General features: G+C 43.6%; 1 protein-coding gene across 2 annotated transcripts; it reads left to right on the top strand.

Annotated features, from left to right (window-relative positions):
• The first annotated feature begins 59,673 nt into the window (after positions 1-59,673).
• Positions 59,674-108,837, top strand: rnf31 (ring finger protein 31). 2 transcript variants are annotated; one of them, XM_080011163.1, is made up of 24 exons: positions 59,674-59,878; positions 60,575-60,787; positions 62,444-62,590; positions 63,020-63,175; positions 63,353-63,430; positions 63,538-63,856; positions 72,779-72,941; positions 74,503-74,633; positions 78,199-78,371; positions 78,627-78,866; positions 84,753-84,941; positions 85,056-85,223; positions 88,792-88,977; positions 89,171-89,377; positions 90,533-90,706; positions 90,819-90,917; positions 95,132-95,221; positions 97,293-97,407; positions 98,121-98,233; positions 101,157-101,267; positions 104,622-104,670; positions 104,832-104,928; positions 106,367-106,532; positions 106,711-108,837. In XM_080011163.1, the coding sequence occupies exons 2-24, from the start codon at positions 60,590-60,592 to the stop codon at positions 106,759-106,761; spliced, it is 3,420 nt and encodes a 1,139-aa protein (XP_079867289.1). In that variant the 5' UTR covers positions 59,674-59,878; positions 60,575-60,589; the 3' UTR covers positions 106,762-108,837. The 2 variants fall into 2 exon arrangements, with proteins under 2 accessions (XP_079867289.1, XP_079867290.1); XM_080011164.1 differs by having other exon boundaries at positions 63,374-63,430.
• Positions 108,838-127,178: the final 18,341 nt, after the last annotated feature.

The following is a 127,178-nucleotide window of genomic DNA, read 5'->3' on the forward strand; positions in this document are numbered from 1 at the left end:
CCAGCCTACCTGGTTTTCCTAAGCAAGCAGTCAAGTTAAAGACATTCCCGGAAAAGGAACTGTTCTGCACTTCAAGCTTAAAGTGTAAAGTCTCTAAAACACTAATTTATACTGTATATATAAAACACAAGGATACTGAGGGCCATGCTATCATTTTAAAAAGTTGCAAAATTCCAAATAAATATTTTGTTTGAAAATCCTCAGTGTCCTTGTTGTTATCATTGTTTCAAGAGCACTGTGACTATGTTGATATGGTAATAAAGTGTTAGAATTTAACAAAATACTCATGAAATTATTGATGAATTATATTTTTATAACAATTTTATTCTCCATCCTGGTACACAGTATTTACAGATTTTTAGATGTACGCAAGCTTGACAGTTTCCCTTGTATTTTTCTTTTGTTTGAATTGTTGATACAAAGGTTTATTGTTTATTGTTCATTTGTAGTTTAATTTTATATTGCCATTTTTCTCTATTTAGTTTTTAGGTATATTCCATATTACCATTTTCAATTATTTTATTTTATTTTTATTGCATATTTTCATTTCTTCTACTTTTTATTCTAATCATTTTGTTATTGTCTATTGTTTTTCAGAGAAGCTGATGTAACACTACAATTTACCTCCAGGGATTGAATAAAGTAGGCCTTTCCATCTAACTCAGACTTCGGCTGTGATTTAGCGTTTGTGCAACTAGATCAACAGTCCAATTTGTTCATCTTTGTTTCAGGACAATGGTGATATGTTCAGCCCATACACATGGACTGGGATCAAAAAATAGCCCTGGCATTTGCAGTAGTGGGGCCCTATTTTCAAACACCAACTCCACCCAAATGTTAAAAAAAAAAGCTTGAACGAGCAATTTACCAGATAAAACTGGAAGTGTTGAATGGTAGCTATCCTGAAAGTAACTTCGGAGGGCACCAGCTACTAGATGGTTCCATTCGTTTTCTCCCTTATCCCAAGGTTGAATGACCAATTTGCACGTCAGCAGTGGCATAGGTTTTGTTTGAACATTGGAGGGGACACATTAAGCAGGGGGTCTGGGGGTCCTCCACCTGGAAATTAAAAAAAAAATTGTCAAACACTTCATTTCCTGCATTCTGGTGAATTGTCATGCACCAATTTGTGTCTTTTCTGCATCAATTTATGGTGGAAATGTCTTTATTCATGTAAAGGAAAGCCTCTTTCAAAATAGCACTACAATGCGTGCCTGCCTGCACAGCACAAATCATGCACCACAGTGTGCACACACAGCACCACTGACAAGTTGTGATCACTGTCACAGTGATCATGAAATTTTGGAACCCGCTTCAACTAATGAGCATCAGGGCAGGTAGGCTACCTCCTGTAAATTTGTCCAACTTCTTCGCCGGTCATTTTCAATTGATACCATGGCCAAGCCACTGAGTCCCATTGTGTTCCGTAGATAGTTTTTAATTTGTTTTAGTTTGGTTTTAGTTTGAGAATGAGCGCTCAGCAGTCATGACAGTGACTGGAAGAGTCAGAAACTGTTGACAAGTGATTGATGATGGCATACAGATCTTTTTGGCAGTTGTTGATGACGCAGCATGTATTACCCGACATACATTTGGAGGCAATTCACACGTACATCTGCATGTTGTAATGTTAACTGTGAGCGTGCAAATAAAAAAACTACTTGTGCAACATTCAAAATGATTAAATCAATTTTATGGTTAATGGGCTTTTTTTTTGTTGTTTTTCTTTTGGGGGGGGGGGGTTTCTCCTTCTTTTGGCGCCAGCTCCTTTGCTTGACTGGCGCCCGCTCCTTTGCCTGACTTGAGCTGGCCTGTCTCCAGGGGTGGTGGGGGGAGAGACGTGCTCCCGGGGAGTACCTGCAGCTGGCGTCCGTGTGTGGGTTCCGGGCATGGTAGTGGGTGCTGGGGCTTGGGCTGGGGGCGGGGGGTGTGGGGCGCTGGTTCGGGTCTCAGGCAGGTCGGTGCGGCAGGTCGGCGCGCCGCTGGGGTCGCCAGCCCCGCGGGTGGGCTGGCTGGGCCTGCGTGTCCCTCTGCGTCCCGTGGGGGGGGGGGGTGGCCCGTCGTGCCAGGGCTGGTTGGGCGTTCCGTCTGGGCCTGTCAACCTGAGTCCTGGCTGGCTGTGCTAGGTGCGGGGCTCACCATGTGGCCTCCTTCGTGGGTGGCGGTCCCCTGTCATCCCACCGGGCTGCCGAGGTACCTGCCCTCTGACACTCTGGGTGCCAGAGGGCACCCAGACATGGCGGAGGCGCATGGCGGAGGCGCATGGCGGACGCTCTGCGCCCTTGGCTGATCGCTGTGGGTTGGCTGCCACCAGGTTAGGGTTAGGGTTAGGAGGAGGTGGCCGCACTGGGGCACGTTTGGGTCCGGGGGGATGGGGTCCGTGTGGTTGCTCCCCAGCCTGCTGTGCCCCTGGATCGTATTCGAACACCACACAATAGACCAAGGGCTTGCGGGGTGGCGGGGTGCAGGCTATGTGGGTGGGGATGCGGCAGGCAGCTGCCATCTTGCCTGTCACGCTCCTGCCCAAGCATGCTTCTCGTCCGTCCCAAAATTTTTATCCCACTCACATTAGCTTCGAACACACACACACACACTGGCACACCAATCCTACTCTGAACAACTAGTGGCTTGGGATGTGCTGCGACCTGTCGGCGCTGCGGAGAGCACCGCAGGGTGCCTTCTGGGGCACCTAGAGGGACGGCTGTTGGCCTTTTGCTTCTGTGGCGGGGCTTCTCTGCGGCCTGCCGGCATCACCGGGAGCGGGGGTGTAACATCGAGGTGCCCCGCGCTGGGCACTTGCTGCTAAGTGTATGGTCACTTGGCACTCATGCCGGGTGGGGCGCCTGGTCGGCTGGGGTGGGAACACGCACACCTGCTTGGAGTGCCCCCCAGCAACCTGGGGTGCTTTCCTCTCCTTTCCTCCCTCATTTACTGCCATAACAAGAACAGGAAGAGGCCACGTGACCAGTTGTAGTTCCAGTTTTCCTGGACCTAATTAAATTTTTCAATACATGTTGTCGTCCAATGTTCATGTCTTTGTGTAAATGTTGTTTGTTTCTATGTTTATTTGTCTCACCGTGGTGATTCTCCCCCTCTTGGAGTAGTGATCAGTTGTTTATAGACCCAAACATGATAAATAGTTCTCCAAAGAGGGAGGTTGGTGGTGGCTTTCCATAACCAAAACTGTGCTCTTGTCATTCTACAGGGCTTCCACAGGACAGAGTTAATGCAGTAGTTCTTGATGATTTAAGAATTAATAAAGAGTTGCATTGCAGGTTGAGAACTTGAACACCTCTTGCAGACTAACTCTGTCCTGGATGAAAATGGCATACAAATACTCTGTGTTGTATGCCCAGCATGCTGACAGCACAGGTTAGAAAAAAATAAAAATAAATAATAATAATAATGGTTAATGGTTAATGTTGTCAATTTATCACCCACTGTGACCGTAATTCATATGTCACTTCGGTGGTATACAGTATTGAGTGCACTGATTGGAGGTATGTTAATGCTTTGGTGACATTGTCTCAGCGCTCTAACCAATTATTATGTAAATGAATGTTATGGGCACGCCCTACATGCCAAGTGGCTGCACAGTCTACACGGACCGGGCCAGGGATTCGGCAGCCCATAGTAGAGCAGCATTGGCATTTGCCCAATTGCCAGACAGCCAATCTGTCACTGCCTATACACCCACAGACACTAGGCAATTGACAACTCTACATCTACAACTTTTCAAGGAGGCTCTTTTTATTGTCCATAGCATAGATGTTTTTATTTTTCACTTTATTTGTAAACTGTAAATAGTAAGCAATGTTTTTTCTCTTATATCCACATTATGTACATGTAACACAATACGTGGGTTAGATATATTAGAATACATAAAAAACCCCGGCCATCCACATGACATAGATGAAAAAGTGACTAATCAGACCGGGCCACCTTTTTCCATTGCTCCATGGTACAGTTCTGACACTCACATGCCCATTGTAGACACTTTAGGCGGTGGACAGAGGTCAGCATGGGCACTCTGACTGGTCTGTGGTGTACAATAATTGTAATCTTTTTTTTTGAGGGAATAAATAAGAATCCATTAATAAGTGAACGTTTTTGCATTGGGTATGCCACAATTAGAAGCAGATGTGCAGGAGGCCCCTTCCATCACTCACCTAAAGAAAAAGAATGCAGGGGTTTGTGGAATCAAATCAACCTCATGAGATGTATATATAAATATATTTGCATGAAAACAAGATATAATTTATTTAGACATGATATGAATGAGAAATAAGTTATTTCGACATAATATGAAAAATGTATTCAGACAATATAAATACGAACAAAAGCATGTCTCGACAGAGAAGCCTCATAGCAGCCAGAGGGGTGTGGGGATCACTTTGAGTAACTTCTAGCCTCTCTCGGAGGTATGACTAGGCTTCTACAAAAACATTTTGAATCTAGGAGTAATGGTCTATGGTGAGGCATAAGCTCAGGAAAATAGAAAGGAAAACCTTAGGGAGACAAGGAGGAGTCCAACGCTTTGAAAAGAATATATTACTTGGCAAGCCAAAGAGTTTCTTTAGTGTACTCTGCAGATGTTACTCAGACTGGTTATTTAAAAAAAAACCTCTTATCTGTGAATTAAACTTTCCTCAAGTGCTGCCTGTTTGTTAAAGAACCTCAGAGTGGGATTTTCTCCACGACATATTTGGCGCCATGAGCAGGGTTGATAAACAGGGTCCGAAGCGATGCCGAGCCCGGGTCCACATTTGGGCCACACAAACAGAAGGCGGCTGCCTCAGCTCAAAAGGTAAGCAATGTTCTAACAGATTAGTTAGGAGTTTGTGTGTTTCGTGCAGATCGGCTCTGAGGATGGTAAGTAAGTATGACTCTCAAAATAAGAAACAAAAGTATAGATTTAGTGGCAGAGGTTGATGGATTACAGAAATTGAAAAAAAAAAAGCATGTGCATGTATTAAAATCCTGTGGATACCACTGTATGGGTACAAATTAGAGCAAACGTACTGTAAAGGACTGAACAGGCAGGTCTCAAACATACTGTCTCAAAGAAGGGTCTCTTGAGAGTCTGAATGGTTAGTACATCTGAGATACTGCTTTAGGGAGATAAGTCTTGTTAAAGTTCTGCTTGGTCAGAAGTGAGTTTTTGTTCTGAGATACTGCCTCTAATAGAGAGGGACTGCTTGATCAGATGAAAACTGAAGTCTCTGATACCTTCTTAAGTTGAGGAGTTTCATAGGGGTCTGCTTGGATAGACTGATAGGTTCTGCAATACCGCCTCAAGAAAGTGCACTTCTAGAGGGTCAGCCTGGGTAGAACCGAACTCTGCAGATAGCGCTCAGCAAGAAAAGCTTGCTAAGGTCTGAACGGGTAGGGTATGAAACAAGTAAATAAACTCTGCGGAAACTGCTTAGCAAGAAAAAGCTTGCTAAGGTCTGAACCGGTTGAGTACAAAAGTAGTAAATGAACTCTGCGGATAGTGCATAGGTAAGTTCGGTGTAGAAACTGTATTTGGCTTGTGAAAGAGAGAGAGATAGGCCTCGAAGAAAGAAGAGAGCTGTTACCAGGACCAGTCAGGACCAAACTCGATGACGTGGTAGGATTAAGCTAATCCAAGAATCATAAGGAGTATTGCGACCATGTCATCCACACGGAGGATTAATTTTGCCTAAATGAACCAAAACTGGCAGAGCAAGGAAAGGAAATACAAAGAAAACTTTCTCAGCTCCAGCTGGAGGAACTGACAAAAAAAAAGAGAAAGACAAAAAAAAAAATCCAAAGTGTGGCAACTGCAGCTGAACAAGACGCCATGATACCTGTCACCCAGTCTGGTACGCCCCCAGTTCAGTAACCTCAGAGCCAAGGGTTACCCACCATTCCCCTAGTTACTGTATATACACAAAGTACGGGCCAAGCCAGGAAACAGGAAAAGGAAAAAGAGTGGGTGAAAACAAATAATCCTCTTATACTTAATTCTAAAAGCATCAGTCTTATTGAAATAATTTCTTTCACAGAAATGGAAGGAGAGGAAGCAGAGACAGGAATAGAAGCTACACTAGAAGGTTTGAAAGCAGCAGGGGTTTTGATAGAAACTCAGAATTGTTGTACCACCCCTCTGCTATCGGTGCTCAAGGCGGATGAACAAAAATGGCGGCTAGTGCATGACCTAAGAGCAGTGAATGATGACGTAGGGGATCAGCAGGCTGAAGTTCCAAATCGCCACATTCTGTTGAAAAATGTCCCCCCAGACGCCAAGTACTTCACAGAAATTGATTTGTGTGGAGATTTGTTTAGTGTTCCACTGGCACAGGAGAGCCAGCATATATTTGCATTTACTTACAGTAAAACATTACACGTATACACATATGCCTCAAGGTTTTAAACACTCACCACATATTTTTAATAAGGTTTTGAAAGCTGATTTAGAGAAATTAACGATATACACACATCACAAGGTAATAGAGATGATAGAAAAGGGAACATTCGTGCTAACCAATGCTAGGCTTTTGGAACATTAAACTTTGTTAACATAACCCAGATGTCACATTAAAAAGACGCTCCACAGTAAATCCAGCAGAGAGAGTCCTTCATGACTACGAGGGCACCACTGCATAAGTGTGTGGCAGGTTGACTTACAAAACTAAGACCGGATCTGATGTCCACACCAATAATAGACGCAGATGATGAGCTGTTTGCGGATGGATCATGGTTTAAGGATCAATTTGGTAACCACGCAGGGTTTTTGGCGGACCAGAGGAGTATATCAGTTCCCAGAGTAAGGCCTGTCCACAACCATGCTCAGCACAACTGGCAACATTGAAAGCTCTAACAGCAGCATGCAGAAAGGGTGAAGGACGTATGGTAAATATTAACATTGATTCTGCATCACACTCAAAGTCATGACTTAATGACAGCGTTGCTGTTACCAAAACAGGTGGCAATCATTAAGGGTCAGGTGCATAAGAAAGGCAATGACTACATAATCATTGGCAACCATATGGCAAATGAAGGAATGAAACTAGTTTCAAAATGTGCAACAGGAATTCAAGCGCTGCTGATTATACCCAGAGCGGCGCCAAGCTTAGATGATATAAGAATGCAGGAGAAGGCAGGTGTGTATGTACACAGTATACGGACGAAAAGAGGGGCCAAGCGGGCTTAGGACGGCCTGTGGAGGGCCCAGGACAGACAGTTTGTGGCACCTACAGCATTATTCGAATTCTCATTACCGTTATGCATGGTTTTGACCATTGCAAAAGCGCGATAGTGGCGCCTCTCCTTGCGATCGCCTGCGCCGGCGCTCCGGTCGCCTTCGCACATTTTAGTGCCTGCGTCCTTCTCCGTGTTCCACAGTGACAGATCGGGGGAGTCGGGAAAATCCAACGCTGGAGGCGTCTGCCTCATGGTAAACAACCGCTGGTGTAACCCCAAAAACACCAAGTCTCTCTCCAGCTCCTGCTCGCCGAACTTGGAACAGCTGACAATCTTATGCCGTTCATTATATCTCCCCCGGGAATTCAGCACGGTCATCATCACAGCCGTTTATATTCCACCGCAAGCGGACACCGACACAGCACTGTCGGACCTGTATGATGTGTTGTGCGGATTTCAAAACAAACATCCCGACGGAGCTGTGATGGTGACTGGGGACTTTAACAGGGCGAACCTTAGACAAGGTCTGCCTAATTTCCACCAACACATCACGTGTGCCACCAGGGGAGATAGAACTTTGGACCATTGCTACACACCTTACAAGAACGGATACAAGACCGTCTCGCTCCCTGCTTTCGGGAATTCAGATCATGCCAAGATTTCGCTTGTACCCGTTTACAGGCCTCTGATCGTGGGAGAATTGGTGGTGACGAGGGAAGTGAAGCAGTGGATGGACCAATTTGAGACTGGGATATGTTCCAATCAAGTTCAAGTGACGTCAGCGAGTTTACAGACGTAGCGGTGAGCTTCGTGGCTACGTTAGCGGACAGCATCGTTCCCACGGTAAAAGTTTGGATATTTCCAAACCAGAAGTCGTGGGTTGATAAATCCATCCACTGCTCTCTGAATGCTCTCACGGCCACTTACCCTGGTCCTGTATCCGGAAATATGGACATTACAAAGCGGCATCATACAATCTGCAGAGGGCGGTGAAGAACGCTTAACGGACGTACAGAGAGACTGTAGAGCTACAGATGGAGCAACGGGACACCAGACGCTTGTGGCAGGGGCTGTGGAATATAACAGTTCCTCCCCAGCCACGAGTGTCGACACCTCCCTAGCCAACAAACTGAACTCCTTTTATGCGCGGTTTGAGTCTCGTGTGAAGACGCTCTGTGTAAAGATGCACGTCTACCTCTGCACGTCATATAGAAGTGCATTACTGACTAAATCTGTTTTATTGTTGTCGTTTGTTGTTGTCCTTTTGCTGTTGTTATTCTTGTTATTATTGCTGGTTCAGTCTTATTTGGCACTTACTTTGTCCTAGCTGGTTCAGGGTAGAACCGTCATATCTGCTGCTAATTGCTCAGCCATCAGCAAGGGTGTGAGCCAAGCAACTCCCTCTAATCAGTAAACCCTTTGTCTAACTTTCTGGGCGTGTCCTCCTTCCGCTGAACAGGGATAAATACCCTTCACTACAAACTGAACTCTGAGTCGAGCTCTAGTGCTGAGGTTGCTGTGTAGTGTATCACTGCTCGTATTGTAGTATTGCAACTTGGACTACTGGTTTGACTCTGCACATTTCACTGCTATTTGCTGATCTGCCAACAAGCTTGTGTTCCAGACACACCCCCTATTCAGGTAAGTCCTCTCTTATGTGGGCGTGCTCTTAGCCAGGTGCAACCCTAATCACATGAGCAGCTGTATTCTATCACCTATTTATGGTCCTGCCCTTGAAGCGTTAGCTTCAAGCGTTGGCCCATTTGTAGTCGCTCTCGTGTGAAGACGTACGTCTACCTCTGCACGTCAACCGAAGCAAGGACACCGAACAAGGCAAACCTGCCTTCTTTCTCTCACTCCATACAAAATGTGCTACTACAGCATCCCTACAACTTCAAGGTCACCCAGAAAGCCTCGTTATACCATACGCCGATGCAATCCGGGTAACCTCAGGTCCCTGCAGCAAACATCTTCTGCAAAGACCTCCTTCTCTGTTGGCTTGTGGAATTGTCGATCTGCAGTTAACAAGGCAGACTTCATTTCTGGTCATGCCAATACCTCTCCTTGGAGCTCCTTGCTCTCACTGAGACATGGATTAAACCGGAAGATAGCGCAACCCCGGCTGCACTTTCCACAAACTACACATTCTCCCACACATCCAGACCATCTGGCCGTGGTGGTGGGACTGGCCTACTAATTTCCAACACATGGAAATGTAATCCACTGCTGCCTTTAAACAACTTTGCCTCCTTTGAATATCACGCCGTCTTGGTGACTGCTCCGGTGAAAGCCTATGTGGTCGTCATCTACCGTCCACCAGGACAACTAGGTGACTTCCTACATGAGCTTGACACCCTGCTGTCATCAATTCCTGAGCATGAGTGTCCCATGCTCGTCCTCAGAGACATGAACATCCACTTGGACAGTGCGAGCTCGGCTGACTTCCTGTCTTTGGTTCGCTCATTCGACCTAAGACAGGTCCCGACTCCACTGACTCACAAGGCTGGCAAAGAGATTGATCTCATTCTTGCTCGGAGCTGCACCACGGACAACCTAAGGGTCACTCCTCTTCATCTCTCTGACCACTTCTTCATCCACTTCAATGTCCAGCTACCAAAACAACCCCCCACCTCCCCACCCATGGTTACTATCCGCCGCAATCTCCGCAACCTGTCTCCCACCCACTTCTCCTCTGTGCTCTCCTCTTCTCTTCCACCCCACGGCACTTTCTCCTCTCTGCAGGTAAATTATGCCACTGACTCTCTCTGCTCCACCTTGAGCTCATGTCTGGATAGCCTGTGTCCACTATCCACCAGACATGCTCGATCAACCCAGTCGCACCCTTGGCTGACTGACACCCTCCGGACAACGCGCACTGACCTCAGAGCAGCCGAGAGGAAATGGCACAAATCCAAAACAATTGAGGATCTTGCAAGCTACCAGACACTGCTGTCCTCCTTCTCTTCCAGCATCACTGGTTACAAGTTATTCGCCACCTTCAAGTCTCTGCTATACCCTCCACCACCTCCCCCAGCTACTAACCTCACTGCTGACTGCCTTGCCTCCTTTTTTACGAACAAAGTGGCAGCCATCAGTAGCCAATTCACTAAATAACTTACTCACAACCTGTCTTCTCCAGCCCTAGGCTCATCGTTCCCTGGTTCCACCCCCCTCGCTGAAAGTGAGGTATCTAAACTACTAACATGTAGCCGTCCTACTACCTGTCCTCTAGATCCGATCCCATCTAACCTCCTTCAAGCCATATCACCGACTATCTCCCCGGCAATCACACATATGATTAATTCTTCCCTAACTTCCGGCTCTTTCCCTTCCGCTTTCAAAGCGGCTCGGGTCGCACCACTGCTCAAAAAACCCTCACTCGATCCCAATCAAGTAGGAAACTATCGGCCGGTCTCTCTCCTCTCATTCCTTTCCAAAACCTTAGAGAGGGCGGTCTCTAGACAGGTTTCAGAGTACCTGTCAAGAAACAACCTTCTTGATACACTTCAATCTGGCTTCAAAAGTGGTCACTCCACCGAAACAGCCCTGTTGTCTGTGACAGAGGCCCTAAAAACTGCTAGAGCTGCTGCCAAATCCTCGGTTCTCATTCTGCTAGACTTATCAGCTGCTTTTGACACTGTCAATCACAGCATACTCCTGTCCATACTCTCAAGTATGGGCATAATGGGCAGTGCACTTTCCTGGTTCGAATCTTACCTTACTGGGCGCTTGTTCAGTGTGACATGGCGAGGCCAGCTGTCTGTGCCTCACAACCTCACCACAGGGGTGCCCCAAGGCTCGGTGCTAGGACCCCTCCTCTTTGCCATATACACCACCTCACTGGGCCCGATCATCCGCTCACATGGCTTTTCATATCACTGCTATGCGGATGATACTCAACTCTATCTGTCCTTCCCGCCCGACGACCCCACTGTCTCGACGCGGATCTCGGATTGTCTTGCTGACATATCCACATGGATGAAGGATTATCATCTTCAACTAAATCTGGCGAAAACGGAACTGCTGGTCTTCCCGGCCAAACAAGGTATTTATCACAACATTGATATTAAAATCGACTCTCTATCTCTTGTTCCTACCAAGGCTGCAAGGAATCTTGGTGTCATTATTGATAACCAACTGACATTCTCGGACCATGTTGCCGCCGTCTCCCGGTCCTGCCGCTTCGCACTACTCAACATCCGAAAAGTCAGGCCGTACCTGACCCAATATGCCACTCAACTGCTGGTACAAACATTGGTGATGCCCCGTCTCGACTACTGCAACGCCCTCTTAACAGGCTTGCCGGCCTGTGCGGTGAAGCCACTACAGATGATACAGAATGCGGCGGCGCGACTGGTGTTCAACCAGCCAAAGAGGGCACATGTCACTCCGCTGCTCATCGAGCTCCAGTGGTTACCTGTAGCCGCCCGCATCAAGTTCAAGTCTCTTATGCTGGCCTACAGAGTGATTGCTGGGAATGCTCCCGCCTACTCAAATGCTCTTGTAAGAGCACATGTTGCCCCCCGGATGCTGCGCTCATTAAATGAGCGTCGCCTGGCTCTGCCGGCCATACAGCCACAGCAATCCAGGCTATTCTCATTTCACGTTGGTGGAACGAGCTGCCAAAAATGACCAGAGCAGGGACCTCCCTCTCTGTCTTTAAGAAGCACTTGAAGACCCACCTCTTCAGTGAGTACCTCCTGTCCTAACCTACAATTACTTAGCACTACCTAGCAGTATTTATTGTTACACTAATCTCTGTCGCAATGTAGCTTGAATGTTATTCTCCCTTGTAAGTCGCTTTGGATAAAAGCGTCTGCTAAATGACTAAATGTAAATGTAAATGTAAATGAGTCTGGCAACAGCACCGTTAGCCCACCGGCTAATTGGAGTTACACCACTGAGGATGACTCTCAGTATCGGAGCATGACGTCAGGAGGGCTCTGATGCGGGTGAACACCAGGAAAGCTGCGGGCCCAGATGGCATATCTGGGCGAGTACTGAAGACCTGTGCTTACCAGCTAGCCCCCGTGTTCACTACGATATTCAAAATCTCCCTGGCTGAATCAGTGGTCCCATCCTGCTTCAAGAGGTCCACCGTCGTTCCTGTCCCGATGATCGCCTCTCCTACCTGCCTGAATGACTACCATCCGGTGGCCCTCACCTCGGTGGTCATGAAGTGTTTCGAGAGGCTGATTAAGGATTATATCTGCGCCTACCTCCTCCACACCTTCGACCCGTTGCAGTTCGCGTACTAGCAGAACAGATGCACGGATGACACGGTTTCCCAGGTACTGCACACCACGCTCACGCACCTGGATGGCCGGAAGGAGGCCTATGTAGGATTGCTGTTCATTGATTATTCTTTAGCTTTCAATACCATAGTCCCCCCCAGACTGGCTGTCAAGCTGAAGGAGCTCGGACTGAATACTCCGCTGTGTGGCTGGATCCTGGACCTACTCTCAGCCCGGACCCAGATGGTTAGGGTGGGGAAGCACATATCTAGCTCCCTCACCCTGAACACAGGATCCCTCCAGGGCTGCGCCCTCAGCCCCCTACTGTACCCCCTGTACACACATGATTGTGTGGCCAGGTCCAGCTCCAACACCATCATCAAGTTTGTTGACGACAACGTTGTCTTGGGCCTGATCACCGACGGCGATGAGAAGGCCTAATGCGAGGAGGTGACTGACCTGTCACTCTGGTGCCAGGACAACAGCCTCCAGCTGAACGTCAGCAAAACTAAGGAGCTGATTGTGGACTTTATGCGTGGATTTCAACCGAGGACGCACGCGCCCTTGTGGATTAATGGGACTTCTGTCAACAGGGTGAGCAGCTTCAAGTACCTGGGAGTCCACATCACAGAGGATTTAACATGGACTTTACAAACAGACACTCTGGTGAGAAAGGTGGGGCAGCGGATCTACCACCTCAGGCAGCTGAGGAAACTCCGGGTCTCGGTGAGGATCCTCAAGTCCTTCTACTGTGGAGAGCATCCCAACAGGCAACATCACTGCCTGGTTTGGGAACTCTACTGCTCAGTACAGGCGGGCCCTGCAGAGGGTGGTGTGTTCAGCTGAGCGTACCACTGGAACTACCCTCCCCTCCCTGCAGGACTTATACATCAGGAGGTGGAGTAGCAGAGTCAGCAGGATCATGAAGGATCCTCATCACCCCAACAACAGATTGTTACAGCTGCTATGGTCAGGCAAGCGCCTCCGCAGTCACACAGCGAGAACAGAGAGACTGAGACGGAGTTTCTTCCCGCAAGCCATTAGAACTGTCAACGCTGACCTCACCAGGGGTCCTCACTGGGCCACACACATAGGCTCCACTACCTCACTGTACTGTATGTAGCATACTGTAGCGCATACTGTGTCACTGTTTTGGGTTGTTCGGTGTTACCGTATTGCTGCGCTTTACTGTTGTAAATGCTGTATATGTCACAAACACTACCTCACTTTATTCACATGCCACTTTAATGCACATATCTGTACATATATAAATAGCCTATCCCATATACATAAGTCTATCCCATATACATAAGCCTATTCCCTTTATTTATTTTGTACCCCCACCTTGCATTACCCTTGAGTTCTTATTTTATTTTATTTTATTTTATTTTATTCAATATATTCTATTCTATTCTATAGTATTCGACTTACTGCATTACGTTTTAGGAATCAGTCAGTTATTCAAGTAGAAATTCTTTGGTAGCTACTGTGTTTAGTCTCGAACATATTGTGTGAAATCACCGGGTGCGTTGCATTGACATTTCACTGCATATATACAGTGGGGCAAAAAAGTATTTAGTCAGCCACCAATTGTACAAGTTCTCCCACTTAAAAAGGCGAGAGAGGCCTGTAATATTCATCATAGGTACACTTCGACTATGAGAGATAGAATGGGGGGAAAGAATCCAGGAAATCACATTGTAGGATTTTTAATGAATTAATTGGTAAATTCCTCTGTAAAATAAGTATTTGGTCACCTACAAACAAGCAAGATTTCTGGCTTTCACAGACCTGTAACTTTTTCTTTAAGAGGCTCCTCTGTCCTCCACTCGTTACCTGTATTAATGGCACATGTCTGAACTCGTTATCAGTATAAAAGACACCTGTCCACAACCTCAAACAGTCACACTCCAAACTCCACTATGGCCAAGACCAAAGAGCTGTCAAAGGACACCAGAAACTAAATTGTAGAGCTGCACCAGGCTGGGAAGACTGAATCTGCAATAGGTCAGCAGCTTGTTGTGAAGAAATCAACTGTGGGAGCAATTATTAGAAAATGGAAGACATACAAGACCACTGATAATCTCCCTCGATCTGGGGCTCCACGCAAGATCTCACCCCGTGGGGTCAAAATGATCACAAGAAGGGTGAGCAAACATCCCAGAACCACACGGGGGGACCCAGTGAATGACCTGCAGAGAGCTGGGACCAAAGTAACAAAGGCTACCATCAGTAACACACTACGCCGCCAGGGACTCAAATCCTGCAGTGCCAGACGTGTCCCCCTGCTTAAGCCAGTACATGTCCAGGCCCATCTGAAGTTTGCTAGAGAGCATTTGGATGATCCAGAAGAGGATTGGGAGAATGTCATATGGTCAGATGAAACCAAAATAAAACTTTTTGGTAAAAACTCAACTTGTCATGTTTAGAGGAGAAAGAAAGCTGAGTTGCATCCAAAGAACACCAAAGCTACTGTGAAGCATGGGGGTGGAAACATCATGCTTTGGGGCTGTTTTTCTGCAAAGGGACCAGGACAACTGATCCGTGTAAAGGAAAGAATGAATGGGGCCATGTATCGTGAGATTTTGAGTGAAAACCTCCTTCCATCAGCAAGGGCATTGAAGATGAAATGTGGCTGGGTCTTTCAGCATGACAATGATCCCAAACACACCGCCCGGGCAGCGAAGGAGTGCCTTCGTAAGAAGCATTTCAAGGTCCTGGAGTGGCCTAGCCAGTCTCCAGATCTCAACCCCATAGAAAATCTTTGGAGGGAGTTGAAAGTTCGTGTTGCCCAGCGGCAGCCCCAAAACATCACTGCTCTAGAGGAGATCTGCATGGAGGAATGTGCCAAAATACCAGCAACAGTGTGTGAAAACCTTGTGAAGACTTACAGAAAACGTTTGACCTCTGTCATTGCAAACAAAGGGTATATAACAAAGTATTGAGATTAACTTTTGTTATTGACCAAATACTTATTTTCCACCATAATTTGCAAATAAATTCTTTAAAAATCAGACAATGTGATTTTCTGGATTTTTTTTTTCTCATTTTTTCTCTCATAGTTGAGGTGAACCTATGATGAAAATAACAGGCCTCTCTCATCTTTTTAAGTGGGAGAACTTGCACAATTGGTGGCTGACTAAATACTTTTTTGCCCCACTGTATAAAAGTATGTACACTACTCACAAAAGTTAGGGTTATTTGTCTTCCGGGTGAAATTTCAAGATGAACCTAAAATGCACTATAACCTTTACATGTGAACTTAATTTGACCTTCTCGAAACTTTTGAATGCACATGTCCAACTGTTCAATGTTTCAGTACTTTTTGCACAACTTGCTGTTCTCTAACAAGGAGCTGAACAGCAAAATTCACAACAGGTATTTGATCCATGAATCGACCAATACATTTCCTGGTTCCATTAGAATTGGTATTTAAACAGCCCTCTTCATCATGCTGTTTACATTTTGACCTCATGAGACCAAGACGACACCTAACAATTTTCAACAGCACCTCGCCATTGTGAGGCTTCAAACAGGATGTTCTCAGAGGGAAGTGGCCACTGAGCTTAGAGTGTCACAGAGTGTCATCAGCAGGTTGCAACAGAGATACAGAGAGACTGGAAGAGTCACAGAAAGGCATGGAAGTGGACGTCCTTTGGCCACATCCCACACTGATGACCGCTTCATTGTGAACAGTGCCCGGCGGAAGCAGATGATGAATGCCACTCAACTCCAGCCACATTTAAGGGAGGTGAGAGGCACCCAAGTGTCACGTCAGACCATTCAAAACTGTTTACATCAGCATGGTCTGCGTGCTAGACGACCTGCAAGGGTACCTGACCACACCACGTGGCACAGGCATCATCGTCTTGCGTGGACTAGTGAGCATTTTTGCTGGACGAGGGACCAGTGGGCCTCAGTGCTGTTCTCTGATGAAAGTCGATTCACGTTGAGCAGAAATGATGGCCGCCAACGATGTTTGAGACGTCAAAGAGAGCGCTATGCATCAGCCACTGTTGTCTCCAGACGAGCCTTTGGTGGTGGTGGTGGTGTTACAGTGTGGGCAGGTGGGTCTAGTCAAGTCTACAGTCTACAGAACTGCCCTACATTTTGTGAATGGTACAGTGACAAGCTCATACTACCTGAATAACATCATTAATCCAGTCATTGTGCCCCTGCATGAAGAACACAGACCTAATTTTATCTTCATGGATGACAATGCTCCAGCTTATCAAGGTTGGATCATTAGGGAACGGCTGCTGGAGACTGGAGTACCTCAAATGGAGTGGCCTGCACTTTCTCCAGACCTAAATCCCATAGAAAACCTATGGGATCAGCTGAGTCGCCATGTAGACTCGTAACTCTGTACCCCAGAACCGCAATGACCTGAGGGCCGCCCTTCAAGAAGAGTGGGGTGCCATGCCTCAGCAGACAATAAGTCGACTTGTGAACAGCATGAGACGTCGTTGTTAACCTGTAATTGATCCTCAAGGGCACATGACAAGTTATTGAGACATTGACATTTTTTGTTGTGGTATACCCACCACTGTTGTTGGCTTTTATTTCAATAAATTATTTGAGATGAGGAAATCACCATTGCATGCTTCTACTTAAATGCTCTACTTTCATGATATAATATCACTGTAGCGTGAACTTTTTACATTTTCCATAAATTTCACCCGAAAGCCAAATATCCCTAAGTTTTTGTGAGTAGTGTATATGTATGTGACGAATAAACCTCTTGAATCTTTAATCTTGCATTGTGCCGGGGGTAAGTGGTAAGGAGAACTAAAAAGCAAGGATATTGGTCTCCATATCTTCAATCAATGGTAGACGCGCATCTGGCTGAATGTGAAGTAAGTGAAGCCATTCCATCAGCAGACTTAGGAGCAGGGAAGTGATAAATTTCCTCCCTAGAGAAGTAATACCTCAATTTGGTATTCCAACAGAGATCAGCTCAGATAAAGGATCATCATTTAAACTGAATGCAGTGAAACAAGTGATGCAGCAGCTGAGAATAAAGCAAAGGCTTGGATGTGTGTATCCCCCACAATCAAAGGGAAGGTTTGAGAGAGTGAATGGCACACTGTGGCAGTTTTGCCTACCAGACGCCACCCAAGTGGCGTTCATATGTTTAAAGCAGACTCTGACACATGGTTCCTACATCCAAAAATGACAAACTCTGACACAGGGCTCCTGTTCCTTAAATAATAAAAACACCGGACTATGAAACAGGGTTTCCATACCTTGAACAAACAAATGTCCAAAAGAATTTGACTGGTGGCCTGGCTGCTGGGCTGCTGGATGGTCCCAGCGGTGGCTGCTTTGTGGAGGAGCTAGCCACAGACGGTGACCCATGGTGGTTGCTGCGGTTGCTTCTCCCCCGGTCCTCCGCTGGACATCCTGGGTGCTGCTGCTGCCAATCGGGAGAGGGTTTGTGCTGGGGCCGCCCGTTGGCCTGCTGGTGGCTCCAGGGCATTAAGACTGTGTCTGTGTCCCTTCCCTGTGGCGGAGAATCCCTGCACATGTGCCACTGTGGCAGTTCTGCCTACCACACGCCACCCAAGTGACCTTTTCAGGGCCCTCCGGCACAAAGACACAGAAGACGATATTGTAGACAAACCAGTTTATTGTAGAGAGTGGGCCAGTTGGAAGTAGCCAGGAGCAGATATAACATGACAGGGCTCCTATCCTGAGTCTGTGTAGGGATGACTGTTTTACCTGCTGCTTGTTAGACCAACCAACGAGCAACAGGTATGCAGCCACTCGGACCCAATCACCTAGATCCAGGTCAGGTTTGGCTGCTCAAGCAGACCATCCCCACACCACACACGCTTAAGATGAAAATAAACAAAAGCTGTGTGAGCATGAAATTAAAGTGGATGGACGCACTCCCGCTACCACTAATGAGCTACCACAAGCCTAGAGAGAAACGCATTTATCCCCGCATGAAATGCTTTCAGGTCGACTCATGCCTGTGCCTGTGTTAGATGGACCACATGAGGGTCCACTGTTAGAACAATTGCAAATGGAATTAAAATAATATATCAGACAACTTACTGCAATCCATAATGTGATATACAGTACCAACAGGTACAGAACAGCATTCCAGAGCCAGAAGAGGAACCAACATGGGGGATGGAACCAGGAGACAGCGTTTACCTGAGATTCTTCAGGAGATGGTGAAACAAACCAACAGAGGGAGGGCCCCTATACAGTGGTTAGAGAGATGCCAACTGCTATTCAGGCAGAGGGAAGCACCACATGGTATCATCTAAACCACTGTAGTAAGATACCGCAAAGGGAAAATTAGACCAAACCATGAGGAGGAACAAAACCCGAATCCTGAGGCACCCACGGAGCCCCCCAAGGATCTTGGGGAAACCGTGAATGGAGAGCCCCTGGAGGAGCCTGCAGACTTTCCAGATTCTTTAGTTACTCAGGTTGCTGTTGATCAGCTGTGAACCATGGCGAATTCTACTGGCTCAAGGGACAAACGTGGAGGAGGCCCGAATGGAGACCTCATCACCATCAACATGGGGATAAGCCTGGCCTAACAACCAAGCATCGCAAAACGAGGCTATCAGACACATGACAGCATAATATAACCAGAAAAGGAATTTTCTGTCATATGTTCAGTGAGCAATGTTGTTCGTTTATTCCCAATAACGCTTCACCCGAAGGGAGTTTTACTCATGCTATGAATAAACTGAAGAATTTGAGAAGGGAAGTAACGGCTGCTGCAGGCAGAGGAGCCCTCACATGGGATTGGTTAGAGGGCAGCATATAGAGATGGGGAGCCATGCTTACGAAAATAGGGACAGCAACAGGAAGAGGGCTTGTGATAGTTGGAATAATCTTTTGCTGTTTGCTTCCAGTACTGAGAACGTTTATTACTAAAGTACTGATTAATCAGACATCCATCCAAGCTGCAGTCAGACAGGCAACAGTTGTCATCAGTCACCGTGAGATGGCTGTTCCCGTGGTTGGCAAACCAGGAGAGTATATCATAGCTGCTGGTCTCCCCTGCAACAGACCCACCCGACTGCCCATACCATAATCCTGACTGTATGTGGCCGTTCGGAGCCAATGCTGCAGCAGCCTGCAGGGCCCATGAACAGAAGGTTTTGCATATCAGCAGTTTGGAAGCAGCTGTGTAGAGGACGCCCCACCACCTCAACATTTACATTACATTTACATTTAGTCATTTAGCAGACGCTTTTATCCAAAGCGACTTACAATTGTTCAAACACCGACGGACGCAGCCATCAGGAGCAATTAGGTGTTAAGTGTCTTGCTCAAGGACACTACAGCATGCTAGCAGGAGGAGCCTGGGATCGAACCAGCAACCTTTAGATTACTAGACCACCAGCTCTACCTCCTGAGCTACCATCCCCATACAACCCGGCACTGCAGTTGCCTAATGTTTTTAGGGTTGGTAAGGGTGGTGGAAGAGCTGTGCAGGTTTATATTTGGTAATCTTTGGTTTAGCATATTTTTATCCATCATGTTTATCATTGAGTATAAGCAGTTTTTTCTGATAATCAAATATAACCATGCATGACAATGTCTTTGTTTTGTTTACAACGCATTTAAGCACGTGGCCCCTAATACACCGCGTTCCAAATTATTATGCAAATTATATTTTTCCTAAATAGTTGATGCAAATGACAGTCAGAATAATTTTCAAGTCATCAACCATTGGAGTATAATTTGAATGTTATTGAACAAACCTCTCAATGATAACAGCAGTTTTTTCAAAATGAAAAACACAAAATGCACTTTTCCAAATTATGCACAACAGAGTTTCAAAACATTCTATAGGTTGTAAAGAACTGAAAATAGTCATTTGTTGAATTTGCAGCATTAGGATGTCATATTTTACTGAAATCAAAAGCTATTTCAATCAAAAACATGTTAACAGGCCAGGTTAGATGTTAACATAGGGGTCCTATGTTAACATGTATGTAACGGTCCTATGTCCTCTTCTTTGATATCACCTTCACAATTCTTGCATCCATTGAACTTGTGAGTTTTTGAAGAGTTTCTGCTTAAATTTCTTTGCAGAAAGTCAGAATAGCCTCCCAGAGCTGCTGTTTTGATGGTTGAGGTCAGGGGAGGATGGGGGCCGCAGCCAGAGTTTCTCTCCTTTTATGCCCATAGCAGGCAATGACACAGAGGTATTCTTTGCAGCATGAGATGGTGCATTGTCATGCATGAAGATAATTTTGCTACAGAAAGCACGGTTCATCTTTTTGTACCATGGAAGAAAGTGGTCAGTCAGAAACTATTAACTTTGCCAAGGTCATTTTCACACCTTCAGGGACCTTAAAGGGGCCTACCAGCTCTCTCCCCATGATTCCGGCCCAAAACATGACTCTGCCACCTCCTTGCTGACATCGCAGCCTTGTTAGGACATGGTGGCCATCCACCAACCATCCACTACTCCATCCATCTGGATCATCCAGGGTTGCACGGCACTCATCAGTAAACAAGACTGTTTGAAAATGAGTCTTCATGTATTTCTGGGCCCACTGCAACCGTTTCTGCTTGTGAGCATTGGTTAGGGGTGGCCCAATAGTAGGTTTATGCACAACTGCCAGCCTCTGGAGGATCCTACACCTTGAGGTTGGCGGGACTCCAGAGGCACCAGCAGCTTCAAATACCTGTTTGCTGCTTGATAATGGCATTTTAGCAGCTGCTCTCTTAATCCGATCAATTTGTCTGGCAAAAACCTTCCTCATGATACCTTTATCTGCACGAACCCATCTGTGCTCTGAATCAGCCCCAATCTCTTCAGAGTACGATGATCACGCTTAAGTTTTTGTGAAAAATCATACCTTGTCCAAGGCATTGCACTATTTGACACTTTTCGGCAGCAGAGAGATCCTTTTTCTTTTCCATATTGCTTGAAACCTGTGGCCTGCTTAATAATGTGGAATGTCCTTCTTAAGTAGTTTTCCTTTAATTGGGCTCACCTAGCAAACCAATTATCACAGGTGTCTGAGATTGATTTCAGTGATGCAAAGAGCTCTGAGACACAATACCATCCATGAGTTTAATTGAAAAGCAAAAAATTAAATGTTCATGACACTTAAATCCAATTGCATAATAATTTGGAACACGGTGTAGACTAGCTATGGGAGATGTTTATTAAATTGTTTGCTATCATTTTGTTTTTGGGGATTTGTAGCCCAAAAGGGGGGGATATGTAATATAATTTTAAGCTTATTTTTAAGGGAATTAATGAATAAGTAAACATGTCTTTGCATTGGGTAGGCCACAATTAGAAGCAGATGTGGAAGGCAGGCAGGAGGCCCATTCCATCAATCACCTATAGAAAAGGAATGCAGGGGTTTGTGGTATCAAATCAACCTCGGTATCAAATCAAAAACGGGCACATAGCAGAAAAGGGTTGTGATCCAACTTTGGTCAGGAGAGGCCAACAATTATAAAGGACGATAGCGTTAAAGATAGAATTGTTACTGCTATTGGTATAGTGGATGAACAGCCGGAACCACGTGGCCACGTTGCCATCTGTGTAAGTCAAGGGCTAGGAGGCCTTAATGTCTGGCCTGGCCTGTGTCCCTCCGGAGTCGGTGATAGAAGTCCGAGCAGTAAAATGTGTGGAAACAGCTGTCATTAAGGAATGTGTATGGTACCAAACTGTGATTGATTGTGTATGTTGTTGTTAAAGAGAACTAAGAAATATAACGGACACTGTAAAATTGTCGAGCTAATTGGAGAATTACAGTTTGAGTAAAATATACGGTTGTGAACCAGAGCAATAAAAGAGTTTGAAACATTACTGTGTTGGTCTGCTCTGTCGCGAGCACTGTGAGGGAAGGAGATTAGGGAGTATCACAGCGGAGAGCTGAAGCAGAGTGAAAAGGAATGCAGAAACTGTTTCCGTATAGTTTATGTATGGTTGTGACGTCAATTTCCCTGTGTGTGTTTGTGTGTGACCTGATACGAACGCCCATTGTACATATAGCTGGATAAAGACACGTTGTCTTTACACATATCCCCACACAGTGAATACACAAGGGCCGCTGTAAGAGATAGCAAACCCCGCCAACACACGTTGCTAAAACCTAGCCTAGGCTAACCACTTAGTTCTGCCTCACGACACCAGGACTCGACGACCACCCGACCTGACCATGACTGACTTACTTTCCACCACATAATAAATATTATACAGTTGCAATGAACACCATTGTCCATGGAGACTCCGCCTGATTTCATCTGTTAACCTGTCCATCACCATTCCAAATAAGAAAGGGCTCAGAGCTGATCCTTGATGCAATCCCACACCTTACTACTGTCTGACTGCCCTCATACATATCCTGTACCACTCTTACGTACTTGTCTGCCACCCCCGACTTCCCTATGCAATACCACACTTCCTCTCTCAGCACCCTACCATATGCTTTCTCTAAATCCTCAAAGACGCAGTGCAACTCCCTCTGTCCTTCCCTGTACTTTTCCATCGGCATTCTTAAAGCAAACAATGCATATGTAGTACTTTTTCCTGGCATGAAACCATACTGCTGCTCGCTGATCCCCACCTCTCCTCTTAACCTAGCCTCCACTACCCTTTCCCATAGCTTCATACTATGGCTGATCAACTTTATTCCCCTGTAGTTACTACAGCTCTGTACGTCTCCCTTATTCTTGAAGATGGGTACTAGTACACTTCTTCTCCACTCCTCTGGCATCCTCTCCCTTTCCAGGATGGTGTTAAACAGTCTCGTTAGGAATGCCACTGCCATCTCACCTAAACATTTCCATGCTTCCAAGTATGGCACCTAGGCCAACTGCCTTTCCACTCTTCACCTTCTTTAATGCTGTTCTCACATCATCCTTGCTAATTTGCTGCACTTCTTGATCCACTTTCCCCACATCATCCACTCTTCTCTCCCTCTCATTTTCTTCATTTATCAACTCCTCAAAGTACTCCTTCAACCTTCTCAACACACTTTCCTCACTAGTCAGCACATTCCCATCATTATCCTTCATCACCCTAACCTGCTGTACATCCTTCCCAGCTTGGTCCCTTTGTCTTGCCAATTGGTACAAGTCCTTTTCTGCTTCCTTACTGTCCAACCTCTCATACAACTCGTCGTATGCCTTTTCTTTTGCCTTTGCCACTTCTCTCTTCGCCTTGCGTCGCATCAGCTTGTACTCCTGTCTACTTTCTTTATCTCTCTGACCATCCCATTTCTTCTTCACCAACCTCTTCTGCTCTACTCTCTCCTGTACTTCCTCATTCCACCACCAAGAGTCCATTACTTCCTTCCTCTTCCCGCATGATACGCCGAGTACCTTCTTGGCCGTCTCCCTCATCACTTCTGCAGTTGTTTCCCAGTCACCTGGTGACCGTTCATTCCCACCTATTGCCTGCCTTACCTCTTCCCTAAATTGCATGCGACACTCCTTTTTTTAACTTCCACCATTTTATTTTTGGCTCTACTTTCACTCTCTTCCTCTTCTTGGCCTCCAGAGTCATCCTACAGACCACCCATTGACGTGCGGTGAGGCACTGACTTTTTCAGAGTGAGATTTACAAATATATGAACCCAATAGAGAAGCTTAAATTCACCATTCAGTTGGCAGCTTGCACATTGAATACTGGTTGTGTTTCATATCTTATATCAGCATTCTTTACACACACATAGTTAAGATACATATTTGGCCAAGGAAGAATGTTAATCTTATAGCAGCTCAGAGAAAGAGCGCATTTGCTCTGCACCCTCCGTGTGTTCTTAATTTTCCATTGCAATGCCACAATTACTATTAGTATTTAATTAATTAATTGCTCATTCAATACAAATAAAAGGAAATACTGCAGTGTATGCATGGTCTTACCTTTACTTGTAAATGAAGTCCATTCTACTATCCTTCAGGACAAAAATCTCCATGACTTTGTTGTAAAAGTCCTCCTTATCTTCCTTTAGTTTTAAAAGTTTCTCCATCTCAATGGAGATCATTGCCAGGGACGAAAGTAGTCCTTGGTCAGTTCGATTCCGACTGTATGTTTTGAATCTTTTAGCACCAGCTGGAGTAACTTTGTCGCTTCAGGAATAGTCTGCATCAGATCCTTCTGGGCCAAACAGCTGAGAAGCTGTCCAGGGGGTATACATTCATTCCTCACTATTTGTGAGCTTTAAAGTCCGATAAGATCAGCCTTTGGTCTCACAAATTCAAAGAACCTGGCACATTTTAACAGGCTCTGCAGTTTGGTGTCATCAAAATGTTGTGATCTGTCATCAAATTTTGTACAATCGACCAAACCAAGGTCGATTGTTGAACAGGAAATACGCAAATGCAGCGATTTTGATAATAAAAATGATTTAAATTATTGGAATCGTACATCAATTTCATTTAGAGCACAGATCAGTAGACAAATATTAATATTTTTTTTATCATCATTTGTTTTTTTCTTTTCACGATCACAGGTGAGGCTCTGCCTCACCTGCATCCCCTGACCATAGATCCCTGAGACCACTATCCGATGCTGCCTAGCAACACACTCCCCTACCACCACTTTGCAGTCACTAATCTCTTTCCGATTGCACCTCCTGCATAAGATGTAGTCCACCTGTGTGCACCTTCCTCCACTCTTGGATGTCACCCTGTGTTCCTCCCTCTTCTTGAAATATGTATTCACAACAGCCAATTCCATCCTTTTGGCAAAATCCACCACCATCTGTCCTTCCACATTCCTCTCCTTGACACCATACCTACCCATCACCTATGTCTCTGACCCCTTCCCCAACATGCCCATTGATATCTGCTCCAACGACCACTGTCTCCCCCTTGGGGACGCTCTCCACCACTACATCCAACTCACTTAAGAATTCTTCTTTCTCTTCCATCTCACACCCAACTTGGGAGCAAATGCACTGACCACATTCAAGTTCAAGTTCAAGTTCAAGAGATTATTTGTCACATACATACACATACGGTCGTACATATATGCAGTGAAATGTCATGACACCCGGTGATTATGCACAATAAGCTCTATAAGCTCGAAAAATACGAAAAATTCTCAAATGTGCGTAATCATTATCACCCCATCAATTTCCAGCTTCATGCTCATCACTCTGCCCGACTCTCTCGTCACCTCCAAAACACTCTTGACATATTCTTCCTTTAAGACTATCCCGACCCCATTTCTCCTGCCATCCACTCCATGATAGAACAATTTGTACCCGGCTCCGATACTCCTGGCCTTACCCCCCTTCCAACTGGTCTCTTATACACATAGTAAATCTACCTTCCTTCTCTCCATCAGGTCAGCCAGCTCTCTCTCTTTACCCTTCATAGTGCCAATGTTCAAAGTTCCTACTCTCAACCCTACTCTCCTACCCTTCTTCCTCTCCTGCTGTCTCCGCACACACCTTCCCCCTCTTAGTCTTCTTCAGCCGACAGTAGCACAATTTCTACTGGCACCCTGTTGGCTAACGGCACCAGTGGCAGTCGTTGTTAACCCGGGCCTTGACCGATCCGGTATGGAAATCTGATTTGTTGTCCGCATGTTTGATTTGGTATGGTTTTTACACCGGATGGCCTTCCTGACGCAACCCTCTCTATTCATCCAGGCTTGGGACCGGCACTGACGATACACTGGCTTGTGCACTTCCAGTGGCTGGATTAACTGGTATTACACTGGTATTACATTGTACATACTTTACTAAGATAGTACATAGTAATAATAATAAATAATAGTAATATTTATAATTTACAATATACAGTATATCAATAATAATAATTCATGCTGTGCATGGAATCACATTTTGTATATTCTGTATATTTTTATAAACAATTTTTTAAACTATTTCCAGTTTTTGCATTTTTTTGGCCATCTTTGCCATTTCCGTATTTAATTTTTACTTCACTTTTTATAAAATGTTATTGTATTATTTCTATTCTCTGTTTCTTTTCAGACTGTTAAGCAGACTGTATTTTATGTTAGTTGTGGAGAAATGCACCACACATCACCAGAACAAATTTCTAGTATATGTAAATGTTCCGTCGTTAAGTTAACGTGTCTTCTTTACAAAAAATGATAACTTCTTCAAGACAGAACTTCAAACTATATCTTTTGCAAAATTTCAAACAAATCAAAATACAAAGGCACATTAAGTGACATTACTAGACATACACTCGCACATAAATCCGACTCCGAACAAAACTCCACCAGAGCAGGAGGGGTGTGAGTGATTTGGATTCAACATGCTTGGAAGACTCGTACCTCCACGTCCCGCAATTTTGACAGCAACTGCTAACAGCACACATTGAGTACTGGGCTTTCTGGGATCGTGGGGCGCTGGTAGGTTGGTGTGGGGCTGTGGTTGTGGTTTATATTCTTGATCACCGTAAAAAAAAACAAAAAACGAATAAAAGCAGAATTTTTTTTAGTGCAGACCTGCTCCATGCCCCAAAACCTCCCTGGTGTGTGCTACAGCTGTGTTGCTCAGAACTGGCATGGTGCCTCTAGTGTTGCCAGGTCCTTTTTGGCTGCAGTGACTTTAGCCCTTGGGTTACCAGGATCACTTCTCAATTTTACCACAGACCTCCTGAAGACCCACAGCATCATCTTTTTGACTAGAGGAACAAAAGAAAGCAAAGAAAATGAATGCATAATATATAGAATCTTCTTCAGTTGTGAGGCTAACATCTTTTCAAGCATGAAATGTGTTTGTATAAAGAAAATGTAAGCGAAATAATAAAAAGCAGTAGCTAAACAACTTACCTCTGCCTTTCTTTGTGTGCCTTGATTTGGAACCAGCCGGATAATTCATCTTACGTTAGCTATGTCAGTAATGTATTACGAAAACTGTCACTGCATCTGCTGTCCCAGATTCATATACTGGTTGCGTTGCAGTCCGGATTTTGACGTATAAGTTTGCCCTGGAATACGATTAATTCTGGTGTCCTTGCAGGGTTATTTGGTTTTCGGCATCTGGCAACACTGCAACCCAAGCACGTTGACTTTGGCTAAAGACATTTATCCGTTAGCTACAAGCAAGCATGTTTATAGACAGTCAGCTGAGATGGTAGCTAGTAGTATAGCAAGATGTCTTCTGTCCTTTTACTTTAACGTTACTTATCTCTGCGTCTTTATATAATTTACTTGGAAGATTCTTGCTATTTTTTCCTGACATGTCCTCACTGTCTGTTTCCTCTGAAAAGGGCGCAACCGCTCATTGTTGGGAAGCGCGTGGATCAATCAGGATTCTCTTCTCAACTTTTCCACCTACTTTTGTTTTTATTTCCAGGCCACAAACACAGGATTTAAAAAGATTTAAAATGACCTTTTATTTTTTTCAAAATACACAAACTTTTTATAAACTATTGAGTCAACGCATTGATGTCCATTTTTACAATGGACATTTGGACAAACAAGACCTGAAATCTGTTTTTCCTCCATTCATATTCAATGAAAAAAAGCAAAAAAAGTTTTTTGGAAAGGGTCAGGTTTTCCATTGACTTTTATTTTTTTATATTACAAAATCAGCCGTTCAAGCTTCACATTTCCACTCCAGTTTTCATGTCCCGTGAACAATAGCTGTGTAGTGGTTTTTACTGCGGGCAGGTGTAGAAGGTTTCATCTGGGCGAGGCTGAGATGGATGAATATGGAGAGAAATATAAAAAATAATGACTCTTAAAGGTAATTAAATAACAGCTGGGTATCTTGTCCAAGTGCACCCCGCAGGGCACAAAGGAGACAAACATGGATGCACTATGCGCTGTACTTAAGAAAAGTACAGCACAGATTTAAAAAGTACAGCACAGTTTAAAAAAAAAATATGTTTATTAAATTTATGGTTTAGGGTTAAACTTTAAAAATGTATCGTTTCTTGTCAAGCCTGGTCAGTATCTTGGGGGTCTTCCGTTTCCACCTGTAAAAAAAACAAGATAACTAAATCCCCCAAAAATACACATATCTAGGAAAAAAGGATTGTGGGAATCATAATGTGGGCAATGTTGATTATATTCTGTAGTATCAAACATCATGTTAAGACATAGGATGAACCATAATGCATGAAGTCTGTTTTACTTTACACCACCAACTGACTTCTGCATATACCCAGGATAGTAAAAGCATTTACTCTAATCAGTTTGAGTCAAATGTTACATAAAATAAACCTATTTAAAGCAAGCAGTAAATCATTATTTTTCCAATCATGGCAATTTGGCATTCAATATATTTCAACCTGGGACTGATTAACATGCTGGTCCCCATCATTTAGAACTTTTACTAACATCAACATGCTGAATGCTTTACTACTGAGAATCTTGACATTCTGATGCAGCTTCTCAAGCCTTGTTTATAGACGTTGCAGCCGTGGTATAATTTAGTGTGTGCAGGATAAATTACATTGTGGCTCTCGATACAGCATGGCGATTTTTCACAAGGGTGCACGTCTCCGAATTTTTATGAACTCTAGCCTGAGCGCTTCAGGTTAATTAAGATGAGCACGTTCCAAAGTAAGGTTGTGCGAAGAGTAACGCCGGTACCACTATCTGTATGATCCTTCCACGCGGCCACAAAATAACCAGATGCTGTTGAATGCATGGAAGGACATAGCACTGTCGCTCTCCAAAGATTTGGACTATTTTAATACCTTGGGACTTTTTTGTAATGATAACACTGACAACTCACGAAACGCAAAAACCCTGCACTGACAATACAATAAATACATTTAACACTTTTAATTTTACTACTGCTCTTTTTTTAGTTATTCAGATCCTTCTCTCAGGTCTTTGTATTGTTTACAGCAGCTGGTTCAGTGTCCCCTGGTGGTTTGTGCACAGCGCCCCCTGTCTTTCAGGACAATAGTGCCATAGCAACACGCAATATGCTCGTGCTCTCTGGTAATGCGCAAGCCATGAGCCGCACGGCTTGCTTGTGGCGACAATAACAGAGCCTTCATTCTACTTTGATTCAGTCCAAAGGGGAAATCTTCCAAAGCCTAAAAAAATAAAAATAAAAATTGTCAAATCAAAGTACTGCAGCAATTGGAGAAAGTCACTTTTTTCACAAAATGTCCTGTTTTTATGTGAGATGTGATATTAGGGTTATGGGAGTTTTCCATATTAAAAAAAAGAAGGAGATTGAAGCTGCAGCAGAGTGGTGAGTTTCTCAGTTATACTAATGTAACTAACATTTTAATATACTATATATAATTATGAAGTAAGTACACACACCGCTTGTTTTGCCAGGTCTGCCATTATATCCATTGTAAGGCTCCTCCTGGCCATCCTTAAAATGCTTACGTTGAGCAAAGAGTTTGTTGGACTGATGTCTATCTAAAAGAAAATAAACAACTGTTAAGACTAAAAATCCATTTCTGCCAGGAATAAACTTACCAGTTGAAGTAATGTAATTGAAAAACAATTTAATTAACAAAAAAAAGACCTGAATACAGACACTCCTCACTAAACAACCGAGTTCCGTTCCTACAACCAGGTCGTTGAGCGAATAGGTCGATAAGCAAGGACCCGCCGCCTTACCGATGTTTCAGTCTTAGAGATCGCGAACGCTAGTGTAGTGCATACTGACCAACTTGCAGAAACAAAACTGAGAAAGAGTGATGCGTGATGAGATGCTTGACGCTGAGACGCCACACACATTACACCAATATGACTTGTCATATGTCCGAACTCTGGTTAAACAGGCAGGTCGTTAAGTGAGGAGTACCTGTATACATACCTTTTTCAAATGATTAATCTCAAACATATGGTGCTTTTCATTTTATTGGACACTGGATCATATTGCCCCTCCCACTCCCCTCCTTTCATTTAAATCAAAACCGCTGTGGCAAAGCTTGCAACTGCAGCTCTTTAAATTTCAAATTTGAGGAGGTTGAGTCATGATAAAAGTTTTAAATACTGTTTGGCAAACCTTGATGCCTGTTCTTCCATTGCCCATGCTTCTTGGAGTTTCTATGTCTGTTCTCACAGTCTTCTTCACCAGTTCTGGCCTTGTTGACTCTCCCCGGGTCTGGGAAAATCAGCAGGTAACCTATTTAAACAGCTGTTATAAAGTATGTGTTTATACTGGGTGCATGGGTCAAAGTGCTACATTACCTGAATATTTAGATGTGGTCTTATTGTCACCACACTTGTTACTCCCCTTGCAGGGGCAATTGCACTCCTGCAATTCAGAGCACTGAACACCACAGTCCACGTGTCCCTTCGGTGCCACTTTCTGGCCTTCATATTCAACCTGTTGCTCACTTGTAGGTTTTCCATTGAATTCATGCCCGCATTTTAAAGGTTCCGGCTCTATTTCCATGATACAAGGACTTGATTCCTCAATAATGGTAGTGTTCCCCTCCTCTTCGAGGGAGTTTGAGGGGTGGGGTTCTCCTCCCTCAGAAGAGCTGGGACTTTTCACTTGCTGTTCAGTTCCACCTAGATACTCCTGGTTTGGACCCGGATTAGCCTCAAATTTAGAAGACCCATCTTCAACTATCTTCTTTGTTCCGTCTTCAACATGTTTCTCTGGGAAGGCTGGGGAAGTCAGTAAATCCGAAGGATCCATGTTATCACTTTTTAGCTCCTCTTTAGAAGGATGAATCTGGCAATTCATAGAGAGCTTTTTTTTGGAACTTTGCTTGTCAACAGGGCTACCAACAGAAACATCCTGTTGGGATGTTGAGGGAAACCTACTGTAGCAATTTAAATTATGCTGGTCAGTCAAGCAGCTGGCCAAAGGCAGGTACACTGGAAGAGATTCAGCAGGCAATGAAAACCTGCAACTCAGCCTTCCCTCATTATGTTGAGCCACTGGTTCACCATTTTGGGCATACAGGTGACCTTTTTGTGCACTCTCCAAAATCTCTTCAATAATCACATCCGGTTCTGAAATGCCATTCTGCTTAAGCCATTCATTTGAAGGTATGTAGGGCAACAATGACTCAATAGACCAAATAGATTCATTAATTTTCTTTCTGCTCTGGAAGAGACTGAAGGACATTTCCTGGGTGACAGCAGTAGCCTCTTCATTTAGTGTAGTTTCATTGCCATTTTCTCTCTCATTTTCAGGGACGGTCTCAGGCTGGCCTGGTGAACCTACAAGTGGATTTTGTGCCATTCCATTCCTGGAGTGGATGCCAGCGACAATGGAATCGACCAAGTCTGCCGCATCAACCACTTCATTGGAATGCAACTGGAAGTTTATAGGGAGTCGCAAGATCTTGCTTCGGGTCTCAGTCTTGTGAATAAAAACATGATCAGCATCGTCACACCCGGCAGCCTGACTGCTCGTCATCTCAATTGCACTGCAGTTCATAGTCTTCTCATAATCTATCTCAGTTTCTTCATTGGAGAGTTGCTTGCTCTCTTTCTGGCACTTTTCTTTTAATTCTGGCATTACCACTGGGGGTAATGCACCTGCCCAGCTCATAATATCTGGAAAAGAGACCTGTTTCTCTTTGACAACAATTTCATCCTCTCGGTCTGAAGAGCTACACACAGGAACTATAGCATCCATGGAGCACATGGACCACTGGTCACAATGACCCAAACTCCCATGCCGACAGGGTGTCTTTTTCAGACCAACATTGACTTTATGCCCCTTTTGGGCTTCTAAAGGTGCCTTAATTTGTGACTTGGCAGTCTTTAACCTCATGCACAGTGTTTCAGAGCTAGGTTTGTCTGTGCCACTCCTTGTGCCCATCTTGCCAACCTGCAAGTCATCTTTGGTATTGCCATCAGCCGAGGAAAGGTTTTCAACCTCAGTACAGCCTTGTTTTCTTGTGACTAAGGGGGATGGGGTGCTGGAGCTGGTCCCGCGTCCTGACTCTGAGCCCAGTAGCGGGCTTGCGTCAACGTAAATTGCCTCACCTTGGATCTGTGTTGGTTCTGTTTGAACCTCACAATTTACAGTTTCTCTGACCACTGGGTAACTATGTTGAGGCCGGAATCTGCGGTTTTGGCCTGGATAGGGTACACCAGCAGCGGGGAACTGAGGGTGGAGCATGCGCCTATAGTCAACAGGTTGAAGATGATGTTGTGGAAGCATGTAGCAGGGTGCCTCCATGTAGGGGTTTGGGGGAAATGGGGGGACCATACCATAGCCTGAAAAATGACAAATCACAACACTTTCTCACAAGAGATACCAGAAATTTGAATGTAGCAAACATTACAGGAGTAAAGGATAACATGTACATACCCACTGCTGGGAAGCCTGTGTAAGGATAATAAGGAAAAGGCATGGGCCACTGGTATTGGAGGAAGGGAGGCACAGCATGGGCATAGACTGGCCGAGGAGGGATCTGGGTTTGGGGATGAGAACAGGCTGATGCTCCTGGCTGATAGTCTTGGCTGGTGCAGTAGGGTCCAGGACCACCGTGGTGGGGCCCCTGGTGTCTCGGGTTTGATAGCCCAGTCATGGGATTGGGTTGTAGGTTTGGATGTCCCCCAGTCAGTCCTGATGATTGTAGAGGTCCAATATTATAATGTGTGGTCGCCATGGCAAATCTAGATAGCTGAAGAAAAGAGTACAAGATTTAAGATTGAGCAGGATGGAGGAAAGCTACTGTAGCCAACATCACACTTTGGATTGCAATTGCAAGCAAAAAAAGTAGTTCTGAATAAAATGACATTTCTGTTCATCAGAAATAGAGGAAGACAATATGGCCCTTTCCCATTTTCAATAAGTAGCTTTATGATTTTGAGACTTAAACCTTTGCCCCATCGGACTGCATCAAAGCGCAATAAGAAGTTCAAGCAGAGCATCAAGTTTCCCCATTAATAAAAGGCATTTAGCAAGGTTGCACTATGAACAACTCTAAATTATGGTAATCAACATTTCCAAAAAAGTGAAAAATAAAAAATAGCTAACCCTTCCTTTAAGTAACCCATATAGTTTGCTTAGAAGACATAGCTGCTGGTTTGTTCTAGTCTGATGCAGGTAAATAACCTATGAAAGTCATGGGTTCCTGCAGCAATTATTAAACTGTCTGACCCATGTATTTGAAAATTTTACTGGGGATTGGGGTACACTGATGTGACGTCATTACACAAAATACACATTTAAGCGATTTGAGTGCTATATTCCAGAGAAAACGGCTTCTACCGGCTCCGTGATAGTGTGGTGAAGTTCGCGAACGATTCAAATGTTTTGGGTGAAGAACTAAACTGAATCACATCCTGAAACGATCCGTTCAGTCAGTTTAGTTGAGCTCTAAATCAGTTGCGAGCGGTTTCAGAATCACATAAGCAGTGAGTGCGATTGATAATCAGTGATTCAGTTATTCACAGAATTGTTGGCAGGGATACACTCACGAGAGAATTCTTTTCACCCACAAGATTTGCGAACTTCACACTGCCGGTGTAGCAACGACTTAAAGACTGTGGACTGATAAAGTTTTTTCTCTTCTATTTATTCATTCATTTATTGCATGGAGGAAGTAGATAGAGGATTTGGACCTGGTGGTCTCGCGTGGCACGATTGGCCTGATCATTGCGGCTCCAGGTTGTTACTTGTATAAATTCTTATACATAAAGACACCAAATTATTTAGTTTAATATAATGGACATAAGTCAGTGCATCCGGTGCGTCTCACTTCTGTAATGCGGCTGTGTTTTCGGTTAGAGTTTTTTCTTCTTAATTTGCTTGCGTTTTGTCTATTTGCGTGTGTTTTCTAAAGTTGCAGTGCATTGAGCTCTCATGGCCACTGTATGGTAGTGTATAGAATGCATGGCCACATTAAAGATCCCCCCCCCCCCCCCCCCTTCACATTATACACAAATTGATGTCAGAAACTTTTAACCATAGAGCTATTAATTTAATTACTGAAGACAACTACGCCGACTTGCCACAACATTAAAACCACTGACAGGCGAAGTGAATAACATTGGCACTTGTTAAGGGGTGGGATATATTAGGTGGCAACTGAACAGCCAGTTCTTGAAGTTGTATTGGAAGCAGGAAAAATGGGCAAGCGTAAGGATCTAAGTGACTTTGACAAGGTACAAATTGTGATAGCTAGATGACTGGTTCAAAGCATCTCCAAACAGCAGGTCTTGTGGTGTGTTCCCGGTATGCAGTGGTTAGTACCTACCGAAAGGGGTCCAAGGAAGTACAACCGCTGAAATGACAACAAGGTCATGGGTGCCCACGTCCAGCCTGTCTGGTTCCATCTCACAGAAGAGCTACTGTAGCACAAATTTCTGACAAGGTTCATGCTGGCTATGATAGGAAGGGGTCAGAACACACAGAGCATCACAGCTTGCTGCATAGCCACAGACTGGTCCCAGTGCCTGTGCTGACCCCTGTCCACTTCCATAATTGTCTACAATGGGCACATGAGCATCAGAACTGGACCATGGAGCAATGGAAGAAGGTGCCCTGGTCTGATAAATCACATTTTCTTCTACATCATGTGATGGCCGGGGTCAGGGTCCGATCTGATCGAACATCTATAGGATGTGCTGGAACAACGAGCTCGACCCATGGGGGCCCCACATCGCAACTTACAGGACTTAGAGGATCTTATTCTAATGTCTTAGTGCCAGATACCACAGGACCCTTTCAGAGGTCTTGTGCATGCCTCAACGGGTCAGAGCTGTTTTGGTTATTAGTGGTGGTTTTAATGTTATGGCTGATCGGTGCACACACACACACACACACACACACACACACACACACACACACACACACACACACACACACACACACACACACACACACACACAGGCCTTGCTATCAAAACTCGCTGGATATTCAACATCTTGGACACGTCACAGGACTGGTTAGTTCTTAAATGTCCTTATAAAAAAAAAAACTAAAGAACACTGGCATTGTTCACTGTACTACTGGTATAAACTGCAAATATTCTTATTAAACAATTTGTTTGAATGAAATTTGTGATTATGTACAAGAGAACTCATGTTTCCCCATACATATATTGAATTAAACTGCTCTCAAACCCTTGCTCAAGAATTAGGAGGTTTACAGGAACAATCCACAATACAAGCAATTACAATCAGGCTTTTCACCAAGGGGGCAGGACTACCAACAAAAGTGTTTAATATTAGAATAGTTAGCTAACCACCCTAGTAAGCGCTGAGATGATAGGTGAATCCATAGGGATTTCTGAAATAGACCTGTAAGTCATGCATAAAGCAGACTTGATGCTCGCCAATCAAATATCAATTTCAAGACATCTTATACAATGTTTCAACCTGTACAATCTTTGGTGGACCATTTTAAAGATTATAATATAAGAAATGTAAGGGTTCAAGACAAGCAATCAGACCAATCAACAAATAAACTGATCATTAGTGGCTGAATCTCATTCTGCAAGTTATCATTTCCTTCCAAAACCTTTTGTGGAGAACTTGTTTTTTTGTTGTGCCTTTGGAGAAACAACGCCAACAGAGCATTTACCTGTTCCAAGAACGAGTGTAACAGACCAGTCCAGAAGACTGACTGAAACTGAGAAATGCAGCCAGCTGACCTCAAGTAACTAATCATGGAAGAGGTGTGTCCTATGTTATACCCTCAGATAATTGAGTCAGGAGTGGTGAATCAAGTCTGATCAGTGGAATTTACCTAATACAGTGCATGTTATATATTTGTGAAACTCGGCCAAGGTGATATTTTGTATAAATATACATACACATTACATACACTGTATATATTTTTATTTATATATATATATATATATATATATATATATATATATATATATATATATATATATATATATATATGCTATAGTTGCACTGAGCATTTTAGCAATGTGAGCATCAGGCATTTTAATGGGGCATGACTCAACTTCATGCAAATCTTCAGTAGTTGGGACCAAGTGTAGACAACTCTTAAGAATCATTACAAACCCTCACAGGACACAACTCATGACAATTTTTATATTGTCTAATTTTAGGGTTTTGGAAAGTTCTAACAATATGTATGAAACTTACCCTCAAATACTTTCCTGGTATCAGGTATTTTGGTCAAAGGTACTTCATTTTGCCGTATTTTGTATTTGTTAAAGCCACCCATTAAAATGGAAATAACAAATAATGATTGAAAACCAAAATTGATGCACCTAATTGAGCACGGTCCTAGCTGGAAAAAAAAAGATACATTTTTATCTTTGCCATTCTCCATGTTTTATTTGATGTTTACACCCACAGTACTGCACAGGGAGTGTGTTCATATTTTTTTAATTATCATATGTTGAAGACAGGAGAAAGGCATTATGCTGATGTCTTCTCCTTAGAATGCTTATTTGTGGAAAAAAATATCGCGACGCTTCAGTCACAATGTTTCAGTAGGCTACATTTATTATCATTTAGATAAAATGTATGGTCAGTTTCGACTTCAATTTGGAGTTTTTACATTTATTGCCAGCTCACTTCCAACTCATCAGGTCCTCCATAGCATACAGTGCCCATAATTATTAATGGATGGTGGAATATAATTAGATACTGATGGTCAATTTTAGTTTGGGCTATATATGGCCGGAGGGGCCAAAGACAGTGATTAGTATTTATTAAGTACTGTATTAAGTACATTATTAAGTACATATAAGTACATCATTATTATTACAATGTTTTAAGAATATGCACCAGTGGTCTGTTCCGAAAGACAGCCCGATCTCTGGGGCCGGCTGATTATATAGTCTCTGTGGTGACCTTTATCGGTAGATGTCACAAAGGGTGCAGTTACTGTGGATAGTGTAAAAGCTGAACATTGCTTTATGACAAGTTTGACGTCTCAACAAAGATCATTGTGTTCAAGAAATTCCGAGGAACATCGCGTGCACCAGCACAGCACGTAAGCTCAAGCACTGGCCATGAGAATAAATAAAATGACCCTATATGGTTTCATGGAAAGTGAAAAGAAATGGGGGCGAGTGTGATGACCTATCACTACCAAAAATTGCATCATTTTCCATCAATACAAATAATAGAACAGAATACCAATACGCATTATTGAGGTTATAGTTGTCATTCGTCAGTTGAAGGCCTGAAGAAGGGGGGGGATTCTCAATCTTTTTTGAATTAGGTGTCCGATCGAGGCGTTTATATTTTCCACTCATGCAACAAGTTTTGGTCCAACAGTGCGACAGAAGTGACAGCGTTTTTTTATTGGAACTGGGCTTAAAACCAAGAAAATACTAAGTCATGTATTTCAAAATAATGCCGTCAGTAACATAAAATTTCACCATCAGCACTATTATTAAATCTCATTATGCAAGTGAATTGTGTAATTTTTCGCACTTTGCAGACACTATTCCCAGTCAAATGTGGGACTTTGGAGCTGTGGGATTTTGTCAGGCATATGTCAGGGATATGGGGCATATGTAAGGGATATGCAAGAATTCAAGTTCAACAGATTATTTGTCACATACATATAGAGTGAAATGTCACTACACCCAAATAAGTTCTATAAGCTTTAAGAATACTACAAATACTAAAATGTGCGTAACCGTCACGAGGTGCTCGGCAGGCGGCCGCAAGAGACGGCGCCACAATCGCGATTCTGGGTTCTATAATTGTATAATAGAATTCATTGTCTGTGTTCTATTAAATATAAATTCAAATCCTCCTAAATTAAACTTACCTCAACTATGTAACATCAATACAATTGTTCAATTATTATAAGCGATTATTCATTATTACAGAATTTATTCTGTGTTTGGCAGAGAACAACGAGTAAAATGTTTTTTTTGTCAAGGTGTTTTCAGGAAACTACACTTAACGTTGTTTTATTGAAGTTTAAGATTCAGACAAAATGTACACAGTAGATTAGAGAATGACAGAAATTATAAAACTATAAGAACTATAGTCGACACATCTGCAAACCGCGTAAGTTAACAAACAGCTCTCAGGAAACGCAGAGAAGGCTCTGAAACAGTACAATAACAAGCTCGTCACTATCTAATCAATGAATTGCCTAGGAAAGATAATCAGTTCACCGCAGGGAACGGTAAAGCTGCGCACCTAGATCAGCTGACCACTTGGCCAAATTCCAACAGCCAATGGGACAAGTCGACGTTAATATTGTTGTAAATGTGATTGGGGCAGGCAGCCACCTGGATTTTTGATGCGCGTCGATACGTGATGTTACGGCACCGGTGCTTGAAGTGGCCAAAATGGAATTAAAGATTTGCGTCACAGCAATCATTTCTGTCGTTATAGTACAACGTCATGATTCAATGAAGTCCTGTTGAATGTGACGTCAGCGAATTAGTCCGAATCTGATAAAACAGTTTCCGTAACACAACATCAAAGTAAAGGCAGCTCAAATTACACTATAACAATCAATCTTGTTTCAAGCGTTAATAAATCCTGAAGAGGTTTGCTGTCATTTTAAAGGGAATCCTGTTCACAATGATCCTGGCTATAACTAGGTTAAATGCGGAGATATTTTACTGTACAGTTTATGAGAAAATTAAAGGGAAAGTCAGCTCATTTGTTTAATTTAATTCTGTGGTTGTAGTGGGTCTGGGGATGAATTCTGGCATGTTTGCAAAGGCCTGGCGTCATGATGGAGCCATGGCTAGGTGGTGTTCTAGCCCCTGTAAGAGAAAATTGCATATGATCAACTATTTGAATGGTGTCTTACCTGTTTTATATAGGACAATTGCCTTTTGCGTATGTTACCTAGCATTTAAAACACATTGCCTCTGGGGTTTTTTTTTTAATTAGTCTCTCAGAGTTTTATTTATATGAAGGGACTGCTCTTTCTAAGCAGGAGCAGACTGGCCAGAACACTGATTTTGAGCAGTACTGAACCTTTCTCTTTATTCTACAGAATAAATATCTTTAATATTCTCAGTTTTTGTTTTCTTGTAGCGGGCAGATTAACCTCACCGATCATTGCAGTAGAATTTCTTCCACACCCCGCAATGGCAAATGCAGCCGCCCTTGGCAAAGTGCTTCCTCGAACCCAAATTGAGAAAGGAGTATGGTGCACTTTGCAACACAAACTACCTTGAAGGATTCTCAAGCATATTTGCAAAACCCACTAAGCGTTAGAAAAATAAGCGTTAGAAAAGATAACTTCCACATTCAAAGTGTCAGCTTCTTCTTCCTTCCCCCTTTGGGCAGGGGGGTCACAGTCCACCGTGGCATCAAGGGCACCAAGACGCTCTACCGCCGGCAGGCTCGTCTCCACTGCCACCAGACTGTCCATCGTCTGCCCGGGCCTCCGCTCCCAAGCCAGTTGGTGGCTCCTCCGCCACCACGGACCCCCGCTGTTTTCCACGCTGCGGAGCGCCCCCTCGGCTCCCGCAGCGGGATCGCCACCCGTCGGGGCTGGCCCGGGGCCACTGAATTGGACCGCCTGCCGCCTCCTGGAGGACGGTGCTCTCCTGGCTCGGCTGCTGCTGTCCCTCGAAACTCCTCTGCTGCCAGACCTCCATCCATGCTCATCGTCAGCTCCTCCATGGTTCAACACATCACCCTGCCTTCGGCTAAAACCCTCTGCTACCCGGGTACCCGCGTCCAGGACATACCAACAATCTCAGGAACAAACAATCGGAGACACTTAAAGAGGATTTTACGAAGCTTATCGACAGTCTTCTACAGTTGGACTGCCGGTTTATCGTCTCCGGCCCGCTGACATGTCCCAGCTTTGGAGAGGTAAAATTCATGCACGTCCTTCAGCTACACACATGGCTCAAGGTATACTGCTGCTCCCTCAATGTACCGTTTGTGGACAACTTTGGCACCTTCTTAAACAGTACATCCAAATCTTCACGGATCACATCTCCTCGCCATGAACATGAAACTTACGTTAAAATCCTCTGTTCACTGCTGATACTTGGTGAGTCCGATGCACTCTACTGACATTAATAACTGTCACTCAGCTTTATAAATTTCTGTATTTATAATCCATCCACTTCCCTGTAACATACAGGAATCGAAACAATTTACCACTGGTTTGGACTCCAACTATCAGTCCCCCTCAAAGCCACGCACCTAGAACAATAAAAAACGACTATTAAATGTCAGGTCACTAACTAACAAGTAATTTTTAGTTAATGACCTTATAAGTATCCATAACCTGGTTTTCTCTCTACTGACTGAGACCTGGCTGGACAGAAATGGCATAGTTGCATTTCACTGAGACAGCACCTCCAAATTTCAAATTCATCCAAACCGCTAGAGCTGATAAGAGAGGCGGTGGAATAGCTGCTGTCTTCTCTGATATCAATACCTGCACGGAAATCCCCCCCGGAGAATTCACGTCTTTTGAACACCTTGCTATATCTATAAACTGCAGTGCTCCGATTTTTATCATCGCTGTGCTGTATCATCAGCCATCAAAATCTAAATGTGGCTTTCTTGATGAATTCTCTGAGCTACTGTCTAAGGTCTCCACTGATTATGATTGTGTAATTATCTCAGGTGATTTTAATATTCATGTTGACAATCAAACAGAACCAGATGCTCAACACTTCATGAGCCTATTGGAGGCATTTGACCTCACTCAGCACGTTTCTGGACCCACCCACAATAAGTGACATGCTCTGGACTTGGTCATCTCAAAAGGACTAACTATCACTGTAGCCTGTGTCATGGATGTTGCTATTTCAGATCACTTGCATATTCTTTGACGTGTCTGCTCTTCCTGTACAACAGAGGGCTACCCGAACAATTAAAAAATGTATCTAACAATAATACCATTGAAACCTTTAAGAGAGTTGTAAATTAGTTACCTCTGTTCATGACATCATCAACTGAGGATCCTGTGAACAACTTCAACTCAAAAATACAAAACATCATTGATAACATTGCACCTGTTAAAACTAAAAACATAGAAAAACAAGAAGAAATGGAACGGGTATTAGGCAGCTTAAGAGAGAGTGTCGCCAGGCAGAACAAAAATGGAGAAAGACAAAACTTCAGGTTCATCATAAAATTTACAAGTATAGACTCAATCAATACAACAGAAATGAAAAAGGTCAGACAGTCTTTCTTATCTAAAATCATTCATGAAAAAGAACAATTATATATTACACACACACACACACACAGTGCTCTTCTCCACTGTTGATCGACTTATCAATCCACCATCTACACCCCGTCAGGGATCCTCTCCACTGAAAAAATGTGTAGAGTTCGCTAGATTCTTCAGTATCAAAATTATAGCTATCAGACAGATTATTAGTGCCTCAACATCCAGAAATGAACCTACCCTCCAGTTCTCCAGTAATATCACTGCTGCCATGTCTCACTTCGTCTCTTTAGACATAAAAAGACTGGACGATATTGTTGGTCAGCTAAGGTCCTCCACCTAGTGCCTGGACCCTCTCCTTACATTTTTTAAAACTGTTTTTAACTGCCTGGCACATGAGGTATTAGAATTTATGAACGGCTCTTTTCAATCAAGTATACTGTATTTCCTGCAGCATTTAAAACAGCTGCCATTATACCACTCCTGAAGGAGAGCAATCTCGATGTAACTGTTATTGCCAACTATTGGCCCATTTCAAACCTGCCATTCCGCAGCAAAATACTTGAAAAAACAGTTTACCTTCAACTTAACAACTATCTAACCTCAAACAGCCTTTTAGACACCTATCAATCTGGCTTTTGACCTCACCATAGCACAGAAACAGCACTTTTTAAAGTTCTCAATGATCTGCACATAAACATTGATTCTAATAATAATAATCTGTTGTTCTGCTCCTGGATCTCAGTACTGCCTTTGACACTGTAGATCATCAGATTTCAAAAAATGGGTCGGCCTATCTGGCCCAGTTCTAAACTGGTTCAAAACCTACCTACAGGACAGGCAGTTCTTTGTGTCCAATGGAGATTTTGTGTCGAACAAAGTGGATATTATATGTGGAGTGCCCCAAGGTTTGATTCTTGGCCCATTATTGTTTAACCTCTATATGCTCCCACTTGCACATATTATAAAGAAACACAAAATAAATTACCATAATGCATGGATGTCGCAGAACCTTTCACAACTGAACAAAGATAAAACAGAAATACCCATCTTTGATGCAAAGGCTCAGACAGAAAATCTCAGCTCATCTCAGTTCTTTGTCTCTGAAGAGCAAGAATGAAGCCAGAAATCTGGGTGTAATCATAGTTAGTTCCTCCCGTTCCTTCTGGAACATTGGGTGATGAGCCCCCACCATTAGGGGATCTAAAATTTAAGTGCCATATCAATCACATCACAAAATTAGCGTTCTATCTTCCTGTCAAAAGCAGACTGGAAAATTAATCCATGCATTCATAACGATTCAAAATCAGCTGTGCAGCGGCTACAGTTAATCCAAAATGCGGCTGCAGCCTTCTCACTGGGACAAATAAAGTTTGAACACATCACACCTGTTCTTAGATCTCTACGTTGGCTCCCTGTTAAAGCAAGGATTGATTTTAAGATTCTGCTACTTGTGTATATTTTAGTCTCTTGAACATATTATATATAGTCTCTTGAACATATATATATATATTATTTTATTTTTATTTTTTAACCTGTGCTGTCAGCATGATGGCCATGCAACACAGTATTTGTATGCCATTTGCATCCAGGACAGAGTTAGTCTGCAAGTGGAGTTCAAGTTCTCAACCTGCAATGCAACGCTTTATTAATTCTTAAATCATCAATAACTGCTGCAATGACTGTCCTGTGGATGCCCTGTAGAATGACAAGAGCACCGTTTTGGTTATGGAGAGCCACCACCAACCCTCCTCTTTGGAGAACTATTCATCATGTTTGGATCTATAAACAACTGATCACTACTCCAAGAGGGGGAGAATCACCACGGTGAGACAAATAAACATAGAACCAAACAACATTTACACAAAAACATGAACATTGGATGACAACATGTATTGAAAAACTGAATTAGGTCCAGGAAAACTGGAACTACAACTGGTCCCGTGGCCTCTTCCTGTTAAAGTTATGGCAGTAAATAAGGGAGGAAAGGAGAGGAAAGCACCCCCGGTTGCTGGGGTGCACTCCAAGCAGGGGTGCGTGTGTGCAAGTGTGTGTGTAAGATGTCCACCAGTGAGTGTACATGACTTATCCCCATTGGTACTGGTGTAGAAGCTCAATATTATGTTGCGGCGCCTCCAAGCAGCCCAAGGGGGGCCCTACTTGTATATAAAACTATAAATGGCCTCGCACCTCAGTATATAAAATAAATGCACATTATACACAAACCAGCAACAACCCTCAGGTCCACAGGCAGTAGTCTTTTAACTATCACTCATACCAACTCTAAAGCAGGGGAGGCTGCTTTCTGTATCCATGCCCCAAGTAAATGGAACACCCTGTCGGAGCACCTGAGGAAGGCACCCCCACACTGAACACTTTTAAGGCAGGTTAAAAACCTTGCTGTTCACTGCAGTCTGACAGACTTCTGTGTGTGTGTTCTGTGTTGTGAGATTTGTGTGTGTGCTCTGTATGCTGTGAGATCTGTTTATTCTGCACTGACTGTTCTTATGATTACACAGACCTTTGATATATTTTCTTGGATTGTATTTCTTAGTAAAGCGCATTGTGTTGTCTGTTATGAAATGCACTTTATAAATAAAGTGTGACTTGACTATACAGTATCAAGGGGGTGTTAGTCATTTATGCATGCATGATGCATGGTAAATGTTTCATGAATTCAGCTGAGCAAACTACTCGCTATTGTGGAAAAAGGTTCTGTTTTCCCTGACATTTTGGGATGCAAAACCCAGACGCAGGTCATCCGATGGACACTCGGGGGGACAATCTGATTGTCGGATACGAATACACATTCAATGTTACGCAGGCTTTCGTGGATTTATTTTTTCCACTTTCAATTAAACGGTCAAGTGTACACTTAAAGTAGGATCAATTTCACTAAGTCTGAGTCTGCAACCTTCCCCATAGTGCTTTTGACGAAAACACCATGTTTTCTATGGTGCCACTTTTTGTAAAGGTTACCATCGTAAAACTCAAGCAGTTGCTGCAGCTGTCAAGTGGCAGGATATATTATGCAACAAGTGAACAGCAGGTTCTTGTCGTTGATGTGTTGGAAGCAGGAAAAACGGGAAAGCGTAAGGATCTGAGCGACTTTGACAAGGGCCAAATTCTGATGGCTGGACGACTAGGTCAGAGCATCTCCAAAACTACAGGTCATGTGGGGTGTTCCTGGTATGCAGTGGTTAGTACATGCCAAAAGTGGTCCAAGGAAGGAAAACCGATGACAGGGTCAAAGGCGCTCATGGCCTCATTGATGCAAGTGGGGAGCAAAGTCTAGCCCGATCACACAGAAGAACTACTGTAGCACAAATTGTTGAAAAAGTTTATGCTGGAAAGGTGTCAGAACACAGAGCATCGCAGCTTTCTGCGTAGCCACAGATCAGTCAGAGTGCCAATGCTGACCCTTTCCACTGCCGAAAGCGCGTACAACATGCATGTGCGCATCAGAACTAGACCATGGAGCAATGGAAGAAGACGGCCTGGTGAATCACATTTTCCACCTCGCAACTTACAGGACTTAGGAGCTTCTGCTAACGTCTTAGTGCTAGTTACCACAGGGCACTTGAGGTCTTGCAGAGTCCATGCCTCAACGAGTCAGAGCTGTTTCAGCAGCACAGGGGGGAGCGACACAATATTAGCAGTTATTTGTGATGATTTCAATGTTGTGGCTGATTAGTGTATGTGGTGAGGTTTCAGCAGCCACACCTATCTTGGGTCTAGGTAATTGGGCATGGGATCAGTGTGGCTGTACACCTGTTGCTTGTCAGAGCAATATAAAACTCACCCACCCCCGCCCAGTTTTTAGTAAAAGGTTATCCGCTAAATAAGAGCACTGATCACTATAGGGCTGGTACATTCAACAACCTCTGAAATACAAAGGTCATGCTTTACAAGTGATTAACAAATTGAAATCGTGCAATATAAAGACTTTAATGGCACACCACAGCACATTTGACAAGTTCATAGTATACATTTTACATACAGTGAAATAACATTTAAAAATATATTTAATTACAAGTGAAAGGTAAGGTGGAGTTGCTTTCCATCGTAAGGTTCAGCAACTATTCAGGAAATTCAACCCCACTGAGTAAAATACATTTATATTATGGACATAAGTTAAAAAAACAACCCTTTTTCAATTCCGGCCCACCGCCAATCAAATGTATAGGAGTGTTTTGTTTAGAAAATGAGACTGGACCTACACTTCTCCAGGGCCCGTCTCTAATCCAATGGCTGCTTAAAGGGAATAGCCGCGTGGGAAAAGGGAACTATTCGAAATCACAAATGAATCATAACTCATAGCTCCAGCTATGCCAGAGTATATGGGTATATAGAATATATCAAGCATAACAAAATCATTATATAGGAGTTTACCTTTTGGAGCAGAGGGAATGCTGTAGTTACTATACTGATGGATGTGTTAAAATGTTCTCTTGGGCAAGTTCTGTTGGTCTATCCGGGTATTTACGTTAGGCGTCTCACTGCCAGTTTAAATTAAATAGTGTCACGTGCATGTGAGAAACTTCTCTCTGCATACAGACACAAGGAAGAGGCAGGAAACATGCAAATAACCTAGAGAGAAAAACTTTGAGAAACCAATTGTCAGGCAAATTTAGTTATAAAAAGACTAATACACAATACTTGATAATTTGGTTTATTTCTTTTTTCTAAATCAGAGTTAATGTAGTAATCCTCATCTCAAATTATAATCCTAATTTTAAAGACACAGAGCAAGTAAATCAGTATGGAAAACTTTCATCCAGAAATCAGATTGCACCTTTCTTGCGTTCCTGTGTGAAAAGTTGAGGCAACTCATTCAGTTTAGTCCACTGCTCACATCACTCGCAGTGCACGTTAAAATAGTCAAGGACAATCAGTGGAAAATTAGCACCCATCTCACCCCCCCTCCTTTTTTTTTTAAAGCAAGCCTTTATGCTCAAGTCAATCTCGCATTGACGCCGTTATCATTAACAACCAACGTTTAACAGATATTCCAATGTGCATTCCATAGTGCATAATCTGAATTCATATTTGATAAGCAATTCATATAATAGGGTTAACATCTAGTGCCTCTTCTCTTTGTGGATCCTGCAGGAAGAGGAGATTTATTTGTAATTCATAGTATTAGAGATTTGTAGTCATCAGATTGTGATTGATATTTTGCCTTCATTTAGTGAACCAATTGCCTCAAATGGAAAATAAATGAAATAAATGAACAGGCTAAATAATGATCAGTTCGGCTTGTGCAAGTTACATTTAATCTCATTACCATTTGAACTGTACACTTTCATACCTGACACACTGCTGCACTGCACCCTTTTCAGGGGCCTCCACTATTGTCAACAGGCTTTGATAAACACATGGCAGACAATTCAAGTACATCTGGCACCATTTGAAGATGACTATGCAAGGTGCATGCGATCAGCTTACCTCTTCCCCTGTGATAGTGTGAATAGTAACTGTCGAAGTAACCTAGGTGGTCATTCCTCCTGGGTTTCTGGTGCACAAACATTTTACAGGAGGGCTTTTTGCCTTGTAGATATACTGGTGGAATATTAAGGGGAAATGTAAAGACAGGAGATGAAGAGCAGCATTGTTTGAAAGTGTAATCAAGAGCAGAAATTTTGGCCAAAGAAATAACATAACGCCACACAAATGTAAATTACATTTGACTGTACATAGTCTCGTGTTTTCTCCATAGGCAGAGTAGGCATACAGTAGTAGCCATAGGCAGAGTATCTGTGTAGCTGATTTTAGCACAAATAGTCTCTTGTTAAAATGGTACATTGCAAGGAAGTAATGCAGGATTGTCGAAGTTGCCATGCCCACTCACCATAAAATAAAAACAGTTGGTCACACTTGTTCTGCCTCTGAGTGCCAAAAATATTACAGCCTTTTAACAATGAGTCTACTGAACGAGAAAAAAAAAAAATCCTCAACCTCAAAAGTGGTCACTACGTTTGAGCAAAACTCAAGGTGTAATCAAGCAACACGTCATTCTTCACGTTGGCTTACCAGTTTCACTTTCAGGTGAAAAGGTTGCAAGAACACCGTCAGGATCATCTTGCTCATCTGTACCATTATGGGGTCTTGAGGACTTTGGCAAATATTGTGAACCACAGCTTCCCCAATGTTCGTGGACGGTTGCTTCTGGTCGTTCCATCCAGGGTTTGTCTAAAATAAACCCAAGTTAGAAGACGAAATTCAGAATCCTCCGACTACACCTAGACATACAATCAGCTCTTGACAAGCTCTTGACCAATGTCTTAAGTTTGTCACCAGATATGGCGTGCTGCAAAATTAGACTAGGACTTTTATTCACAACAGTGGGTTTTCGTAAAGCTGAAAATATGGTAAGCAGTTACGAGCCATTTTTGTACCGTTCTAAATTCATAGTATTTGCGAATAATTACAGAACCCTCTGAGCATTTACCGTCGTAATTCCTGGGTGGGACATTGTGCCATCCTTTCCATTTGTACTCTTTTATGTTCTTCAGTGGGGCAGGGGGGCAGGGGTCAGGGCCTTGGGCATCGTCTTCATGGCCCTTCTGTTCCTCGAGGGTGCCCATTTCCTCGACACCTTCCAGATCCTCACAGGGACATACTTTCCTAGAGAGGTTTTTCCACAAATGAATGCAGTTGGAACCAATGTTTTGCAAGCTCCTAATTTCATGCAAGAATGATTCTACAGTCGGTCATCTATCACAACTACTTAATTGTGTAAAAAAACAGAAGTATCGAAGTATTTTATTAGTTCAGTGAAGATAATTAAAGACAAAGAAGTACCTTCTCCTGGTATGAAAGGGACAGGCCGAAGGAGGGAGACTGAGATTAGGAGGGCAGGCAAAAGAAGGGCGTCCTGCCCTGGAATAGTGGCGCTTCAACTGTCCTGGCGTAAGACGGCTTGCGAATGTTTCCGCTCCCCCACTTGCTTCTTCATCTGCAGACATGTTAACTCTTCCATGCTCCTCTCCCATCTGGGCAAGTTCACTTTCAAAGAGGCCGCGACCCAAGCTCACCTCTTCCTCTTCTCTGAACTCTGTCCTTGTTCCGCTTTCTACAAGGCTAGTGCCGCAGCAAGCACAGGTCTGTTCCAGCAAGACTTGACCAGGGTCATACACCTCAACAGCCGCCATGTCCTCGCCAAAGTAAACTACGTTGCAGTGCATGGGGTAGTTCTTGGCATCGGTGGAGAAAAGCTCATCTCTGGATGACAGTTCGTCGATAGACGTATTCAAGACACTCTGGTGTTCTGAGGCAACCTGGCGACAGAAGGTGAAAATGCAATTTAGACACATCAAGGATGTGTAGGCAAATTAATTAAATTAGGATTTGGGGGGGGTGGGTGGACCCTCATTTTAATGTCTTGCAAACCTAAGGATATTTTATGAAAGAAACCATTTGGAACAAATCTCCATGTACCTTTAATATCTTTATTTACTAAAAATGTGGGTAGATGACGTTCAGCCCCAATTCGACCAGCGTGTATAGGTTTCCCCCTCAGAGAACCGTACATCATTAGATCTTCAAGACTACAACACTGACAAAAAGCAGTCAATGCAACACTTCACCCTGACCTGGATTGATGGATTGGAATCGTAGCCGGAGTAAACCGTGCTTCTGCTTTGCAGGGACCGGTAGCTCTGAGCAGGTAGAGGGGTGGTGGTGGAGGGGTCGACTTGCAACAGGGGCTGGTCTTCCTGCAACATACACGTGGCTCCCTGTGATTTAAAGTGTGCAAGACATTGGGTGGAATGGGCAATTTCAAGTGGCTATAACTATTTTGATACTCCATTTTGTGCCATGTGTACTTTAATATGCTATTTGCACTCACCATTTGCCATCTTTACTGAATTAAAAGTCATAATTGTAACAGCTCTCTGGTGTTCAACCCGAACGAAAACAGCCACTTTTGTCAGCCTAAATATTTTTTATGTAAATATCCAGGTTGACATTCATAGTACTCCTAGTGTGCATTTATAGACAAAATAACAGAACCACTACCAATGTATTATGTAATATATCAGGACAGCTAGAACAGTTTTAATCCTTCTTGGACCACAGTCAGTTGTGAATTGTGTGTGGTACAATATTGTACCATTCTTCAAGAAGTAAAGCCTCCGGTTCTTTCAATGAGCTGGAAATCTACCTCAACTCTTCCTCCAGAACTTTACATTGAACGTGCAATGATGTTCACATCAGCTTGACAGGAAGACCATTCGTAGGCTGGTGTTCATGAAACATATACTTGAATTTGTTCAGTGTGTATGAGGGAATACTCATCTTGGGAACATCATGGACCAGGATGGTGTTTGCGTCAGTCACAATGTTTATTGTATTTTTTATTTACCTCTTACTTGACCAGAGCACAGCTTTTGTTACACATGGCCTCCACCAATCCCCCTCCTCGGAGAACAACCTTATGTTTTGGTCTATAAACAAGGACAAGGACACCAAGGACACCGAACAAGGCAAACCTGCCTTCTTTCTCTCACTCCATACAAAATGTGCTACTACCGCATCACTACAACTTCAAGGTCACCCAGAAAGCCTCGTTATACCATACGCCGATGCAATCCGGGTAACCTCAGGTCCCTGCAGCAAACATCTTCTGCAAAGACCTCCTTCTCTGCTGGCTTGTGGAATTGTCGATCTGCAGTTAACAAAGCAGACTTCATTTCTGGTCATGCCAACCACCTCTCCTTGGAGCTCCTTGCTCTCACTGAGACATGGATTAAACCGGAAGATAGCGCAACCCCGGCTGCACTCTCCACTAACTACACATTCTCCCACACATCCAGACCATCTGGCCGTGGTGGTGGGACTGGCCTGCAAATTTCCAACACATGGAAATTTAATCCACTGCTGCCTTTAAACAACTTTGCCTCCTTTGAATATCACGCCGTCTTGGTGACTGCTCCGGTGAAAGCCTATGTGGTCGTCATCTACCGTCCACCAGGACAACTAGGTGACTTCCTACATGAGCTTGACACCCTGCTGTCATCAATTCCTGAGCATGAGTGTCCCATGCTCGTCCTCAGAGACATGAACATCCACTTGGACAGTGCGAGCTCGGCTGACTTCCTGTCTTTGGTTCGCTCGTTCGACCTAAGACAGGTCCCGACTCCACCGACTCACAAGGCTGGCAAAGAGCTTGATCTCATTCTTGCTCGGAGCTGTACCACGGACAACCTATGGGTCACTCCTCTTCATCTCTGACCACTTCTTCATCCACTTCAATGCTATCAGCTACCAAAACAACCCCCCACCTCCCCACCCATGATTACTATCCGCAGCAATCTCCGCAACTTGTCTCCCACCCACTTCTCCTCTGTGCTCTCCTCTTCTCTTCCACCCCACTTTCTCCTCTCTGCAGGTTAATGATGCCACTGACTCCCTCTGCTCCACCTTGAGCTCATGTCTGGATAGCCTGTGTCCACTATCCACCAGACCTGCTCGATCAACCCAGTCGCACCCTTGGCTGACTGACACCCTCTGGACAACGCGCACTGACCTCAGAGCAGCCGAGAGGAAATGGCACAAATCCAAAACAATTGAGGATCTTGCAAGCTACCAGACACCGCTGTCCTCCTTCTCTTCCAGCATCACTGCTGCCAAGAAGGCCTTCTTCAACAATAGGATCAACGGTGCCACAGACACACGTAAGTTATTCGCCACCTTCAAGTCTCTGCTTTACCCTCCACCACCTCCCCCAGCTACTAACCTCACTGCTGACTGCCTTGCCTCCTTTTTTACTAACAAAGTGGCAGCCATCAGCAGCCAATTCACTAAACAACTTACTCACAACCTGTCTTCTCCAGCCCTAGGCTCATCGTTCCCTGGTTTCACCCCCCTCGCTGAAAGTGAGGTATCTAAACTACTAACATGTAGCTGTCCTACTACCTGTCCGCTAGATCCGATCCCATCTAACCTCCTTCAAGCCATATCACCGACTATCACCCAGGCAATCACATGTGATTAATTCTTCCCTAACTTCCGGCACTTTCCCTTCCGCTTTCAAAGCGGCTCGGGTCGCACCACTGCTCAAAAAACCCTCACTCGATCCCAATCAAGTAGAAAACTATCGGCCGGTCTCTCTCCTCCCATTCCTTTCCAAAATCTTAGAGAGGGCGGTCTCAAAACAGGTTACAGAGTACCTTTCAAGAAACAACCTTCTCGATACACTTCAATCTGGCTTCAAAAGTGGTCACTCCACCGAAACAGCCCTGTTGTCTGTGACAGAGGCCCTAAAAACTGCTAGAGCTGCTGCCAAATCCTGGGTTCTCATTCTGCTAGACTTATCAGCTGCTTTTGACACTGTCAATCATTCCATACTCCTGTCCATACTCTCAAGCATGGGCATAACGGGCAGTGCACTTTCCTGGTTCGAATCTTACCTTACTGGGCGCTCGTTCAGTGTGACATGGCGAGGCCAGCTGTCTATGCCTCACAACCTCACCACAGGGGTGCCCCAAGGCTCGGTGCTAGGACCCCTCCTCTTTGCCATATACACCACCTCACTGGGCCCGATCATCCGCTCACATGGCTTTTCATATCACTGCTATGCGGATGATACTCAACTCTGTCCTTCCCGCCCGACGACCCTACTGTCTCGACGCGGATCTCGGATTGTCTCGCTGACATAGCCACATGGATGAAGGATTATCATCTTCATCTCAATCTGGCGAAAACGGAACTGCTGGTCTTCCCGGCCAAACAAGGTATTTATCACAACATTGATATTAAAATCGACTCTCTATCTCTTGTTCCTACCAAGGCTGCAAGGAATCTTGGTGTCATTATTGATAACCAACTGACATTCTCGGACCATGTTGCCGCCGTCTCCCGGTCCTGCCGCTTCGCACTACTCAACATCCGAAAAGTCAGGCCGTACCTGACCCAATATGCCACTCAACTGCTGGTACAAACCTTGGTGATGTCCCGTCTCGACTACTGCAATGCCCTCTTAACAGGCTTGCCGGCCTGTGCGGTGAAGCCACTGCAGATGATACAGAATGCGGCGGCGCGACTGGTGTTCAACCAGCCAAAGAGGGCACATGTCACTCCGCTGCTCATCGAGCTCCACTGGTTACCTGTAGCCGCCCGCATCAAGTTCAAGTCTCTTATGCTGGCCTACAGAGTGATTGCTGGGAATGCTCCCGCCTACTTAAATGCTCTTGTAAGAGCACATGTTGCCCGCCGGATGCTGCGCTCGTCAAATGAGCGTCGCCTGGCTCTGCCGGCCATACAGCCACGGCAATCCAGGCTATTCTCATTTGTAGTTCCACATCGGTGGAACGAGCTGCCAAAAATGACCAGAGTGGGGACCTCCCTCTCTGTCTTTAAGAAGCACCTGAAGACCCAGCTCTTCAGTGAGTACCTCCTGTCCTAACCTACAATTACTTAGCACCACCTTGCAGTATTTATTGTTACACGAATGTTGTTGTTACACTAATCTCTGTCGCAATGTAGCTTGAATGTTATTCTCCCTTGTAAGTCGCTTTGGATAAAAGCGTCTGCTAAATGACTAAATGTAAATGTAATAAACAACTATATACTTCTCCAAGAGGGGGAGAATCACCACGGGTGAGACAAAAATAGAAAACATGTGGAAAAACAAACTTGGAAATGACAAGATGTATTGACAAAACATAATTAAAACAAAATAGCAATTTGGCACATCGCTGTAACAATATATCTAAATCTATGTAATCACAAACATATGTGCACACATATAATGAAGAACATAACCTCATATGTCCTCAGTCACATATTTCTTATTTTCCCATGGTTTTCCAAACCGTACAAGTGGGAGTATAGTCTGTACGCTATAGTCTTTTTAGCCTCCTCCTGTTGATGCAGCTGCAAGAGCAAGATTAGCACCTCATTGTCCTTGGTGTGTCAAGACGCTACTTTATCCGAAACATTTATAAATCGTGACAACTGACCATATATCCTGATTCCCTGAAAATAAACTGTTCGATTCAGAGAGCTGCACATCTGACCCGACCCTTGTACAAGTAAAAACCAGCGTCTGTCTGCCTCTTTATTTATAACCACCGATGGAAAACTGCAGATTAAAGCGACCCTTTAATTTCTGTAACATCGCCTCTTCCTGTGAAAGCTATGGCAGTAAAGGAGGGACAACAGGAGAAGGATGTAATCAGGAGGAAGTTCGGGGGTGTGTTTGAAGCGGGTGTTGATGGTGTGTGTGTTTGAAGCGGGTGTTTATGGTGTGTGTGTTCTTGTGATGTCTGTCTGTGTGTGTCCACCGGTGAGTGCATGGGACTAGTCCCAATTATTTCTGGTGTATAAGGTCGTAATTATTTCGTAGCGCCTCCAGGCAGCCCTGAGTTCTGCACCCCTATAGAAACTCCACAACGGCAGGAAAGCGCCGAGCACCAAGCCCTGCAGCCACAAAAGAACAGCCAGGCCCCAGAGAAGCTGCCTCATCCCTATCCACATAGCTTGCATACCACCTTATTCTGCAAACTCCAGCCCTTTTGTGTGATGCATGTACTGGATTTGAGTTCTGGCACTGGGAGGCGAAGCACAACCAGATCCATGCAGGTGTGCAGTAGGCCAGGCAGCGGCCACACAGACCCCACCCGGCCCCAACCGTGCCCCAGCATCCCACGTACCAGGAGACACCCAACCCACAGCAATCAGCCAGACCACTCTGCACCCCCAGCAGGCCACGCACCAGCCCCCAGCCACCACACATGCAGACAACAGAACAGACGGCCCCCACCACCCACAGCCCAGCCCACAAGTAACAAGTGCCCTGAGAGTGCCAGAGATACCCAGACAGCCAGGCATGAAGACTGGAGTCCGGGTCCCCGCAGGCGACCACATAGGGAGCCCACACTGAGCATACCCAGCGTGGGCTCCCTATGTGGCCCAGGCTCAGGTCCCCGCCCGGGTCCAAGGACCTGGTGGAATAGCCAACCTGCCCTGGCACGGTGGGCTGCACCCCCCCCGGATGCTGAAGGACACGTGCCAGCGGCACACCGACCCCACAATCCGCACCCCAAGCCTGCAACTATGCCATCCCTGGGTACTGGCTAGCTCAACCCCGAGACAGGAGCAGACTCCACCCCCCTGGGCCTACCCCACAAGGGGCACAGGAAACCCCATGACTACAGCACCAAGGCTGTCCCCACAGCCCCCACCCAACCGCAGAGCCCTGGTAAGACCTGAAAAACCCCACATTGCCCTGATTTAGTAAGACTCAACTATTGATGGATGAAGTCATGTCATTGATCAAAGTAGCCCATAGTCTATAAAATAAATCAACCTTGTTTTTGGATCTTCATGTATTTTTTCCTTTACCGATGCATATGATTTCATGATTTTTGAAATTGGTCCCTGTGACACAATCCACTCACCTCGTCACATGGTACTCTCAGGATTCGATAAGGCAGCTCCTTTTGGGATGGCACCCTTTGATCACTGTCAGTGTGTGAAATACGCAGCTGCAATCACGGGGTCCCAACCTAATAGTGCTTCAGTGTTAAGCTGAAGTCTTAGTCAGGCAACATACTTGCCTTGCTCTTGTAGTATAATGTAACATTATCTATATACAGTACACATAAGGGGAGACAGACAGTCTGATAGCATCGTACACAAAAAGGTCAACCACGCAACAACTATTTCAAAGGCCTTCTGCACAACAGCACCATCATATCGGTCAATGGACAGCACACCGAACCATCACTTTCCAACTCACTGACTATAATGGAGCTGATTGAGTCCAGAGCTTTGTAGGTTTATAAAACAAAATTGAATGCAAACAGCACCACCACATATGGACAGCCTCAAAACCATGGAGACCTTTTGCTGTATCTATATTTGGAAATTTATTTTTTTATTATTTGAATAATGGCTATGGTAATATTTAAAAGTGAGTGTCCATAATTTTTTGAATCCTTTTTTAAAGACCCACAACTTTGATATTGATACTTTCAGGGAGTCTCAAGTGTCAGTCAAGGTGTTTGAGATCCCACGTATTTCACACCATGATCACTATGGCCATCAATCAGCTGTAGCGCAGTGTCGCAGTGCAGCTTCTCAGGCTGTAAACAAAAGGTCAATTTGGTCATTCATAAATGTTTGACTGGAGTAAAATGAGAATCTAAAATTACAGTATCGAAATGGACAGTGTTGAGTAACACTAGAATAATGTCAATCAAATTGAATGCCATGCAATCGGAGTACTCCATCAAATTTGACTTCATGATATTAGACGGAGACAAGTCAGCAATTTGGACTCTCCTCTCGGTATTCACAATGTACTGACTAGGTCCTAAGACAAGTCAAGATAGTCTACAGTGGAGTTCTAAAACCTTGGTTAAAAATATGCTGGCTGATTGTTGAAATTGCTGAAATTGTCACCAACCAGGCAGGCAGGTTCGAGACACTCCTCTTCCTCTTCCCCGTTAACTGAGGAGCTATCCAGGGGCAAGAAATCAATTCCTGAGATGTGGGATGGGGCACTGTATGGGTGAGCCCCAGCATTTAAGGTCCAGGAAGCTTTGCCCAATCCACTCAGTGTGGACTTCATTTGTTGGGAGCACTCAGGGCGAAGGGTATGTGGGGAAGGTGGGTGGAATACATTGCCATTAGGTTTGGCCTGTCTACCACTGGTTATAAGTTGGTCTCTCTGGATGGGGGGTTTCAGTTCTGGAATGTGAAGACTTTTATCAAAGTAGCTACATCATTGAAATGGCAACATGTTTCAACCACAGAGCTGTTCTTTAGGTCTTCAGGTTGTTAAGTGTACATGAAAATGTTCACCACAAAGGCAGCCTCCTTACCAGTTTGAATGTCTCCAATATCAGAACACTGTGACACCATCCCAGAGCAAAGAGCCTTACAAGACATGTTGGGTTCCTTGTCTTCCTTCTCTGGCGTCTCATTGATATTGAGCTCGTCTAGACCACTTATCAGCTTGAGTGGGTCGCTTTGGTCTGTTTGGACCTCTGAGCTTGTAGTCTCTCTTGGAATCTGTCTCTGTTGATGGAAGGTAAAGAACATGGGCTGACCTAAAATTGAACAGGAAGGCCTGTAAACTGGCTTTAAAATTGGGTTTTAAGGATTTCTCAGATCAAAGATGAAGAGACATCAAAATGCAGCCAGCTATTACTTGCAGGGAGTCCCGGTTCTTGTAAGCAGTCTAGAGAGTGATAATACCTTGTCAACAGTTGGGGTGTGTACTCTACAGCCTTTCTTGGGAGAGGATGCCAACTGTGTTGCCTGTTGATTGTAAACCTGTGCCTGGTGTAGTAGGTAGTCCACCACATCCCAGGTTACTGTCCACTGGGTCTGTTTTGCTGGCATCTGCTACCCTCACAGATGAGGGAATTTTTATGCTTTTGTCCAGTCCATGGAATACTGGTGTGAAAAAGCTGCCAACACCAAGAGCTGTAGTCTTGCCAAATGCACAAAGGTATATAATTACCAGGAATCTAGAGTCATTAGCACTGGTGAGACTTCCTGATAAAGGCTGTAGAGAGGCACCCTGGAGCTGTCCAAAATATTTTATGCTCTCTAGTCCGCTTAAAGGAATCCGATATTGTGCTATATAGTGAAGGCTCGAGCAATGTCAAACATTTTTATAAAAAAAATAAAAACTCATTTCTGCTGAAACATTGCATATATTTCAAATATTTTCAGATTCAAACAATTACAAGGCTTGAAGTTAAATCAGTCTATTCTACTGTGAAGGTTTTTCTTGTCACAATTCAATAGTTAAATAGAGATGTTATTCAAATCAATTCATGCATAAATTCATAACACCTAGGCCTGGCCTACAGGAAAGCAGTTTATATGTTACTGTATCTATTTTTGTGTTTTCATACTATAGAATGATTTATTGTTTGTGTTTAGTGAATAATACAGAAGATAAGGAACTTAAACAAAAAAAATTTGCAATATTGGTCAACAAAAAAAACTCATTTGATTATTTTCTGAAATCGTTTAGCCCTATCCACAGGCAACTTCTACTAGTTCTTTCTGGGGATCCCCAAGCGTTACCAGTCCAGCAGGGAGATGCAACCCTCTAACACATCTCTCTGTGTGACCCTGGGTCCCCACCCAGCCATACATGTCTTGTACAACTCTGAAAGGGAGGTGCCCAGGGGGCATCCTTGCTAGCTGCCTGAACCAACTCTACTGAGGGAGATGGACATTACAAGGCATAAGCCACACCCACGACCCACCCCTCCCGCATGACATACCCACCACTGCTCTTCTGTTTCTAGTCCCTTATTATAGTGCAGATGTAGCTAAAAGAGTAGATGTGCAAATCCCAAAGAATTAACTTCTGCAAAGTTTTACAAATGATTGGAACCAACATGTTAATAAGGCCTGGGTTGAAAGATTGCGAAACTATCCTTTGACAAACAGGGATAAACACAGTCCTTTGCAACCAACATACAATGCTGACTTACATGGACACCATGGATCGAGGGTGAGGAGAAAATGGGGTTGAACGTGCATCTGTAGTCCATAGGGTAGATCGGAGCCTGGGGCATCATATAACCAGGATACCCGGAAATTAACGGGTATAGGGTGGCGTACTGGCGCATGTACAGACAAGCTGGACACAGTAGACAAACTCATAAAGTGTTCTGCTGTGTTCAATAGCCAACAGTTGTTCCTTTTCAGAAAACCACATTTATCTTCATAATACAGTCAGAGTGCCATAGAGTGTTCTTAGATTACAATTAATCACCATTCATCTTGAAAACCAAATGTAGCTTTCATACATTCACAAAAGGGTCCACAATAGAATTGAAAATGCGTCTGTGCTAAATTGGGTAAAAATTTGCAATAAATAAACATTACCACATCCAGGGAGGCGGTACTGTCCGTGTTGATTCATGTTCATATTCCATTGATAAAAGTAATAAGGTGGGCTTGGTGGTTGAACATAGAAAAATGGTCTCGTGCAGTTAACCACATGGTGCTGATAGTGAGGGTGCCGTGAACCCAACGTGTGAGGAGGATTGTTCATATCTGTGCAGGGAATTCCAAGAAAGAAAGAAAAATTCATCCAACACAAAAGTTTAAGATGATAAGGTTTAAGTACACAATATTCACAAATGCACTTTTAAACAAAACAATCATCTTCAAACTCTTACCTGAAATACCACAAAAGGGTCATTTAGAAATGCAGAATGCAATATAAATCAAATAAAAAAAAACCATTTACTTCATGACCTGTGCATCTAGAACAGCCCAGTATCGAGATTTTGCTAAAAACAAACTAAAATAATATTCTTGTTTTTTAAGGGGCAGGGATGGGAGGTGTGATGAACTGATTGAAAAAATGACAAGACATTAATGGTAGGCTTAACAGCCTACGCGATAATACTGTAATTCAATACAAATTCACTACTGCAGATGCTTATAGAGATAGATGTAACAAAAGCAAACATTTACCAAAAAATAAACTTACTAGTGACACTGTGTGCTGCGAAGGGAATTGTGGTTAATAAGACAGCATGACGGCAGCCAAGCAAACGCTCATTTATCTCTTTGGGTACCAATGGTAATCAGACAGTAATCATCTGCATGACTTGCAGGTGAGATTACGAATGTTTAGCTGGCTGTGACATTGGACAAAACCGTCTGCAAAATGACATCATGTAATATAACATCATGTATTGTAATGAATGTCAAATACCTATAATCTATTACAATCACCTATCAAATAAATGCTTATGAGGGTGTGTAGACGTCATAGTATATGAAATTTAAAATTAAGTCAAATTTGTTTATGTCAAGCGGGCATGTCGCTCTCTCTCTCTCTCTCTCTCTCTATATATATATATATATATATATATGTATATAAATGTTTTTATTGATATGTATTATTCTTAGACTTATTATAGATATTCTTTTACGTATTTTAAAAATATTATTATTTTAATTATTATTATTCGTAGTAGTAGTAGAAGTAGTAGTGGTAGTATTATTAATAGTAGTAGTAGTATTAATATTATTATTATTAGTGTTATTATTCATATTATAATAATAATAATACGATATGGTAATATTATTACCATATCCGCCGGTAGGAGGCGCCCTAATTCTGACAAAGAAAAAAACAATGCGGTGTTCGCCCACAACTTTACGACACCAGTGCCGACAAACGGCACTAATTGACCGTTTAGTGAAAGTGAAACTGTTGTTGTTTTTGTGGGGGGGCTTATTCTGGTCCACACTCCAACGTAGTAGGTGGCGGTGATGCGCCTTGACGCTGGCTGCCACCCGCCATTACACTGCAAAAAGAAGAAGAAGACGTACGGAACTGCCGTTTGTATGGCCGTTGTTTGCGCCATGGCTCCACTCAGCTGAACGGCTCCGTCGCTTGTGGCATCAATCTATTCTTTTCTGTCGTCGACGAATGGGTATTCAATGGCGTTCTTCCATATGTGTGGATACGGCGTGTCAAGCTGAAGTGAAACCAACCGTCGGCGAAGAATGGACGCGGAGAGAAGCAAGTGACGTAAGGAGGTAAAAGAGCTAAAAGCTGCTATGAACACCCACAAGTTCTTAGTTCCCCTTTTTTCATATATGAGTGAATTGAAAAACAAAACGAAAGTGAACATTCGGCAGATGACACGAGTCAAAATAAATGAATTCTCTTTATACTAAATAAAAAATACATGTATTCCCTATATGTTTGATGTTGCTGTTGGTGCCAGAATTTGGTATTGAGCATATAGCATGTTTTCTACTAAACCATTGGCTATACCATACCATTACCCCCCCATACAGCCATATTTTCTCAGAAGTTGGTGAAATAGTCTATTCTGCTTTGACCTCCCAACGTAATGCAGGACATCGCTCTTATGTTTTTTTATTGGCCATGAGCACAAGGAACACAGTATACAATAGTATACAGTATACAATACTTATTATTAGCATTGTTACTTGATCTTATTAAGAGCTTTACTAAGAATGCAATTTCCCTCCAGGGATGAACTATCCTCCAGGGATGAACTATCTATCTATCTATCTATCTATCTTTCTTTCTATCTATCTATCTATCTATCTATCTATCTATCTATCTATCTATCTATCTATCTATCTATCTATCTATCTATCTATCTATCTATCTATCTGTGACTGTGTGATGTACAGTCAATTAAAAAAACTGACCAATATACTGTGTTGAAGTCACTTTGGCTTATTTTCAAAATTTCAAAGCTATAGGTGTGTCTAATGGCGTCGCTTTCGGAGCAGCTCCATGAGGTGCGTAGGCAGGCAGAGTTGTGTCTGTACTCTGGCGGGACAGTGGTGGAGGTCCGTGCCGGGGTGACTGCCATGGCCAACGTGCCTCTACCACCCTGCTCCAAGTACTGCCACATCGCTGCCGAGTCCATGGTCAAAGGGAACAGCTTTGGCAGCAACCGGAAAGAGGTGAGAGAGATATGTTCTGTTGTTATTAATGCAATTCACAACTTAACAAATTAATTAATTCAAAACTGCTGGACTTAGGATCCTGGCATTCAGTTATAATGTCAAAGACAACCGAGAAGCCCCAAATGTACAGCACATTATGACCAGCATTCATCGACTGGCAATTGAAAATTGAACTTGTCAAACAACGCAGATGTTCTCTGGAAGTATGCTCTTACTGCATGGGTGAGAGTGAGTCCTTCTGCTTCATGAATGACTGCTAGCTCTTCTTTGTTACTGTTGTACAACTCTGCAAGTTCACATTCTTTTTCAATTTTTAATTTTTATTTTTTTATTGCGCTTGCGTTAGAACCCAATCGTGCTTCAGGTATTAGTTCAGAGATGGGTACATTTAAGTAAAATAAGGTTCAAAGAGAGGTATCAGTTTTAGTTTGAGTTTTTTTTTAATAAATTTACAAGCTTCAGCTTACGGAGAAGATGTTTTGAAAACAGTAACTTTTTTACTAGCAGAAAGGGTAAAAATACAAGTAAAATTTAGATGTTATAAGTTTGTGGGTAAAAAAAGACCATTTCCTCTTACATCTGGGCCGGTGACGCCACAGGGCGGAGTCGTCGCCTCACTGCCACAGCGTAGTAGCAGGGTGGTAGTCAGTCTTAGGATGCTTAAGTGCTGTGTTAAGGATTTATTATTTAGAAGTCAAGTATATAGATGAAAAAAAAACATTTTTTTACAAAATAAAGTCTCATACCAACGGAGATTTTTTCAACGGAGACAGCTTTTGTTTTGTTTCGTTCAAGTAGGAAACAAAGGAAAGCAAATACATCTAATATAAAATACAAACACACTTGTCTTTTTCTAAGCTGCTCTCTCTCCAGAACGGGGCTCTGCGCTTCCGGTGGGACTGAGTGTTTGTTCTTCGTTTCATACAAGCAGGGAACCGGAAAATAAATCAAAATCTGAAATAAAAGCAACACTCTGAGCATCTCTTATATTTGCCAAGTTGCCATTCACTGTAGTGTGTCTGTGTGTCTGTGTCTGTGTGTCTCTGTGTGTGTGTGTGTGTGTGTGTGTGTGTGTGTGTGTGTGTGTGTGTGTGTGTGTGTGTGTGTGTGTGTGTGTGTGTGTGTGTGTGTGTGTGTGTGTGTGTGTGTGAGAGAAATAATTCTTCAATCAAATTGCTGCATCATTTCCCCACACATTTATTCACTAGGTATACCAACCTGCAAGTTATATTAAGGTATACGGTTATAAAGGGTGGGTAAGTTTATGTATGAGGTTAGAGATGGTTATGTTTAGGTATTTTGCACGAGGTGGTGAAATTTAGGTATATGGATAGAAATTGATTTGCTTAGGCATTCGGAGATTGTGAAGTTCAGGCATGGTTTTGGAATTGTTAAGGTAGGGATTTGCAGGGCCTCGGATAAGGTTGGGAGGCATTGATCATTGCCAATCAGAGCAACAGAAGTCCCTTTTCAATTAGCCAGGGTCATTTTTGTAGCCTGCAGCTGGACATTACTCAAAAATGTGCTAACTATTGCTCCTTTATTATAGTCTCCATCATCTCTTAATATTTGCCACTTTCCTCTAATTCTCTCCTTATCCTCCCCCACCTGTCTTTCTTCTCCCTTCCTATTGACTTGTCTCTTTGTCTTCAGACCCTAGCATCCCTTCAGAGGCTGTCAACGGCATTGAACATTCTCGAGAAGTATGGCTGTAACTTGACCAACCACAACAGGCCAAAGTACTGGAGGACAGTCAAACACAATAACCCAGTGTTCAGGGCCACGGTTGATGCAATTCAGGTAGAGGAACATCCCCAATTCTGATAAGTAATGCCCTGGTTTTGTTTTCTCGACCAAAGCTCTGGGACCCAGCAGTGGTTTGTGAAATAATTGGCTTATGGGCCGCAGAGTTTGGGCCATTATTCTGAGGGTTCAATTTTTTCGGAGTCAATCATTTCCTTGTTCTTCAATACATTTATTGCATTCTTTCAAACAAACTAATTATTTTACAAGCCCAATGGCATTGTTGAAAACTGCTTGAGAATCCTGTTTTGATTTGAATGATATTTTTTTTCTTTAAAAAGATGATGGCACAGGAAGTAGTTTGCCCCATTTCATCGCATTGTGGGTTAGGTCGATAGCTTTGAGTGAACGCTGTCCTGATGAATAAAATGTAGATTTTTGGTCACTTGCAACTCACAACTGTTCCATTTTTATTTTCACTTCCAGGGCGGCAGGGCGGTACTTTGTCTGTACGGTTACTCTAACCAACTGCCAGATGGGCTCAGCTTTCCTGACAACGTCACAGAGCCCGATGTGGTTCACGTTGCCAGGGTAACGCTCGAAGTGATGAGCCTGAGGATGGAGCTAGACATGCTGGTTAAAGTACGTCCGTGTTATTTGCTGGAACTAAGGCCTGATCAATGTATAAATGAATTCTTACACATTCGTTTTCACATTTCTTTATTGATGGGGAGGATTTCCTTGTGGGTATTCATGACGACCCCGCTACCGTCCCTGTAAACTGTATTTCCTAATCATAACATGATTATTACTCACCAGAGTTTTGGTGTGGTGTTTCAGGAGGCTCATCCCCATCCCGAGTTTTATGAGAGGATTATTCCCACATTGAGACACAAGGTAGGATCTACTGTACCTCATAGAATCACCTGTGTTATGTTTCTATCGACCACTTGGTTGTAGTTGTGAGTAACTTCCCGGATTCTACGACCCACCCCCCATTTCAGGATGTCTGCCTCAACACCGATGCTGTGGTCTACACTGCCGCCGCCTCCTCCTCCTCCTCTTCCTCCAGCTCCTTCTCGTCCTCATCCTCTTCGGGCCTCCAGGAGGCAGGGAGCAAGTCTCTGGCCTCCCTCCCTCTCCACCCACACAGCTCTTGGGAGAGCGGTCAGGAGCGCTCGCCCTCCTTAGCCCAACCAAGTCCCAGGTCCATGCAGGCGTTTTGTCCTGGACACACTGCTACAGCCAATGTGTCCACCTCAACCCATCAGGGCACCTCTTCTTCTTTTTCCTCTGCTGCTGCTGCTTCAACCAGACTCCCAGGTGAGGCGAGGAGAGGAGCCATGGAATGAACGATTAGGGTAGTTGTTTCATTATTTATTTAGTGATGTCCATTTTGGTTAATAATTTTTGCAGGCAGAGTTGCAATTGTCAGCTGATAAAAGACTAAAAAAGGCAATTTATTTTTTCCAATTCATCCCAAATTTCCCATATCCCCATATTTCTCATAAATTAATTATATTTTGCCATATCCTAAAAAAATCCTTATTTTTTTTTAATTGTAAACTCTTTATTACATTTCCCGTACACACTATAAGGCAGCTGTCGTTTCCTAATCAACAATTCATTCGAAATTACCCAAATAAAATTCATTATTACTAATAGTTATCCTGCTATTTCCTAATAAATCATAAATCATTAGTTAATAAATAATTAGCAAATTAAAAAAATAATTGTTTAACACATTTCTTTTACACACTTATTCTTAAATATCTAATTTAATCAATAATCATAATTAAGCTAATACGGGGAACCTTTTTTGAAATCTCACATCTGCATTAACATGCCTGCTTTCTTTTACTTGGAATTTTTTTTTCTAAATTCATTGCACAATATTAACATACATTACATTACATTACATTACATTTAGCAGACGCTTTTATCCAAAGCGACTAACAATTGTTCAAACACCGACGGACGCAGCCATCAGGAGCAATTAGGGGTTAAGTGTCTTGCTCAAGGACACTACAGCATGCTAGCAGGAGAAGCCTGGGATCAAACCAGCAACCTTTGGATCACTAGACCACCAGCTCTACCGCCTGAGCTACAGTCCCCCAAGGTTGACCTAAAGCATCATGCTAAAATTACCTGAAGAATTGTTTCCCAGAACTGTCAGGGAGTATCAAGGGAATTTACGATTATATTACCTATTTAACTGATTTACCCAGAAACATGGTCAGAGTGGGATTGGAAACTTTGACATATAGAGCAGCCCACCACCCGAGTACCATTCCCAAATGCATATTCACACACCTTCCCCTCGGTAATCTACATTTTAAAACTCATGTCCCGTAATGCATCAGGACAGGTTGGCGTGTTCACAGCAGCCGTAATATCACTGGAAGGTGTGGAATTCAGTGCCATGTGCTACATGTTTTTTATTTATTTATTTTAATTGAAGTTGTAATTGCTTTATTGTCTGTCTGCCTGCCTGCATATTCACACTCTTTTGAAAAAGCGGCATCATGAACTACCCCGGTCGCCAACAATGTGCTTTAAGTTCAGACATCCAGTCCGACGCTGCCCAATAATTGGCAGACCATAATATTGGAATTAGCATTTCAGGCCCAGCCCAAGCCTTGATGGGGTCGTAAGCAAAATTTCATTTTGGCCCCCCCCCCCCTCGCTTCAGCGCCACCAATACTATTGACTATTGTCAATGCTGATCATTCACACACCTACTGTAAAACTAACACACCCATTATCAAGGAAATGTATTTCTCTGCATTTTACCCATCCTAGTAACTGACGTATCTAAGAGCAGTGGGCTGCCATATAGCAGCGCCCGGGGAGCAGTTAGGGGGCTAAGTGTCTTGCTCAAGGACACATCAGCACGCTACCAGGAGGAGCCAGGGATCGAACTGGCAATCTTTCGACTACGAGATGACCCACTCTACCTCCTGAGCCACTGCCTAGCTGTGTTCCTTACATCGTTTTTAATCTTAAAAGGTTGCAAACTCACAAGAGTGGTCTGGTGCTAATTTGCACTTTGATTTAATAATCAAAGTGATACAGCACTAAGTAGTGCTGGGTATTGTTTAAAAGATTACGATACCAGTAACAACACCAGGTACCCTTAAAGTGACACAGATACCAATAGTGTACTTTATTTGATACCTATTTTTTTTTTTTTTCTTCTATGCCCATTATGTGAAAGCAAGCATTCAGTTGTGTAAAATGGCACTACTCCTCCCCATCCAAAATAATTTTACATTAATACATTTTGAAAGTTTTCAAATTATTGAAATATTTAATAAATAACTGTACAAAACTGAACAATTAAGTATTTGGGCTGTGTCATTTTAAACAAATAGCCAGTACAGCAGGAATGATTACAGCAAGGAAAACCTCTTTCACTGTTCATATGGACACCTGACTGTTGTTTTAGGACAGACATGAAAAATTGTGAACCTATCCTTTAACAGCTGCTGTAGCTGCGGTAATGAGCCAATCATACGTTGCATTAAATTGAAGAACACTGGTGATTGACTGCGAGCAAAACCATACAAATATAATTTTTTTAGTAGATCTGGGTACAAAAAGGATTGAATGCAGGTATTGTTTGCCTCTAGAAGTTTCGATACTACTTGGTATTGTGTTATTTAAATTGAAACCTTAAAGGTATTGAGTACCAATACCCAGCCCTAGTACTAAATGGAATACTGAACGTGGGGGACTGAAAAGTATCAAAATAAACCGCCAGACTATAAACAAGTTAACCACTTTGCTTTTGGTTTAAAACATTTGCAACGTGCAAAAGTGCACAACTGTCAACTACAATTAAAATATATAACTAGGGTTGTCCCCTGAAAGTCGACGAGTGGAATCATCAGTCAACCCCTCAGTCGACTGAGATTCAAGTTGAGCAGTGTTTTTTTGTCTTTTGTTTTTTTCTTCTTTGTCAATCAGTCAAGTGTGCATTACAATTACAGGATAAAACAGATAGAAGCTTACAAAATGCACAGGGATGACACTTCAATGAGGAACTATTAATAAGGATAATCATACATTCATTTTTATATCTGTGAATCGTCTGGACATGGACGCGAAAATGGCTCTTGTGGAAGAAATTCTTCTGCATTGATCAGTGAAGTTAATCTGCCCGCTACAAGAAAACAAAAACTGAGAATATTAAAGATATTTATTCTGCAGAATAAAGAGAAAGATTCAGTACTGCTCCAAAGCAGTGTTTTTGACCAGTCTGTTGCTATTTCTGATGAAGAGGGCTTTATACAAAAACATAGGGTGTGGCCTTGGTCAGAAGTTATTTACAAGACTGTGCCCCTCAGGTGTTCTCTGGGTGTCACCCTCAAACAGTGAATTCACAGGTACTTGCAAAGTTTGGTGGCAGACGTAGACTAATATCCCTTACAATGATCTTCCATGTCAAAATGTCAATGCTTGGTTCTTCATTCTTGGAATTGACATTGTAAAGAGAAAGAACATTTCTCTGTACATAAACTCTGTGTGGCTCCTGGAAACACAGAGGCAATGTTTTAAACCCCGCCTCCATAGGTAGAGGCTTTTGTCGTCATTCAAATAAATGATCGTATGCATTTTTCTCTCACACTCCACATGCGCCCCGATCGCCGTGCCCCGTTCCTCCAAATAATTAAACCTAAAACAGTGTGGGGACAGGGCACCATTTGTAGGGATGGGAATCGTTAAGATTTTAACAATAAAAATAATATATAGAATTTTTTTTTTCAGCAACTACTACTAATTTACCACTACTCTTACCGATACTGCTTATCAATCCGGTACCTTAACGGTACTGTTATCGGTTCTTTTTTCATTTTTTAAGAGGAAAAATGTAAAAAAAATTAAGGACAGAATTAACACCTAATTGCTTAATTTTGTGCACGTTACGCATGGAGAGGGGGCGATCGGGGAACAATCTGCGCTCACAGCAGGTTTTCCATGTGCATGTATGAGAGCAAGGGAGAGGGAGCCGTCCTCGCCCCCCTCATGCATATCTCCATTTTGGTGATGTAGCAGGAGAGAGAGGGAAGAGATGTCTCTTCTGATCATAGCGAAAGTGCTTCTTTGAGGAATATCTTGTTGTTAGTCGAATATTCGCATTGTACAGCTGAATCTGATTCGAGTTGGGTACAGCCCTATAAATAACTAAGCTAAACAGTACCTCCCTCTTATATAAAAAATAAATGCAAATGTAAAAAAAACAGACAATATTAAATACATTTAATAAATAGTTAAATAATGACATAAAATGAACAGAGAAACCTGTAACAACAATGGTTCAAGAATAAAATATAAAGCTGAACAATTATCTTTGAAAACTAATGTACAAAAGGTTCAGGGATGAATGAGAAATTCCAAAATAACCAAGACATTTACTCGTGTGTGTGTGTGTGTGTGTGTGTGTGTGTGTGTGTGTGTGTGTGTGTGTGTGTGTGTGTGTGTGTGTGTGTGTGTGTGTGTGTGTGTGTGTGTGTGTGTGTGTGTGTGTGTGTGTGTGTGTGTGTGTGTGTGTGTGTTTCTCCTCACAGATCTTCTTTAGTTGTGCAATTTGTTTTGCATCCGCTTTCTGTAAGTAAAAGCTTAGCAACTTTATGATGGATTGATTAATACTCACAGTATGGGACCGTGCAATCAGCTTACTTGGCGCTGTTCTCCAGGGTGTGGGCAGTGCACAGAATATGCACAAGGGAATCCCCGATGTCCACCATCTGATGTTATTTGGGAACGACCCCACTCTAAATTCCAACGTTGACAGCGGCTCTGTCAGTGCGTACTGAGACCAATTTCGTCTTCCACTCCGCTAAACCACAAGCATGGAACAGTAGCACAAGTCCGTCCACTATGTCCTGTGCTGTTCGATTGGCCCCCAGATTAATTAATCCAATGAAATCTGAGCTGAATTATCCGTTGCTGGACACAGAAACAATGTACACAATTTCCTGCTCCGTTTTTGTGATCTTCGGATCCATCAAAGAGCACTCCCCAAAATTCAGCTGCTTTCAGTTTTTCACTCAATTCTGAAGATTCAAGATTCAAGAGGTTTATTCATCACATAAATATACATACTTTCATACATATATGCAGTGAAATGTCAATGCAACACACCCGGTGATTACGCACAATATGTTCGAGACTGAACACAATAGCTACCTAAAAATTTCGACTTGACTAACTAACTGATTCCTAAAATGTAATGCAGTAAGTAAGTCGCGTAATATAGAATAAAATAAGAACTCAAAGGTAATGCAGAGTGGGGGTACAAAATAGAAATAAAGGTGACAGACTTATGTATATGGGACAGGCTATTGTGTACATACAGATAAGTGCCTTAAAGTGGCAGGTGAATAAAGTGAGGTAGTGTTTGTGGAGATATACAGTACAGACGCTTTTATCCAAAGCGACTTACAATTATTCAAACACCGACAGATGCAGCCATCAGGAGCAATTAGGGTTTAAGTGTCTTGCTCTAGGACACTACAGCATGCTAGCAGGAGGAGCCTGGGATCGAACCAGCAACCTTTAGATTACTAGACGACCAGCTCTACACCCTGAGCTATCATCCTCTAGCTAGTATGCTACATACAGTACAGTAAGGTAGTGGAGCCTATGTGTGTGACTCAGTGAGGACCCTGGTGAGGTCAGCGTTGACAGTTCTTATGGCTTGCGGGAAGAAACTCCGTCTCAGTCTCTCTGTTCTCGCTGTGTGACTGTGGAGGCGCTTGCCTGACCGCAGCAGCAGGAACAGTCCGTTGTTGGGGTAGTGAGTATCCTTTGTGACCCTGGATCCGGGCTGTGCTACTACACCTCCCGGTGTATAAGTCCTGCAGGGAGGGGAGGGTAGTTCCAGTGGTACATTCAGCTGAACGCACCACCCTCTGCAGGGCCCGCCTGTCTTGAGCAATACAGTTCCCAAACCAGGCAGTGATGTTGCCTGTCAGGATGCTCTCCACTGCTCCAGAGTAGAAGAACTTGACCAGGACCCGGAATTTCCTCAGCTGTCTGAGGTGGTAAAGACGTTGCCTCGCCTTTATCACCAGAGTGTCTGTTTGTAAAGTTCATGTTAAATCCTCTGTGATGTGGACTCCCAGGTACTTGAAGCTGCTCACCCTGTCGACAGAAGTCCCATTAATCACCAGCGGCGTATGCGCCCTCGGTTGTAATCCACGCCTAAAGTCCACAATCAGCTCCTTAGTTTTGCTGACGTTTAGGTGAAGGCTGTTGTCTTGGCACCAGAGTGACAGGTCAGCCACCTCCTCGCGGTAGGCCTCCTCATCACCGTCGGTGATCAGGCCCACCACAACAGTGTTGTCAGCAAACTTGATGATGGTGTTGGTGTATACACAGTCATGTGTGTACAGGGAGTACAGTAGGGGGCTGAGGACGCAGCCCTGGGGGCATCCTGTGTTCAGCGTGAGGAGCTGGACATGTGCTTCCCCACCCTAACCACCTGGGGCCGTGCTGTGAGGAAGTCCAGGATCCAGGCACACAGCGGAGTATTTTGTCCAAGCTCCTGCAGCTTGACAGCCAGTCTGGGGGGGACTATGGTATTGAAAGTTGAACTATAATCGATGAACAGCAATTTCACATAGGCCCCCTTCCGGCCATCCAGGTGTGTGAGCGTGGTGTGCTGTACCTGGGAAACTGCGTCATAGTTCGTTATAGTCCACAGCAAAGGCACAACAACTGGTGTTCCGTTGAACTTATGGTCTGTGCGATGCTCTGCATGATACGCCCCACCCCCATCTTGTGAATGATAAGCGGTCCTGACTTAACTCCTAACTTCTTGTTAAGTCAGAAAAATGTTACACAGTGCTTGATGCTGTTCTTCATTCAGTTTGTCTTGCCATCTGTCAAGCGGGCCACTGAGTCTCTGGTCCTGGATGCGCCTGTTATCAATCACTTGCACTACGTTTTGGTGCTCTTTGCTATTCGCATGCTTATCAAAAGCTGGATGATTGAAGTTTTTAGTCCCTGTATAAAAGGCGCAGTTTTTATCCGCCAGAGTGGGATTTTAACGCCACAGTTTACACCACATCTCGGTGCGGGCGTCACTTTTCCGAGAACATCTTTTGCGTTTCAGGTTCAGTCGGGCGTTTCTTTGGAGGTGGAGGAACACCAAAGTAATTTCTTAATGGAGCTTGCTTCATGGACATTTTGATGAATCGAGAAAGACCTAAAAGCAATGGCTTATACTCTGCACTGCAGTCCAATGTTTCGTACTATCTGTACCAAAATGTTAGTTTATGCAAATGCACGTTAAAACGTGATCTATTATGATAGCGCCTGCGCACCACTTATGTACACAAGCACACGTGTGTGTGTGTGTGTGTGTGTGTGTGTGTGTGTGTGTGTGTGTGTGTGTGTGTGTGTGTGTGTGTGTGTGTGTGTGTGTGTGTGTGTGTGTGTGTGTGTGTGTGTGTGTGTGTGTGTGTGTGTGTGATGGCCGCAGTACACCTTTTTTGAGTGACTACCGAAGCAGGCCGCAGATAAAGCCTTGGGCTATCTCTCTGTTTGCACTTAATGGCCGATCAATGTGTCACCCAACAGGTCTGGAAGCTCCCACACCTAACACATAGCAAACGCAAACCCATTGACGAAAATCTCCACATTTCAATAGAGCAATCAACCCTTTTTCACTGAGAGGTGAAAATTCCCACCCGACCAATGGCCCCCTCTCTGTATTCCCCCTCTGTGAAGAGGGGGAATCAAATATTCAGTTTACTATCATACAGGACTTCCTAATCATTCTTAATTCATAGCTGGCAATTTATTTAATAGTTGGCAACTAATCCGTGAAGTAAACCATGGAGTTTAAACTGTGTCAACAGTTAAACAATCTTGAGTGTTCAGAAGGATCCACACACCAAAAGACTATAAACTAGAGACCAAAGACTGGAACCTATTAATTCACACACTTGGCCACTTCGAAAAGATGGAAAACTGCTGTTTACATCATCTACCACTGGTCACTTTAATGTATCAAGTATTGCATTGCATACCTGTTTTGTCGTACCTCTTTGTAGTACATTGCAGTGTTTGTCTTACGACTCTGTGTCTATCTTACCATTCAGTATGACACTATTGTTGTGGCCCGCGACTATTTAAGATGTCCACTATTTTATTTTATCTTTATTTTAGGTAAATATTTTTATAATATTTATTCTACACTACTCCTTTGCATTTTGTATTTTTAAAAACTGTTTACGGCTTAAATTCTGTTTTTAAATACTGGTTTATTTTAATCACTACTATGCCCTTATGCCCTTAAGTCGAGCTGGCTCTGAGACTAAGAATCTCATTACCGATAATGATGCTTGCACTGTTATCAAGTATGTGTCAATAAACTTGAAACTATAATTATATAGACCTATTTTGAGTGCTCTCATGACAAAGCTTTTGAACTTTGTAATTTTAAAAATGTAAATACAAAAACATCTTCTGTTTTGAAAATAAAAAGCTGTGCAACAACTAGATTACAATAAAGCATTAAGACCTGTTCTCATTCATATGACAAGTTGAAAACGAAAGTTGAAATTAAACACGCCCTGTTAGGACACATGAAAAGGGGGGGGAAATCCCAGCCGGTTAGGAGTCGCCTGGTAATTGATGGGAACTGGCTGGAAACTGACAGGATGCTGATTGCCATTCGGCTGTCAGCTGAGAGACCTCAGGCTGGGACAGTCCTCTTCAAGTGGCTCCTACTCTAATGCTTTGAATTTCAAGAATCTCGAGTAGGATTCTTCTTACACAAAGTACGAAGAGAGGGAGTCGGGCTGCGATTATGTACCCCCCTATGCAGGGGCAGGACGGAAGTGCAGCATCGTCACTTGGCGTGAATGCAGAATCTTGCATTACAAGATCTCACGATCAGGCCCATGAGTAATAGATCGCAGTCCCTGTGATAGGGAACCCAACTGTCGTCATTCGTTGTCAGGAGAATTATTATGCTATTGTTACGCTAGCCTGTGTTGTGCTGCATGTTGTAAGACGCAAGTTTCATTTAGAATAGCTGGTATCTCAGTGAATAGATAGTTTTGCTATTATTCACTTATTGAAATAGCGGTTCTCATAATTAATAGCTACTCATAGCACAAACTCACAAAAACCCCTTACTATTAAGAAACGTACAGCTCTGCTGCAACTTCTCACTGTGTTTGAAGATAGTTGGCTAACTTGCAAAAGTTTTTATTATTACTCCCACAGAGAACTGCACCATCTGTGGGATATTCCCTGTCGCCGCCCACTGCCCCACCTGCGTCCAATGGCTGTGTACAGAATGCGACCGGCTGTACCACTCCTACCCAGAACGAGGCAATCACCATCGAAGCGCAGTGACATCATCATCTAAAATGAGAAAGATTCACAGGTTTGGAGTTTGGACTGACCAGCAGTTTTTGGTTATTATAATCTGATCTTTTTAGACTCCAGATTGTTAGTTTGTGGTCCCTGAAATATAATTATTGACACACACGCCTACATTCTTTTAGATATTTTCAAGTTGCTGACATTATTGAAAATCGCCTGGCTTCAATTCATTTCAAATGAGAGGCAGGCGGAGTGTGGAGGCAGAGTTTCAGCCATTGACAACCACGGTGGTCACTCTGGCCAAAATAGGATGCGCTTACAAAGTTCTCCTCTGCCACAACTCACACAGAACTCTTCTGCGCTCATTTGACATTCCAAGCCTCTAAGGCAGTTATCTTCAACAGGTACTGCAGGGGGTCCGCCAATTTTTTAAAATGCGCTGGACAATTTCCATTATATTCAAATCCCAATTTGCCACTAAGGGGGGGCTTGGTGGTGCTATAGCCTCATCAGGATTTTGCATGTCACCAGCGCCGCACCGCCAAGGATTTCCTTACCATTTTACATTATCAACACTTTAACTCAAAATAACTACTGTCCCACAATTATTTTAAGTTTTTCATTTCTTTAAGACTGCTAAATCATAAAAGAGGCAAGTGTAGAGCAGTGGCGTACATGAGTAATGGAGACTCTCCATTAGGCAAATGTGCCCGTTTCCCGTTTCTCCTAATTAAACAAATATAAGCAGTGTGTTTTTATTTTTATTTTTTTTATGTATTTATTTTACTCCTTTTCCTAATTGAACAAAACAAAAAACGTGTGCCGTGTCAGGCTTCTCGGAACCCTTGATACCGCCCCCCTCCCCGCTTACACAAGTATGCAAAACGCTGAGACAGCACAGATAACGGGTGCAATTGATGCACAAATCATGGCTCTACTAGTGGCCATCCATTCTTTTTTAAATCGCCCCTGTGCCTCAGACATTCGCCCCTGTGTGTGACAGACATAACTGGTACATGGCTGAACTTTAATAAAAAAGACATGGTTGATGGTTTGTATTTTTGTATTGATATTAAAGAGCATGTAAAACCCTATTTCGCATTCGTTAAAACAGAGTAAAGGTTGATCTTACTGTTCTTTCTACTCACAGGCCATTTAAGACTAGATATAGATTAAAAAAAAACAAAAAACTTCTTATCATAGTCAAACCTAGACTAGATTATAATAAAAAGCCTAAACAGCAATTCAAACCCTATTTAAGATTTGTAAAAACAAGGACAAGCCAGGATGGGTCAAAAGCAGAGGAGCCATTTCACCGGCCACCATCAAGCATGTGCGTGTGTGTGTGTGCAAGCATGTGTTGTGGAGTGTCGTGTGATGATTAAAGACTGTTTCTTCTTCTTCTTCTTAACTGAGTCTATAAATGGGTGAAGGCATTATAAATATGTTATTATAGGCCAGGTTCAAGACATTTAATTTTTTTATCTTTTTTTAACTGCTCTGTTTCTCTATCCACCAAGGTTGAAGATCCCTGCTATAAGCTACTATGCTATTTATACAAACGAGTGTATTTATATGACAAAAATGGATATTCATTGAATTCGCTGTTGCTCTCCCAATAGCTCATCATGGCGCTGCCTCCACTGTATCAAAGTCAACTCCATCCGGGATGTCCTGTGTGAGATGTGCGAGCGCCCCCGCCTGGCCTTGTCCAGTACTGCGACAGATGATTCTCAGTCCACCACCATCACAGGTCTCTACAAATGTTCTTATTTCGATTTGATATTTATTCAATTTGATTTGGATGCTATTGCTCAGGATACTATATATATCACAATGTATATCATGATATAAAGTAAATTTTATACATAATGAGAATTGCTGCCAACTTTTCGATATACCATCTAATGTGCACAACAAACATATCTCACATAACAAATTCAGTCTAGAGAACCGGGGTGATGCTAAGCTATATTTATTATTATTATTTTTTACATGCCGTCAGTTCATTGTTACTTGCCCGGAAAAAAAAACTTATTTTGATGGAAGAGTTCACTTATCATGCATAATCACCCTTTTTTATTTTTATTCTTTCATGTCCCTAGCCAATGTCAAAGTATGTCAAAGTAAAGAGATGATAGAATGGTTAGGAAACATGGCCAGACGTGCGTTGAAAAATAGATCCAGATAGCGATTATAAAGCAGCTCATTAATCACAAATTGTTTAACGCTACGTGTTGCCACGGTGTAGGGGCAGGGGACAGAGCATATATATATATATATATTGTTTTTACCTGCTACGCTGGTGAAGCCTCTCAGGCGCACGTCGATGTTGTCGTGAGAGGAGGTATATTAAACATAAAACGGCAGAGGTTTAAATTTTTTTTTTTAACACAGTTCGATCATAAGGTTTATGTCTGATATGACGGCAATACTTTTAGTCATTATTGTAGGAAAAATAAAAAGTCCAACTTTTTGATTTCTGCTTATTACTTGTTTATGCCTTACATTACAATATGTTCATCTTGTTTAGATTCTCACAATATGTCCTATGATCTCGAACTCTGCATACACTTTTAAGTTATAGTTATCCAGTTAATTATACATAGCATTTAGTATAATGGAAATATCAGCTACAACTGTATTTGTTGAATTTTTGGCACTTTCGGCGTTTCGGCGGTAGACAGTGGTCAGCATCCCACAGCCCAATATGCAGCAAGCTGGGATGCCCTGTGTGTTCTGACACCTTTTGATCATAGCCAGCATTACAGTAACTTTTTCAGCAATTCGTGCAGTAGCTCTTCTGTGGGATTGAACTAGCCGGGCTCGACTTCGCTTCCCATGTGCATCAATGAGCCCATTGGTGCCCGTGACCCTGTCGCCGGTTCACCGGTTATTCTTGCTTGGACCACTTTTGGTAGGTACTAATCACTGCATACTGTGAATACCCCACAAGACCTGCCGTTTTGGAGATGCTCTGACCCAGTCGTTTAGCCATCACAAATTGGCCCTCGTTCAAGTCACTCAGGTCCTTATGCTTTCCCATTTTTCCTGCTTCCAACACCTTAACTTCAAGAACTGACTGTTCACTTGCTGACTAATATATCTCACCCTTTGACAAGTGCCATTGTAACAAGATGTTATTCAATTCACCTGACAGTGGTTTTAAAGTTGTAGCTGATCGGTGTATATGTTTGTTCTTTGTATTTAAAATCGCTCTTGATCAGTAAGCAAATCCGACGGCAGCTCTTGGTCTCAGGTACAATGAATGTAATTGAAAACGCATTTAAATTGATTGCACTCGTTACAAAAGCATTTCTATGTAGTTTTATCCCATGTATCTATGGAAAACGGTTGCGTAGCCACGCACAGTTAAAAAAAAAACCAACTCACTCTTCAAAAGTAGAGTGTGCCTAATTAGTGTATGTCAGTACTTGTTTGTTGTTGTGTCAAAATATTGTGAGATATTTTGCCTGCTGCGTGAAGATACATTGTCACAAGTGCTGGAATACCACGAAGCACTGTCTGTTCTCCGTCTTTAGTTTTTTGCTCCACAAGGACAGCAGTTATTAAATGTGTTAATTTATGATGACGCGCGGCTCATGCCGGGTGGGCCGTCTGGTCGGGTGCGGTGGAGCGGGCCTCCCCCATGCGCGTGACGTGGGGGGGCATGGGAGTCCTGCTGGTTCGCCCGCAGGGCGGGCGGCTCAAGCAAGGTGTCGGTCTGTCGCCGTGGGGCTGGGATCCGGGATCCGGGCCTGCGGTCCGTGCCTTGCGCCTGCGGCCCGGGTTCTATGCTTGCGGCTGCGTCTTGTGCCTGCAACTGGGGGTTGGTTGTGTGTGTGCGCCCGTGGGGTACGGGGTCTCCTCGTGCTCCCTGGGACTGGGTAATGCTCCTCGGGGCTGGGCGTGGGGGTTGCTCCACAGCCCTCTGGCTTCTCTGGGGGCCCAGGGGTCTTCTGTGGCTGCAGAGCAGGGTACTCAGGGCTTTCCTGCAGCCGGAGGGTGTCGACAAGGCTGCGGAGTTCGGGGGGCTTTGGGGCCCTTTCCGCTGCTTGAAGGCGCCGCGACATAATACCGACCTTCTACAATAGTACCAATGGGGACACACACACACACACACACACACACACACACGGAAACACATACAGGCGGTCCCATCACACACGCACACACGCACACACCACCACACCTGCTTCGAGTGCACCCCAGCACCCTTCTGGTTGCATTCCTCTCCTTTCCTCCCTCATTTACTGCCATAACAAGAACAGGAAGAGGCCACCTGACCAGTTATAGTTCTAGTTTTCCTGGACCTAATTAACTGTTTTTCAATACATGTCGTCCAAAGTTTATGTTTTTGTGTAAATGTTGTTTGTTTCTGTTTTTTTGTCTCACCAGTGGTGATTCTCCCCCTCTTGGAGTAGTGATAAGTTGTTTTTAGACCCAAACATGATGAATAGTTCTCCAAAGAGGGGGGTTGGTGGTGGCGCTCCATAACCAGAACTGTGCTCTTGTCATTCTACAGGTTGTCCACAGGACAGAGTTATTGCAGCAGTTCTTGATGATTTAAGAATTAATAAAGAGTTGCTTTGCAGGTTGAGAACTTGAGCATGCTGACAGCACAGGTTAAAAAATAAAAATTATATATATATATATATATATATATATATATTATGACGTGCAGACCCAAAATGGCTGACCTGGCCAGTGTAGCTCCAACAGTGGATTAACATGGATTCAGTATGCTTGGAAGCATGCACTTAAAGCTTATAGAGCTTATTGTGCGTAATCACCGGGTGTCATGACATTTCACTGCATATATGTATGACCGTATGGATATGTATGTGACGAATAACCTCTTGAACTTGAACTTGAACTTAAGGCACTGTGCACCCGCACCTGTGCGCTGCACCAACATACCTGGTATAGTTCTACTGTAAGAATGACTGGAAACATGTGGTGCCAGTCCTATTTTAATGGTTTGAATCGATGAATGAGGTTCTACCAGACTTAAAAAGAAGGACACAATGGGAATTATAACGTTTTATTTCATAACACATTATAGAAACAAGGCAGCGCAATGTAGAGCCTTCAAAAGTATAACAAATACAACCTTTATGACTCATATGTAAACATATATTCAATGTTGATATTGATTCAGAAGACCAAGTACTGATTCAATTCCTAATACTGAATTCCATTTCTGTATCCCATTTAACTGAAATAAAGCCTACTATGTGTATGTTGTCCATTTGTGTGTGTTTGTGTTGTTATGGGGGGTTTGGAGGGTGTTCTTGCTGACGTGTTGTCTCCCTCAGAGTGGCAGTGTAAGAGCTGTACCGTGGTGAACGTGGCGAGCAGCATCTTGTGCGAGGTGTGTGAGCGGCCCCGTCTGGCCACGCGGCCCCCGGTGACCCCCACGCACCCGCCAGTCACACCACCGAGGCCACCTGCGCCCGTGCTGGGCATGCCCGGTGACCCCGATAACCAGGTGCCGTTTCTGGTCTCATAGAGCCTCACCCCGCTTCCACCATTTGGCCTAGAATGGCTATTTTTTGGAATCATTGATTAAAAATAAAACAAAAAAAACAGAAACGGAAGAAAAAAAAAACCAACCATGACAATCTTGAATGGTTGATTAGCAGCCATTCTGGATAATCGAATCCGGAATTACCTCAAAGCGGTACATCCCATTCAAAATACAGGGGTTGTTCTTTGATGCAAATGTTATGTTTCCCCCCCACAGTGGGTGTGTCAGTTCTGCACCTACCTCAACTATTCCCCCGCCACGGTCTGTGAGATGTGCGACCTGGCCCGTCCTGAGCCCGCTCCCATGCCTGCCAAACTACGCCCGCCCTCCCCTGTGCGACGGGTCCCCGCCCTGCCCGTCAAGCCTAAGGAGGCACCCACCCCGCCGGAAGACCCTGACCTGCGCAGGCAGCAGCTGATGAAGGAGGAAGGGCTCAAGCTGATCCAGTTGATAAGGGTGAGAAAACCAATAGCTTTTTTTATTACTAATTAGGACATACAGTATATACACCGCGATTACTGCATATTCGCTTTTCAAAACTGTTGAGAAGCCTTTTTTTTTTTTTTTTACATAGCAAAAACGTCGTTTAATGCTAAGTGATGAGTTGATGGATAAACGGGACGAGTCGTGTGCTCCATGTTGTGCTCGTCATGACTTTTGCCAAACTGTGAACTTTACAGATCTGTATTAATCAAATTTTAGCATTAGCAAAATCATCATCATCATACATATGTATATTGTCGCTCAAGCTGTTAAAGGATTAAAAAAAATAATAAGCCATAAGGGATACGGGACAGTTGCAGCTCTGTCAAATGTCACACACTATGTGGTATTTTGGTGTTCACCATATGTGACTTCAAGGGGTGGAATAGAGCGGACATCCAGTACTTCGTAAAGTTCCCGAAGTGTACGTGACTGTGGTGAACCAAGGGGGCGGGGCCAAAACAGGCGGTGCAGTCTCCCATCCCGGGGCCGCTCAGCTGCTGGGGATCAGCCTAATCAGTGGAGGGAAATAATAAATAATTAATAAACACACCAACTGGGGCTGTTTCGCCTCCCCCTGCCTCCTCTTCCTCATTCCCTGGCACTGGCACCTGAGCATGGACATGGAGCAGCGCTAGGTAGAATCCCGGACGCCCTCCCCACTAGAACAGATGGTGGCGGCCCCTCGCCACAATGCAGGATCAACAAGCGCTGCAGTTCCAAGAGATGGTGAGGGCCCGCGAGCAGGACCAGGGGGCTCTCCGGGAAAACCATCAGGCCATACAGATCCTCCTTCGGGAGCACGCCAGAACCGGCGAGGAACGACCGCTGGGCCCCCCGTCCCCCCGCTACAGAAGATGACTGGGGAGGATGATCCCGAGGCGTTCCTCACCAACTTTCAACAAATGGCCAAGGGTAAGATGGACAGATGGACAGACCGCAAGCAGGCGTGGCAGCTCGTTTCCTTCCTTACAGGAGAAGCTCAGCTGGCGGCGCATGCCCTACCGGCCGAGCAGCGGATGAGCTACGCTGTCACCGGAGGGCGGTAATGGAACGGGTTGGGAGGACACCTGAGGGCCACCACCTGCGCCTCAGGTCACTTCCTTACGACACTGTGGGCTGACCGTTCCTGCACACCCAGCAACTCCTGGACGCGGCCCAGTGGTGGCTCAGACCGGAGAAGCACTCCCCGCACCAGATCGTCGAGGCGGTGGCCACCGAACAGTTCGTGAACAATCTCCCAGCCCGCGCCGTTAGCTGTGTGAGATGCCACCATCTAGCCTGCCTCAAAGCCGCCGTAGGACCAGGTCCATAGCACCGCGGGGAGTCCTACACCCATACGAGAGCCTACCGCACCGGACCAGACAGGGGCCCACCGAGGGACCTGCGCCAGGACGCGGCGCGGGAGTTGACGAGGGACTGGCCGATACCAGCACCACGGACCTGGCGGCCATCACCGGCCTCCCTTCCGGACCCCCAGGGAAGGCCCACCTCCCGTCCCTTCGCCCTCCACCCTCCCGATTCTTCCTGAGCGGCATCAGGCTTTGCTGGACTCAGGTTGCTGGGGAGGAGGGGGAGCCCCAGGTGGGAACTTTCCCGGAACCCTCAGTCCAGCCCATGGAGGACTTTCCTCCGGAACAATCGTTGGACGATACGCTTTGCGGGGCCTTTGAGCGGGTAGATAAAATCAATGGCGCGTCCAGAGGCCAAATTTACCACCTAAACCTCCTAAAACAATGGAGGGAAGGCGTGCCCGTGGCACTGGCCACAGCGACAATTGAGGGGGACGAGTTGGGGCCCGAGGTTCCAAAGCTGGCAGATCACGCTGCGGCCCTTTTTTAGTGACCATCTCTCTCCCGGCCAGAGCACAGATGTCATGGTGCTGCAGCAACGCTTTGCTGACGTGTTCTCTCCCCTGCTGTGCCCTCCTCATACTCCACCATGTGGGGACAACCTGGGGGTGATCCGGGGGGATAACTCCCCGCTCTTGGCCGTATCGCCTGCCCGAAAACAAACGGAAAATAGTGTAGGCGGAATTTGAGGCCATGCTGGACATGGGGGTAATAGAGGAATCTACAAGGGAATGGTCCAGCCCCATCAAGCTAGTGGGTAAGCCTGATGGGTCAGTGCAGTTCTGCGTAGATTACCGGAAGGTGAACGCGGTGTCAAAGTTCGATGCCTACTCGATGCCCTGCGTTGATGAGCTTCTCGAGTGGTTAGGTACGGCTCGGATGCAGTGCTAGCGTCCCTGAGGCAATCAGGGCTCACCGCCAACCCAAAGAAGTGCGCGGTTGGGTGGAGGGAGGTACGGTATTTGGGGTACCATTTGGGGGCGCAGCTGCTCTGACCGCAGGTAGATAAGACCGCCCAGTCCTAAGACTAAAAAGAAGGTAAAGCAGTTTTTGAGGCTGGCCGGATACTATAGGAGGTTTGTGCCAGAATTTGCGGCGCTGTCCAGCCCCTTGACCGACTTGACTCGTAAAGGTGCTCCAGATCCGGTCCATTGGTCAGAGCCATGCCAACAGGCATTTGTTGAATTAAAGGCAGCTCTCTGTGGGGGGCCTGTACTGCATACCCCTAACTTTGCTCTTCCTTTCTGTCTGCAGACGGACTTGGACAGGGGGCTTCGAGCCGTTCTGTCCCAGGAGGTCGAGGGTGTGGACCGACCGGTGCTATACCTCATCCGCAAGCTGGTAGAGCGGGAGACGAAATACAGCACTGTAGAAAAGGAGTGCTTAGCTATAAAGTTGGCAGTCACCACCCTCCATTATTACCTCCTGGGTAGAGCCTTCACCCTCTGTTAGGACCACGCCCCACTATAATGGCTCCACCGCATGAAAGACACCAACGCACGGATCACCCGGTGTTTTCTGGCCCTACAATCCTTCAGCTTCCGGGTGATCCATAGGCCGGGTACCCAGATGATTGTAGCGGACTTCATCTCCCGCTCCGGGGGGAGTCGGCTGTCTGCCGGACAGCACCCGGCCTAAGTGCGACGGTGGTCTGTCATCCCGGGGCTGCTCAGCTGCTGGGGATCAGCCTAATCAGCGGAGGGACTCGGCTGATTCGCCTGATCCCCAAAACTGGAAGGTATAATTGTGTGTGTCAGTGTGTGTGCGTGTGTCCGCAATTGGATGGGCGTGCAGGCGAGTCAGCCTGAGAGGCACGATCCGACACGGACCGCTGGTGATCCTGGAAGCGGGGATCCACGGATAAACCAGAACTATTCTTATATATTGCCCTGCGAGCCCTGAGTTTCTTTTTCGGCCCACGAGCCACCTTTGATTTAAAAGACTTGTTAATAAGCACGCCAACTGCCGCTGTTTGGCCTCGGCCTGCCTTCTCTTCCTCATTCCCTGGCACTGAACCCGAACGATCCTTCACGGTGACATAAAGGTAGTGCCCTGGTCGGTCAGGATTTCCTTCGGAATCCCGACTCGGTAGATGACCTGAAACAGCGCCTGCACCACACTTTTGGGCATAATACTGCGCAGGGGCACTGCTTCTGGGTACCGGGTTGCATTATCCACTAGGACTAACACAAACCGATACGCGCGGACACTGCGGTCTAATGGCCCGATGAGGTCCATCCGAGTCGTTCGAATGGGAACTCGACTAGGGGGAGGGGTCTCAACGGCGCACTTGGTGTAGCCAGAGAGTTGACTAACTGGCACTCAGGACACGCAGCGCACCATTTAAGCACATCTGCCCAAATGCCCAGCCAATAGAAGTGGGCCATTATCCATTGTCGTGTTTTGTCGTGGCCGAGGTGACCGGCAATCGGGTTATGGTGAGGCGCCTGGAAGAGCATTTCCCGGCAGCTCTTTGGCACCAACAACTTGGTTATCTCCTCTCCTGCTGAGTGTCATGGCTCACTCGATATAACCTGTCCCTAATCACCAAAAAATACGGGTGAGTGAGCACGCCGTCTAGGCATGTCAATACGCTATCGATTTTGACTATTCCCTCAAAGGCCCGCCGACCACCCCTCCGCATCACTGTACGCCACGCAACACTCACATTTCCCTACCAGCCGTGAATGTACGTCCCCAGCCTCTCTTATCAACACGTCAAACCCTGGCCAATCCGTGCCCAAAATCAGGGACTGCGACAGGCGGGAACTAACCGCAGCCTGTACCATATGCTTTCTTCCCTTATAACGAATTTCGAGCTGGACCATCGGATATGTGTGAATATCCCCATGCACACAACGAACCGCCACCTGTGACAGTACCACCATAGCCCCGGGTCGACCCAGGCGTTTCTGGACCATCGTCTGCGAACAGCCCAAGTCCAGCAAAGCCTGATGTCTACCCCCTTGTAGCCTTACCGGTACTTGCTAGGCTCCTTTCCGACCGGGAGAGGGGTCTAGTGACCCAGACCACCTGGTTGAGTTCCATCTGAAGACAGTCATAGTGGTCATGGCTGGGCCGCCCACAGTGTCTGCACCCCTGCCCAGACATCTGCTCAGCACCCTAATTCCCACCCTAGAACCTGGCGAATTCGCGTAGGTCCTGGGGTCTGACGTAGCGCCCCCCCGGACATTGTCCTCCGGGGCATCTGGACTGGCTGGGGACCTAGCGAATCCCTTGTGGATCCTGGGGTTGGACGTAACGCCACCCCTGACATTGTCATCTGAGGCACCGTGACAGGCTGGGGACCCGGCGAATTCTGCGTGGGTCCTGGGGACGGATGTAGCGTCACCCCTGACATTGTCATCTGAGGCACCGTGACAGGCTGGGGACCCCGCAAATCCCCCCCCCCCCTGAAAGATCTGCAGACCTTTTTTTATCTAAATGATCCACTCAGTACTAATTCAAATTGTGCTTGGATGGACCTATTTTCACCTGACATGATGACTGGAGAGATTTAAATATGTCGGGCATGAACAGATTTTCCTGGTCAGAAACTGGCAATTACCGGATAACGGAAACGCTTATCTGGACTAAGACCCGCACCAAGACCAGACGGAATGAGCTGAATAGTCCTCAATGACCTTAGTCAAAGACTTCCTTGTCTAGAACTAATTCATCCTAATTCAAGCAACATCTCAGAAAGGCAATTTTTTTCATCCTGAATTGATATAAGTAGGTTTAGTTTAGTCCTGATTTGCATTAACCCTGTCTGCGAAACTGCCCCATGATGTTCTCATAATGTTTGCTTTTCATTCCGAGTAGTTGAATGTTTCAGCAAGTCGGGACGATATCACAAACGTTCACAAGTCCTGAAATGCAAGTCAAGGTTATTTTTGTCATAAGTTGGAGTTACAACTCAAGTTTCTGACAGGAAGATCTGTCAAGTCACAAGTCACAAGTCAAGTCCCAAGTCTCCAGAATCTGGAGGAGTTTATCTGTTCATAAGTAGACAAGGTTAAATCTGAAGTCATGTCAGGAGAAGATACAAGTACAGTCTGAATTCTCCACATGGGATTCAAGTCCCCATCACCAACACCGGTGCTGATATCTGGACAAAGCTACTTGAAATTTATTTTGATGAATGCTGTTTTCCTTTAAAGAACGTCATCATGTGTATGTCAAAAAGCTGATTACTGGGGATGAACTGGTCAAAACAATTGCAAACACTATTTTGGTACTTGCATTCTGGTAATCTGGCAGCTTGTGCTTGTTGATTTCTTTTCCTTTTATTCTGTTTTAAAAAGTTTTTGCCTGGTTTATTTGAACATGTACTGCGACAGGTTGCAAAGAAGATGCAATTTTTTTCAACAGTAAAAGTCATTAATATCTAAATTAACCACACCACACATACACCTTAATATATGACCACCAAAACAGTAGAAGAGGAGTGCGACACTTTGCTTAACCAACCAGATTCCCCTCCTCACCCCTCTGTCACATTCAGGATGGAGAGAATAGAGGCATGAGCCCCGAGGAGGTCTACACAGGGATGCGGGTTGCAGGCGATGGCAGCGTCCTTCCATGCGAGTGGCTTAAAACCCAGCTGCCCCTGCTGCTGGACCAGATCTGTGAGCTGGCAGGTTCATCGCTACTCTGCTCCATAGGTAACGACACTGCCATAGCGGACCACAGGGTAAGCAATCAATTTCAGATCTGATTTCAGAAATGTTTGTTGTGCATGGTTCTTTTCTACAAAACAACAAAAAGGCAGTTAATTTTGACCCCATGGCCTCTTTTCCCAATGCAGAATGGGCTTTGTAAGAACTCCGCCGAGGGCTGTGGGAAGGAGGGTGACCCCAGCGTCGAAGGAGGCACGTTGCACCTGTCAAGAGCAGAGGCCAAACAGGCTTGGCTGACCACAGGGGGCGACACCGAGCGGGCCGCCAGGCAAGCCATCCGGGACAGACATGCTAAGGTACCACATGGGGAATTAGTTGGAAGATTGTGTTAATCAAGGTGGCTAAAAGTGCGTATGGAACGAAACCGTGCGTAATGGGGACTTTCTCTGTGACCCTATCCCCATCACCCCCTCTCCATGCGTTATTTACGGAGAAAATAATCTAAGAGTATACGAGTCGTGCCCCGTCCCCACACTGTTTTTAGTTTATTTATTTGGAGGAACTAGGCACGGCGATCGGGGCTCACGGAGAGCCGTGTTAGCGTCCGTGTCCGGCCGTGGACATGTCAAACATATAAAAATATATTTATGATTGCCCTTATTTGTAATTCCCCATTGAAATGTTATCCCTGTGTATTTTGGAAACTTCTATATGTGTAATCCTGTTATCGAAATGTACACTGGAGAAGAAAAGAAAACAAAAAAAAAAACGACTGCTCGACTTGAAGGATCTCAGTCGACTGACGGGTTTCCGTCGGATTCAATTTGTCGACTTTCACGCGGCAGCCCTAAAGTTCTAAGTTGGTCATTTTTTTTCAGAGATTACAGTTTCCATACAGTATGTTAACCCATGGGCCACACCAGATGCAACAGTGTCACGGAAGCATTGCAGCAAAGCTTCAGATAGGTTGCCATGTTAGTCAATATGGAAGGTCACACCAAAGGGAAGCTCTATCATCGCGAAAGCATCATGCCGCGAGGCTCCTTGAGTTTTTTACGCCTCTGCTTTATTTTTCTGGGTGCAACGCATAAACTCGAGTGTAGATTCAGATAGTGGTCCATTCAAAAGAGGTATTTAGTGAGAATATTTAATAACCAAGCCTGGTATGCATCAACCACATATATAACATCGCTGATGTGCGGTCCTAACCTGGATTATTGAGTTAAATTAAAGGGGACCTATTATGCTCCTTTTCAACACGTTAATATGAGTCGATCAACCACAACATTTAAACCACTGGCAGATGAGGTGAAGTGAATAACATTGCTAACATTGTTACAGTGGCCCCTGTCAAGAGATGGGATATATTAGCCAGCAAGACACTTCCCATGCATGATTAGGGCTTAGCTTCGATCCGAGGGGGTCCGGTCGCGCTCCAGCCGTGGGTGGAGTTACTCAGATGAGAAAGGCATCTTTCCCTACGTGGGGAAGCACCGATGGGGATTGCAATTTTTCTAACACAGTTCTAATTAGAATAATGCCCTTGGAGACGTTTATTAGTGCAGGAAAGCTGAGAAACTTGTTTCACCACATGTTTTCTGAAACAGACAGCTCACAACAGACTGACTGAGTTGTCTTGTTCCACAATCTGTGTGTTAGTAGGCCCATCAAAGACAGTGCACAAGCACTGAAAAAGTGAGTTTTGCATAATAGATCCCCTTCAACAAACGAATACATTTCACCCCACAACAAATTAAACCTCAAGTAAAAAAAATTTGTTACAGCAGGAAAACAAGGATCACCCCGGGAATAGATTTTATATTTTACTTTATACTTGGGGAGTAGTTTTAAAACCTTTATTGGTCTGGTATACCATACCTGTCAACAACACGGATGTGGAACGGTCTCCTTGCTAATGTAGTCAATGACGTGTGGGCTGTAGTCAAACTTACTTGTCAAGCAATAGATTTTTGTAATAGAGAATCTGTCGATTTATTTATAACATATTATTAAGCTATTAATGTTTTATGAAATTTTAATCTAAAAACACTTTTTTACAGAAACAGCTCAATAAATACATATACATTATACATTGTGGAAATCTCTTGCATCATCCTCTGGTTAATGGGACAAACCCACCGCTGCCGTCCCTGGCTTCTCCTTTGGACCCATGGAGAAGAAGCCACACTGCCTTTCTCCTGTTAATAGCCACAATGTATTTAAAGATTATTATTAATTCCTGCAATAAAACATGTTGTATTCAAGCCAGATGCTGCTGTGTGAAAAATAAACAAACGCCAAACTCCTAACCTAATTCGACTATGTTCAAAAGACTCCAAATGCGAGTAAAATGAAAATGAAAAGGTTGAAAATGAAAGCAAAGATTCACTTGCCCACTGAAACTTGAGAAATTTCCCAATTTTAAATTTAAAGTCTTGAGAATGCTGCTTACGCGAGTGTGTCAGAAGGAATTGACAAATCGTCAAATGACGCGCCACTTTTGGGTTGCTGATGACGTCCCTTCTGGTGTGCCGCAGGAGTAAGTATCAATAAGTTGCATATGTGTTTTATATATATTTTCCACCTGGTATTTCATTAATGACAGTGGACAATGTCCAATCATTACCTCTCACAAAAACCTGTCCGCACTAGTGTAACAGAACAGTTGCAGCTAGCAACATACTTCCATCAAAGTACACCAAAAGCAATTGAACAGTCTCAGTCTCATCAACCACCCTTTGTCGAGTGTTACAAGCTCTGAGACCAAAGGTAGATTTGACACGGCCAAAATATTTACACCAACCACAACTATGCCTGCTTTCGGACGTACTTCAGGAAGTTTGTTGTCTTTTAGATTCATTAGGTTAATAGGTTTTATCCAGTTTTACTGAGAGATAAAAATTATCAGGCCATCTACCAGCTGAATGTTATGACTTAATCTCCAAATTATTTATTTTCATATGTTTACATATCTGGAAAAGTTAACCATGGAAAAAATGTATGACTGCATATAAATGTATTTAATTGTGAATACATAAGCTAAATAAATTACACCATGAAGACTCTTATTATTATTAATGTTATTGATATTGTTCATTTTCGAGGGTTTTTTTGTGGCCTTTTTTCAATTACTTCCCTCTTTGATAGGGTTGTCACAATTCCGAAATCGAAAATCGATCGACATGAGCGTTTGATTTGATTTGATCACAAGCAGGTTTGCGGGGTTTTTTGTTGTTGTTTTTTTCACCCACAAAAATAGAGATGGCGACATGGTAGCCATATTGGGGCGGTCAAGATCCACCTTTACCGGTGGATCTTGACCAACATGTGCAGGATTTTTTCAGGAGCGATCTGCCATTTGCTCCACAGCAGTGCAGCGGCAGGAAATGGGGTAAATTATATACATCCACAGTTTTTATTTGCTTTGTTTGGCGAAAAGACGGTCTGATTGGAGCTGTGGAGGTAGTAATTTTCCTTTTACTACCAGCGTTCCCCTCTGGCAAAAATAGCATCCATTTTTCTGCACTTATTTTGGTGAGATACTTAAAAGTAGTGTAATAAGTAAGTTATTGTTTATTATTCTAAAGTGTACTTTTGCTTAAGCTCTTAACTGTTTAGGGGTGCTGTTAAAATATTCTCATATTTTTGTTGTTATTTATCATTTTAATGTTCAAATTAAAGTTACTTACTGAGAAACAATTTTTTGTTTGTTTTGTTTTTCTTTACAGAACAAGACTCGATAATCTAACAATGGCATAGCCGTCAGTGCTGAAAAAAAATGTTTAAATTGAATTGAATTATGACATTGAAATTGAAAGTCGAATCGTGGAGTTGGAAAAATGTTGACCCCTGCTCTTTGAATTACTCTTTGACTACTTATCTGTTTGAACTGTTCATACTTTTACTCACAAACTCACCCCTTAGGTGAAAGAGTTGCATTCCCTGGGGCACAGCAACGAGCCCCTCTGCCACCAGGCTCTGAGACAGAGTCGAGGCGAGGTGCGGGGGGCCCTGGCTCTGCTGCAGCGCCCCCTCCTGGAGCCCTTCCACCAGCGCATGTGGAGTGACAGCCCCGAGCCGCCCATAGATGTCCACCACCCTGACAAGCAGGTGGGGCCTGGAAAACATATTTTAAAGCAGTAGTCCATTACATTATTTTGTTTAAGAATCCCATATGTGATACTGGGAGGGATTGGGTTTAGCTAGCCATATTTAATATTCATTAGTAGTATAAGTACAAGCTTGTTCACTTGGCCTATTACAGGCTTTGAAAGCTGTATTTCTGCATTTCTCCCTCCTCTAGCGAACATGCAGGAGGCTCCTGGCAGTGTACAACCTCCCAAGCTGGGGACGCTGTGAGCTGGCCCTGTCTCTGCTCATGGAGCACAGCGCCCCCTACTGCCTGGAGGATGTGGTGCAGGCCGTGCGGGAGTCCCACGACAGGGAGTTTATCAAGAGGGTCCTTGCCAAAGAGTGTCCCATCTGTCTGTCTGTCTTCCCGCATAGCAAGGTAACAGACAGGACATGCTTCCATGTTGGTTTAGGATAGGAAAGCAATCTCTCTGCGTCTGACAGTGAACAAAAATGATTACGGCTGAAAGTGATTATATACTGTAGGTTGTTATAGCTCATGTAAGTTGGCAGGTAAAAATTGGTAACTTAAATCAGGGGTTTTCCATCTTTTTCAGCTCAAGGACCCCTTGGTGGATAGAGAAATAGAGCAGGAACCCCCTATTTTTTTTTTTTTTATAAAATGTTGTGTTGCATTTTAAGCCTGGCCTACAATAACATATTTATAATACCTTATTAACCTGTTTATATACTCAGTTATGATCACAATTCCTGTGTGCTTTTATTTTAGATTTAGATTTATTTCCGTTAGTTTAGTTCCGTTAGTAGTCTGTGTGGAAGAAAATATGGTGAAATCCACCTTTTTCCTGTTTTCACAAATATAATAAAGGTTTCACAAATTTGAAATTGGGTTTGGAATGATGTTTCAGCTTTCTATTATAATCTAGTCCAGGTATGACTGCTAGAAGTACAGTATTTTTATTTATTTTTTAGTCTTAAATGGCCTGTGTGTAGAAAAAAAAACGAAAGACACTTTTTCTCTGTTTTCACAAATAAAATAAAGTTTTCACGGATATGAAATGGGGCTTATAATGCTGTTCAATATCGGTACAATAATACAAACCATTGGTTTTTGAACGCACTATAACAGATATCAGAAGCTGCCAATTGGCTTGATTTCAGCTGATTACTGGAAAAAAATGATGGTTAGAGTTAACTCAATATTATTTTTTGGTCTGAAATGGGACGCATCTTCAGTATAACAAACAGAAGAAATGTCTTTCATTGTAAAACAAAAGAGAAATGTCTTTCATGTGAAACCCATCACAGTATGGGCTTTAGGCAGAGAGGTGCCCATTCACAATTGTGATTGTGGTAGTAGCAAGCCAGGGTATGTTTACACTAATAATCCAGGCTCAGTCTGGTTAGGGCTATGCTCCAACAACTGAGTGCCGTTTTTGTACACAGAATGAGTGTCCTTTGCTCATTCCTCCCTCTCTCTCTCCTCTCTCTCTCTCTCTCTCTCTCTCTCTCTCTCTCTCTCTCTCTCTCGCGCTATGATTCTCTCTCGGGGCTTTTCACTTCTGACTATCAGATGCAGTCTCTGACATCGTGCCAGTGCTCTGTTTGCTGCGGCTGCTTCCGACAGCACTTCACTATCGCAGTGCGTGACAAACACATCCGCGACATGGTGTGTCCAGTCTGCTGGGAGCCGGACATCAACGACCCGGAGCACCTCAACAGCTACTTCTCCACCTTGGATATCCAGGTTGGGCAAAAGAAGGGTGATGGAGATAAAGAACGGAACAAAGGAGGGGGAGAGATACCTTCCTGAATGAGTAAGTTGCTGAAAACCCAATAAAATGATGTTTGTTCTGCAGCTTAGAGAGTGCCTAGAGCCAGAGGTCTATGAGCTGTTTCATAAGAAGCTGACCGAACAGGCGCTCATAAAGGACCCAAAGTTCCTTTGGTGCAGCCATGTGAGTAGCATCCTGACATTACTTTTGGTTTGCTATTGACTGATTCTTAGCAATTGAAACATGACCCATTGAGCAATAGCTACATGAGAAGGAATGGGCAGAGGGAGAATACAATGTTGAAATCAAATGAGAAGGAATTGAGATTTGTGTAAAAATTGATACAAGAACAGTGTCAGTGAAATTGAAAACGACGACCGGGTAAATGTAATGCTTGCTTGTAAACCAAATATTTAGTGGGGAATCTGCAGTTTAATGCAACTGTTTCCATTCAAGATTCAAGATGTTTATTCATCACATACATGTACATACTTTCGTACATATATGCAGTGAAATGTTAATGCAAGGCACCCGGTGATTACACACAATAGGTCCTGGACTGAACACAGTAGCTACCTAAGAAAATGTATTTCTACTAGACCAACTAACTGATTCCTAAAAGGTAATGCAGTAAGTCGAATACTATAGAATAAAATAAAAATATATAGAATAAAATAAAATAAAACAGAATAGATAAAGAACAACAAAGAGCAAAAAACAACCCAGAACAGTGACACAATATGTGGTACAGTATGCTACATACACTACAGAAGATAGTGGAGCCTATGTGTGTGGCTCAGTGAGGACCCCTGGTGAGGTCAGCATTGACAGTTCTTATGGCTTGCGGGAAAAAACTCCGTCTTAGTCTCTCGGTTCTCGCTGTGTGACTGCGGAGGCGCTTGCCTGACCGCAGCAGCTGGAACAGTCCGTTGTTGGGGTGATGAGGATCCTTCATGATCCTGAGGGCTCTGCTACTACACCTCCTGGTGTATACCTCCTGCAAGGGGGGGAGGGTAGTTCCAGTGGTACGTTCGGCTGAACGCACCACCCTCTGCAGGGCCCGCCTGTCCTGGGCAGTACAGTTCCCAAACCAGGCAGTGATGTTGCCTGTCAGGATGCTCTCCACTGCTCCAGAGTAGAAGGACTTGAGGATCCTCACCGAGACCCGGAATTTCCTCAGCTGCCTGAGGTGGTAAAGACGCTGCCTTGCCGTGTCTGTTTGTAGGGTCCATGTTAAATCCTCTGTGATGTGGACTCCCAGGTACTTGAAGCTGCTCACCCTGTCAACAGAAGTCCCATTAATAACCAAGGGCGCCTGCGTCCTCGATTGTAATCCTCGACTAAAGTCCACAATCAGCTCCTTAGTTTTGCTGACGTTCAGGTGGAGGCTGTGTCCTGGCACAAGAGTGACAGATCAGTCACCTTCTCGCGGTAGGCCTTCTCATCGCAGTCGGTGATCAGGCCCATGACAACGGTGTCGTCACCAAACTTGATGATGGTGTTGGAGCTAGACCTGGCCACACAGTCATGTGTGTTCAGGGAGTACAGTCGTGGGCTGAAGACGCAGCCCTGGGGGGATCCTGTTTTCAGGGTGAGGGAGCTGGACATGTGCTTCCCCACCCTAACCACCTGGGGCCGGGCTGTGATGAAGTCCAGGATCCAGGCACACAGCGGAGTATTCAGTCCAAGCTCCTTCAGCTTGACAGCCAGTCTGGTGGGGACTATGGTATTGAAAGCTGAACTGTAATCGATGAACAGCATTCTCACATAGGTCCCCTTCCGGCCATCCAGGTGCGTGAGCGTGGTGTGCAGTACCTGGGAGACCGCGTCATCCGTGGATCTGTTCTTCTGGTACACAACGGGTCCAAGGTGCAGGGGAGGGAGGCGCAGATATAATCCTTTATCAGCCTCTCGAAACACTTCATGATACCGAGGTGAGGGCCACTGGACAGTAGTCATTCAGGCAGGCAGGAGAGGCGATCTTCAAGACAGGAACGACAGTGGACCTCTTGAAGCAGGACGGGACCACTGATTCAGCCAGGGAGATGTTGAATATTGTAGTGAGCATTGGGGCTAGCTGGTTAGCACAGGTCTTCAGTACTCCCCGGATATGCCATCTGGGCCCGCAGTGTTCCTGGTGTTTACCCGCATCAGAGCCTTCCTGACATCATGCTCTGACACTGAGCGTGCGCGCTCATCCCCAGCGGTGTAACTCCAATTAGCCAGCGAGCTAGCGGTGCTGTTGCCAGACTCAAACCGCGCATAAAAGGAGTTCAGTTTGTTGGCTAGGGAGGCGTCCACACTCATGGCTGGGGAGGAGCTGCTCTTGTAGTTTGTTATGGTCCGCAGCCCCTCCCACAAGCATCTGGTGTCCCGCTGCTCCATCTGTAGCTCCACAGTCTCTCTGTACGTCCGTTTAGCGCCATTCACCGCCCTCCGCAGATTGTAAGACGCCGCTTTGTAATTGTCCATATTACCGGATACAAGACCGTCGTAAGCGGCCGTGCGAGCATTCAGAGCGCAGCAGATGGATTTATCAACCCACAGTTTCTGGTTTGCAAATATCCGAACTTTCACCATGGGAACGATGCTGTCCGCTAACGTAGCCACAAAGCTCACCGCTACGTCCACAAACTCGCTGACGTCACTTGAACTTGATTGGAACATGTCCCAGTCTACGTCAGCAAGTGCGTCCTGAAGCACAGCCTCTGATTGGTCCGTCCACCACTTCACTTCCCTCGTCACCACCAGTTCTAGCGCCATCAGAGGCCTGTAAACGGGAACTAGCGAAATCGGTGGTTTGATTTCCCGAAAGCAGGGAGCGAGGCGGTCTTGTATCCGTTCTTGTACATGTGTAGCAATGGTCCAAAGTTCTATCTCCCCTGGTGGCACACGTGATGTGTTGGTGGAAATTTGGCAGAACTTTTTTATAGTTCGCCCTGTTAGTCTCCATTCAACACCACAGCCGCGTCGGGATGTTTGTTTTGAAATCCGCACAACACATCATACAGGTCCGATAGTGCTGTGTCAGTGTCCGCTTGCGGAGGGATATAAACGGCTGTAATGATCACCGTGCTGAATTCCCGCAGGAGATAAAATGGACGGCATAAGATTGTCAGCTGTTCCAGGTTCGGCGAGCAGGAGCTGGAGAGAGACTTGGTGTTGATAGGGTTACACCAGCAGTTGTTTACCATATGGCAGACGCCTCCACCTTTGGATTTCCCCGATCTGTCGCCGCGGAACACGGAGAAGGACTCAGCTGGACGAATGGCTTAGCCTGGCACCAGCGAGTTCAGCCATGTCTCTGTCAGGCAGAGAACGCAACAGTTCCTCGCGTCCCGTTTGAATTTAATCCTCGCTCGAGGTTCATCCATCTTGTTCTCCAGAGACTGAACGTTGGCAAGAAGGATGCTTGGCAGAGGTGGATGGTAAGGTTGCGTCCTCATTCTGACCCAAATGCCACCTCGTTTACCATGGTGCTTCCTCCGTGGTCCCGCTCGTGGAACAGCGGCTCCATTTTTTTGTTGTTGTTGATGTTGAGCGTGTTAGAATTTCAGTCAGTCACTCTACTTCCACAGATAAAAAGTCCCAATGTTGTTCGTTTAGGGAATTTTTAAATCCACGAGTGCATCGCAGCCGTAAGAGATAACTGCCGATGCTTTTTTTTGACATTATGATAGAAAACGGAAAAAAATACTAAAATGTGCAAAAGTCGACCGGAGCGCCGGCGCAGGTGACCGCAAGGGGCGGCGCCACTGTCACCATCCATCCATTCAAATTCAGTCCAAAATTTGCTGAGATCACTCTTTACTTATCTGATTTTTATGTTCAGTATTTATTTTGAAATGGCCTATTTGCGGCGCAATTCCAAAATGATATACAGAGTCAAATCTCAAGTCCATATGCTGTCAATTCCGAGACAAGATGGTCCTTCAAAATGCGGACTCGGGACTTCAGTTTCTCGAAAGCATCCCTTCCTCTTATTGGTTGATTTTTTTTTTTGTTTTCTTTGTTGGATATTTTTTCATCCAAGGGCGCTGTTCCTTTTTTGTGAATGTTTATCCATATCAACAGTTTATTGATCACAACTGTTTTTTTATCAAATTCACTGTGGCTGCCAATCTGAATCAGATTGCATTTAGAGAGAGAAGCAAGTGCATAACACAAATCCATTCAATGGCTGTATATTATAAATGATCATCTAGATAAAGTATCAAATATGGGATTTATTTTAAGGAAACAATCTTAGGAATGACCACTTTAATTCACAGATAGGTAGATAAATATCACAGTATACATTTGTGGTAATTTCAGAGCGAGACACATTCGTCACTGACAGTTCAGTGGTGTTAATCTCCTTTCCATTTTGCGTCATGTGTCTCTTCTCTCTATTCCAGTGTTCATACGGCTTCATCTACGATGGGGACCAGCTCAAGGTCACCTGCTTCCAGTGTCACAACAGTTTCTGCGCCCAGTGTAAAAAACCTGTAAGTGATGCATGTCCATGAATCTGAAACGGTCCTCGTTGGAGCATTCAGTGCAGTTTTTTGGGGGGGAAATAATCACAGATCGATAAATAGTTATATATCATAAATAGTTCCAAATGTACCTGCATGCAACTAAGGTCTCGTTTTTATTTGAACTTGTATAACTATGCTGTTACTTTACTGTACTATACTGTAGCTAGTCTAGGGTCATTGATGGAGCTAGGCTAGTTGCGTCTGTCTGCAGCCTTGCATTGAGCTAACACAGTTAGCAGCAGCCTATCTCAGTATTGGGCACACAGGAATAAAATTGGTATTGACCTTCTCTTCTGAATCTGGGGAGGATGGACACAAAGCTCATTTCCATATCCCTTTTAAGATTTTGGAAATAACTCATGGTTGACCGATTAATCAGTGGGCCAATTAGTTGGGCCGATAATTGTGCATTTTGAGAAAGTTGGCATAGACCAATGCCTGCCCTCACGAGTCCTATAAGCAAAAAGTGTCTGCCGATTAGTGTTGTCAAAAATATATATTTTTCTATACATATTGATTCTGAATATTTGAAACTATTTCAATACTCATTTTCCGCACTATTGATATACTGGTAGCAACAGCGCTTCCTCGCTGTCTGTTCCCCTTTGACATCAAGTTGACACACACACCGCTGCAGCGCCCACATGGCCCCGCCTCCTCTCACTCACTTGTTGTCTTCATTCCGTCTCATTTGCTCCGATTTGTTATGTTGTTAGCTCATTAAAGAAGCACAGTGAGCCTCTGTCACCAGTTTTGAAAGAAAACAGCAGGAATACTGTTTGGAAATACTTGCATTTGAGGCAAAACGTAAATCAGCAGAATTCGAGTGGAGTTTTTTTTCTCCTCTAGACCGCTGCGCCATGGGTGCGTTCCTGTGGCAGTTTTCCTATGTTTTTATTTTTGATGAATTTATTTTTGTGTGTTACCTAACTTGTATGAAACAACAACTGAGGTAAGGGACAGTCCTTTTCTGTCCAGTTACAAATAAACAACCCTGTGTGTCCCGTGTCGCGTCACACCGTCTCCCCGTTGCTTTCCATTACTATGGCACTTAATTTTGTAAAGACTGGGTGTTTTTGTGTAAATGCTTTACTTGTAAATAATAAATCCTGCACTTCTGGGAAACTCTCTATTCCTAAGCAGACTTTAATATGATGCCGTTTATTTTTTATTGTTTATCATTGTTTATTCTTCATTGATAATTTATTTATTACAAAGTTTCATTTTTGATTACCTGTGGACATTTATTTAGTTGATACATTTTTATTTAAAATAATTGCACTGCAGAGACAATGCATACACTAACATTTCAGCAACAGTTCAGCAATTTTGTGTCTCATTTGTTATCATTATTAAATTGTTGTATTTTATCAGATGCAAAAACAACAACATGATATTGGCATTATATACCAGCCACCAGCCACCCAGCTCTCTGATATCAGCATTGGCCATTGAAAAACCCATATAGGTCAACCACTAGAAATAACACACTTGTGTTCATTTAACCACCCGTCATCAGAACTGAATACCATGGCTTCTCTGTCCACTGGCTTAGACAACATCATGGCCCATTGATTGTTCCAAAGCACAACACAAGTTAAAATGGTCAATAAACAACACTTTATTTATCATGCTTTTCAATTCAGTAATTAATAGTTTCCGGCTGAAAAAAGGTTAATTCGTACATTGCTGCTTGATCACATTGCAGATTTTTACCACAAAACCTCTAAATGAGATTAACCCATATCAGTATCAATAACAATTGTTTGACTCCAATGTGTGTGTGTGTGTGTGTGTGTGTGTGTGTGTGTGTGTGTGTGTGTGTGTGTGTGTGTGTGTGTGTGTGTGTGTGTGTGTGTGTGTGTGTGTGTGTGTGTGCACGTGTGTGTGTGTGTGTGTGTGTGTGTGTGTGTGTGTGTGTGCACGTGTGTGTGTGTGTGTGTGTGGCGTATATATACACATATATGTATATACACACACATATATGTGTGTGTATATATATACACACACACAGTATATATTCTGTCACTGTCTGCAGTGGGAGTCGCAGCATGCGGGGCTCTCCTGCGAGCAGTACCAGTCGTGGAAGCGGGAAAATGACCCCGAATACCAGAGACAGGGCCTGGCTGGATACCTCCGGGACAACGGAATCAGTCAGTTAAAAAAAAAAAAGAAGAATCCATGCTTTCCAGTAATAGATAATGAGTTTTAACAAATGCCGATAATGCATGTGAACACCTGTGACATTATGTCTCTACTCAGTCTCTACTCTAGGGCCCTGGTGTGATGTAGCCTTAAACAGTGTGGATCGATTGAATCGCCACAGAATTTATGGGATCAATGAGTTTGTGAAGCATTAACTAGATGATCATTTGGGCCCCACTTTCGAGACCTTGCAGATCCTCTGGGACTTGTGTGTTAGTTGTCCCTGGGGGGATTGACATAGTTTGGGAATGCTGTTCAGGAGTTGACGAATTAGCTAAATTACCTTTCCCTTCTGGCTCGCTGGGCCAGTAACTTTCTAAATTCACTGGCCCTGCCATTAAACTTAAAGCCACTGGCCCTGAGATAATATTATTTTGATATTATTTTTCTAGTCTAGGTTAGAAATAATCTAAATTAAATCTTAGTTCATAATTCACCCTTGGGTTTGAGGATTCTCTTGGCACACTGGGCCAGTCACAGGCTTCATCAACTAGCCCAGGGGGTTGCAAATGACTTTTAATAACCCAATTTTCCTATTCTGCATTTTTTTACATTGTTTTTCCATGTTGTGGAATGCGCATTGAGATGTCGCTGGGTATGGAAAGTGCTGTGTAAATAAAGTTCGAGATACTGACTCCAATCCACGCCACCTCTCCCACAGCTTGTCCCAACTGTCGCTTCCAGTATGCCCTCTCCAAGGGGGGCTGCATGCATTTCTGCTGCTCCCAGTGTCGCTACCAATTCTGCAGTGGCTGCAACAACCCTTTCCACACTGTAAGTCCACACCCCCACTCTTCAGACTCACCTTTCACATGTTTTTAAAGTGTAACAGGGTTCTTACCAGGTCCTTGAGGTGCTAGAAGTGTTGTTATTCAAATTGCAACATAATAAAAAAAAATCCAGAATCACTTTGACAGCATAGATTAAGCCAGGGAAATGTAAATGTGATCCAGCATGTTTGTAATTTGAATAGGTACTTGAGGTTCTTAAAGTGCTTGAAAAGTCCTTGGAAAAAAACATCATAGAATCCTGTGAAGCCAGAGGTGCTTGAAGTGTTGTTATTGAAATTGTAACATTACATTACATTTAGCAGACGCTTTTATCCAAAGCGACTTACAATTGTTCAAACACTGACGGCCATCAGGAGCAATTAGGGGTGAAGTGTCTTGCTCAAGGACACTACAGCATGCTAGCAGGAGGAGCCTGGGATCGAACCAGCAACCTTTGGATCACTAGACCACCAGCTCCACCGCCTGAGCTGATCTCTTTGACGGCATAGATTATGCCAGGGAAATGTAAATGTAATCCAGCGTGGTTGTAAATAGAATGAGATTAGACATATAGATATAATATATACCATAAATATTAATAATAGACAATGAGACTTGGATTACATAATATTTCATTCATAAAGATCAAATTGAAAATGTATTACATTTGTTTTGCGTAAAGTCATTGAAAAGGAAAAAAACTGTTTGAAAAAGTACTTGAAAGTCCTTAAATTTCATTTTGTAGTGTCAGAACGAACCCTGGTGTTTAGCTTTTTTTTTTACAACTTTTATTATTTCCTGATAATTTGTATGCATCTTTTGAGAAACTTGTTGTTCTTGTTGCAGAAATTTCCCTCTGGATAAATAAAGTTTATTCTTTCTATCCTAAGCGATTATAGTTCTATGGCAATTGTTTTAATTGTTCTAAAGTATATATTTTAATTCTAAAAATGCTCTGTAATCGTGTAAAGTTAGCCAGTTTGTCGTTTCAAAGTACAGTCCATTAAGTTGTCAGTTTTCTGTAGACAACACAGAAGCTTTGAGCAAAAGGATACAGAAAAGACAGTTGCTTGTTGTGAACCTCAGCAAGATCTCCTTGTATATTTTATTCACTGTAGATATTGCTGCTGGGGCCGAGCAATACAAGTAACCATGGCAGTATTTTTTTTCCCTGCCTGTGTTGGGGAGGCTAAGCCAATACCTATGGATGCTAAGAAAATAGTTGATTTTCGTGACTTTGGATTCCCTAGTAACTCAGAAGTAACTCTGATCTCATAAAGTATATTCCACACTTAATAAAAATGTATCAAGTGGACATACTGTAAAATATATCCTATTTTATTGAGTTGGAGCGCACTATTTAGGGGTTCATCCCGTAGGGTAAATCCCCTTTTCTAATCGTTGAGGTTTTTATTATTGTCAAAGTTTTTCGGGCTAAAAGTGTCTGGTACAGGACAACCACTAGAGCTACGGACACGGTTGAGGTATCGTTGGGAACGGGACATCACAGATATGTCGTGGTTCCAGTTTCATCCAAATCGATCCACAGAGAAGCAGCAGGAAATCATGCTGCATTCCACGGGAACTCGGAAATCTTGAATTCAAATCAGTAGTACCCATGTTAACATAACATAAAAACGACTTAGTAGTTCAAAACAACATCAGACTGTAAAAGGCTTGCTACGTGGGTTCAGTGGAAGCAGGAAAGGAAATGCATGCTGATGTGGAACTGTCGTTTATTAAACATAAAAAAAGGCCCTTATGCGGCAAATAATAACATCACTGATTATGACAGTGACAAAAATGCTTTGAAATTCCTCCAGCTCCGGACACCAGATGCTTTGCTCCGAGCGCACACAGGATCTCTACTTCCATGTCACCCCTGAAAGAAGACAAACACACACACACACACTAGGAAACTAAACCTCTCCCAGCCGAGTCTGACCAATCAGTGTCCATGGGTCTGTTAGGGAGATTCAGAACAGCTGTGCTGGGTCAGGAAGAGGCCAGCTCTGTCTTCTGCAGACCATGGCTTAACCACACCCCTGTGTCTGCCACATAGACATTCGTTACTCCGTTTACTGTGTCCGCCACCATGGTGCTGTGACGTCAGGTCCGTTATCATGGTGTGGAATGTGGGTGCTGTGGTTTAAGCAGCCACATCTGTCTTGGGTCTCGGTAATTGGGCCCGGGATTAGCGGTGGCTGTACACCTGTTGCTCGTCAGAGCAATCAAGGAGTAACAGGTAAATCACCCATCCCGACACACACGAGGAGAGCCTCTGTCATCACATGTGTCCATCTGCTTCTGGCTTGTTCATCTTGCACTGTGGCAGGCGGAACTGCCACACTTGGTAAACTCAGGAGTGGGAAATCGGCTTTGAAATTCCAACTTAAACGGCCGTTCCTTTTACACTTTTCCAAATAGAAGGTTGGAATTTCCCGACTTAAATGGAATGCAGCATTAGTTGCACATTATATCTGTCATTTGGGTTAAGGTTAGTTACTACATGTATACTTGCATATCCCATATACTGTATACATTTAGCCACATTAAATCTGTATGAATGGGGCCACCATTTTTATTAATACATCTTAACGATTACATTACATCGATTACACACGCATTTTAGTATTTTTGGAGCTTATAGAGCTTATTGTGCATAATAGCCGGGTGTCATGGCATTTCACTGCATATATGTATGACCGTATTTATTTGTATGTGACAAATAATCTGTTGAAGTTGAACTTGTATCTGGTTATATGGTTTTTCAAGTGGGCATATTCTCTTGTGGCTCCATTTGTTGTATGCTGCCTACTTTCATGTCACAAGGTCTAAATGTGAACTTTGATTCTCAAATTAAGGTTTCGCACAATATAAATCTGTCATTCACAGTCTTCCCTTTCCTCTTGTTTTCCGGGGCTCAGACTTGTGCGGTGGATCAGTGCAGCGTATCAGGTCTGCACGCCCATCACCCCAGAGACTGTCTGTTCTATCTGAGAGACTGGGAGCCCAGCAGACTGCAGGCACTGCTGCAGGTACACACACACACACACACACACAAGCACACAGCTTCATGGCTTCATGTAGCATCGCTAAAAAACGGCTCAATATCTGTTACCGAATATATATATTTTTTTGTTTTAGAACAATAAAGTGTTACTATTGGAAATTGATTAAAAAGTCTTGTGCTCCTGTTTATGAGGCTTCTTTTAATATAACTTCAACCACTGTAAGGTTTTTGAATTCACATTTAATGCTAGAGCATCAAATGTTCCTATTACATTAATAAATGTAAAAAAAATGCTCAGATATCAACCTCAAATATTGGATCTGATAAATCGGTTCAAATATGAACGTTCAAAGCTTATGCTATGTACTTATGAAGGACCACTTATTGTAGCATATTTAACAGCCCGAAAATTCCTCAAGTGGTTTTCTCTTTGGTCCAATCAAACTAGGGCCCTTTTTTTTTTTTTAATGGGTGGGCAGAAAAAATTTGCATGGCCGAAAGTTAAAACAAGTGACTTTGTTTGAAAAGTGAGGCTTTAATGTAGTCCATGAAAAAACTTCTAAATATATATTTTTGTGGCTCTCTGGGAGTTCACAGACTGCCAGAGAGCTGCGTGGGCTGTTTTGGAAACATTCAGCTCTTTGGATTTCATTCAGGATTTTTCCAACAAAACTCTTCTTTGTTGCATCACTCTTAGTGTTACAAACAGGGAAGTTCGAGCAAAGTGAAATTAATGTACCACCGCAGAATATCTATAGAATTATTATAATTAAAGTAGTATAGGATTCCTATTTATTTATTATTTTCAACCTAGGCTTACAACTAGCTTGCTCCGCTGCAGCAAAATTGGTCATAAATTGCATTTTATTAGCTTTTGCACTTCTGCATATCATCTCTTTTGGCTACATTGATGCTGTAGTGTGTTTACCTATTTTAAAATGTAAAACTGCACTCATTATCAAGGAGACCGAAATGTAGCATTATATGGTTTAATAAACTATCATAATAAAGGACTATCAGTGGGGCACCACCTCTTTCTTCGAGGAATTAATTAAATCCAATTGAGCTGATTAATTGGTTCAGTAAATAATTAAATCTCATAAGCTAGGGGTGTATTTCTTTCTGAAACAGTGGTCTCTATTTTCTATTTGAAGCAAAATATCTCAAACGACGACGTTGGAAAAAAATGAAACATATATTAATTGCTAAAATGTTTGGCAATAAAAGACAAAATAAAGAAATTGTCAATAAAAAATGCAGGTAATAGAAAATCAAAGAAACAAATGGATGAAAAGAATGGATTTTTTAAATGACAAACTCAACTGGATTGGTGGAAATGGAGGAAGTGTGTGATTTGAGGTAGAATAAACAAATGAAAGGCTAAATAACATTTCAAAGTTCTGATCTTAAGACTTAAAACACTGTCTGACATCAACTCTTAGTCAGATGACGTAGCAGAGGAGTTCTCTGTTTTACTTGTCACAGTGTGTGAAGCTTCGCCAATGGGGGCTTCTGCAGTGTTGCTTGGGCTCCGTCCGACGACACTATATTCTTCAGCAGGGAAGCCACAGGAGCGCAGTGTTGGCAGCTTGGAGAGATGCAGACCATGGTGCTTTCCAGGATGTCCTGTTGTCCCTTTTACGGGGTCGCTTTTCGATAGCGTTGGAACTGTCTAGGTAGTGGATCACAGTCTGTGATGTGCAAGTCATCTTGAATTTTGGTTACTAAGGTACAAAAATGTCTAACTGCAGCTAGTTTTCCGAACTCAAACTACACGGAACTCAGGCAAAAAACACAAGAAAGACCTGAAGATACAGTTTTCAGACACAGGAGAAGAACCTCTTATCTTTGGCCTCTTGAGGGCAGTCAAGACACATGACAAAAATGCAAGTGAATCCATCCATTTCACATCTCACAACTCCCTCACATTTTTGCCCATTTGAATAAAAACATTTGCATATTATGATTACTTTGATTACTGGGTAATTTCATTAATAAAGCATAATAGAGAGAGAGAGAGATTTCATAACAGACCAAAAGGGAAGTTACAAAAAGAGTGTGAAATTGTTCCTTTGTTTTATCTATGCATTGTCCTTATTTAATTTATCCATTGTGTCTTCGGTCTTCTGACCTCAGTGTTTGTGTAGAAAAAAAACAGAGCCGAAATGGGGGAGGTTGATGATTTTACAGCTAACTGGACCCCCCTTTCTTATTGGTCATTAAGTGGTTTCATATCCCGCTGCTAACCTTCTTATAATTTTCGACCATCTCCCTCCCAAACAGTGGAGGATCCAGTTCCTGTCTGGGTAGTGTTATTCCAGACATTTTAACGTTGCAGGTGTGAAGCAAATGCAACAGTTCCCCTCAAAAGAGCCTTCTGTGTTGGAGGCTCACAGCAATAAAGCAGCATTATTAACTCTCTCCAAATCATGGGAGATCAGGGTAACACAGCTAAAAACAGAGGTTGCACCGCTTCCTACTGGCAACTAACTGTAGTCAACAATGTACTGCAGCAATTACGCTGTGGAAATTGCAAAAATAAGTTTTAATGAGTATATTTTAAGATAAGATAGATCTAAAGGCTTAAATGTTTGTCCAGTTGGACTCCATTTAATCACAGGGAGAAGCTGCAGTAGAATGCTAAATTCCTCAACAGTAAAGCATTGTGTTATGCTTCTGTGCTTTGAGTTCAGATAAATGAGGGGAACTGACATTTTAATATGGTCTAGGTTGAAAAATAGAAAACCTATCCTTAAAGTGGAAGGGGGGGGGCACCATTTTGATAAAATCACCCAAATGATGGAGAATTTTAATCTATGCAAATTCAGGAGGAGATGAATATAGATTACACAATATGGAGATTCCAATATAGATTAGAGCCTTGTCAAGGAAATGGAGCGGAACGTTCCAGATGAAGTCACGCCAGCTTGCTTGTTCTAACCCTGTTTCAAGTTTCTTTAAACTAATCGAGCAGATGTTTGACGGTTCACAATGCACACGCTACACTTTACAGCTAGAAGTACTTATGGACACATACATATGTTGGCGTATAGACTAGCTGGTTATTTTCCTTTTCTATGTATATCGATTTCCAAATAACAGTTGACGCCATTATCATAACGTAAGCTCATAGACGTGGCCATGGTCTTAAAATCCAACAAGGGCATATAGCTGTGGTGTTAGGGTGTCCACATACTTTTGAGTAAACTTGATTTAAAACATTAATTAATTACTTAATTAATTGGTTGATTGATTAATTAATAAAACAATTATATCAGCTATATTTTTCAGAAGGGAGGCGCCACATTATCTTGTTCTGCTAAAACCATGTTAGAAAGAGGGGAGTTTAAAGCTATTTATTTTTCCGTCCTTTTGGCAGAACAATGGAGTGGCCTTCAACTCTGACTCACCTCCAGGAACACAGACAGGTAATTTACACTCAACAAAAACAATTTTTCTCGCACACACCAGTTACCCTGTTTCTCTCAACGGCTTACTCATCCCCTAAGGTTTAAGTGGTGTGTGTGTGTGTGTGTGTGTGTGTGTGTGTGTGTGTGTGTGTGTGTGTGTGTGTGTTTTTTTTTTTCAGGTTTGTGTGGAGTGATTGAGCAGAAGGATGAAGCAGCACAGCAGACGGACTCGGCGTGCGGTGCCCAAACGCAACCCGGCCACGCAGGACTCTGCGAGTAAGAACCACGAGTCTCCCCTCACTCGTGTGAATCTGGTTTATTATGAATCTCTGTGGTAGTTCCACCTGCCACGCAAGAGGTATTTTCAGGGCGCTCTGACACAGAGACATAAAATGGGGCTGGAAACACCAGTTTATTTGGCAACTGCCACAGTACATACAAAGTGTAATGTTGGCTGCAGTAGGTTGCCGGTAGGGATCAGCACAACCTACTGTTTCGAGTCTCTTATATCAGCACAGATGTAGCCAAAATGGCTGTTTTGCAGAAGTACAAAAATAGTCACTAAAACTCTGCAAACCCTGATTTTAAATTCAGGATTTGCCAACATTTCTTTCTAATGGTAGAATGTATAGTGCTTCAAGCACTTCAGGTAGCAGTGTTTTCAAAAGCTGGCCACTATCTTAGCTCAAAAATATAACACCGGTGCCATTATTATTTTCTGGTTGGGAGAAAAAAAATGATCTTGATTCACCGCACACCCACTTCTGTTTGTCTTTTATTTGATGGACAATGAGGGAACAATCACAGGAGTTAGCGCAGTAGAATTTTCACACAAAGCAGTTTTTCCATTTCACATGAAAATGTCAGGTCTGACTCAGACTATTGTATGTTTGAGATCATTGGAACCCGATGGCAAGAGACGTCATGGACTGTCATGAAAAGCAGAAAACCAAGTCAGTTTGTTAATATCCCTCTTCTTTGATATGACTCCCAGGTCGTTCGTTTTTTACGCTTTTTTCTGCATTTCCGAAGCCTTGAAGGGAAAAGTAAAAACAATCGTTCTTTTTCTTTCGGCTGCTCCCGTTAGGGGTCGCCACCAATACCTTCTGTTCTGCGCATCTTCCTCCATTACACCAACCGCCTGCATGTCCTCCCTCACCACATCCATAAACCTTCTCTTTGGCCTTCCTCTTTTCCTCTTGCCTGGCAGCTCCATCCTCAGCATCCTTCACCCAACCTTCACTCTCATCTCTCCTGCACACGTGTAGTAAACGTGTGTACGTGGAAAAGTTAAAACAATAAATACATAAAAAAAAAAGTATAAATTTAGGCGGAGCTAAAAAATAGTTTATGGTTTGAATGACTTATCTCTTCTAAACAAGATAATAGATGGTACTAGATAGTATATTTTTATTTATCAATTTATTTGGTCTCTAGGGCTTTGCTGAAAGAGTTACAATGGCCTTAAATGTCTTTGTTTGATGTACTATCGTGTTTGTGGTGCATTGGTAATAAGTCGTTCCAACACGATGTTCCAACCACTTATCTCATCCGAATGGGATAGCAAGTAATTTGAACAGCCAACTATCACCGTCTTTGTCTTTCAAAGTCTTTCAAGCCACAAAATCTCAGGCAATGAGGTCCAAATTGTGATCACCCTGCATGCACAAAATGAGGCCCGATGGCCCTAAACGTCTTTTGTTCACCATTCCAGGAAGCATTACCGGGAGTACCTGGTGAGTCTGATCAACGGCTACTCAATCGACCCGGCGCCTCTCTTCAACGCCAATGAGCTGGTGCTGGCCTGCAAGCGCTACCAGGTGGAGGACACGCGCAGGGACGGAGAGGATGACTTCACCCTCTACAGCAGACTGCTAGAGGTATGAAGGGTGCAGGGCTCTTTGTTTCAGTTTCTTAGAGGCTACGTACAGTATATGTAAATAAAGTTCATTTGTCAGTGCTGGTTTTTTTTTTTTGTTTTGTTTTTTTGCAATTAATGTCAACTGTGACCTTGGTATGATGTTGCCGGTGATACCTTCAACTTTCCAATCCCTCCAGAAACTGATGGATGAGGTTCCGCTGGGCGATAAGGTCCCGCGCAAGAAGTGACAACGTTGGTGCAAATCTTGTTTGTTTGTTTGTTTGTTTTTTCCCCTCATTTGCCTTTCAAATAGAGCATTGTTTGAAATTGCCATTTTTAAAGTGTCATTAGACGGTGACTGCAGCCCAGAGTAAACAACCAGCTGTCGACTGCAAACAATTGAGTCAAACCATGTTTATCTGAACCTGAAATAGAGGCTATTTACTCACAGTACGACCCATAAACATAAAGTCAATACTGTCCAATACTTATCTCTAGCCTGCATGTGTACCGGCAATACAAATACTTATAAACAGACAACTGACACATTATTAGATTTAGTGTCCGTTAACAAGGCAAAGCAGATGGGCTATTGGTTGGCTGGTTTGGGTAAACAAGGTTAGAGTTAGGGTTAGTGTAGGGTTAGGGTTGTTGTAATTAGGACAGGAATTAACACTTCTAAGTCAATTTTCTTACTCGTGCCAACTGCAGTCAATCCATGCACTTCAGGTCAACGACAGAAACTGATCTCAAGTCTTATTGGTATTATTTGAATGATTTTCTTTTGTTTATTTGTTTTTATGTTGTTTAACGACTTTGTGATTATCGTATGCTTTGACAATGTAATTTTATGAGTGTACTTTACAGGTGGAACAAAGACATAAATTGGCCAAATAATCAATGAATGGTTCATGGTTCAATTAAATGAATCAAAAGATGCCTTTCAATTGGAAATTTGTTTTTGTGAAATGCAAATGCAATACTAGCAGTAACTTTTGAAAAGGCAATGAAATGCTTACCAATGTGATGCATCCATTTAGAATATTAAGTAAAAATCCATTGTAAAATATTATTTGAGTATATAATGAGACCTTATTTTATTATACTGTACTAAGTGAGGAGCAAGAGGAGACTGTGTATGCATGCGTGTGTACACACCCCTTAAATCACATAATTTGTCCATTTGTCCCTATACACACACACAAATATATAAAAGGGTGGTCAGTGACCCCCCCAACAAAAAACAAGTGTGTGTTTGTGTAGAAGTATATTTATTTGCTTTAGCAGAATGGCTTTTTGTGTGTTACCTACTGTATACATTTGCTGAAAAGTTGCACGTTATCATGCTTAAAGTGTCGTTACTGTGAAGATATTTTTTTCTTTCTCAGTGTTATGATATTAATCTAATTCTGACTATCTGTTCTTTTGAATGGAGCAGGGCAGGTATGTTCTGGAAGCCTTTGGCTTCTTTGCAGGAAACATGCTTATTTACTCAATCAAGTCATTGACCTGTTTTGAAGAGTCCCTTTTCACACCTCAGAATGATGAAGTGAAACGTGTGTATAGTTGTTCAATCATGTCTGTCCTTGAAGCAAAAGCTTACGAATATTTATTTTTTATTTTTTAAAGATGCCAAATGGGTTGTCACTGTGGTTCTTTCGCAACACGCACAAGACACAACAGCTGATTTGGCCACAAGAATGGCTGTAGAACCGCAATGACTACAAGCCTGGAAACTGACTGAGGGAAATCAACATTTATTTAAACAAAAAAAAAAAAAAAATTCTAAAAGTGAGTTGGGGGTCTCCAGGTACGAACTGCAATGCCTCCAACCGGCAACAAAACCCAGCTGAGTGAACTGGCAACCCATGGCATCAACGCAATGACTTTTATACAGTACACCTTCACAACTAATAATCACTGGATAAATCATATCCTCTCCTAGTGATTGACTAATAAATCTACAGTATAAGGACGATACCGGTGAATATATCGTGGAGTAGTAAAATTAGTAGAAAACCATAGTTTTCACCATCTTGAAAATGCCACCACCATCGTTTCCATTGGGTTAGTTCTGTTAGTAGACTGGACGGAACTTGGCATGGGGAAAAAAAAGTAGTGAAATCCACCTCATTCTTGTTTTCATAAATCTAATAGGGTTTGAAATGCTGTTCAGACTTTTTTTTTATTAATTGGTCCAGTCTACTAAAAGTACAGTAGCTTCTTTTTTTTTTTTAATCGAGACCTGGTCTTAAAAAGGTCTTAGAATCTGTGAAATCCACCTTTTCTGCTTCCAAAAATAAAATAAAGTTGTAACGAACCTGAAAGAGGGTTTTACATGCTATTTAATATCAATACCACCATACCGTGTGTTTTTTATTGAAGTCCAGCCATGCAAAGTTATAAAGGTGAAAATCCGAGGTTTCTGAACGCACCATAACGTTAGAAGCTGCGAATCGGCTCCTGAAATTCGAGGGGGGGAACAAACACAGGCGATTTAGTGTAAATAGTTGGAGTTTAGTCAATAATATTTTTTGTCTAAAACACGTTTTGTTTTTCACAAAAATGATTTTGACATCGAAAAAAAACGGTTGAAGACAATTGTTTCAAAGTATATTTTCTCCGCAGTCGCCAGTAGTGGGCGACGGTGAAATTGACTTTGTACAAGACTTCAAGACTACACCCCCCCCCCCCCCCCTTGGTGTCTCTGCCTCCCTCCTCTGCCTCCCTCCTCTTTCTCCCTCCTCTGCCTCCCTCCTCTGCCTCCCTCCTCTGCCTCCCTCCTCTGCCTCCCTCCTCTGCCTCCCTCCTCTGCCTCCCTCCTCTGCCTCCCTCCTCTGCCTCCCTCCTCTTTCTCCCTCCTCTGCCTCCCTCCTCTGCCTCCCTCCTCTGCCTCCCTCCTCTGCCTCCCTCCTCTGCCTCCCTCCTCTTTCTTCCTCCTCTTTCTTCCTCCTCTGCCTCCCTCCTCTTTCTCCCTCCTCTGCCTCCCTCCTCTTTCTTCCTCCTCTGCCTCCCTCCTCTGCCTCCCTCCTCTGCCTCCCTCCTCTGCCTCCCTCCTCTGCCTCCCTCCTCTGCCTCCCTCCTCTGCCTCCCTCCTCTCTCTCCTTTTTATCCCTGTCTCCCTTTCTTTGGATCTCTCCCTCCCTCCCTCCATGGCTCTCGGTTTCTCTCTGTCCCTTGCCCCCTCGTTCTGTCTCACAGTCTCTCTTCGTCTCCCTCTCTCTCTGGCTCTCTCCCATTCTATCTCTCCATTTATGTCTTCTTTCCCCTCTAGCTCTGTCCCTCTCCCTTGCTCCCTCTTGCTTTCAGCTTTATTGGCATGACAGTTATTACAACAGTATTGCCAAGGCTAGAAGGCAGGTAGCACTCAACAGGAAACACATTAGATACAATAACAACCGATGAACCCCATAATAACAGTAATAACATTGACAACCACTATCATTTAACCCCACAACAACAACAACAACAACAACAACAATAATAATAGAAGATGAAGAAGAATCTTTACTCCTCACAAGACACACCACACTACAACACATACATATATACATATATACACACACACACACACACATGCACATGCTTTTGATGGTGGCCGGTGAAATGGATTCTCTGCTTTTGACCCATCCTGGCTTGTCCTTCCTCCGGGGGCACAGCCAGGAGCAGTGGGCAGCGTACGTGGACGCGCCCGGGGACCAGGTGATAAATGTCCATCGCTGGTCAGACCATGATGGGTGCATGTTTTTGAGGGGGGTCCTTACTGACGTGAGGTGGAGGAAACCCCATGTGAGCACGGGGAGAACATGCAAACTCCACACAGAAAGGCTCCTATTTGGGAGATATAATGTGAATAATTACAATAAAAGTAAATAAAACAAAATAACAATGAACAGCGCAGGTTACATCAGATTCAGATTGTCACTCATTTTATGCCATTCTAAGATGACGCGTCCCTCTAGGGGGGCTGTGTGTCCCTCCCCAAGGAGCACAGCCATCTTTTCCTCATCAGACTGGTGAATGATGCCAATATTGAGTTGAATTTATAAAAAAAAAAAAGTCTGTGTGTGCATTGTTGACACTGTAGTAGAAAGTGCATTTCTGTCTCTACCTCACCCGTGTTACACTGACCACATCATCTTTGCTCTTTAGGCAGCCAAGATTTTTTGTGTCTGTCTTTTTCAATGGCGAGACTGTGCTCACTGAGCCTGTACTTGGTCAGGATCTGCCTCTGCTTCATATCTCTGACAGTAAAAAGATATTCTGCCAATTTATATTCTCATTTTAGGGTCAGATAGCAATGGAGTTTGTTTTGTGTTTTGATTTGATGGTTCCAGATAGGCCTATTTGGTTTTTTTTAACTATTTGGTTGACTCTGATTTGTGACTGTAAAGCAATGCTGGTCTGAGATGGAACCATGTTGGGTGTTGGTTGCTCAGTAAGTCTGCAGACATACCAATCAGATTGTGATTGGTATGTCTATTTGGTGAAATTTGCTTCTAATTACATAGTAATTAGTGCATTCACTGCCAGACCAAAGTTTCCTGAGGCACTGATTTTGAGCCCCAGGTAATCATAGAACAGGGTGTGTTCTAGTGCGGTGTTTCCTAGGGTGAACATGTGTCTCACTTGAACATGTTTTCCTGAGATCTGGGCTTTTTCTGGAAGATCATTATTTTGGATTTACTGTTTACTGTCAGGGCCCAGTTGTGGCAGTATTGCTCCAGGAGATCCAGATGCTGCTGTAGACCCTGCTCTGTGGGTGACAGCAGCACCAGGTCGTCTGAATAGAGCAAGAATTTCACTTCCTTGTTGTTTAGGGGGAGGCCAGGGGCTGCAGATTGTTCCAACAACACAGCTAGCTCATTAATGTAGACATTAAAGAGGGTTGGAGATAAGTTGCATCCCTGGCGAACCCCTTGCCCTTGAGTAAAGAAGTTTTTTGTTTTTTTTTTCCAATTTTTATTCTGCATTTATTTACTTACATACTTATTACTCACTTGTTTTTTATATAGATTGATTTGATGATATCATAAACTTTACCCCCTATACCGCTTTGGAGGATTTCATAGTATAATCCCTCTTGCCAGATTGAATCACATGCTTTCTTAAAATCAATAAAGCATGCAAAAATCTTCTTTTGTTTTTATTGTTGAATGCTGATCAATTAGGGTGTGGAGGGCGTAGACATGATCAGTAGTGCGGTGATTTGGTAGGAAGCCAATTTGTCCTTTACCCAAGACATTGTGTTCCATAAGGAAGGCCAGCATTGGGGCATTGATAATGCTGCAGAAAACCTTCCCCAGAATTCTGCTCACACAGATGCCTCGGCAGTTGTTAGGCTCCAGTTTATCTCCACTCTTGTGTGTTGGGGAAATAAGCCCCTGACTCCAGATCGCAGGGAAGCAGCTTGAAGGACCAGATTGAATAGTTGAAGCGGGGCCTGCTGCAGCTCAGGACTGCTGTTCTTCAGCATCTCTGTCCTGATACTACCGGGACCGCATGGCTTTCCTGATTTTAGCTTTTTAATGTTGTCTTCTAATTCTTTTATTGTAATTTGGTAATCAAGTGGGTTCTGATTGTTCTTGATAGTTGTTTCAAGCATTCTTGATTTCTCCTGTATTTGTTTCTGATTGGAGGACAGACTGTTCAGTGATGTTTCTTCATATAGCAAAATGTTTTTTCCAAATATAACCATTTTGTATCGCCAAATGTTTATTTTCTTTGTTGTTTAGATTGTTCCATCTTTCCCAGAATTGATTTTGGTCGATGGATTCAATTTCTTTTAATTTCTGATTGTAATGTTTTCTTTTTCTTTGCTGTTTGTATTCTCTCAGGGTTTCAGCATAGTTCTTACGCAGGTCTGTGTTTTGTGGTTGATGGTGGTTTAAGTTAGACAGTTTTATTAATTTTTTTCTGACATGTTTACACTTGTGTCGAAATCAAAGCAGAACGCACGATGGAGACAGGTGAAGTATGTGAGCTAGGTTGTGAATAAACGGAGATACAACATTAAACACTCTTCCTTTTTGGGCTTCGGTTTTATGGTGGAATTTTTTTTAGTAAGACCTGCTTTATTGGCTGATTTGTGAAAAACTAGTATTCATCTGTGTTATGGCCTTATTTATTCCAGATTGATTTGTTTGAAATTTGGCTGAGAGGAAATTATGAATCATAATGGTCATTTCAGGAGAAGTGATGATACTTTTAAAGGTGATGTCATTGTCAGGAGCCCATCTGTATGATGGGTGTAGTTTTTTTTTTTTTGTTGTCCAATAGTTTTCAGATAGACAATTATCAGACAGTGGTCTGTTAGCGGTGTCTGTTGTCTGACAGTAAACACGCTGATGGGGGAGGGGTCCACGTCAGTGATCACGTAGTCAACTACACTAGTCCCAAGAGCTGAACAGTACGTGAACCTCCCTAGAGAGTCCCCTCTCTCTCTCTTACATCCCTCTCTGTCCCTCTCCAGCTCTCCACCTCCCTTCCTCTCTTTGTCTGTCTCCTTTTTTCTCCCTCTCTAGCCCCCTTTCTCTTCCCCTCCCTTTTTATCTTTCTCTCTCCCTCCCTCTCTCTCTCTCTCCTTTCCTCCCATTTATCTCTCTCTGGCTTCCCCTCCCTCTCTAGCCCTCTCCTCCCTCTCTGTCTCTCTCCCTCTTTCTCTCTCTCTATCCCTCCATTTCTATCCCTCTCTCGTTTCCCCTCCCCTTTCTCCCTCTATCTTCCTCTCTCTCCCCCTCTATCCCTCTATCTCTCTCACATTCCACCTCTCTTGTTCCCGCTATATAACTCCCCATCCCCTGCCTCCTCCTCCTCCTCCTCCTCCTCCTCTCTCTCTATCTTTCTCTCTCTTCCCCTCCCTCTCTATCCCTCTCTCTCTAACTCCCCCTCTCTTGTTCTCGCTATATAACTCCCCATCCCCTGCCGCCTCCTCCTCCTCCTCCTCCTCCTCCTCTCTCTCTCCCTCTCTCTGAGTGGATGGGGACGTGAGCCAGTGGAGGGTGTGAGCATCCGTGACACAGTGTGTGACTTTCTAACTTTTCTTCTGTCTTTATTTATGTTTTGAATTCATTTTGGTGACGGGTATTGGTTTTTATTAGTTGTTGTGTACATACAACAGGTGGGGGTTGGGATGGTTTGAGTGGGTCCGCAGCAACTTTACCAGAGATTCCGATCAGGGAACTGTCAAGACATGGAGAAGTAGTAAAAATGTAGTCTGGATGCAAAGCACCTGACCTTAAACATGTATTGTCTTACAGGAGACAGGTTCAAATGATCCTCAATAAGAAAAATGAGGATCTAAACATGTGTTTGTTTTAAAATGACAGTCGATGATTTTGTCTACGATTTATACATTACATCTGAGACAACAAAGTGATTGGCTGTGAAAAGGAGGGCCACCTGATAAGAGCCTGTCCAGGAAAAGGGAGAAGAACAAATCAAGCAGCAGGGACAGACGGGGGGAAAGGCCAGGGTCAGACCCAGATTGAGGTGGTTCAGGAGAACAGGAATAAGAAGCAGGTAGCGGGTGAGGAAACAGCAGGTGAAAAGGAAGCCGTGACATCAGCGGCTTCAGATGAAGCTGTTGAAGCATAGCTGGCTTTATATACTGAGATTGCTCTGTGCGACAGTGCTGCAGGAGCGCAGGGAGAGGCTGGTGGAGAGGTAGAAGGTGCAGGTGGGAAGGAGGGAGAAATGGAGGATGCCGATGGCAGCTACTGTGGCAAGAGCAGTGCTGACAGGAGGCAGTGAGGATGAGGAGATGATGGAAGAGGAGTCCCTGCTTACCGTACCTCACCTAAAGCAAAAAAACAAGTAACTTCAGCTCAGAGGTAAAAAAAAGTGACAGGACGATCAAAAGGAAAACAAGCAGAAAAATAGATGGAGTCTGACTCTAGTATGGAGGAGGAACCTGCTGAGAGCGAGAGTCAGACCCAGGATGACAAGGCAACATGCAACTGGAAGACCAGAGATATATATAGCATTGATAAAATTAAGTTCCTGCAGAAAACAAAAAACCAGAAGGGCATAAACGTCTTAGAATATTTTGAAGACAAGGAGTTATTGGTTGCCTCAGTCAGAACTCACATGAGCAGCAACGAAAAGGGTGGTTTTACAGATCAGGAGATGTACAGATCAAAGAAAATTGTACAAAAGATCATACTAGAACTCAGCAATGGAGACGACACAGACACAGCATAAAGCCTAATAAGTTGTTCTTCTGTCTCCCACTGTCTTCTGTCTCTCTGATTATTTCACAATGCCTGGTTTTAGAGTGGGAACTCTTAACCTAAATGGAGCACTATACATTAGGAAAAGAGCATGTCTGAGACTTTAAAACTAAAGATAATTGATGTCACTTTTATCCAAGAAAAACACAGTGTTCCAGATAGACTGGAAAAGTGAGTGGGGCGGGGAAGTGATTCTCAGCCACATAACCTCAACTAGCGGAGGGGTGGGAGTTTTATTCTCTCAGAGTTTTACCCCTTTGTGTTTTACTGTTGAACATGTATGTGATGGCAGGATGATGGTGGAGCCGGCCAAGTTTGAAAGCTCTTGACAGAGTACTGCTTTTCAATAAGTTAAGGATATTTTTAAACAATTTATTTTAAGAAGGATATTTTAACTGTACAGAAAATTACCCTTTAGACAGAAATCACATGGAACCTCATGCTGCATCCAAATGAGCTATGGCAAAGCTGAGGGTGGTGCTGTTAGATATCAGGAGGAGAATGCACATTGATAAAAGACAATACACATGGGCGCACAACAGGGACAATTTTATTTCCCTGGCAAGACAAGATAGGTTTTAAACATCCTTTTAACAATTTTAAAATGTGTATAATGTCGCATTTACTGACCATTCCTTAGTCTTGTGTGATGTTTCAATCTCAAAAGTAAGGCCCAAAAGTGCTTTTTGGCATTTTAATACCACCCTACTGAATGCTAATAATTTTTTGGATTTTTTTAGATTTTCTTTTGTGTGTTTTGAGAAGGAGGAAGCAGGACTTTATCTCTCTTAGACAATGGTAGGGCTGTGAAAAAGTAGAGATTAAGCACCTCTGTCAGCAGTACACTCTCAATGCCGCACAAGACGAGATAGTGGAGCTGCAGGGTTTATTAGCGTCCACAAGAGATCAAGGACATATTAAGGTCCTCAAGTCTAAAAAAATATGCGCTCTCAGACCTACCTGGCACTAAAGTGCAGGGGGCACTGGTCCCGTCATGTTTTCTGCCCGAGAACTCATTGTTACTTAAACTAAAAGTTAAAACTAAAAGTTATTTTTCAGTTTGGAGAAAACGAAAGGACAAAGCAGACTTATCCACCCTTCGCACTCTGCCAGTGGACAGGAGCAAAGGGATCCAAGAGAGATACGTGGCGGAGCTGTTGCGTTCTATACTGAACTGAGGGTGAGAAGTTGTTTAAGTCATTCTGCAGCAATCTGCCCAAGGTCTCTGAGGAGACCAACATGGAGGTGGAGGGGCCACTGGCTCCAGAGGAGCTGTACATCACACTGCAGAGCATGGAGGGGGGCAAGGCCCCAGGCATAGATGGGCTTCCCGCAGTTTTTTTTTTTACTTTTTGGGGGGAACTAAAGAAAGATGTTTTAAATGTTTTTAATGAAAGTTTGAATGAAAATATTTACCTCTGAGCTGCAGGAGGGCGATTTTAACCCTTTTACCAAAAAAGGCAACCTCCAAGAGATAAAGAGCAACGGGTATTTCTGCCCTGCACAGGCTACAAGCTACTGTCCAAGGTGCTGGCAAACAGACAGTAATGTAATGCCAGAGGTCATTCATCAGGACCAGACATACTACGTGCCTGGTAGGTCCAACCTAGACAAAATCTCATTGATTCTGGACCTTTTGGACATCTCTGGTTCATTGGATTTAGCTACTGGTCTACTTATGGAAAACTTTGGAAAAGTCAGCCCAGGTCTCACTGCAAAGATCAAGGTTTTGTATCAGGGCATTGAGAGTGTACTGAAGATCAATGGGGATCTGAGTCGGCCTTTTAATGTGCACAGGGGGATCCAACAGGGTTGCTCATTATCTGGCATGTTGTATTCACTCTCCATTGAACCTATGTTACAAAAGATCCAAAATGTTTTAGAAGAACTGCTTTTACTAATTTTAGCAAGAAATATGTTTTATCGGCCTATGCTGACGATATCATTGTCCTTACAAGCAAAAAAGAAGACATTGTAAAACTGGTAGAAGTAGTAAATTATTTTGGAGCTATTTTAGCTGCAAAGGTTAATTGAGAGAAAAACAATGCGTTAGCTGTTGGGAGCTGGCCCACTGGACTTCCTAAACTACCAGGAGGTCTCAGTTGGAGTAGGACTGGTTTTAAATATTTAGGAGCTGGAGATCATCAGACAATGAAGAGAAACTCAGAAGGAGTGACAGAAAAAAGTGGAGGGGAGGTTGGCCAAGTGGAAGTGGCTATTATCCAAAATGTCTTATAGAGGAAGGGTTTGAATCATCAACTTGATAGCTTCTGTACTGTGGCACAGTGTAGCCTGTTTGGAGCTGCCTGCAGGTCTGATTAGAAAAATGAAAGTAAAAAAAATAAAATTCATTTGTTTAATGGTTAAATATTTTTGTGACAAACTCCACTAGTTATCTCAGAGTGTTTTATTTTTACCAAAAGAGGAAGGAGGACAGGGGCTGATCCGCTTGCCCAGCAGGATTGCAAGTTTTCGGCTGCAATTCATCCAGCACTACCACACTGGTACCAGTGATGTGGTGCGGAGGCAGCTAACAAGCAGCATTTTAAGAAGGATAGGAGGGCTTGGGCTGGATTTTGATCTGTTTTAAACAGATTTTAGTTCCCTGCAATAGACATTTTACCTCCTTTTTATCAGTGTTTTGAAAACATGGTCTCTTTTTAAATGGAAACGTTGGAATCTGCACCTTCACTGCACTGTTACTGGAGGAGCCTCTGATTCACAGAGGTTGGATGTTGAGGAAAAACACGCACCAGGACTTTCCCAGAGACTGGTTTCTACTGGGATCATCATGCTATGCCACATAATGAATGCAGTAGGACCAGGACTCCACAACACCCAGGCAGCAGCTCAGCTGCTAAACCTATGATCCACACGGCACACAAGAGACATTTTAAACATGTGGATTAAAAGGCTTTCAGAGGAGGAGCTGGTGATGCTGAGGGATTATGGAAACGCAACAGAACTTCCCAACAAAAATGTCATTTTCCCAGAACTTGGTCTTTAATCCTGTTTTTAGATGGTGTTGTTTCTTGATGAATTTGATGTGTTGATGAAGAAGGAGAGACCGCTGAGGCTGAATTGAGTTAAAACCTCAATGGTTTTAAAGAGACCACAGGCGGTTTTAAAATGACAAAATAAATAGATTTGTACATGGTGAAAGGCAAAATACTTTACAAACACCGTGTCAAAGTCTTAAACAAAAATAACTTAAATGGAAGGCGGGACACAGTGTGGAGAGTACCTTGGAACAGAGAAAAACATCCTGGCCATGTGGAGAGTCTTGTATAAATCTCCTTTAAACAAGAGGGCATATGATCTCCAGTGGAGGATATTGCATGGCTCTCTTGGAGTCAACTCTTTTGTCAATGTTCTTAACCCAACTGTCCCAAAACAGTGTCCTTCTGTGACTCAACAGAAACAATTTTTCGCTGGTAAACTGAATGTCTGAGATTAAAATGTTTATTTGTTATTTGAAAATAATTGTTTGTTGCCTTTAGTGAGAAATTATACAATTATGCTCTTTATTTGTGGTGCAGGTTATAAAGAAAACAACTGTTCCAAAATGGCAACTGCTGCAAAGCTGCAAAGCTGCAAAGCTGTCAATCTACAGGTGTAAAAAGATAATGGTGGAGATCAGATCTGACCCAGGAGCAGCTGTCCCTTTTTCTTAGCTCGAGTGGGCCCGGGTCTGGGTGGACTACAGGTTCCACAAACTGATGAACAGCCTTGATGAGTTTACACAGAGCAATGATGCTACTCCAATGTAATTTGTTTTGTAGTGGAGAGAAATCTTTTCTTTAGCCCCATTTTTAAATAACACTCGTAATCATGTGCTCTATGTTCATGTGTTTGTTGTTTTCTTTTGTTGTTGTTTTTTATTTATATATTTTTTCTTTTTGTTTCTTTGTTGTTTTGGATGTTTAATTGTTTTTTTTAATTAATGTATTATGGTTAGAGATATCCTTTGAAAATGTGTAAATAAAGGTTTAAAAAAAATCTCTCTCTCCCGGCCTCTCCCTTGCTCTTTTTTATATATATGACCATCATATGGATTCTGACTCAGATGATTTATCAGTAACAGACTCACAACTTGTTCGTGGATATCTGTAGAGCCTAGAGGAAGTTAACAACTTCCTTGATGAAACTTTTAGAAAATCAGTTAAAGTTTGTGATTATTTTCCAGGCAGTGAAAAATTTATCAAATCTGTTAATGCTTTTTCAAAAAGAAGTAAATTGTGATTTGCTAGATGAAAATGAAAAGGTATCGCTCAGGAAAACACGTAACCACTGGAAGACTGGAAAAAGGGGGGGGGGGGGAAGATTGTTTAAGTTTCACTGGGTGTTTCTTCTTTTTCTGTTCCTTCTGTCTGGTGTTTTGTTTCCAATCGTCATGCCCAGTTTGAGGTTTGGGACTCTCAATGGTGGAAGGGATATACATAAGAGGGCTGTATTATCTGAATTGAATCTTGACTTATCACTGAATTAGGTAGACTGGGGCTTGTGGTGAGTGGTGGTGGTAAGGGGATATTTTCCCTTAGCCACGGGACCAACTTTAGTGCAGGGACTGCCATCCTGTTCTCTCATTAGATGTTACCATTTTATCAAGTAGGGAGTTAGTGGAATGCAGACTACACATGGTGAAGGCTGAGATTAAGAAAGTTATTTTTGGTTGAGAACCTGGGGATCAGGGATGTGCTGTGTTCCATTCAGGAGGATTTGTTGGTGCTTCACTTTTGAAGCAGTTTTATTTTATCTTAGTTTCTTATATTACTTGTCTTGTTAAGGTTTCCTTCATCTTCTTCTTCTTCTCCTGTCGGCTGCTCCCGTTAGGGGTCGCCACAGCAGATCATCTGCCTCCAATACCCTCGGTTCTGCGCATCTTCCTCCCTTACACCAACCGCCTGCATGTCCTCCCTCACCACATCCATAAACCTTCTCTTTGGCCTTCCTCTTTTCCTCTTGCCTGGCAGCTCCATCCTCAGCATCCTTCTCCAAACCATCTCAATCTCGCCTCTCTCACTTTTTTTTTACCAAACTGTCCATCCTGAGCTGTCTGTTATGTACTCATTCTTAATCCTGTCCACCCTTGTCACTCCCAATGAAAATCTCAACATCCTCAACTCTGCCACCTCCAGTTCAGCCACCTGCCTTTTTGCCAGTACCACTGCCTCTAAACCGTACAACATGGCTGGTATCACTACCATCCTGTAGACCTTCCCCTTCACTCTTGCTGGAACCCTTCTGTCACAGATCACGCCGACGTTTCTCCACCCACTCCACCCTGCCTGTACTCTCTTCTTCACCTCTCTCCCGCACTCTCCGCTGCTTTGGATGGTCGACCCCACGTACTTTAACTCATCCGCCTTCTCCACCTCCACTCCTTGCATTCTCAGCTTTCCGCCGCCCTCCCTCCCATTCAGGTACATGTATTCTGTCTTACTCCTGCTGACTTTTATTCCTTTTCTCTCTAATGCATGCCTCCACTTCTCCAGGCTCTCTTTAACCTGCTCCCTACTCTCGCTACAGATCACAATGTCATACATGAACATCATAGTCCATGGAGACTCCTGCCTGATTTCATCTGTTTACCTGTCCATCACCATTGCAAACAATAAAGGGCTCAGAGCTGATCCTTTATGCAATCCCACCTCCACTTTGAATGCCTTTGTCACATGCCTTACTGCACACCTTACTACTGTCCGACTGCCCTCATATACTGTGGGGCAAAAAAGTATTTATTCAGCCACCAATTGTGCAAGTTCGGCCTGTAATTTTCATCATAGGTACACTTCGACTATGAGAGACAGAATGAGGGGAAAGAATCCAGGAAATCACATTGTAGGATTTTTAATGAATTAATTGGTAAATTCCTCGGTAAAATAAGTATTTGGTCACCTACAAACAAGCAAGATTTCTGGCATTCACAGGCCTGTATTAATGGCACCTGTTTGAACTTTTTATCAGTATAAAAGACACCTGTCCACAACCTCAAACAGTCACACTCAAAGTCAAACTCCACTATGGCCAAGACCAAAGAGCTGTCAAAGGACACCAGAAACAAAATTGTAGACCTGCACCAGGCTGGGAAGACTGAATCTGCAATAGGTAAGCAGCTTGTTGTGAAGAAATCAACTGTGGGAGCAATTATTAGAAAATGGAAGACATACAAGACCACTGATAATCTCCCTCGATCTGGGGCTCCACGCAAGATCTCACCCCGTGGGGTCAAAATGATCACAAGAACGTTGAGCAAACATCCCAGAACCACACGGGGGGACCTAGTGAATGACCTGCAGAGAGCTGGGACCAAAGTAACAAAGGCTACCATCAGTAACACACTACGCCGCCAGGGACTCAAATCCTGCAGTGCCAGACGTGTCCCCCTGCTTAAGCCAGTACATGTCTAGGCCCGTCTGAAGTTTGCTAGAGAGCATTTGGATGATTTAGAAGAGGATTGGGAGAATGACATATGGTCATATGAAACCAAAATAGGACTTTTTGGTAAAAACTCAACTTGTCGTGTTTGGAGGAGAAAGAAAGCTGAGTTGCATCCAAAGAACACCATACCTACTGTGAAGCATGGGGGTGGAAACATCATGCTTTGGGGCTGTTTTTCTGCAAAGGGACCAGGACGACTGATCCGTGTAAAAGAAAGAATGAATGGGGCCATGTATCGTGAGATTTTGAGTGAAAACCTCCTTCCATCAGCAAGGGCATTGAAGATGAAACGTGGCTGGGTCTTTCAGCATGACAATGATCCCAAACACACCGCCCGGGCAACGAAGGAGTGGCTTCGTAAGGAGCATTTCAAGGTCCTGGAGTGGCCTAGCCAGTCTCCAGATCTCAACCCCATAGAAAATCTTTGGAGGGAGTTGAAAGTCCGTGTTGCTCAGCGACAGCCCCAAAACATCATTGCTCTAGAGGAGATCTGCATGGAGGAATGGGCCAAAATACCAGCAACAGTGTGTGAAAACCTTGTGAAGACTTACAGAAAACGTTTTACCTCTGTCATTGCAAACAAAGGGTATATAACAAAGTATTGAGATGAACTTTTGTTTTTGACCAAATACTTATTTTCCACCATAATTTGCAAATAAATTCTTTAAAAATCAGACAATGTGATTTTCTGGATTTTCTTTTTCATTTTGTCTCTCATAGTGGAGGTATACCTATGATGAAAATAACAGGCCTCTCTCATCTTTTTAAGTGGGAGAACTTGCACAATTGGTGGCTGACTAAATACTTTTTTGCCCCACTGTATATTCTGCACCACTCTTACGTACTTCTCTGCCACCCCCGACTACCTCATGCAATATCACACTTCCTTTCTCGGCACCCTATCATATGCTTTCTCTAAATCCACAAAGACGCAGTGCAACTCCCTTTGGCCTTCCTTGTACTTTTCCATCAGCATTCTTAAAGCAAACATTGCATCTGTAGTAGTCTTTTCTGGCATGAAAGCATACTGCTGCTCGCTGATCCCCACCTCTCCTCTTAACCTAGCCTCCACTACCCTTTCCCATAGCTTCATGCTGGGGCTGATCAGCTTTATTCCCCTTTAGTTACTACATCTCTGTACGTCTCCTTTATTCTTGAAGATGGGTACCAGTACACTTCTCCACACCTCCGGCATCCTCTCCCTTTCCAGGATGGTGTTAAACAGTCTCGTTAGGAACGCCACTGCCATCTCACCTAAACATTTCATGCTTCCCTAGGTATGTCATCTGGGCCAACTGCCTTTCCACTCTTCATCTTCTTTAATGCTGTTCTCAACTCATCCTTGCTAATTTGCTGCACTGCTTGATCCACGGTGGCACGGTGGACGGCGCACCCCCACCAAAAACATGCACCCATCACTGTCTGACCAGCGATGGACACTTATCACCTGGTCCCCGGGCGCGTCGATGTATGCTGCCCACTGCTCCTGGCTGTGCCCCCGGAGGAAGGACGAGCCAGGATGGGTCAAATGCAGAGGATCCATTTCACCGGCCACCATCAAAGCATGACGAATGCTTTGATGCCATGTTGCGTGACAAATATGGACTGTTTCTTCTTCTCCACTATCCCCACATCATCCACTCTTCTCTCCCTCTCATTTTCTTCATTCATCAAGTCCTCAAAGTACTCCTTCCACTTTCTCAACACACTCTCCTCACTAGTCAGCACATTCCCATCATTATCCTTCATAACCCTAAACTGTTGTACATCCTTCTCAGCTTGGTCCTTTTGTCTTGCCAATCGGTACAAGTTATTTTCTCCTTCCTTACTGTCCAACCTGTCATACAACTCGTCATATGCTTTTTCCTTTGCCTTTACCACTTAAGAGAGAGAGAGAGAGAGACTCGCTTCGCCTTGCGCCGCATCAGCTTGTACTCCTGTCTACTTTCTTCATCTCTCTGACCATCCCATTTCTTCTTCTGCAACCTCTTCTGCTCTATGCTCTTCTGTACTTCCTCATTCCACCACCAAGAGTCCTTGTCTTCCTTCATCTTCCCGCATGATACACCGAGTACCTTCTTGGCCGTCTCCCTCATCACTTCCACAGTTGTTTCCCTGTCATCTGGTAACCGTTCATTTCCACCTATTGCCTGCCTTACCTCTTCCCTAAATTGCATTCAACACTCCTCCTTTTTCAACTTACACCATTTTATCTTTGGCTCTTCTTTCACTCTCTTCCTCTTCTTGGCCTCCAGAGTCATCCTACAGACCACCATCCGATGCTGCCAAGCAACACACTCCCCTACCACCACTTTGCAGTCACTAATCTCTTTCAGATTGCACCTCCTGCATACGATGTAGTCCACCTGTGTGCACCTTCCTCCACTCTTGTATGTCACCCTGTGTTCCACCCTCTTCTTGAAATACGTATTCATAACAGCCAATTCCATTCTTTTGGTGAAATCCAGCACCATCTGTCCTTCCACATTCCTCTCCTTGACACAATATCTACCCATCAACTTCTTGTCATCTATGTCTCTGATCCCTTCCCCAACATGCCCATTGAGATCTGCTCCAACAACCACTTTCTCTCCCTTGGGGACACTTTCCACCACTACATCCAAATCACTAAAGAATTCTTCTTTCTCTTCCATCTCACACCCAACTTGGGGAGCATATGCACTAACCACATTCATTATCACCCCATGAATTTCCAGCTTCATGCTCATCACTCTGTCCGACACTCTCGTCACCTCCAAAACACTTGGAGAACACTTGGTTGTTGTTAAGGTTTCCTATTTATAGTTATTTTTTTGGAACTCTGGTACGCTCTCTTTTTTTTGATGGAGTAGATTTATAGATTAACTTGTGTTAACAGATGTAAATAAAAGGTGCTTTAAAACCTCTCTCTCTCTCTCTCCCTCTCTCTCTCTCTCCATTCTTTCCCAGCATCCCCGGAGCACACAGATAGACTGCCCTGACGACAGGTTGGCTAACGCACAGTGACAGCTGAACTCTCGGGACACCATGCTGAATGGACACCGCCATAAATTGCAGAACACAAGACTAGACCAGTGTACAAGGCCGAGAACTAAACATCATACCACTATACACACACACATATATATATATGAGAGACGCGGTTTGAATCAAATGTTTGATTGACCAAATAATCAGTATACATGAAGGCGGTTCCCAAAAAAGTGATTATACAATATTGTTCACTCACAGTGCTCAGTTATTTTTTTTAAATAATCAATAGATTCAACCATGCCGGAATCAAACATCTGAACATCCCCATCGCAAACTATATTTTAAACTGTCACCTGGAAAAAATGATTAAAAATTAAAAAAAACGAAGCTATGGTACGGCCCTTTAAATCGACAGACCTTGTCGCTCCACTTCTTGATTAGATCTAGAAAGATTAGTAGGCACAGCGAGCACCCACAAAAAAATGAATAAGAAATTTATGCAAAGTCGGGAGGGGTTTTATTGTGAAGTGGAAAAATTGTAAACCAGAAAAGGAAGCAAGAAAACAAATCACTATGTCTTCTCGTGGGAAGATTTGTCCATGTCTGTTGTTGCCCTTTGCCTGGCCTATCTCACTGTCTGTCTGCCTGTCTGTCTGTTCCCCTAGCAACCTGTCTGTCAGTCTCTCTTTCTCTTGAGCTGCCAAGCAGCATCCCGAGCCTGTCCATCTGTTTGTCTGTTACTTTCCTTAACCAAAAACTGTTTAGAATGTAACCAGTTGGCCATCACTGTCAACAAAAAATTCTGCAATTTTTGCTCTGTTCTAATTAGGTTGGTTGGATGTCCGGACCTGGATGACCTGAAAATCCAAAGACCGACAAAGGAAAGGTGGTCGTGTAAGCGTGGTCAAGTCAAACCCGGCCGTGAATATCAAACTTGATGTAACCCACCTTAACCTTTGGTGTCTCATCGCTTAGTGAAGCATCCGTTTTACATCCCGACACAAGTGCGCTACACATCTGCCCCGAATGCCAAATGCAATCAGTGTCGATTCCTTCCAGCATTTGCTCCATAGGATATTGACTGCTGCTGGGCATACACGCATCCACCCACATACCAAGCAGATATTTGAGTGGCACCCCTCTAACGACCCAGCCCGGTGCTCTCAGTACATTTCCTGTCAGGAGGGAATTTATCTGACAAAAAGGAGGGGGGGGTGCAAAAACATGCTTGCAATTTAGATTTTCTTCTACAGCGTTTTGAGAGTCCCACATCGCGATAAGTTTGGGATGTGGCTTGCGGATGTAGGAGTTTTGCAGTCTTGCAAAAGTTCCTACACTGTGGTTCTTTACGATGTTGTCGGATTTTGAAATGAACAAACGGTAGATATATTCTTGAATAGCCCTTTATATCCGTCCTCAAACAGCATCTGACCAATTTTGCATTTTCATGTTTTGTGCCCAGGATACATTTTAAATTGAATCAAATTAGAAGGGATGAGGTAAGATGGTTTGACGTGTGGAGTGGTAATTTATGTTTGATTTATTTTTAATTTCTTAATTTCCTTTTGCTTCTTCTTCATCCTTTTCTGCTGCGTTCAAACCTCCCGTAGCTCAAAGACCTTTAAAGGTGCCATACGTAGTATTTTATTCCCTAGTTGCACAAATTGACTGTGAATCTGTGGGCGTTCTCAAATGTTATTAATCAATGCCAGTAGTACCTCGATGGCTGCTGAGATTTCAAGCTCTTGATATAGAGCTTGAAGGCCGAGAAGCCTCATGGAGAAGGAGCAGCCACGCATGTCAGCATAGTGTTTGATGTAGTTTCTATGGTTTTCTTTAGTGGGCTCTATTTGATGCTGATTGTACAATGTTACTGATGGCGCCTCTAAAGTTAAATTGTGTCAAATTTGGTCTGATAGCAAAAGGCTATCTCCAGAATCGTTTGTGGATGCTCTGTTTAACCACATGGTGCAGGCATATTTTGGAAAAACTTCATTTTTCCTTTCCTGGCGGGTGCTTCGATGCTTTTTTCATTATAATTGATGGAACGAACCGTGATTGAATGCAGCTTTTAAGTCCTAACTAACCAGGTCAATGCAACTCATCAATCTATACTATTCAGTCACTGTTGCACCGCTACACAACAGCAATGACAATCCTGCTCTTGCAAGGGAATTGCAATTATGCAGGCTGTACACTGTGCCTTGGGCTGATGAACACCCTTTGCACTACTTTCACCTCAGATACGGATCATAATTGTTTTTTGCTAAGTAGCAGGATTTTATGTATTAGGTGTGTGCGTGTGTGTGTGTGTGTGTGTGTGTGTAGTGGGGGGGTTACTGTATGTACCTCTAAGTCAAACTCTCATCATCCAGAATCTCGGCCTGTCAGAAGTTCTGTGTTCTCCATTTGTTTTCAAAATGTGTGTAATCTGTCTGATTTAGGTAACTCTTATCAAGAAATCCAACATCAACACATCACCACTCTGTTACAAATACTTGTTACGTAACATGGTGAGCAGTAGCAGTAGCGTAACATCATGGTGAAAGCCCCTGGTGCAAATATTTTGTTGGACTGCCCCCCCGTACTGCTTTTTTTGTTTGGTTCTATAAGGAAACAGAGTAAAATGAAATACATCTTAAGTTAAAACACAATGTTTTTATTTGCTTTATTTAGAGGAACGGGGCATGGGGATCCGCAGCAGAGCAGAGATAGCTCCCCGATCACTCCCTCTCCATTACGCATGGAGAGGGAGCCAGAGAACAGCCACAATACCACCAGATTCAGGAACAGCTTTTTTTCAAAGGCCATCAGACTACTAAACTCACCAAACACGACATGAACACAACACCCACAAAGACCAACTGACTGCACAATATTTAAGTTTTTACAGTGCCTATGTATCCCCTTGGTATACATATGTATCCTCTTGCTGCTAGCTTTGTATTGCACCTTATTACCTTAATAACATACCTCATTTGACGTCTTGAGTATATTAAGACTATCCTTAGTCTTGTTGT

This window comes from Zeus faber, assembly GCF_960531495.2.
Source record: "Zeus faber genome assembly, chromosome: 12".
NCBI classification, from domain to species: Eukaryota; Metazoa; Chordata; class Actinopteri; order Zeiformes; family Zeidae; genus Zeus; species Zeus faber.

Excerpts from the sequence above, each read along its gene's own strand:
- rnf31 (XM_080011163.1), top strand. The coding sequence starts at position 60,590 with ATGGCGTCGCTTTCGGAGCAGCTCCATGAGGTGCGTAGGCAGGCAGAG. Across the intron at positions 63,176-63,352 it reads AGCTAGACATGCTGGTTAAA|AGTTTTGGTGTGGTGTTTCA; the intron begins GTACGTCCGTGT and ends ATTACTCACCAG. Across the intron at positions 106,533-106,710 it reads TCTACAGCAGACTGCTAGAG|AAACTGATGGATGAGGTTCC; the intron begins GTATGAAGGGTG and ends CAATCCCTCCAG.